General features: G+C 45.1%; 17 long non-coding RNA genes across 17 annotated transcripts; all 17 read right to left on the reverse strand.

Moving 5' to 3' along the window:
* Positions 1-3,981: 3,981 nt before the first annotated feature.
* Positions 3,982-8,936, reverse strand: LOC140693073 (uncharacterized). The gene is made up of 3 exons (XR_012068728.1): positions 8,833-8,936; positions 5,561-5,633; positions 3,982-4,187 (listed from the first exon to the last, which is right to left on the reverse strand). It is a non-coding gene; the product is annotated as an uncharacterized lncRNA (long non-coding RNA).
* Positions 8,937-9,311: 375 nt separating this feature from the next.
* LOC140693091 (uncharacterized) lies at positions 9,312-14,296 on the reverse strand. Its single transcript, XR_012068747.1, has 3 exons — positions 14,125-14,296; positions 10,852-10,924; positions 9,312-9,478 (listed from the first exon to the last, which is right to left on the reverse strand). It is a non-coding gene; the product is annotated as an uncharacterized lncRNA (long non-coding RNA).
* Positions 14,297-14,603: 307 nt separating this feature from the next.
* On the reverse strand, positions 14,604-19,588 carry LOC140693089 (uncharacterized). The gene is made up of 3 exons (XR_012068745.1): positions 19,417-19,588; positions 16,144-16,216; positions 14,604-14,770 (listed from the first exon to the last, which is right to left on the reverse strand). It is a non-coding gene; the product is annotated as an uncharacterized lncRNA (long non-coding RNA).
* Positions 19,589-19,858: 270 nt separating this feature from the next.
* Positions 19,859-24,880, reverse strand: LOC140693077 (uncharacterized). The gene is made up of 3 exons (XR_012068732.1): positions 24,709-24,880; positions 21,436-21,508; positions 19,859-20,062 (listed from the first exon to the last, which is right to left on the reverse strand). It is a non-coding gene; the product is annotated as an uncharacterized lncRNA (long non-coding RNA).
* A 219-nt stretch (positions 24,881-25,099) lies between these two features.
* On the reverse strand, positions 25,100-30,101 carry LOC140693101 (uncharacterized). The gene is made up of 3 exons (XR_012068757.1): positions 30,001-30,101; positions 26,728-26,800; positions 25,100-25,354 (listed from the first exon to the last, which is right to left on the reverse strand). It is a non-coding gene; the product is annotated as an uncharacterized lncRNA (long non-coding RNA).
* A 344-nt stretch (positions 30,102-30,445) lies between these two features.
* Positions 30,446-45,976, reverse strand: LOC140693095 (uncharacterized). The gene is made up of 3 exons (XR_012068751.1): positions 45,873-45,976; positions 42,600-42,672; positions 30,446-30,646 (listed from the first exon to the last, which is right to left on the reverse strand). It is a non-coding gene; the product is annotated as an uncharacterized lncRNA (long non-coding RNA).
* Positions 45,977-46,312: 336 nt separating this feature from the next.
* On the reverse strand, positions 46,313-51,265 carry LOC140693070 (uncharacterized). The gene is made up of 3 exons (XR_012068725.1): positions 51,164-51,265; positions 47,892-47,964; positions 46,313-46,518 (listed from the first exon to the last, which is right to left on the reverse strand). It is a non-coding gene; the product is annotated as an uncharacterized lncRNA (long non-coding RNA).
* A 5,632-nt stretch (positions 51,266-56,897) lies between these two features.
* Positions 56,898-61,856, reverse strand: LOC140693071 (uncharacterized). Its single transcript, XR_012068726.1, has 3 exons — positions 61,751-61,856; positions 58,477-58,549; positions 56,898-57,103 (listed from the first exon to the last, which is right to left on the reverse strand). It is a non-coding gene; the product is annotated as an uncharacterized lncRNA (long non-coding RNA).
* Positions 61,857-62,190: 334 nt separating this feature from the next.
* Positions 62,191-67,159, reverse strand: LOC140693074 (uncharacterized). The gene is made up of 3 exons (XR_012068729.1): positions 67,044-67,159; positions 63,770-63,842; positions 62,191-62,396 (listed from the first exon to the last, which is right to left on the reverse strand). It is a non-coding gene; the product is annotated as an uncharacterized lncRNA (long non-coding RNA).
* A 328-nt stretch (positions 67,160-67,487) lies between these two features.
* On the reverse strand, positions 67,488-72,477 carry LOC140693078 (uncharacterized). The gene is made up of 3 exons (XR_012068733.1): positions 72,336-72,477; positions 69,063-69,135; positions 67,488-67,689 (listed from the first exon to the last, which is right to left on the reverse strand). It is a non-coding gene; the product is annotated as an uncharacterized lncRNA (long non-coding RNA).
* A 302-nt stretch (positions 72,478-72,779) lies between these two features.
* LOC140693081 (uncharacterized) lies at positions 72,780-77,765 on the reverse strand. Its single transcript, XR_012068736.1, has 3 exons — positions 77,628-77,765; positions 74,355-74,427; positions 72,780-72,981 (listed from the first exon to the last, which is right to left on the reverse strand). It is a non-coding gene; the product is annotated as an uncharacterized lncRNA (long non-coding RNA).
* A 306-nt stretch (positions 77,766-78,071) lies between these two features.
* LOC140693082 (uncharacterized) lies at positions 78,072-83,058 on the reverse strand. Its single transcript, XR_012068737.1, has 3 exons — positions 82,921-83,058; positions 79,647-79,719; positions 78,072-78,273 (listed from the first exon to the last, which is right to left on the reverse strand). It is a non-coding gene; the product is annotated as an uncharacterized lncRNA (long non-coding RNA).
* A 369-nt stretch (positions 83,059-83,427) lies between these two features.
* On the reverse strand, positions 83,428-88,352 carry LOC140693100 (uncharacterized). Its single transcript, XR_012068756.1, has 3 exons — positions 88,215-88,352; positions 84,940-85,012; positions 83,428-83,566 (listed from the first exon to the last, which is right to left on the reverse strand). It is a non-coding gene; the product is annotated as an uncharacterized lncRNA (long non-coding RNA).
* A 314-nt stretch (positions 88,353-88,666) lies between these two features.
* On the reverse strand, positions 88,667-93,592 carry LOC140693086 (uncharacterized). The gene is made up of 3 exons (XR_012068742.1): positions 93,508-93,592; positions 90,234-90,306; positions 88,667-88,860 (listed from the first exon to the last, which is right to left on the reverse strand). It is a non-coding gene; the product is annotated as an uncharacterized lncRNA (long non-coding RNA).
* A 355-nt stretch (positions 93,593-93,947) lies between these two features.
* On the reverse strand, positions 93,948-98,905 carry LOC140693068 (uncharacterized). Its single transcript, XR_012068723.1, has 3 exons — positions 98,800-98,905; positions 95,527-95,599; positions 93,948-94,153 (listed from the first exon to the last, which is right to left on the reverse strand). It is a non-coding gene; the product is annotated as an uncharacterized lncRNA (long non-coding RNA).
* Positions 98,906-99,243: 338 nt separating this feature from the next.
* Positions 99,244-104,230, reverse strand: LOC140693080 (uncharacterized). Its single transcript, XR_012068735.1, has 3 exons — positions 104,093-104,230; positions 100,819-100,891; positions 99,244-99,445 (listed from the first exon to the last, which is right to left on the reverse strand). It is a non-coding gene; the product is annotated as an uncharacterized lncRNA (long non-coding RNA).
* Positions 104,231-110,161: 5,931 nt separating this feature from the next.
* On the reverse strand, positions 110,162-113,183 carry LOC140693099 (uncharacterized). The gene is made up of 3 exons (XR_012068755.1): positions 113,057-113,183; positions 111,405-111,477; positions 110,162-110,351 (listed from the first exon to the last, which is right to left on the reverse strand). It is a non-coding gene; the product is annotated as an uncharacterized lncRNA (long non-coding RNA).
* Between the last annotated feature and the right edge of the window lie 15,674 nt (positions 113,184-128,857).

Raw genomic sequence — 128,857 nt, forward strand, 5'->3', positions numbered from 1 at the left:
TTCATTTTCGTATAACTCCCAAAACATGTAAATGAATTCTTTTAAACTTCTTAAAGACTGCAAATGAGATATCAACACAATGTCAAAACAGGTGTATTCGGACCATCCCTCCCACCACGGCTGTATAGAAACAAAGAGCTAAGCAAATATCACATTTCTGTGAAATGTATCTGGATAGTGTTGATTCATCGATGCCCAGTTGGCAGAGAAGAAGTGCAACCTGCACTCACTCGCTCCCATGAACAGAGCAATGGAAACATCCACTCACCCAGCCCTTGGCACAGGACACTTGCCGAAGAGAGGTCTGTTACTTCCAAAGACAGGATGAGGCCTCAGGACACCTGGAAGCAGGAGAAGGCAAAGCAGGAAATGGAATCCAGTGAGGGTCTGACCCCTAGTGATGGAGCAACAAGGGTGAACCTCTGTTTAACTTGGACGCACACTCTCAAGCGGACAGGAGACATGGGATAGAAGGTGATGTGCTGAGATTTACAAGAGTGCACAGCAGATGCTTGGCTGACAGAACTCAAAGAAACCAGCGCAAAATATCCCCACAGTTGATTCGGAGTCCAAGATCCCAGCTGCCACATTTGAGGTAGCAGAGGCAACGTTCTGTGAGGGATAGGGCTACGAATGATGGCACACGCTGAGTCTCAGGGATCTGGAGTGCATTGTGGGATGTGGTGGGTCGAATCAAGAGAGCAAACCAAAATGTGTACCAATGATAAAGCATCAAAACTGGTCACGTGGTTGAGATTACCAATATGTCCCATGGCCACACCCAGTGCATCTGCAGGACCAGGGACCAATTGGGCATTTTGCCAATAGAGCACGTGTGGGGCTGAATCAGAGATATCGTTCATCTGGTCTGAGGGATCCAGGGGGCCTTGGTTTTGAAATCAGAATGAAAAGCCTTAGGATCTGCTACATTCATAACCTGGGCTGGGATTATGGTTTGGTTTGAGGCACAGGATGCGCAACAGCTGTGTGGTTGCCTTCGTGCACCCGTGCCACAAGGATGAGAGGACAAGGAAGAGTGGTCCAAGTCCACAGCGTTAGAAGAGGAAGCATTACCTACAGCATTATCTCCCTAAAGCGGATGCTACATTTTGGATGGCACCAGCACGGTACGGCACCGAGGACACCAAGGTAGGTCTGCGGGATCATTCCAGCAGGCCCTGATATGTGACATCCATTGATATGCTTCCACTGGTGTTTCTGTAGACAGAGAAGCTCTGAGAAGAACTGCTTTCATTGGCACATTCCCGTGGAACTACAAAGCACAAGCGCACTCTCAGTTTGCTGTTTTGGAAACACTCCAAAATGACATAGAGCAGAATGCAGAGCTGAGAACCTTTAAAAGCTTCATTTCCACAAGAGGAAGTGTCCTGCGCACTTTCAGAATTGTGAGATAAGCATTATCAAAATGAAGTTATGCAAATCGAAATAGTATTGGTTTTTCATCAAAACTAATGCAACAACAGCAATTGGAGATATACCAGACAACACACACAGGAACACGATATGGCATCAATGTCTAGGAGAAATTGTCCGCACAGAAATCCCATGGAATTGCGTAGAGCCAAAAGTCTAAAATTTTCACTTAACAAAGCCCTAGAAGTCCACATTACATACCTGATATTACCTGAGCAGTAGAGGTGAAGAAGTACAGTAAAAGAAACAGGAAGTACCATTTTCAGTTCCAAAGATATTGAAGGCCCAAAAGATAAGCTTTCAAACAACTAGACTGCAAAACGCTATCCAGACCATGTGTTGAAAATGGAGGTCAGGAAATCACTGAAAAACAACAGTGTCTCAGAATCACATAAGGCAGAATACCGGAAAAGGGGAAGAGAAAGTCTAAAGACGAGCCAAAAAATATCAGGAAACTCAATGGATGTGATAATATCAGGGCTAAAATTTAGTCGTAAGCAGACTAGATAATGCAGAGGGACGCGTGAATGACTGTGAAGACATGGGATCAGAAAAACCTCGGTCAGAAGCAGACATAGGAAAGCAAGTGCAAAGCAATGTAAACATTGCTGTTGAACCCTGGGTTAAGACAGGGCATGAAAGACTAGAATTCATAAGGGTCCCAGATGGAAAAGCAAGAGATAAGGAAACAAAAAATGTCTGAAAATTTATCTGTAGAAAAATCAGACTGAAACTTCCTGAAAGCCAAGAAAGAATCATGTATGCGAATTCAGGAATTACACAGCATCCAAAGGAGGTGGAATCCCAATAGACCTACCAGCAGCTGTATGATTCAAATCAACAAAGCTCACGAATATCACAGTGATTTAAAATGCACCTGGAGGAAACAACATAGTCACAAGGGAACCTCAAGAGGGGATTCAGCTGATATCTCGGCAGCAATATTGCAGGAGAGGGAGGAGTGCCAGGACACAGACCATATCCTGAATGGCCAAATGCTGCCACCTAGGGGAGCCTATGCCACATGACCGCCAGTCCTAATAACGGCAGAGCTAGAAAATTCCACAAACCGGCAAATCTTAAAAGAATTCAGCAGTTCAAAACTTATCCTACAAGAATGGTTGAGAAATCTACCCTGAATAGAAAAGCAGCAAGATGAAATGGAAAGAAGAAACCATTATTGGAAATGCAAGAAGAGCATGAGTGGCAAAGAAGAAACAAGAAGAAGGCAAGGAGGACATCAAAACCCTAAAGATGGGAGAGGGAAGCAGGAAATCATAGGTGATTGGAAGCACTCTCTTAAGTGAATCAGCTTATTTGACTCTCTGTTTCAAGCTTAAGGAGAGATGCATGGCCTGTCGTGTTTGCAATACAAGCGAGAAGCAGACCAACAAAGAATCAAACCAACAAGCAAACACCAAAATGGTACGGTTGGCTGATATTTACCAAGGGAACCATGATTATTCAAAAGAAAATACTTAAGGTGATGTCAAGGATCATTCAGCATGCATCGACCCATTATCGCGGCTTGCATGTACTCAGCACACTTGTATTCGGAGGCGTGCATTCATATTCGTAAATTTTGATTCATAAGAACATATCGTGACCTAACCCTAATGCCGATTTGGAATCAAATGGATTCCTAGTCCGTGATGTAGACTTGTATGTCTTCCAACAGGATGAAGGAATGCCATATTCTAGGCTACGTAGAGAAGAATTGTAAGAAGCCTATAACAAAGGCAAGTAGCTCTGCCAAAGTGTACTAAGAGCAAAAGAGACTGACAGCAAAGTGCACATTGGGGTTGGTTTCATTTCTTGGAATTTCAGCCCCCATGAAACCAATGGATCCATGTCCTGAGAGTGCGGGTGTTTCAGCAGAAATCAGGCGACGCATATGTATTCCGGGTGTACGGATATTATAGGAACATAAGTCTCCTTTAGTGGGTCTCTGTGTACTGTGAACTGTTAGAAAGTTTAAAGACGTGTGAAACCATCAACTGAAAAGGGACACACTTCCCTCCATTGGTACTGTGCATAGAGATCTGAACAAAAGGAAAGAGGGAAGAAGAAAGGCCCATGGGACGCTAGTGGGTAGAATCACATTTACCTTAGGAACCTCTCGTCGGATGCAGCCCCTCCCCCAACACTGACAAGATGCAGCAGCCATTGGGGATGGCAGTTAGTGGTTGGATTCCAGGTGGAATGTTGGTGTGTACCGCGAGGCTTGTTGTGGCTGTTGGATCCTAGGTAACCGGGCAGAGTTCTGTGGGTGGATCAGTGTGATGGAGGGGCTGCCGCCCTCTGTGAAGCTTGGCTTAGGTGTTTGGTCCGGGAAGCTGTGTAAGTTCGAGATACTGCTGCTGCCCAAAGACCTGAGGTCACAGGTCAGTTTCCAGAACCTGAAAGGGCAGACAGTGGAAGATCTGCCTGTCATCAGCTTACTGGTGAGGCTCCGAGGTACTTTCAGACTTGCCCAGTCCTGGTGAAGTCAACTTTAGGGGAGACACGAAGAGAAGCTGGCCGAAAAGCTGGCTGAACGGATTGAGGAGAGATGCGAACACATGGATGAGAGATGTTCTGCTACAATGGAGAATACTGGCGTGGAGACAGCTGTAGAGGATACCAGGCTCCAAAGACATTCATGAGACATATGGAACCTCGCTGATACTGGCAGAAACATACGGAGTGCCAACGTGGACTTGAGGAAGTTCCTCAATTCTCTTCTCCAAGAACGGGTCCAAGGTCCCTGACGTCTGCAAGAGAAGAGATGGCAGAGATGATCAAAACGCTCCTGTTCTTGGAAGAGGTCATGGGAATCCACACTTCCCAAGGGGCCTTCCCAAGCCATTCAGACCAGAATTCACCAAGCCCAGGTAAGCCTTTTCCCAGGTTTGGGCCTAGCTAGCAAGCACTTGCCTTCCCTCCCCTCCACACAGGCATCCATTTTGAAGGATCAGTAGCTGAGCTGCAATGAAGCCATTACGAGTAAAACAAGCCCCTCCTAGAATCAGAGTTCCTCCAGCTTCACACTCTGTGAACAACAGTGAACTCCTTAAAGGTCCAATAAACTTGGCTGAAATAGATAGGAATTGAATACTTAGCTCACACCTAGAAACGATGGCCTTCCGCTAGATTCAGCAAATGTTGTGCTTATGTCTTCCCTGGGGTGAAGGGAGTGTGGTAAGAGAGGGGAATCTGACTGAACTTGAATCTGTATTAGGCCTCAATTTTTCAAGACAGTATAGGTAAATAGTACAAGTCAGAAAGAGAACTGTACTGTAAAAGTCGCCAATGATATAAAAGACACAGCTTATGTGGATCGTCTTTCACTTGAGTCAAGCCCCCGTGGGCACTATATCATGCGGGTGCAGACTTGGTTGCGTTAAATGGCTTTACCCAACATGATCGGATGATTAAGCGTTCTCATCACTGATAGAAGAACACCTGGTTCTCCATAGACTAGCATAACTGCAGCAGGTTTCTCCTAGCTAGAATGCCTCTAGGTGCTTTTGGATTCAAACCTAAATGTATATATTTGGTTTCTTTCCTCTTGTATTTTCCTAGAGAGGGATGTTACCCCTTGAAATGCCAATATTGGCCAGTAGGTGTCATTGGGAGTAAAGGGCACCAATGCACAAGTGTATCCAAGTTTGGGGGTTATTTCAAGTTTCCAATAGTTATTTCATGGTTCCTGTTGGTTTCGGAGGCTTCAACCGTAAAGAGCCGACATGAACCCTTTAACAGTTTGGACTGCCAATTTGCATTCTATCTGTCTAGGTTTTCCGTCGAGCTGACAAAATGTTACCAAAATTGACAAGTCTGGCTTCTAGGTCGATTGAGTGTGTTTCAAAAAATAACTTCATTTTCGTATAACTCCCAAAACATGTAAATGAATTCTTTTAAACTTCTTAAAGACTGCAAATGAGATATCAACACAATGTCAAAACAGGTGTATTCGGACCATCCCTCCCACCACGGCTGTATAGAAACAAAGAGCTAAGCAAATATCACATTTCTGTGAAATGTATCTGGATAGTGTTGATTCATCGATGCCCAGTTGGCAGAGAAGAAGTGCAACCTGCACTCACTCGCTCCCATGAACAGAGCAATGGAAACATCCACTCACCCAGCCCTTGGCACAGGACACTTGCCGAAGAGAGGTCTGTTACTTCCAAAGACAGGATGAGGCCTCAGGACACCTGGAAGCAGGAGAAGGCAAAGCAGGAAATGGAATCCAGTGAGGGTCTGACCCCTGGTGATGGAGCAACAAGGGTGAACCTCTGTTTAACTTGGACGCACACTCTCAAGCGGACAGGAGACATGGGATAGAAGGTGATGTGCTGAGATTTACAAGAGTGCACAGCAGATGCTTGGCTGACAGAACTCAAAGAAACCAGTGCAAAATATCCCCACAGTTGATTCGGAGTCCAAGATCCCAGCTGCCACATTTGAGGTAGCAGAGGCAACGTTCTGTGAGGGATAGGGCTACGAATGATGGCACACGCTGAGTCTCAGGGATCTGGAGTGCATTGTGGGATGTGGTGGGTCGAATCAAGAGAGCAAACCAAAATGTGTACCAATGATAAAGCATCAAAACTGGTCACGTGGTTGAGATTACCAATATGTCCCATGGCCACAGCCAGTGCATCTGCAGGACCAGGGACCAATTGGGCATTTTGCCAATAGAGCACGTGTGGGGCTGACTCAGAGATATCGTTCATCTGGTCTGAGGGATCCAGGGGGCCTTGGTTTTGAAATCAGAATGAAAAGACTTAGGATCTGCTACATTCATAACCTGGGCTGGGATTATGGTTTGGTTTGAGGCACAGGATGCGCAACACTGTGTGGTTGCCTTCGTGCACCCGTGCCACAAGGATGAGAGGACAAGGAAGAGTGGTCCAAGTCCACAGCGTTAGAAGAGGAAGCATTACCTACAGCATTATCTCCCTAAAGCGGATGCTACATTTTGGATGGCACCAGCACGGTACGGCACCGAGGACACCAAGGTAGGTCTGCGGGATCATTCCAGCAGGCCCTGATATGTGACATCCATTGATATGCTTCCACTGGTGTTTCTGTAGACAGAGAAGCTCTGAGAAGAACTGCTTTCATTGGCACATTCCCGTGGAACTACAAAGCACAAGCGCACTCTCAGTTTGCTGTTTTGGAAACACTCCAAAATGACATAGAGCAGAATGCAGAGCTGAGAACCTTTAAAAGCTTCATTTCCACAAGAGGAAGTGTCCTGCGCACTTTCAGAATTGTGAGATAAGCATTATCAAAATGAAGTTATGCAAATCGAAATAGTATTGGTTTTTCATCAAAACTAATGCAACAACAGCAATTGGAGATATACCAGACAACACACACAGGAACACGATATGGCATCAATGTCTAGGAGAAATTGTCTGCACAGAAATCCCATGGAATTGCGTAGAGCCAAAAGTCTAAAATTTTCACTTAACAAAGCCCTAGAAGTCCACATTACATACCTGATATTACCTGAGCAGTAGAGGTGAAGAAGTACAGTAAAAGAAACAGGAAGTACCATTTTCAGTTCCAAAGATATTGAAGGCCCAAAAGATATGCTTTCAAACAACTAGACTGCAAAACGCTATCCAGACCATGTGTTGAAAATGGAGGTCAGGAAATCACTGAAAAACAACAGTGTCTCAGAATCACATAAGGCAGAATACCGGAAAAGGGGAAGAGAAAGTCTAAAGACGAGCCAAAAAATATCAGGAAACTCAATGGATGTGATAATATCAGGGCTAAAATTTAGTCGTAAGCAGACTAGATAATGCAGAGGGACGCGTGAATGACTGTGAAGACATGGGATCAGAAAAACCTCGGTCAGAAGCAGACATAGGAAAGCAAGTGCAAAGCAATGTAAACATTGCTGTTGAACCCTGGGTTAAGACAGGGCATGAAAGACTAGAATTCATAAGGGTCCCAGATGGAAAAGCAAGAGATAAGGAAACAAAAAATGTCTGAAAATTTATCTGTAGAAAAATCAGACTGAAACTTCCTGAAAGCCAAGAAAGAATCATGTATGCGAATTCAGGAATTACACAGCATCCAAAGGAGGTGGAATCCCAATAGACCTACCAGCAGCTGTATGATTCAAATCAACAAAGCTCACGAATATCACAGTGATTTAAAATGCACCTGGAGGAAACAACATAGTCACAAGGGAACCTCAAGAGGGGATTCAGCTGATATCTCGGCAGCAATATTGCAGGAGAGGGAGGAGTGCCAGGACACAGACCATATCCTGAATGGCCAAATGCTGCCACCTAGGGGAGCCTATGCCACATGACCGCCAGTCCTAATAACGGCAGAGCTAGAAAATTCCACAAACCGGCAAATCTTAAAAGAATTCAGCAGTTCAAAACTTATCCTACAAGAATGGTTGAGAAATCTACCCTGAATAGAAAAGCAGCAAGATGAAATGGAAAGAAGAAACCATTATTGGAAATGCAAGAAGAGCATGAGTGGCAAAGAAGAAACAAGAAGAAGGCAAGGAGGACATCAAAACCCTAAAGATGGGAGAGGGAAGCAGGAAATCATAGGTGATTGGAAGCACTCTCTTAAGTGAATCAGCTTATTTGACTCTCTGTTTCAAGCTTAAGGAGAGATGCATGGCCTGTCGTGTTTGCAATACAAGCGAGAAGCAGACCAACAAAGAATCAAACCAACAAACAAACACCAAAATGGTACGGTTGGCTGATATTTACCAAGGGAACCATGATTATTCAAAAGAAAATACTTAAGGTGATGTCAAGGATCATTCAGCATGCATCGACCCATTATCGCGGCTTGCATGTACTCAGCACACTTGTATTCGGAGGCGTGCATTCATATTCGTAAATTTTGATTCATAAGAACATATCGTGACCTAACCCTAATGCCGATTTGGAATCAAATGGATTCCTAGTCCGTGATGTAGACTTGTATGTCTTCCAACAGGATGAAGGAATGCCATATTCTAGGCTACGTAGAGAAGAATTGTAAGAAGCCTATAACAAAGGCAAGTAGCTCTGCCAAAGTGTACTAAGAGCAAAAGAGACTGACAGCAAAGTGCACATTGGGGTTGGTTTCATTTCTTGGAATTTCAGCCCCCATGAAACCAATGGATCCATGTCCTGAGAGTGCGGGTGTTTCAGCAGAAATCAGGCGACGCATATGTATTCCGGGTGTACGGATATTATAGGAACATAAGTCTCCTTTAGTGGGTCTCTGTGTACTGTGAACTGTTAGAAAGTTTAAAGACGTGTGAAACCATCAACTGAAAAGGGACACACTTCCCTCCATTGGTACTGTGCATAGAGATCTGAACAAAAGGAAAGAGGGAAGAAGAAAGGCCCATGGGACGCTAGTGGGTAGAATCACATTTACCTTAGGAACTTCTCGTCGGATGCAGCCCCTCCCCCAACACTGACAAGATGCAGCAGCCATTGGGGATGGCAGTTAGCGGTTGGATTCCAGGTGGAATGTTGGTGTGTACCGCGAGGCTTGTTGTGGCTGTTGGATCCTAGGTAACCGGGCAGAGTTCTGTGGGTGGATCAGTGTGATGGAGGGGCTGCCGCCCTCTGTGGAGCTTGGCTTAGGTGTTTGGTCCGGGAAGCTGTGTAAGTTCGAGATACTGCTGCTGCCCAAAGACCTGAGGTCACAGGTCAGTTTCCAGAACCTGAAAGGGCAGACAGTGGAAGATCTGCCTGTCATCAGCTTACTGGTGAGGCTCCGAGGTACTTTCAGACTTGCCCAGTCCTGGTGAAGTCAACTTTAGGGGAGACACGAAGAGAAGCTGGCCGAAAAGCTGGCTGAACGGATTGAGGAGAGATGCGAACACATGGATGAGAGATGTTCTGCTACAATGGAGAATACTGGCGTGGAGACAGCTGTAGAGGATACCAGGCTCCAAAGACATTCATGAGACATATGGAACCTCGCTGATACTGGCAGAAACATACGGAGTGCCAACGTGGACTTGAGGAAGTTCCTCAATTCTCTTCTCCAAGAATGGGTCCAAGGTCCCTGACGTCTGCAAGAGAAGAGATGGCAGAGATGATCAAAACGCTCCTGTTCTTGGAAGAGGTCATGGGAATCCACACTTCCCAAGGGGCCTTCCCAAGCCATTCAGACCAGAATTCACCAAGCCCAGGTAAGCCTTTTCCCAGGTTTGGGCCTAGCTAGCAAGCACTTGCCTTCCCTCCCCTCCACACAGGCATCCATTTTGAAGGATCAGTAGCTGAGCTGCAATGAAGCCATTACGAGTAAAACAAGCCCCTCCTAGAATCAGCGTTCCTCCAGCTTCACACTCTGTGAACAACAGTGAACTCCTTAAAGGTCCAATAAACTTGGCTGAAATAGATAGGAATTGAATACTTAGCTCACACCTAGAAACGATGGCCTTCCGCTAGATTCAGCAAATGTTGTGTTTATGTCTTCCCTGGGGTGAAGGGAGTGTGGTAAGAGAGGGGAATCTGACTGAACTTGAATCTGTATTAGGCCTCAATTTTTCAAGACAGTATAGGTAAATAGTACAAGTCAGAAAGAGAACTGTACTGTAAAAGTCGCCAATGATATAAAAGACACAGCTTATGTGGATCGTCTTTCACTTGAGTCAAGCCCCCGTGGGCACTATATCATGCGGGTGCAGACTTGGTTGCGTTAAATGGCTTTACCCAACATGATCGGATGATTAAGCGTTCTCATCACTGATAGAAGAACACCTGGTTCTCCATAGACTAGCATAACTGCAGCAGGGTTCTCCTAGCTAGAATGCCTCTAGGTGCTTTTGGATTCAAACCTAAATGTATATATTTGGTTTCTTTCCTCTTGTATTTTCCTAGAGAGGGATGTTACCCCTTGAAATGCCAATATTGGCCAGTAGGTGTCATTGGGAGTAAAGGGCACCAATGCACAAGTGTATTCAAGTTTGGGGGTTATTTCAAGTTTCCAATAGTTATTTCATGGTTCCTGTTGGTTTCGGAGGCTTCAACCGTAAAGAGCCGACATGAACCCTTTAACAGTTTGGACTGCCAGTTTGCATTCTATCTGTCTAGGTTTTCCGTCGAGCTGACAAAATGTTACCAAAATTGACAAGTCTGGCTTCTAGGTCGATTGAGTGTGTTTCAAAAAATAACTTCATTTCCGTATAATTCCCAAAACATGTAAATGAATTCTTTTAAACTTCTTAAAGACTGCAAATGAGATATCAACACAATGTCAAAACAGGTGTATTCGGACCATCCCTCCCACCACGGCTGTATAGAAACAAAGAGCTAAGCAAATATCACATTTCTGTGAAATGTATCTGGATAGTGTTGATTCATCGATGCCCAGTTGGCAGAGAAGAAGTGCAACCTGCACTCACTCGCTCCCATGAACAGAGCAATGGAAACATCCACTCACCCAGCCCTTGGCACAGGACACTTGCCGAAGAGAGGTCTGTTACTTCCAAAGACAGGATGAGGCCTCAGGACACCTGGAAGCAGGAGAAGGCAAAGCAGGAAATGGAATCCAGTGAGGGTCTGACCCCTGGTGATGGAGCAACAAGGGTGAACCTCTGTTTAACTTGGACGCACACTCTCAAGCGGACAGGAGACATGGGATAGAAGGTGATGTGCTGAGATTTACAAGAGTGCACAGCAGATGCTTGGCTGACAGAACTCAAAGAAACCAGCGCAAAATATCCCCACAGTTGATTCGGAGTCCAAGATCCCAGCTGCCACATTTGAGGTAGCAGAGGCAACGTTCTGTGAGGGATAGGGCTACGAATGATGGCACACGCTGAGTCTCAGGGATCTGGAGTGCATTGTGGGATGTGGTGGGTCGAATCAAGAGAGCAAACCAAAATGTGTACCAATGATAAAGCATCAAAACTGGTCACGTGGTTGAGATTACCAATATGTCCCATGGCCACACCCAGTGCATCTGCAGGACCAGGGACCAATTGGGCATTTTGCCAATAGAGCACGTGTGGGGCTGAATCAGAGATATCGTTCATCTGGTCTGAGGGATCCAGGGGGCCTTGGTTTTGAAATCAGAATGAAAAGCCTTAGGATCTGCTACATTCATAACCTGGGCTGGGATTATGGTTTGGTTTGAGGCACAGGATGCGCAACAGCTGTGTGGTTGCCTTCGTGCACCCGTGCCACAAGGATGAGAGGACAAGGAAGAGTGGTCCAAGTCCACAGCGTTAGAAGAGGAAGCATTACCTACAGCATTATCTCCCTAAAGCGGATGCTACATTTTGGATGGCACCAGCACGGTACGGCACCGAGGACACCAAGGTAGGTCTGCGGGATCATTCCAGCAGGCCCTGATATGTGACATCCATTGATATGCTTCCACTGGTGTTTCTGTAGACAGAGAAGCTCTGAGAAGAACTGCTTTCATTGGCACATTCCCGTGGAACTACAAAGCACAAGCGCACTCTCAGTTTGCTGTTTTGGAAACACTCCAAAATGACATAGAGCAGAATGCAGAGCTGAGAACCTTTAAAAGCTTCATTTCCACAAGAGGAAGTGTCCTGCGCACTTTCAGAATTGTGAGATAAGCATTATCAAAATGAAGTTATGCAAATCGAAATAGTATTGGTTTTTCATCAAAACTAATGCAACAACAGCAATTGGAGATATACCAGACAACACACACAGGAACACGATATGGCATCAATGTCTAGGAGAAATTGTCCGCACAGAAATCCCATGGAATTGCGTAGAGCCAAAAGTCTAAAATTTTCACTTAACAAAGCCCTAGAAGTCCACATTACATACCTGATATTACCTGAGCAGTAGAGGTGAAGAAGTACAGTAAAAGAAACAGGAAGTACCATTTTCAGTTCCAAAGATATTGAAGGCCCAAAAGATAAGCTTTCAAACAACTAGACTGCAAAACGCTATCCAGACCATGTGTTGAAAATGGAGGTCAGGAAATCACTGAAAAACAACAGTGTCTCAGAATCACATAAGGCAGAATACCGGAAAAGGGGAAGAGAAAGTCTAAAGACGAGCCAAAAAATATCAGGAAACTCAATGGATGTGATAATATCAGGGCTAAAATTTAGTCGTAAGCAGACTAGATAATGCAGAGGGACGCATGAATGACTGTGAAGACATGGGATCAGAAAAACCTCGGTCAGAAGCAGACATAGGAAAGCAAGTGCAAAGCAATGTAAACATTGCTGTTGAACCCTGGGTTAAGACAGGGCATGAAAGACTAGAATTCATAAGGGTCCCAGATGGAAAAGCAAGAGATAAGGAAACAAAAAATGTCTGAAAATTTATCTGTAGAAAAATCAGACTGAAACTTGCTGAAAGCCAAGAAAGAATCATGTATGCGAATTCAGGAATTACACAGCATCCAAAGGAGGTGGAATCCCAATAGACCTACCAGCAGCTGTATGATTCAAATCAACAAAGCTCACGAATATCACAGTGATTTAAAATGCACCTGGAGGAAACAACATAGTCACAAGGGAACCTCAAGAGGGGATTCAGCTGATATCTCGGCAGCAATATTGCAGGAGAGGGAGGAGTGCCAGGACACAGACCATATCCTGAATGGCCAAATGCTGCCACCTAGGGGAGCCTATGCCACATGACCGCCAGTCCTAATAACGGCAGAGCTAGAAAATTCCACAAACCGGCAAATCTTAAAAGAATTCAGCAGTTCAAAACTTATCCTACAAGAATGGTTGAGAAATCTACCCTGAATAGAAAAGCAGCAAGATGAAATGGAAAGAAGAAACCATTATTGGAAATGCAAGAAGAGCATGAGTGGCAAAGAAGAAACAAGAAGAAGGCAAGGAGGACATCAAAACCCTAAAGATGGGAGAGGGAAGCAGGAAATCATAGGTGATTGGAAGCACTCTCTTAAGTGAATCAGCTTATTTGACTCTCTGTTTCAAGCTTAAGGAGAGATGCATGGCCTGTCGTGTTTGCAATACAAGCGAGAAGCAGACCAACAAAGAATCAAACCAACAAGCAAACACCAAAATGGTACGGTTGGCTGATATTTACCAAGGGAACCATGATTATTCAAAAGAAAATACTTAAGGTGATGTCAAGGATCATTCAGCATGCATCGACCCATTATCGCGGCTTGCATGTACTCAGCACACTTGTATTCGGAGGCGTGCATTCATATTCGTAAATTTTGATTCATAAGAACATATCGTGACCTAACCCTAATGCCGATTTGGAATCAAATGGATTCCTAGTCCGTGATGTAGACTTGTATGTCTTCCAACAGGATGAAGGAATGCCATATTCTAGGCTACGTAGAGAAGAATTGTAAGAAGCCTATAACAAAGGCAAGTAGCTCTGCCAAAGTGTACTAAGAGCAAAAGAGACTGACAGCAAAGTGCACATTGGGGTTGGTTTCATTTCTTGGAATTTCAGCCCCCATGAAACCAATGGATCCATGTCCTGAGAGTGCGGGTGTTTCAGCAGAAATCAGGCGACGCATATGTATTCCGGGTGTACGGATATTATAGGAACATAAGTCTCCTTTAGTGGGTCTCTGTGTACTGTGAACTGTTAGAAAGTTTAAAGACGTGTGAAACCATCAACTGAAAAGGGACACACTTCCCTCCATTGGTACTGTGCATAGAGATCTGAACAAAAGGAAAGAGGGAAGAAGAAAGGCCCATGGGACGCTAGTGGGTAGAATCACATTTACCTTAGGAACTTCTCGTCGGATGCAGCCCCTCCCCCAACACTGACAAGATGCAGCAGCCATTGGGGATGGCAGTTAGCGGTTGGATTCCAGGTGGAATGTTGGTGTGTACCGCGAGGCTTGTTGTGGCTGTTGGATCCTAGGTAACCGGGCAGAGTTCTGTGGGTGGATCAGTGTGATGGAGGGGCTGCCGCCCTCTGTGGAGCTTGGCTTAGGTGTTTGGTCCGGGAAGCTGTGTAAGTTCGAGATACTGCTGCTGCCCAAAGACCTGAGGTCACAGGTCAGTTTCCAGAACCTGAAAGGGCAGACAGTGGAAGATCTGCCTGTCATCAGCTTACTGGTGAGGCTCCGAGGTACTTTCAGACTTGCCCAGTCCTGGTGAAGTCAACTTTAGGGGAGACACGAAGAGAAGCTGGCCGAAAAGCTGGCTGAACGGATTGAGGAGAGATGCGAACACATGGATGAGAGATGTTCTGCTACAATGGAGAATACTGGCGTGGAGACAGCTGTAGAGGATACCAGGCTCCAAAGACATTCATGAGACATATGGAACCTCGCTGATACTGGCAGAAACATACGGAGTGCCAACGTGGACTTGAGGAAGTTCCTCAATTCTCTTCTCCAAGAATGGGTCCAAGGTCCCTGACGTCTGCAAGAGAAGAGATGGCAGAGATGATCAAAACGCTCCTGTTCTTGGAAGAGGTCATGGGAATCCACACTTCCCAAGGGGCCTTCCCAAGCCATTCAGACCAGAATTCACCAAGCCCAGGTAAGCCTTTTCCCAGGTTTGGGCCTAGCTAGCAAGCACTTGCCTTCCCTCCCCTCCACACAGGCATCCATTTTGAAGGATCAGTAGCTGAGCTGCAATGAAGCCATTACGAGTAAAACAAGCCCCTCCTAGAATCAGAGTTCCTCCAGCTTCACACTCTGTGAACAACAGTGAACTCCTTAAAGGTCCAATAAACTTGGCTGAAATAGATAGGAATTGAATACTTAGCTCACACCTAGAAACGATGGCCTTCCGCTAGATTCAGCAAATGTTGTGTTTATGTCTTCCCTGGGGTGAAGGGAGTGTGGTAAGAGAGGGGAATCTGACTGAACTTGAATCTGTATTAGGCCTCAATTTTTCAAGACAGTATAGGTAAATAGTACAAGTCAGAAAGAGAACTGTACTGTAAAAGTCGCCAATGATATAAAAGACACAGCTTATGTGGATCGTCTTTCACTTGAGTCAAGCCCCCGTGGGCACTATATCATGCGGGTGCAGACTTGGTTGCGTTAAATGGCTTTACCCAACATGATCGGATGATTAAGCGTTCTCATCACTGATAGAAGAACACCTGGTTCTCCATAGACTAGCATAACTGCAGCAGGGTTCTCCTAGCTAGAATGCCTCTAGGTGCTTTTGGATTCAAACCTAAATGTATATATTTGGTTTCTTTCCTCTTGTATTTTCCTAGAGAGGGATGTTACCCCTTGAAATGCCAATATTGGCCAGTAGGTGTCATTGGGAGTAAAGGGCACCAATGCACAAGTGTATTCAAGTTTGGGGGTTATTTCAAGTTTCCAATAGTTATTTCATGGTTCCTGTTGGTTTCGGAGGCTTCAACCGTAAAGAGCCGACATGAACCCTTTAACAGTTTGGACTGCCAGTTTGCATTCTATCTGTCTAGGTTTTCCGTCGAGCTGACAAAATGTTACCAAAATTGACAAGTCTGGCTTCTAGGTCGATTGAGTGTGTTTCAAAAAATAACTTCATTTCCGTATAATTCCCAAAACATGTAAATGAATTCTTTTAAACTTCTTAAAGACTGCAAATGAGATATCAACACAATGTCAAAACAGGTGTATTCGGACCATCCCTCCCACCACGGCTGTATAGAAACAAAGAGCTAAGCAAATATCACATTTCTGTGAAATGTATCTGGATAGTGTTGATTCATCGATGCCCAGTTGGCAGAGAAGAAGTGCAACCTGCACTCACTCGCTCCCATGAACAGAGCAATGGAAACATCCACTCACCCAGCCCTTGGCACAGGACACTTGCCGAAGAGAGGTCTGTTACTTCCAAAGACAGGATGAGGCCTCAGGACACCTGGAAGCAGGAGAAGGCAAAGCAGGAAATGGAATCCAGTGAGGGTCTGACCCCTGGTGATGGAGCAACAATTGTGAACCTCTGTTTAACTTGGACGCACACTCTCAAGCGGACAGGAGACATGGGATAGAAGGTGATGTGCTGAGATTTACAAGAGTGCACAGCAGATGCTTGGCTGACAGAACTCAAAGAAACCAGCGCAAAATATCCCCACAGTTGATTCGGAGTCCAAGATCCCAGCTGCCACATTTGAGGTAGCAGAGGCAACGTTCTGTGAGGGATAGGGCTACGAATGATGGCACACGCTGAGTCTCAGGGATCTGGAGTGCATTGTGGGATGTGGTGGGTCGAATCAAGAGAGCAAACCAAAATGTGTACCAATGATAAAGCATCAAAACTGGTCACGTGGTTGAGATTACCAATATGTCCCATGGCCACACCCAGTGCATCTGCAGGACCAGGGACCAATTGGGCATTTTGCCAATAGAGCACGTGTGGGGCTGAATCAGAGATATCGTTCATCTGGTCTGAGGGATCCAGGGGGCCTTGGTTTTGAAATCAGAATGAAAAGCCTTAGGATCTGCTACATTCATAACCTGGGCTGGGATTATGGTTTGGTTTGAGGCACAGGATGCGCAACAGCTGTGTGGTTGCCTTCGTGCACCCGTGCCACAAGGATGAGAGGACAAGGAAGAGTGGTCCAAGTCCACAGCGTTAGAAGAGGAAGCATTACCTACAGCATTATCTCCCTAAAGTGGATGCTACATTTTGGATGGCACCAGCACGGTACGGCACCGAGGACACCAAGGTAGGTCTGCGGGATCATTCCAGCAGGCCCTGATATGTGACATCCATTGATATGCTTCCACTGGTGTTTCTGTAGACAGAGAAGCTCTGAGAAGAACTGCTTTCATTGGCACATTCCCGTGGAACTACAAAGCACAAGCGCACTCTCAGTTTGCTGTTTTGGAAACACTCCAAAATGACATAGAGCAGAATGCAGAGCTGAGAACCTTTAAAAGCTTCATTTCCACAAGAGGAAGTGTCCTGCGCACTTTCAGAATTGTGAGATAAGCATTATCAAAATGAAGTTATGCAAATCGAAATAGTATTGGTTTTTCATCAAAACTAATGCAACAACAGCAATTGGAGATATACCAGACAACACACACAGGAACACGATATGGCATCAATGTCTAGGAGAAATTGTCCGCACAGAAATCCCATGGAATTGCGTAGAGCCAAAAGTCTAAAATTTTCACTTAACAAAGCCCTAGAAGTCCACATTACATACCTGATATTACCTGAGCAGTAGAGGTGAAGAAGTACAGTAAAAGAAACAGGAAGTACCATTTTCAGTTCCAAAGATATTGAAGGCCCAAAAGATAAGCTTTCAAACAACTAGACTGCAAAACGCTATCCAGACCATGTGTTGAAAATGGAGGTCAGGAAATCACTGAAAAACAACAGTGTCTCAGAATCACATAAGGCAGAATACCGGAAAAGGGGAAGAGAAAGTCTAAAGACGAGCCAAAAAATATCAGGAAACTCAATGGATGTGATAATATCAGGGCTAAAATTTAGTCGTAAGCAGACTAGATAATGCAGAGGGACGCGTGAATGACTGTGAAGACATGGGATCAGAAAAACCTCGGTCAGAAGCAGACATAGGAAAGCAAGTGCAAAGCAATGTAAACATTGCTGTTGAACCCTGGGTTAAGACAGGGCATGAAAGACTAGAATTCATAAGGGTCCCAGATGGAAAAGCAAGAGATAAGGAAACAAAAAATGTCTGAAAATTTATCTGTAGAAAAATCAGACTGAAACTTGCTGAAAGCCAAGAAAGAATCATGTATGCGAATTCAGGAATTACACAGCATCCAAAGGAGGTGGAATCCCAATAGACCTACCAGCAGCTGTATGATTCAAATCAACAAAGCTCACGAATATCACAGTGATTTAAAATGCACCTGGAGGAAACAACATAGTCACAAGGGAACCTCAAGAGGGGATTCAGCTGATATCTCGGCAGCAATATTGCAGGAGAGGGAGGAGTGCCAGGACACAGACCATATCCTGAATGGCCAAATGCTGCCACCTAGGGGAGCCTATGCCACATGACCGCCAGTCCTAATAACGGCAGAGCTAGAAAATTCCACAAACCGGCAAATCTTAAAAGAATTCAGCAGTTCAAAACTTATCCTACAAGAATGGTTGAGAAATCTACCCTGAATAGAAAAGCAGCAAGATGAAATGGAAAGAAGAAACCATTATTGGAAATGCAAGAAGAGCATGAGTGGCAAAGAAGAAACAAGAAGAAGGCAAGGAGGACATCAAAACCCTAAAGATGGGAGAGGGAAGCAGGAAATCATAGGTGATTGGAAGCACTCTCTTAAGTGAATCAGCTTATTTGACTCTCTGTTTCAAGCTTAAGGAGAGATGCATGGCCTGTCGTGTTTGCAATACAAGCGAGAAGCAGACCAACAAAGAATCAAACCAACAAACAAACACCAAAATGGTACGGTTGGCTGATATTTACCAAGGGAACCATGATTATTCAAAAGAAAATACTTAAGGTGATGTCAAGGATCATTCAGCATGCATCGACCCATTATCGCGGCTTGCATGTACTCAGCACACTTGTATTCGGAGGCGTGCATTCATATTCGTAAATTTTGATTCATAAGAACATATCGTGACCTAACCCTAATGCCGATTTGGAATCAAATGGATTCCTAGTCCGTGATGTAGACTTGTATGTCTTCCAACAGGATGAAGGAATGCCATATTCTAGGCTACGTAGAGAAGAATTGTAAGAAGCCTATAACAAAGGCAAGTAGCTCTGCCAAAGTGTACTAAGAGCAAAAGAGACTGACAGCAAAGTGCACATTGGGGTTGGTTTCATTTCTTGGAATTTCAGCCCCCATGAAACCAATGGATCCATGTCCTGAGAGTGCGGGTGTTTCAGCAGAAATCAGGCGACGCATATGTATTCCGGGTGTACGGATATTATAGGAACATAAGTCTCCTTTAGTGGGTCTCTGTGTACTGTGAACTGTTAGAAAGTTTAAAGACGTGTGAAACCATCAACTGAAAAGGGACACACTTCCCTCCATTGGTACTGTGCATAGAGATCTGAACAAAAGGAAAGAGGGAAGAAGAAAGGCCCATGGGACGCTAGTGGGTAGAATCACATTTACCTTAGGAACTTCTCGTCGGATGCAGCCCCTCCCCCAACACTGACAAGATGCAGCAGCCATTGGGGATGGCAGTTAGCGGTTGGATTCCAGGTGGAATGTTGGTGTGTACCGCGAGGCTTGTTGTGGCTGTTGGATCCTAGGTAACCGGGCAGAGTTCTGTGGGTGGATCAGTGTGATGGAGGGGCTGCCGCCCTCTGTGGAGCTTGGCTTAGGTGTTTGGTCCGGGAAGCTGTGTAAGTTCGAGATACTGCTGCTGCCCAAAGACCTGAGGTCACAGGTCAGTTTCCAGAACCTGAAAGGGCAGACAGTGGAAGATCTGCCTGTCATCAGCTTACTGGTGAGGCTCCGAGGTACTTTCAGACTTGCCCAGTCCTGGTGAAGTCAACTTTAGGGGAGACACGAAGAGAAGCTGGCCGAAAAGCTGGCTGAACGGATTGAGGAGAGATGCGAACACATGGATGAGAGATGTTCTGCTACAATGGAGAATACTGGCGTGGAGACAGCTGTAGAGGATACCAGGCTCAAAAGACATTCATGAGACATATGGAACCTCGCTGATACTGGCAGAAACATACGGAGTGCCAACGTGGACTTGAGGAAGTTCCTCAATTCTCTTCTCCAAGAATGGGTCCAAGGTCCCTGACGTCTGCAAGAGAAGAGATGGCAGAGATGATCAAAACGCTCCTGTTCTTGGAAGAGGTCATGGGAATCCACACTTCCCAAGGGGCCTTCCCAAGCCATTCAGACCAGAATTCACCAAGCCCAGGTAAGCCTTTTCCCAGGTTTGGGCCTAGCTAGCAAGCATTTGCCTTCCCTCCCCTCCACACAGGCATCCATTTTGAAGGATCAGTAGCTGAGCTGCAATGAAGCCATTACGAGTAAAACAAGCCCCTCCTAGAATCAGAGTTCCTCCAGCTTCACACTCTGTGAACAACAGTGAACTCCTTAAAGGTCCAATAAACTTGGCTGAAATAGATAGGAATTGAATACTTAGCTCACACCTAGAAACGATGGCCTTCCGCTAGATTCAGCAAATGTTGTGCTTATGTCTTCCCTGGGGTGAAGGGAGTGTGGTAAGAGAGGGGAATCTGACTGAACTTGAATCTGTATTAGGCCTCAATTTTTCAAGACAGTATAGGTAAATAGTACAAGTCAGAAAGAGAACTGTACTGTAAAAGTCGCCAATGATATAAAAGACACAGCTTATGTGGATCGTCTTTCACTTGAGTCAAGCCCCCGTGGGCACTATATCATGCGGGTGCAGACTTGGTTGCGTTAAATGGCTTTACCCAACATGATCGGATGATTAAGCGTTCTCATCACTGATAGAAGAACACCTGGTTCTCCATAGACTAGCATAACTGCAGCAGGGTTCTCCTAGCTAGAATGCCTCTAGGTGCTTTTGGATTCAAACCTAAATGTATATATTTGGTTTCTTTCCTCTTGTATTTTCCTAGAGAGGGATGTTACCCCTTGAAATGCCAATATTGGCCAGTAGGTGTCATTGGGAGTAAAGGGCACCAATGCACAAGTGTATCCAAGTTTGGGGGTTATTTCAAGTTTCCAATAGTTATTTCATGGTTCCTGTTGGTTTCGGAGGCTTCAACCGTAAAGAGCCGACATGAACCCTTTAACAGTTTGGACTGCCAGTTTGCATTCTATCTGTCTAGGTTTTCCGTCGAGCTGACAAAATGTTACCAAAATTGACAAGTCTGGCTTCTAGGTCGATTGAGTGTGTTTCAAAAAATAACTTCATTTTCGTATAACTCCCAAAACATGTAAATGAATTCTTTTAAACTTCTTAAAGACTGCAAATGAGATATCAACACAATGTCAAAACAGGTGTATTCGGACCATCCCTCCCACCACGGCTGTATAGAAACAAAGAGCTAAGCAAATATCACATTTCTGTGAAATGTATCTGGATAGTGTTGATTCATCGATGCCCAGTTGGCAGAGAAGAAGTGCAACCTGCACTCACTCGCTCCCATGAACAGAGCAATGGAAACATCCACTCACCCAGCCCTTGGCACAGGACACTTGCCGAAGAGAGGTCTGTTACTTCCAAAGACAGGATGAGGCCTCAGGACACCTGGAAGCAGGAGAAGGCAAAGCAGGAAATGGAATCCAGTGAGGGTCTGACCCCTGGTGATGGAGCAACAAGGGTGAACCTCTGTTTAACTTGGACGCACACTCTCAAGCGGACAGGAGACATGGGATAGAAGGTGATGTGCTGAGATTTACAAGAGTGCACAGCAGATGCTTGGCTGACAGAACTCAAAGAAACCAGCGCAAAATATCCCCACAGTTGATTCGGAGTCCAAGATCCCAGCTGCCACATTTGAGGTAGCAGAGGCAACGTTCTGTGAGGGATAGGGCTACGAATGATGGCACACGCTGAGTCTCAGGGATCTGGAGTGCATTGTGGGATGTGGTGGGTCGAATCAAGAGAGCAAACCAAAATGTGTACCAATGATAAAGCATCAAAACTGGTCACGTGGTTGAGATTACCAATATGTCCCATGGCCACACCCAGTGCATCTGCAGGACCAGGGACCAATTGGGCATTTTGCCAATAGAGCACGTGTGGGGCTGAATCAGAGATATCGTTCATCTGGTCTGAGGGATCCAGGGGGCCTTGGTTTTGAAATCAGAATGAAAAGCCTTAGGATCTGCTACATTCATAACCTGGGCTGGGATTATGGTTTGGTTTGAGGCACAGGATGCGCAACAGCTGTGTGGTTGCCTTCGTGCACCCGTGCCACAAGGATGAGAGGACAAGGAAGAGTGGTCCAAGTCCACAGCGTTAGAAGAGGAAGCATTACCTACAGCATTATCTCCCTAAAGTGGATGCTACATTTTGGATGGCACCAGCACGGTACGGCACCGAGGACACCAAGGTAGGTCTGCGGGATCATTCCAGCAGGCCCTGATATGTGACATCCATTGATATGCTTCCACTGGTGTTTCTGTAGACAGAGAAGCTCTGAGAAGAACTGCTTTCATTGGCACATTCCCGTGGAACTACAAAGCACAAGCGCACTCTCAGTTTGCTGTTTTGGAAACACTCCAAAATGACATAGAGCAGAATGCAGAGCTGAGAACCTTTAAAAGCTTCATTTCCACAAGAGGAAGTGTCCTGCGCACTTTCAGAATTGTGAGATAAGCATTATCAAAATGAAGTTATGCAAATCGAAATAGTATTGGTTTTTCATCAAAACTAATGCAACAACAGCAATTGGAGATATACCAGACAACACACACAGGAACACGATATGGCATCAATGTCTAGGAGAAATTGTCCGCACAGAAATCCCATGGAATTGCGTAGAGCCAAAAGTCTAAAATTTTCACTTAACAAAGCCCTAGAAGTCCACATTACATACCTGATATTACCTGAGCAGTAGAGGTGAAGAAGTACAGTAAAAGAAACAGGAAGTACCATTTTCAGTTCCAAAGATATTGAAGGCCCAAAAGATAAGCTTTCAAACAACTAGACTGCAAAACGCTATCCAGACCATGTGTTGAAAATGGAGGTCAGGAAATCACTGAAAAACAACAGTGTCTCAGAATCACATAAGGCAGAATACCGGAAAAGGGGAAGAGAAAGTCTAAAGACGAGCCAAAAAATATCAGGAAACTCAATGGATGTGATAATATCAGGGCTAAAATTTAGTCATAAGCAGACTAGATAATGCAGAGGGACGCGTGAATGACTGTGAAGACATGGGATCAGAAAAACCTCGGTCAGAAGCAGACATAGGAAAGCAAGTGCAAAGCAATGTAAACATTGCTGTTGAACCCTGGGTTAAGACAGGGCATGAAAGACTAGAATTCATAAGGGTCCCAGATGGAAAAGCAAGAGATAAGGAAACAAAAAATGTCTGAAAATTTATCTGTAGAAAAATCAGACTGAAACTTGCTGAAAGCCAAGAAAGAATCATGTATGCGAATTCAGGAATTACACAGCATCCAAAGGAGGTGGAATCCCAATAGACCTACCAGCAGCTGTATGATTCAAATCAACAAAGCTCACGAATATCACAGTGATTTAAAATGCACCTGGAGGAAACAACATAGTCACAAGGGAACCTCAAGAGGGGATTCAGCTGATATCTCGGCAGCAATATTGCAGGAGAGGGAGGAGTGCCAGGACACAGACCATATCCTGAATGGCCAAATGCTGCCACCTAGGGGAGCCTATGCCACATGACCGCCAGTCCTAATAACGGCAGAGCTAGAAAATTCCACAAACCGGCAAATCTTAAAAGAATTCAGCAGTTCAAAACTTATCCTACAAGAATGGTTGAGAAATCTACCCTGAATAGAAAAGCAGCAAGATGAAATGGAAAGAAGAAACCATTATTGGAAATGCAAGAAGAGCATGAGTGGCAAAGAAGAAACAAGAAGAAGGCAAGGAGGACATCAAAACCCTAAAGATGGGAGAGGGAAGCAGGAAATCATAGGTGATTGGAAGCACTCTCTTAAGTGAATCAGCTTATTTGACTCTCTGTTTCAAGCTTAAGGAGAGATGCATGGCCTGTCGTGTTTGCAATACAAGCGAGAAGCAGACCAACAAAGAATCAAACCAACAAGCAAACACCAAAATGGTACGGTTGGCTGATATTTACCAAGGGAACCATGATTATTCAAAAGAAAATACTTAAGGTGATGTCAAGGATCATTCAGCATGCATCGACCCATTATCGCGGCTTGCATGTACTCAGCACACTTGTATTCGGAGGCGTGCATTCATATTCGTAAATTTTGATTCATAAGAACATATCGTGACCTAACCCTAATGCCGATTTGGAATCAAATGGATTCCTAGTCCGTGATGTAGACTTGTATGTCTTCCAACAGGATGAAGGAATGCCATATTCTAGGCTACGTAGAGAAGAATTGTAAGAAGCCTATAACAAAGGCAAGTAGCTCTGCCAAAGTGTACTAAGAGCAAAAGAGACTGACAGCAAAGTGCACATTGGGGTTGGTTTCATTTCTTGGAATTTCAGCCCCCATGAAACCAATGGATCCATGTCCTGAGAGTGCGGGTGTTTCAGCAGAAATCAGGCGACGCATATGTATTCCGGGTGTACGGATATTATAGGAACATAAGTCTCCTTTAGTGGGTCTCTGTGTACTGTGAACTGTTAGAAAGTTTAAAGACGTGTGAAACCATCAACTGAAAAGGGACACACTTCCCTCCATTGGTACTGTGCATAGAGATCTGAACAAAAGGAAAGAGGGAAGAAGAAAGGCCCATGGGACGCTAGTGGGTAGAATCACATTTACCTTAGGAACTTCTCGTCGGATGCAGCCCCTCCCCCAACACTGACAAGATGCAGCAGCCATTGGGGATGGCAGTTAGCGGTTGGATTCCAGGTGGAATGTTGGTGTGTACCGCGAGGCTTGTTGTGGCTGTTGGATCCTAGGTAACCGGGCAGAGTTCTGTGGGTGGATCAGTGTGATGGAGGGGCTGCCGCCCTCTGTGGAGCTTGGCTTAGGTGTTTGGTCCGGGAAGCTGTGTAAGTTCGAGATACTGCTGCTGCCCAAAGACCTGAGGTCACAGGTCAGTTTCCAGAACCTGAAAGGGCAGACAGTGGAAGATCTGCCTGTCATCAGCTTACTGGTGAGGCTCCGAGGTACTTTCAGACTTGCCCAGTCCTGGTGAAGTCAACTTTAGGGGAGACACGAAGAGAAGCTGGCCGAAAAGCTGGCTGAACGGATTGAGGAGAGATGCGAACACATGGATGAGAGATGTTCTGCTACAATGGAGAATACTGGCGTGGAGACAGCTGTAGAGGATACCAGGCTCCAAAGACATTCATGAGACATATGGAACCTCGCTGATACTGGCAGAAACATACGGAGTGCCAACGTGGACTTGAGGAAGTTCCTCAATTCTCTTCTCCAAGAACGGGTCCAAGGTCCCTGACGTCTGCAAGAGAAGAGATGGCAGAGATGATCAAAACGCTCCTGTTCTTGGAAGAGGTCATGGGAATCCACACTTCCCAAGGGGCCTTCCCAAGCCATTCAGACCAGAATTCACCAAGCCCAGGTAAGCCTTTTCCCAGGTTTGGGCCTAGCTAGCAAGCACTTGCCTTCCCTCCCCTCCACACAGGCATCCATTTTGAAGGATCAGTAGCTGAGCTGCAATGAAGCCATTACGAGTAAAACAAGCCCCTCCTAGAATCAGAGTTCCTCCAGCTTCACACTCTGTGAACAACAGTGAACTCCTTAAAGGTCCAATAAACTTGGCTGAAATAGATAGGAATTGAATACTTAGCTCACACCTAGAAACGATGGCCTTCCGCTAGATTCAGCAAATGTTGTGCTTATGTCTTCCCTGGGGTGAAGGGAGTGTGGTAAGAGAGGGGAATCTGACTGAACTTGAATCTGTATTAGGCCTCAATTTTTCAAGACAGTATAGGTAAATAGTACAAGTCAGAAAGAGAACTGTACTGTAAAAGTCGCCAATGATATAAAAGACACAGCTTATGTGGATCGTCTTTCACTTGAGTCAAGCCCCCGTGGGCACTATATCATGCGGGTGCAGACTTGGTTGCGTTAAATGGCTTTACCCAACATGATCGGATGATTAAGCGTTCTCATCACTGATAGAAGAACACCTGGTTCTCCATAGACTAGCATAATTGCAGCAGGGTTCTCCTAGCTAGAATGCCTCTAGGTGCTTTTGGATTCAAACCTAAATGTATATATTTGGTTTCTTTCCTCTTGTATTTTCCTAGAGAGGGATGTTACCCCTTGAAATGCCAATATTGGCCAGTAGGTGTCATTGGGAGTAAAGGGCACCAATGCACAAGTGTATCCAAGTTTGGGGGTTATTTCAAGTTTCCAATAGTTATTTCATGGTTCCTGTTGGTTTCGGAGGCTTCAACCGTAAAGAGCCGACATGAACCCTTTAACAGTTTGGACTGCCAATTTGCATTCTATCTGTCTAGGTTTTCCGTCGAGCTGACAAAATGTTACCAAAATTGACAAGTCTGGCTTCTAGGTCGATTGAGTGTGTTTCAAAAAATAACTTCATTTCCGTATAACTCCCAAAACATGTAAATGAATTCTTTTAAACTTCTTAAAGACTGCAAATGAGATATCAACACAATGTCAAAACAGGTGTATTCGGACCATCCCTCCCACCACGGCTGTATAGAAACAAAGAGCTAAGCAAATATCACATTTCTGTGAAATGTATCTGGATAGTGTTGATTCATCGATGCCCAGTTGGCAGAGAAGAAGTGCAACCTGCACTCACTCGCTCCCATGAACAGAGCAATGGAAACATCCACTCACCCAGCCCTTGGCACAGGACACTTGCCAAAGAGAGGTCTGTTACTTCCAAAGACAGGATGAGGCCTCAGGACACCTGGAAGCAGGAGAAGGCAAAGCAGGAAATGGAATCCAGTGAGGGTCTGACCCCTGGTGATGGAGCAACAAGGGTGAAACTCTGTTTAACTTGGACGCACACTCTCAAGCGGACAGGAGACATGGGATAGAAGGTGATGTGCTGAGATTTACAAGAGTGCACAGCAGATGCTTGGCTGACAGAACTCAAAGAAACCAGCGCAAAATATCCCCACAGTTGATTCGGAGTCCAAGATCCCAGCTGCCACATTTGAGGTAGCAGAGGCAACGTTCTGTGAGGGATAGGGCTACGAATGATGGCACACGCTGAGTCTCAGGGATCTGGAGTGCATTGTGGGATGTGGTGGGTCGAATCAAGAGAGCAAACCAAAATGTGTACCAATGATAAAGCATCAAAACTGGTCACGTGGTTGAGATTACCAATATGTCCCATGGCCACACCCAGTGCATCTGCAGGACCAGGGACCAATTGGGCATTTTGCCAATAGAGCACGTGTGGGGCTGAATCAGAGATATCGTTCATCTGGTCTGAGGGATCCAGGGGGCCTTGGTTTTGAAATCAGAATGAAAAGCCTTAGGATCTGCTACATTCATAACCTGGGCTGGGATTATGGTTTGGTTTGAGGCACAGGATGCGCAACAGCTGTGTGGTTGCCTTCGTGCACCCGTGCCACAAGGATGAGAGGACAAGGAAGAGTGGTCCAAGTCCACAGCGTTAGAAGAGGAAGCATTACCTACAGCATTATCTCCCTAAAGCGGATGCTACATTTTGGATGGCACCAGCACGGTACGGCACCGAGGACACCAAGGTAGGTCTGCGGGATCATTCCAGCAGGCCCTGATATGTGACATCCATAGATATGCTTCCACTGGTGTTTCTGTAGACAGAGAAGCTCTGAGAAGAACTGCTTTCATTGGGACATTCCCGTGGAACTACAAAGCACAAGCGCACTCTCAGTTTGCTGTTTTGGAAACACTCCAAAATGACATAGAGCAGAATGCAGAGCTGAGAACCTTTAGAAGCTTCATTTCCACAAGAGGAAGTGTCCTGCGCACTTTCAGAATTGTGAGATAAGCATTATCAAAATGAAGTTATGCAAATCGAAATAGTATTGGTTTTTCATCAAAACTAATGCAACAACAGCAATTGGAGATATACCAGACAACACACACAGGAACACGATATGGCATCAATGTCTAGGAGAAATTGTCCGCACAGAAATCCCATGGAATTGCGTAGAGCCAAAAGTCTAAAATTTTCACTTAACAAAGCCCTAGAAGTCCACATTACATACCTGATATTACCTGAGCAGTAGAGGTGAAGAAGTACAGTAAAAGAAACAGGAAGTACCATTTTCAGTTCCAAAGATATTGAAGGCCCAAAAGATAAGCTTTCAAACAACTAGACTGCAAAACGCTATCCAGACCATGTGTTGAAAATGGAGGTCAGGAAATCACTGAAAAACAACAGTGTCTCAGAATCACATAAGGCAGAATACCGGAAAAGGGGAAGAGAAAGTCTAAAGACGAGCCAAAAAATATCAGGAAACTCAATGGATGTGATAATATCAGGGCTAAAATTTAGTCGTAAGCAGACTAGATAATGCAGAGGGACGCGTGAATGACTGTGAAGACATGGGATCAGAAAAACCTCGGTCAGAAGCAGACATAGGAAAGCAAGTGCAAAGCAATGTAAACATTGCTGTTGAACCCTGGGTTAAGACAGGGCATGAAAGACTAGAATTCATAAGGGTCCCAGATGGAAAAGCAAGAGATAAGGAAACAAAAAATGTCTGAAAATTTATCTGTAGAAAAATCAGACTGAAACTTCCTGAAAGCCAAGAAAGAATCATGTATGCGAATTCAGGAATTACACAGCATCCAAAGGAGGTGGAATCCCAATAGACCTACCAGCAGCTGTATGATTCAAATCAACAAAGCTCACGAATATCACAGTGATTTAAAATGCACCTGGAGGAAACAACATAGTCACAAGGGAACCTCAAGAGGGGATTCAGCTGATATCTCGGCAGCAATATTGCAGGAGAGGGAGGAGTGCCAGGACACAGACCATATCCTGAATGGCCAAATGCTGCCACCTAGGGGAGCCTATGCCACATGACCGCCAGTCCTAATAACGGCAGAGCTAGAAAATTCCACAAACCGGCCAATCTTAAAAGAATTCAGCAGTTCAAAACTTATCCTACAAGAATGGTTGAGAAATCTACCCTGAATAGAAAAGCAGCAAGATGAAATGGAAAGAAGAAACCATTATTGGAAATGCAAGAAGAGCATGAGTGGCAAAGAAGAAACAAGAAGAAGGCAAGGAGGACATCAAAACCCTAAAGATGGGAGAGGGAAGCAGGAAATCATAGGTGATTGGAAGCACTCTCTTAAGTGAATCAGCTTATTTGACTCTCTGTTTCAAGCTTAAGGAGAGATGCATGGCCTGTCGTGTTTGCAATACAAGCGAGAAGCAGACCAACAAAGAATCAAACCAACAAGCAAACACCAAAATGGTACGGTTGGCTGATATTTACCAAGGGAACCATGATTATTCAAAAGAAAATACTTAAGGTGATGTCAAGGATCATTCAGCATGCATCGACCCATTATCGCGGCTTGCATGTACTCAGCACACTTGTATTCGGAGGCGTGCATTCATATTCGTAAATTTTGATTCATAAGAACATATCGTGACCTAACCCTAATGCCGATTTGGAATCAAATGGATTCCTAGTCCGTGATGTAGACTTGTATGTCTTCCAACAGGATGAAGGAATGCCATATTCTAGGCTACGTAGAGAAGAATTGTAAGAAGCCTATAACAAAGGCAAGTAGCTCTGCCAAAGTGTACTAAGAGCAAAAGAGACTGACAGCAAAGTGCACATTGGGGTTGGTTTCATTTCTTGGAATTTCAGCCCCCATGAAACCAATGGATCCATGTCCTGAGAGTGCGGGTGTTTCAGCAGAAATCAGGCGACGCATATGTATTCCGGGTGTACGGATATTATAGGAACATAAGTCTCCTTTAGTGGGTCTCTGTGTACTGTGAACTGTTAGAAAGTTTAAAGACGTGTGAAACCATCAACTGAAAAGGGACACACTTCCCTCCATTGGTACTGTGCATAGAGATCTGAACAAAAGGAAAGAGGGAAGAAGAAAGGCCCATGGGACGCTAGTGGGTAGAATCACATTTACCTTAGGAACTTCTCGTCGGATGCAGCCCCTCCCCCAACACTGACAAGATGCAGCAGCCATTGGGGATGGCAGTTAGCGGTTGGATTCCAGGTGGAATGTTGGTGTGTACCGCGAGGCTTGTTGTGGCTGTTGGATCCTAGGTAACCGGGCAGAGTTCTGTGGGTGGATCAGTGTGATGGAGGGGCTGCCGCCCTCTGTGGAGCTTGGCTTAGGTGTTTGGTCCGGGAAGCTGTGTAAGTTCGAGATACTGCTGCTGCCCAAAGACCTGAGGTCACAGGTCAGTTTCCAGAACCTGAAAGGGCAGACAGTGGAAGATCTGCCTGTCATCAGCTTACTGGTGAGGCTCCGAGGTACTTTCAGACTTGCCCAGTCCTGGCGAAGTCAACTTTAGGGGAGACACGAAGAGAAGCTGGCCGAAAAGCTGGCTGAACGGATTGAGGAGAGATGCGAACACATGGATGAGAGATGTTCTGCTACAATGGAGAATACTGGCGTGGAGACAGCTGTAGAGGATACCAGGCTCAAAAGACATTCATGAGACATATGGAACCTCGCTGATACTGGCAGAAACATACGGAGTGCCAACGTGGACTTGAGGAAGTTCCTCAATTCTCTTCTCCAAGAATGGGTCCAAGGTCCCTGACGTCTGCAAGAGAAGAGATGTCAGAGATGATCAAAACGCTCCTGTTCTTGGAAGAGGTCATGGGAATCCACACTTCCCAAGGGGCCTTCCCAAGCCATTCAGACCAGAATTCACCAAGCCCAGGTAAGCCTTTTCCCAGGTTTGGGCCTAGCTAGCAAGCACTTGCCTTCCCTCCCCTCCACACAGGCATCCATTTTGAAGGATCAGTAGCTGAGCTGCAATGAAGCCATTACGAGTAAAACAAGCCCCTCCTAGAATCAGAGTTCCTCCAGCTTCACACTCTGTGAACAACAGTGAACTCCTTAAAGGTCCAATAAACTTGGCTGAAATAGATAGGAATTGAATACTTAGCTCACACCTAGAAACGATGGCCTTCCGCTAGATTCAGCAAATGTTGTGCTTATGTCTTCCCTGGGGTGAAGGGAGTGTGGTAAGAGAGGGGAATCTGACTGAACTTGAATCTGTATTAGGCCTCAATTTTTCAAGACAGTACAGGTAAATAGTACAAGTCAGAAAGAGAACTGTACTGTAAAAGTCGCCAATGATATAAAAGACACAGCTTATGTGGATCGTCTTTCACTTGAGTCAAGCCCCCGTGGGCACTATATCATGCGGGTGCAGACTTGGTTGCGTTAAATGGCTTTACCCAACATGATCGGATGATTAAGCGTTCTCATCACTGATAGAAGAACACCTGGTTCTCCATAGACTAGCATAATTGCAGCAGGGTTCTCCTAGCTAGAATGCCTCTAGGTGCTTTTGGATTCAAACCTAAATGTATATATTTGGTTTCTTTCCTCTTGTATTTTCCTAGAGAGGGATGTTACCCCTTGAAATGCCAATATTGGCCAGTAGGTGTCATTGGGAGTAAAGGGCACCAATGCACAAGTGTATCCAAGTTTGGGGGTTATTTCAAGTTTCCAATAGTTATTTCATGGTTCCTGTTGGTTCCGGAGGCTTCAACCGTAAAGAGCCGACATGAACCCTTTAACAGTTTGGACTGCCAATTTGCATTCTATCTGTCTAGGTTTTCCGTCGAGCTGACAAAATGTTACCAAAATTGACAAGTCTGGCTTCTAGGTCGATTGAGTGTGTTTTAAAAAATAACTTCATTTTCGTATAACTCCCAAAACATGTAAATGAATTCTTTAAACTTCTTAAAGACTGCAAATGAGATATCAACACAATGTCAAAACAGGTGTATTCGGACCATCCCTCCCACCACGGCTGTATAGAAACAAAGAGCTAAGCAAATATCACATTTCTGTGAAATGTATCTGGATAGTGTTGATTCATCGATGCCCAGTTGGCAGAGAAAAGTGCAACCTGCACTCACTCGCTCCCATGTACAGAGCAATGGAAACATCCACTCACCCAGCCCTTGGCACAGGACACTTGCCAAAGAGAGGTCTGTTACTTCCAAAGACAGGATGAGGCCTCAGGACACCTGGAAGCAGGAGAAGGCAAAGCAGGAAATGGAATCCAGTGAGGGTCTGACCCCTGGTGATGGAGCAACAAGGGTGAAACTCTGTTTAACTTGGACGCACACTCTCAAGCGGACAGGAGACATGGGATAGAAGGTGATGTGCTGAGATTTACAAGAGTGCACAGCAGATGCTTGGCTGACAGAACTCAAAAAACCAGCGCAAAATATCCCCACAGTTGATTCGGAGTCCAAGATCCCAGCTGCCACATTTGAGGTAGCAGAGGCAACGTTCTGTGAGGGATAGGGCTACGAATGATGGCACACGCTGAGTCTCAGGGATCTGGAGTGCATTGTGGGATGTGGTGGGTCGAATCAAGAGAGCAAACCAAAATGTGTACCAATGATAAAGCATCAAAACTGGTCACGTGGTTGAGATTACCAATATGTCCCATGGCCACACCCAGTGCATCTGCAGGACCAGGGACCAATTGGGCATTTTGCCAATAGAGCACGTGTGGGGCTGAATCAGAGATATCGTTCATCTGGTCTGAGGGATCCAGGGGGCCTTGGTTTTGAAATCAGAATGAAAGACTTAGGATCTGCTACATTCATAACCTGGGCTGGGATTATGGTTTGGTTTGAGGCACAGGATGCACAACAGCTGTGTGGTTGCCTTCGTGCACCCGTGCCACAAGGATGAGAGGACAAGGAAGAGTGGTCCAAGTCCACAGCGTTAGAAGAGGAAGCATTACCTACAGCATTATCTCCCTAAAGCGGATGCTACATTTTGGATGGCACCAGCACGGTACGGCACCGAGGACACCAAGGTAGGTCTGCGGGATCATTCCAGCAGGCCCTGATATGTGACATCCATAGATATGCTTCCACTGGTGTTTCTGTAGACAGAGAAGCTCTGAGAAGAACTGCTTTCATTGGGACATTCCCGTGGAACTACAAAGCACAAGCGCACTCTCAGTTTGCTGTTTTGGAAACACTCCAAAATGACATAGAGCAGAATGCAGAGCTGAGAACCTTTAGAAGCTTCATTTCCACAAGAGGAAGTGTCCTGCGCACTTTCAGAATTGTGAGATAAGCATTATCAAAATGAAGTTATGCAAATCGAAATAGTATTGGTTTTTCATCAAAACTAATGCAACAACAGCAATTGGAGATATACCAGACAACACACACAGGAACACGATATGGCATCAATGTCTAGGAGAAATTGTCCGCACAGAAATCCCATGGAATTGCGTAGAGCCAAAAGTCTAAAATTTTCACTTAACAAAGCCCTAGAAGTCCACATTACATACCTGATATTACCTGAGCAGTAGAGGTGAAGAAGTACAGTAAAAGAAACAGGAAGTACCATTTTCAGTTCCAAAGATATTGAAGGCCCAAAAGATATGCTTTCAAACAACTAGACTGCAAAACGCTATCCAGACCATGTGTTGAAAATGGAGGTCAGGAAATCACTGAAAAACAACAGTGTCTCAGAATCACATAAGGCAGAATACCGGAAAAGGGGAAGAGAAAGTCTAAAGACGAGCCAAAAAATATCAGGAAACTCAATGGATGTGATAATATCAGGGCTAAAATTTAGTCGTAAGCAGACTAGATAATGCAGAGGGACGCGTGAATGACTGTGAAGACATGGGATCAGAAAAACCTCGGTCAGAAGCAGACATAGGAAAGCAAGTGCAAAGCAATGTAAACATTGCTGTTGAACCCTGGGTTAAGACAGGGCATGAAAGACTAGAATTCATAAGGGTCCCAGATGGAAAAGCAAGAGATAAGGAAACAAAAAATGTCTGAAAATTTATCTGTAGAAAAATCAGACTGAAACTTCCTGAAAGCCAAGAAAGAATCATGTATGCGAATTCAGGAATTACACAGCATCCAAAGGAGGTGGAATCCCAATAGACCTACCAGCAGCTGTATGATTCAAATCAACAAAGCTCACGAATATCACAGTGATTTAAAATGCACCTGGAGGAAACAACATAGTCACAAGGGAACCTCAAGAGGGGATTCAGCTGATATCTCGGCAGCAATATTGCAGGAGAGGGAGGAGTGCCAGGACACAGACCATATCCTGAATGGCCAAATGCTGCCACCTAGGGGAGCCTATGCCACATGACCGCCAGTCCTAATAACGGCAGAGCTAGAAAATTCCACAAACCGGCAAATCTTAAAAGATTTCAGCAGTTCAAAACTTATCCTACAAGAATGGTTGAGAAATCTACCCTGAATAGAAAAGCAGCAAGATGAAATGGAAAGAAGAAACCATTATTGGAAATGCAAGAAGAGCATGAGTGGCAAAGAAGAAACAAGAAGAAGGCAAGGAGGACATCAAAACCCTAAAGATGGGAGAGGGAAGCAGGAAATCATAGGTGATTGGAAGCACTCTCTTAAGTGAATCAGCTTATTTGACTCTCTGTTTCAAGCTTAAGGAGAGATGCATGGCCTGTCGTGTTTGCAATACAAGCGAGAAGCAGACCAACAAAGAATCAAACCAACAAGCAAACACCAAAATGGTACGGTTGGCTGATATTTACCAAGGGAACCATGATTATTCAAAAGAAAATACTTAAGGTGATGTCAAGGATCATTCAGCATGCATCGACCCATTATCGCGGCTTGCATGTACTCAGCACACTTGTATTCGGAGGCGTGCATTCATATTCGTAAATTTTGATTCATAAGAACATATCGTGACCTAACCCTAATGCCGATTTGGAATCAAATGGATTCCTAGTCCGTGATGTAGACTTGTATGTCTTCCAACAGGATGAAGGAATGCCATATTCTAGGCTACGTAGAGAAGAATTGTAAGAAGCCTATAACAAAGGCAAGTAGCTCTGCCAAAGTGTACTAAGAGCAAAAGAGACTGACAGCAAAGTGCACATTGGGGTTGGTTTCATTTCTTGGAATTTCAGCCCCCATGAAACCAATGGATCCATGTCCTGAGAGTGCGGGTGTTTCAGCAGAAATCAGGCGACGCATATGTATTCCGGGTGTACGGATATTATAGGAACATAAGTCTCCTTTAGTGGGTCTCTGTGTACTGTGAACTGTTAGAAAGTTTAAAGACGTGTGAAACCATCAACTGAAAAGGGACACACTTCCCTCCATTGGTACTGTGCATAGAGATCTGAACAAAAGGAAAGAGGGAAGAAGAAAGGCCCATGGGACGCTAGTGGGTAGAATCACATTTACCTTAGGAACTTCTCGTCGGATGCAGCCCCTCCCCCAACACTGACAAGATGCAGCAGCCATTGGGGATGGCAGTTAGCGGTTGGATTCCAGGTGGAATGTTGGTGTGTACCGCGAGGCTTGTTGTGGCTGTTGGATCCTAGGTAACCGGGCAGAGTTCTGTGGGTGGATCAGTGTGATGGAGGGGCTGCCGCCCTCTGTGGAGCTTGGCTTAGGTGTTTGGTCCGGGAAGCTGTGTAAGTTCGAGATACTGCTGCTGCCCAAAGACCTGAGGTCACAGGTCAGTTTCCAGAACCTGAAAGGGCAGACAGTGGAAGATCTGCCTGTCATCAGCTTACTGGTGAGGCTCCGAGGTACTTTCAGACTTGCCCAGTCCTGGTGAAGTCAACTTTAGGGGAGACACGAAGAGAAGCTGGCCGAAAAGCTGGCTGAACGGATTGAGGAGAGATGCGAACACATGGATGAGAGATGTTCTGCTACAATGGAGAATACTGGCGTGGAGACAGCTGTAGAGGATACCAGGCTCAAAAGACATTCATGAGACATATTGAACCTCGCTGATACTGGCAGAAACATACGGAGTGCCAACGTGGACTTGAGGAAGTTCCTCAATTCTCTTCTCCAAGAACGGGTCCAAGGTCCCTGACGTCTGCAAGAGAAGAGATGGCAGAGATGATCAAAACGCTCCTGTTCTTGGAAGAGGTCATGGGAATCCACACTTCCCAAGGGGCCTTCCCAAGCCATTCAGACCAGAATTCACCAAGCCCAGGTAAGCCTTTTCCCAGGTTTGGGCCTAGCTAGCAAGCACTTGCCTTCCCTCCCCTCCACACAGGCATCCATTTTGAAGGATCAGTAGCTGAGCTGCAATGAAGCCATTACGAGTAAAACAAGCCCCTCCTAGAATCAGAGTTCCTCCAGCTTCACACTCTGTGAACAACAGTGAACTCCTTAAAGGTCCAATAAACTTGGCTGAAATAGATAGGAATTGAATACTTAGCTCACACCTAGAAACGATGGCCTTCCGCTAGATTCAGCAAATGTTGTGCTTATGTCTTCCCTGGGGTGAAGGGAGTGTGGTAAGAGAGGGGAATCTGACTGAACTTGAATCTGTATTAGGCCTCAATTTTTCAAGACAGTATAGGTAAATAGTACAAGTCAGAAAGAGAACTGTACTGTAAAAGTCGCCAATGATATAAAAGACACAGCTTATGTGGATCGTCTTTCACTTGAGTCAAGCCCCCGTGGGCACTATATCATGCGGGTGCAGACTTGGTTGCGTTAAATGGCTTTACCCAACATGATCGGATGATTAAGCGTTCTCATCACTGATAGAAGAACACCTGGTTCTCCATAGACTAGCATAATTGCAGCAGGGTTCTCCTAGCTAGAATGCCTCTAGGTGCTTTTGGATTCAAACCTAAATGTATATATTTGGTTTCTTTCCTCTTGTATTTTCCTAGAGAGGGATGTTACCCCTTGAAATGCCAATATTGGCCAGTAGGTGTCATTGGGAGTAAAGGGCACCAATGCACAAGTGTATCCAAGTTTGGGGGTTATTTCAAGTTTCCAATAGTTATTTCATGGTTCCTGTTGGTTTCGGAGGCTTCAACCGTAAAGAGCCGACATGAACCCTTTAACAGTTTGGACTGCCAATTTGCATTCTATCTGTCTAGGTTTTCCGTCGAGCTGACAAAATGTTACCAAAATTGACAAGTCTGGCTTCTAGGTCGATTGAGTGTGTTTCAAAAAATAACTTCATTTCCGTATAACTCCCAAAACATGTAAATGAATTCTTTTAAACTTCTTAAAGACTGCAAATGAGATATCAACACAATGTCAAAACAGGTGTATTCGGACCATCCCTCCCACCACGGCTGTATAGAAACAAAGAGCTAAGCAAATATCACATTTCTGTGAAATGTATCTGGATAGTGTTGATTCATCGATGCCCAGTTGGCAGAGAAGAAGTGCAACCTGCACTCACTCGCTCCCATGAACAGAGCAATGGAAACATCCACTCACCCAGCCCTTGGCACAGGACACTTGCCGAAGAGAGGTCTGTTACTTCCAAAGACAGGATGAGGCCTCAGGACACCTGGAAGCAGGAGAAGGCAAAGCAGGAAATGGAATCCAGTGAGGGTCTGACCCCTGGTGATGGAGCAACAAGGGTGAACCTCTGTTTAACTTGGACGCACACTCTCAAGCGGACAGGAGACATGGGATAGAAGGTGATGTGCTGAGATTTACAAGAGTGCACAGCAGATGCTTGGCTGACAGAACTCAAAGAAACCAGCGCAAAATATCCCCACAGTTGATTCGGAGTCCAAGATCCCAGCTGCCACATTTGAGGTAGCAGAGGCAACGTTCTGTGAGGGATAGGGCTACGAATGATGGCACACGCTGAGTCTCAGGGATCTGGAGTGCATTGTGGGATGTGGTGGGTCGAATCAAGAGAGCAAACCAAAATGTGTACCAATGATAAAGCATCAAAACTGGTCACGTGGTTGAGATTACCAATATGTCCCATGGCCACACCCAGTGCATCTGCAGGACCAGGGACCAATTGGGCATTTTGCCAATAGAGCACGTGTGGGGCTGAATCAGAGATATCGTTCATCTGGTCTGAGGGATCCAGGGGGCCTTGGTTTTGAAATCAGAATGAAAAGCCTTAGGATCTGCTACATTCATAACCTGGGCTGGGATTATGGTTTGGTTTGAGGCACAGGATGCGCAACAGCTGTGTGGTTGCCTTCGTGCACCCGTGCCACAAGGATGAGAGGACAAGGAAGAGTGGTCCAAGTCCACAGCGTTAGAAGAGGAAGCATTACCTACAGCATTATCTCCCTAAAGCGGATGCTACATTTTGGATGGCACCAGCACGGTACGGCACCGAGGACACCAAGGTAGGTGTGCGGGATCATTCCAGCAGGCCCTGATATGTGACATCCATAGATATGCTTCCACTGTTGTTTCTGTAGACAGAGAAGCTCTGAGAAGAACTGCTTTCATTGGCACATTCCCGTGGAACTACAAAGCACAAGCGCACTCTCAGTTTGCTATTTTGGAAACACTCCAAAATGACATAGAGCAGAATGCAGAGCTGAGAACCTTTAAAAGCTTCATTTCCACAAGAGGAAGTGTCCTGCGCACTTTCAGAATTGTGAGATAAGCATTATCAAAATGAAGTTATGCAAATCGAAATAGTATTGGTTTTTCATCAAAACTAATGCAACAACAGCAATTGGAGATATACCAGACAACACACACAGGAACACGATATGGCATCAATGTCTAGGAGAAATTGTCCGCACAGAAATCCCATGGAATTGCGTAGAGCCAAAAGTCTAAAATTTTCACTTAACAAAGCCCTAGAAGTCCACATTACATACCTGATATTACCTGAGCAGTAGAGGTGAAGAAGTACAGTAAAAGAAACAGGAAGTACCATTTTCAGTTCCAAAGATATTGAAGGCCCAAAAGATATGCTTTCAAACAACTAGACTGCAAAACGCTATCCAGACCATGTGTTGAAAATGGAGGTCAGGAAATCACTGAAAAACAACAGTGTCTCAGAATCACATAAGGCAGAATACCGGAAAAGGGGAAGAGAAAGTCTAAAGACGAGCCAAAAAATATCAGGAAACTCAATGGATGTGATAATATCAGGGCTAAAATTTAGTCGTAAGCAGACTAGATAATGCAGAGGGACGCGTGAATGACTGTGAAGACATGGGATCAGAAAAACCTCGGTCAGAAGCAGACATAGGAAAGCAAGTGCAAAGCAATGTAAACATTGCTGTTGAACCCTGGGTTAAGACAGGGCATGAAAGACTAGAATTCATAAGGGTCCCAGATGGAAAAGCAAGAGATAAGGAAACAAAAAATGTCTGAAAATTTATCTGTAGAAAAATCAGACTGAAACTTCCTGAAAGCCAAGAAAGAATCATGTATGCGAATTCAGGAATTACACAGCATCCAAAGGAGGTGGAATCCCAATAGACCTACCAGCAGCTGTATGATTCAAATCAACAAAGCTCACGAATATCACAGTGATTTAAAATGCACCTGGAGGAAACAACATAGTCACAAGGGAACCTCAAGAGGGGATTCAGCTGATATCTCGGCAGCAATATTGCAGGAGAGGGAGGAGTGCCAGGACACAGACCATATCCTGAATGGCCAAATGCTGCCACCTAGGGGAGCCTATGCCACATGACCGCCAGTCCTAATAACGGCAGAGCTAGAAAATTCCACAAACCGGCAAATCTTAAAAGATTTCAGCAGTTCAAAACTTATCCTACAAGAATGGTTGAGAAATCTACCCTGAATAGAAAAGCAGCAAGATGAAATGGAAAGAAGAAACCATTATTGGAAATGCAAGAAGAGCATGAGTGGCAAAGAAGAAACAAGAAGAAGGCAAGGAGGACATCAAAACCCTAAAGATGGGAGAGGGAAGCAGGAAATCATAGGTGATTGGAAGCACTCTCTTAAGTGAATCAGCTTATTTGACTCTCTGTTTCAAGCTTAAGGAGAGATGCATGGCCTGTCGTGTTTGCAATACAAGCGAGAAGCAGACCAACAAAGAATCAAACCAACAAGCAAACACCAAAATGGTACGGTTGGCTGATATTTACCAAGGGAACCATGATTATTCAAAAGAAAATACTTAAGGTGATGTCAAGGATCATTCAGCATGCATCGACCCATTATCGCGGCTTGCATGTACTCAGCACACTTGTATTCGGAGGCGTGCATTCATATTCGTAAATTTTGATTCATAAGAACATATCGTGACCTAACCCTAATGCCGATTTGGAATCAAATGGATTCCTAGTCCGTGATGTAGACTTGTATGTCTTCCAACAGGATGAAGGAATGCCATATTCTAGGCTACGTAGAGAAGAATTGTAAGAAGCCTATAACAAAGGCAAGTAGCTCTGCCAAAGTGTACTAAGAGCAAAAGAGACTGACAGCAAAGTGCACATTGGGGTTGGTTTCATTTCTTGGAATTTCAGCCCCCATGAAACCAATGGATCCATGTCCTGAGAGTGCGGGTGTTTCAGCAGAAATCAGGCGACGCATATGTATTCCGGGTGTACGGATATTATAGGAACATAAGTCTCCTTTAGTGGGTCTCTGTGTACTGTGAACTGTTAGAAAGTTTAAAGACGTGTGAAACCATCAACTGAAAAGGGACACACTTCCCTCCATTGGTACTGTGCATAGAGATCTGAACAAAAGGAAAGAGGGAAGAAGAAAGGCCCATGGGACGCTAGTGGGTAGAATCACATTTACCTTAGGAACTTCTCGTCGGATGCAGCCCCTCCCCCAACACTGACAAGATGCAGCAGCCATTGGGGATGGCAGTTAGCGGTTGGATTCCAGGTGGAATGTTGGTGTGTACCGCGAGGCTTGTTGTGGCTGTTGGATCCTAGGTAACCGGGCAGAGTTCTGTGGGTGGATCAGTGTGATGGAGGGGCTGCCGCCCTCTGTGGAGCTTGGCTTAGGTGTTTGGTCCGGGAAGCTGTGTAAGTTCGAGATACTGCTGCTGCCCAAAGACCTGAGGTCACAGGTCAGTTTCCAGAACCTGAAAGGGCAGACAGTGGAAGATCTGCCTGTCATCAGCTTACTGGTGAGGCTCCGAGGTACTTTCAGACTTGCCCAGTCCTGGTGAAGTCAACTTTAGGGGAGACACGAAGAGAAGCTGGCCGAAAAGCTGGCTGAACGGATTGAGGAGAGATGCGAACACATGGATGAGAGATGTTCTGCTACAATGGAGAATACTGGCGTGGAGACAGCTGTAGAGGATACCAGGCTCCAAAGACATTCATGAGACATATGGAACCTCGCTGATACTGGCAGAAACATACGGAGTGCCAACGTGGACTTGAGGAAGTTCCTCAATTCTCTTCTCCAAGAACGGGTCCAAGGTCCCTGACGTCTGCAAGAGAAGAGATGGCAGAGATGATCAAAACGCTCCTGTTCTTGGAAGAGGTCATGGGAATCCACACTTCCCAAGGGGCCTTCCCAAGCCATTCAGACCAGAATTCACCAAGCCCAGGTAAGCCTTTTCCCAGGTTTGGGCCTAGCTAGCAAGCACTTGCCTTCCCTCCCCTCCACACAGGCATCCATTTTGAAGGATCAGTAGCTGAGCTGCAATGAAGCCATTACGAGTAAAACAAGCCCCTCCTAGAATCAGAGTTCCTCCAGCTTCACACTCTGTGAACAACAGTGAACTCCTTAAAGGTCCAATAAACTTGGCTGAAATAGATAGGAATTGAATACTTAGCTCACACCTAGAAACGATGGCCTTCCGCTAGATTCAGCAAATGTTGTGCTTATGTCTTCCCTGGGGTGAAGGGAGTGTGGTAAGAGAGGGGAATCTGACTGAACTTGAATCTGTATTAGGCCTCAATTTTTCAAGACAGTATAGGTAAATAGTACAAGTCAGAAAGAGAACTGTACTGTAAAAGTCGCCAATGATATAAAAGACACAGCTTATGTGGATCGTCTTTCACTTGAGTCAAGCCCCCGTGGGCACTATATCATGCGGGTGCAGACTTGGTTGCGTTAAATGGCTTTACCCAACATGATCGGATGATTAAGCGTTCTCATCACTGATAGAAGAACACCTGGTTCTCCATAGACTAGCATAATTGCAGCAGGGTTCTCCTAGCTAGAATGCCTCTAGGTGCTTTTGGATTCAAACCTAAATGTATATATTTGGTTTCTTTCCTCTTGTATTTTCCTAGAGAGGGATGTTACCCCTTGAAATGCCAATATTGGCCAGTAGGTGTCATTGGGAGTAAAGGGCACCAATGCACAAGTGTATCCAAGTTTGGGGGTTATTTCAAGTTTCCAATAGTTATTTCATGGTTCCTGTTGGTTTCGGAGGCTTCAACCGTAAAGAGCCGACATGAACCCTTTAACAGTTTGGACTGCCAATTTGCATTCTATCTGTCTAGGTTTTCCGTCGAGCTGACAAAATGTTACCAAAATTGACAAGTCTGGCTTCTAGGTCGATTGAGTGTGTTTCAAAAAATAACTTCATTTCCGTATAACTCCCAAAACATGTAAATGAATTCTTTTAAACTTCTTAAAGACTGCAAATGAGATATCAACACAATGTCAAAACAGGTGTATTCGGACCATCCCTCCCACCACGGCTGTATAGAAACAAAGAGCTAAGCAAATATCACATTTCTGTGAAATGTATCTGGATAGTGTTGATTCATCGATGCCCAGTTGGCAGAGAAGAAGTGCAACCTGCACTCACTCGCTCCCATGAACAGAGCAATGGAAACATCCACTCACCCAGCCCTTGGCACAGGACACTTGCCGAAGAGAGGTCTGTTACTTCCAAAGACAGGATGAGGCCTCAGGACACCTGGAAGCAGGAGAAGGCAAAGCAGGAAATGGAATCCAGTGAGGGTCTGACCCCTGGTGATGGAGCAACAAGGGTGAACCTCTGTTTAACTTGGACGCACACTCTCAAGCGGACAGGAGACATGGGATAGAAGGTGATGTGCTGAGATTTACAAGAGTGCACAGCAGATGCTTGGCTGACAGAACTCAAAGAAACCAGCGCAAAATATCCCCACAGTTGATTCGGAGTCCAAGATCCCAGCTGCCACATTTGAGGTAGCAGAGGCAACGTTCTGTGAGGGATAGGGCTACGAATGATGGCACACGCTGAGTCTCAGGGATCTGGAGTGCATTGTGGGATGTGGTGGGTCGAATCAAGAGAGCAAACCAAAATGTGTACCAATGATAAAGCATCAAAACTGGTCACGTGGTTGAGATTACCAATATGTCCCATGGCCACACCCAGTGCATCTGCAGGACCAGGGACCAATTGGGCATTTTGCCAATAGAGCACGTGTGGGGCTGAATCAGAGATATCGTTCATCTGGTCTGAGGGATCCAGGGGGCCTTGGTTTTGAAATCAGAATGAAAAGCCTTAGGATCTGCTACATTCATAACCTGGGCTGGGATTATGGTTTGGTTTGAGGCACAGGATGCGCAACAGCTGTGTGGTTGCCTTCGTGCACCCGTGCCACAAGGATGAGAGGACAAGGAAGAGTGGTCCAAGTCCACAGCGTTAGAAGAGGAAGCATTACCTACAGCATTATCTCCCTAAAGCGGATGCTACATTTTGGATGGCACCAGCACGGTACGGCACCGAGGACACCAAGGTAGGTGTGCGGGATCATTCCAGCAGGCCCTGATATGTGACATCCATAGATATGCTTCCACTGTTGTTTCTGTAGACAGAGAAGCTCTGAGAAGAACTGCTTTCATTGGCACATTCCCGTGGAACTACAAAGCACAAGCGCACTCTCAGTTTGCTATTTTGGAAACACTCCAAAATGACATAGAGCAGAATGCAGAGCTGAGAACCTTTAAAAGCTTCATTTCCACAAGAGGAAGTGTCCTGCGCACTTTCAGAATTGTGAGATAAGCATTATCAAAATGAAGTTATGCAAATCGAAATAGTATTGGTTTTTCATCAAAACTAATGCAACAACAGCAATTGGAGATATACCAGACAACACACACAGGAACACGATATGGCATCAATGTCTAGGAGAAATTGTCCGCACAGAAATCCCATGGAATTGCGTAGAGCCAAAAGTCTAAAATTTTCACTTAACAAAGCCCTAGAAGTCCACATTACATACCTGATATTACCTGAGCAGTAGAGGTGAAGAAGTACAGTAAAAGAAACAGGAAGTACCATTTTCAGTTCCAAAGATATTGAAGGCCCAAAAGATAAGCTTTCAAACAACTAGACTGCAAAACGCTATCCAGACCATGTGTTGAAAATGGAGGTCAGGAAATCACTGAAAAACAACAGTGTCTCAGAATCACATAAGGCAGAATACCGGAAAAGGGGAAGAGAAAGTCTAAAGACGAGCCAAAAAATATCAGGAAACTCAATGGATGTGATAATATCAGGGCTAAAATTTAGTCGTAAGCAGACTAGATAATGCAGAGGGACGCGTGAATGACTGTGAAGACATGGGATCAGAAAAACCTCGGTCAGAAGCAGACATAGGAAAGCAAGTGCAAAGCAATGTAAACATTGCTGTTGAACCCTGGGTTAAGACAGGGCATGAAAGACTAGAATTCATAAGGGTCCCAGATGGAAAAGCAAGAGATAAGGAAACAAAAAATGTCTGAAAATTTATCTGTAGAAAAATCAGACTGAAACTTCCTGAAAGCCAAGAAAGAATCATGTATGCGAATTCAGGAATTACACAGCATCCAAAGGAGGTGGAATCCCAATAGACCTACCAGCAGCTGTATGATTCAAATCAACAAAGCTCACGAATATCACAGTGATTTAAAATGCACCTGGAGGAAACAACATAGTCACAAGGGAACCTCAAGAGGGGATTCAGCTGATATCTCGGCAGCAATATTGCAGGAGAGGGAGGAGTGCCAGGACACAGACCATATCCTGAATGGCCAAATGCTGCCACCTAGGGGAGCCTATGCCACATGACCGCCAGTCCTAATAACGGCAGAGCTAGAAAATTCCACAAACCGGCAAATCTTAAAAGATTTCAGCAGTTCAAAACTTATCCTACAAGAATGGTTGAGAAATCTACCCTGAATAGAAAAGCAGCAAGATGAAATGGAAAGAAGAAACCATTATTGGAAATGCAAGAAGAGCATGAGTGGCAAAGAAGAAACAAGAAGAAGGCAAGGAGGACATCAAAACCCTAAAGATGGGAGAGGGAAGCAGGAAATCATAGGTGATTGGAAGCACTCTCTTAAGTGAATCAGCTTATTTGACTCTCTGTTTCAAGCTTAAGGAGAGATGCATGGCCTGTCGTGTTTGCAATACAAGCGAGAAGCAGACCAACAAAGAATCAAACCAACAAGCAAACACCAAAATGGTACGGTTGGCTGATATTTACCAAGGGAACCATGATTATTCAAAAGAAAATACTTAAGGTGATGTCAAGGATCATTCAGCATGCATCGACCCATTATCGCGGCTTGCATGTACTCAGCACACTTGTATTCGGAGGCGTGCATTCATATTCGTAAATTTTGATTCATAAGAACATATCGTGACCTAACCCTAATGCCGATTTGGAATCAAATGGATTCCTAGTCCGTGATGTAGACTTGTATGTCTTCCAACAGGATGAAGGAATGCCATATTCTAGGCTACGTAGAGAAGAATTGTAAGAAGCCTATAACAAAGGCAAGTAGCTCTGCCAAAGTGTACTAAGAGCAAAAGAGACTGACAGCAAAGTGCACATTGGGGTTGGTTTCATTTCTTGGAATTTCAGCCCCCATGAAACCAATGGATCCATGTCCTGAGAGTGCGGGTGTTTCAGCAGAAATCAGGCGACGCATATGTATTCCGGGTGTACGGATATTATAGGAACATAAGTCTCCTTTAGTGGGTCTCTGTGTACTGTGAACTGTTAGAAAGTTTAAAGACGTGTGAAACCATCAACTGAAAAGGGACACACTTCCCTCCATTGGTACTGTGCATAGAGATCTGAACAAAAGGAAAGAGGGAAGAAGAAAGGCCCATGGGACGCTAGTGGGTAGAATCACATTTACCTTACGAACTTCTCGTCGGATGCAGCCCCTCCCCCAACACTGACAAGATGCAGCAGCCATTGGGGATGGCAGTTAGCGGTTGGATTCCAGGTGGAATGTTGGTGTGTACCGCGAGGCTTGTTGTGGCTGTTGGATCCTAGGTAACCGGGCAGAGTTCTGTGGGTGGATCAGTGTGATGGAGGGGCTGCCGCCCTCTGTGGAGCTTGGCTTAGGTGTTTGGTCCGGGAAGCTGTGTAAGTTCGAGATACTGCTGCTGCCCAAAGACCTGAGGTCACAGGTCAGTTTCCAGAACCTGAAAGGGCAGACAGTGGAAGATCTGCCTGTCATCAGCTTACTGGTGAGGCTCCGAGGTACTTTCAGACTTGCCCAGTCCTGGTGAAGTCAACTTTAGGGGAGACACGAAGAGAAGCTGGCCGAAAAGCTGGCTGAACGGATTGAGGAGAGATGCGAACACATGGATGAGAGATGTTCTGCTACAATGGAGAATACTGGCGTGGAGACAGCTGTAGAGGATACCAGGCTCCAAAGACATTCATGAGACATATGGAACCTCGCTGATACTGGCAGAAACATACGGAGTGCCAACGTGGACTTGAGGAAGTTCCTCAATTCTCTTCTCCAAGAACGGGTCCAAGGTCCCTGACGTCTGCAAGAGAAGAGATGGCAGAGATGATCAAAACGCTCCTGTTCTTGGAAGAGGTCATGGGAATCCACACTTCCCAAGGGGCCTTCCCAAGCCATTCAGACCAGAATTCACCAAGCCCAGGTAAGCCTTTTCCCAGGTTTGGGCCTAGCTAGCAAGCACTTGCCTTCCCTCCCCTCCACACAGGCATCCATTTTGAAGGATCAGTAGCTGAGCTGCAATGAAGCCATTACGAGTAAAACAAGCCCCTCCTAGAATCAGAGTTCCTCCAGCTTCACACTCTGTGAACAACAGTGAACTCCTTAAAGGTCCAATAAACTTGGCTGAAATAGATAGGAATTGAATACTTAGCTCACACCTAGAAACGATGGCCTTCCGCTAGATTCAGCAAATGTTGTGCTTATGTCTTCCCTGGGGTGAAGGGAGTGTGGTAAGAGAGGGGAATCTGACTGAACTTGAATCTGTATTAGGCCTCAATTTTTCAAGACAGTATAGGTAAATAGTACAAGTCAGAAAGAGAACTGTACTGTAAAAGTCGCCAATGATATAAAAGACACAGCTTATGTGGATCGTCTTTCACTTGAGTCAAGCCCCCGTGGGCACTATATCATGCGGGTGCAGACTTGGTTGCGTTAAATGGCTTTACCCAACATGATCGGATGATTAAGCGTTCTCATCACTGATAGAAGAACACCTGGTTCTCCATAGACTAGCATAATTGCAGCAGGGTTCTCCTAGCTAGAATGCCTCTAGGTGCTTTTGGATTCAAACCTAAATGTATATATTTGGTTTCTTTCCTCTTGTATTTTCCTAGAGAGGGATGTTACCCCTTGAAATGCCAATATTGGCCAGTAGGTGTCATTGGGAGTAAAGGGCACCAATGCACAAGTGTATCCAAGTTTGGGGGTTATTTCAAGTTTCCAATAATTATTTCATGGTTCCTGTTGGTTCCGGAGGCTTCAACCGTAAAGAGCCGACATGAACCCTTTAACAGTTTGGACTGCCAATTTGCATTCTATCTGTCTAGGTTTTCCGTCGAGCTGACAAAATGTTACCAAAATTGACAAGTCTGGCTTCTAGGTCGATTGAGTGTGTTTCAAAAAATAACTTCATTTTCGTATAACTCCCAAAACATGTAAATGAATTCTTTTAAACTTCTTAAAGACTGCAAATGAGATATCAACACAATGTCAAAACAGGTGTATTCGGACCATCCCTCCCACCACGGCTGTATAGAAACAAAGAGCTAAGCAAATATCACATTTCTGTGAAATGTATCTGGATAGTGTTGATTCATCGATGCCCAGTTGGCAGAGAAGAAGTGCAACCTGCACTCACTCGCTCCCATGAACAGAGCAATGGAAACATCCACTCACCCAGCCCTTGGCACAGGACACTTGCCGAAGAGAGGTCTGTTACTTCCAAAGACAGGATGAGGCCTCAGGACACCTGGAAGCAGGAGAAGGCAAAGCAGGAAATGGAATCCAGTGAGGGTCTGACCCCTGGTGATGGAGCAACAAGGGTGAACCTCTGTTTAACTTGGACGCACACTCTCAAGCGGACAGGAGACATGGGATAGAAGGTGATGTGCTGAGATTTACAAGAGTGCACAGCAGATGCTTGGCTGACAGAACTCAAAGAAACCAGCGCAAAATATCCCCACAGTTGATTCGGAGTCCAAGATCCCAGCTGCCACATTTGAGGTAGCAGAGGCAACGTTCTGTGAGGGATAGGGCTACGAATGATGGCACACGCTGAGTCTCAGGGATCTGGAGTGCATTGTGGGATGTGGTGGGTCGAATCAAGAGAGCAAACCAAAATGTGTACCAATGATAAAGCATCAAAACTGGTCACGTGGTTGAGATTACCAATATGTCCCATGGCCACACCCAGTGCATCTGCAGGACCAGGGACCAATTGGGCATTTTGCCAATAGAGCACGTGTGGGGCTGAATCAGAGATATCGTTCATCTGGTCTGAGGGATCCAGGGGGCCTTGGTTTTGAAATCAGAATGAAAGACTTAGGATCTGCTACATTCATAACCTGGGCTGGGATTATGGTTTGGTTTGAGGCACAGGATGCACAACAGCTGTGTGGTTGCCTGCGTGCACCCGTGCCACAAGGATGAGAGGACAAGGAAGAGTGGTCCAAGTCCACAGCGTTAGAAGAGGAAGCATTACCTACAGCATTATCTCCCTAAAGCGGATGCTACATTTTGGATGGCACCAGCACGGTACGGCACCGAGGACACCAAGGTAGGTCTGCGGGATCATTCCAGCAGGCCCTGATATGTGACATCCATAGATATGCTTCCACTGTTGTTTCTGTAGACAGAGAAGCTCTGAGAAGAACTGCTTTCATTGGCACATTCCCGTGGAACTACAAAGCACAAGCGCACTCTCAGTTTGCTGTTTTGGAAACACTCCAAAATGACATAGAGCAGAATGCAGAGCTGAGAACCTTTAAAAGCTTCATTTCCACAAGAGGAAGTGTCCTGCGCACTTTCAGAATTGTGAGATAAGCATTATCAAAATGAAGTTATGCAAATCGAAATAGTATTGGTTTTTCATCAAAACTAATGCAACAACAGCAATTGGAGATATACCAGACAACACACACAGGAACACGATATGGCATCAATGTCTAGGAGAAATTGTCCGCACAGAAATCCCATGGAATTGCGTAGAGCCAAAAGTCTAAAATTTTCACTTAACAAAGCCCTAGAAGTCCACATTACATACCTGATATTACCTGAGCAGTAGAGGTGAAGAAGTACAGTAAAAGAAACAGGAAGTACCATTTTCAGTTCCAAAGATATTGAAGGCCCAAAAGATAAGCTTTCAAACAACTAGACTGCAAAACGCTATCCAGACCATGTGTTGAAAATGGAGGTCAGGAAATCACTGAAAAACAACAGTGTCTCAGAATCACATAAGGCAGAATACCGGAAAAGGGGAAGAGAAAGTCTAAAGACGAGCCAAAAAATATCAGGAAACTCAATGGATGTGATAATATCAGGGCTAAAATTTAGTCGTAAGCAGACTAGATAATGCAGAGGGACGCGTGAATGACTGTGAAGACATGGGATCAGAAAAACCTCGGTCAGAAGCAGACATAGGAAAGCAAGTGCAAAGCAATGTAAACATTGCTGTTGAACCCTGGGTTAAGACAGGGCATGAAAGACTAGAATTCATAAGGGTCCCAGATGGAAAAGCAAGAGATAAGGAAACAAAAAATGTCTGAAAATTTATCTGTAGAAAAATCAGACTGAAACTTCCTGAAAGCCAAGAAAGAATCATGTATGCGAATTCAGGAATTACACAGCATCCAAAGGAGGTGGAATCCCAATAGACCTACCAGCAGCTGTATGATTCAAATCAACAAAGCTCACGAATATCACAGTGATTTAAAATGCACCTGGAGGAAACAACATAGTCACAAGGGAACCTCAAGAGGGGATTCAGCTGATATCTCGGCAGCAATATTGCAGGAGAGGGAGGAGTGCCAGGACACAGACCATATCCTGAATGGCCAAATGCTGCCACCTAGGGGAGCCTATGCCACATGACCGCCAGTCCTAATAACGGCAGAGCTAGAAAATTCCACAAACCGGCAAATCTTAAAAGATTTCAGCAGTTCAAAACTTATCCTACAAGAATGGTTGAGAAATCTACCCTGAATAGAAAAGCAGCAAGATGAAATGGAAAGAAGAAACCATTATTGGAAATGCAAGAAGAGCATGAGTGGCAAAGAAGAAACAAGAAGAAGGCAAGGAGGACATCAAAACCCTAAAGATGGGAGAGGGAAGCAGGAAATCATAGGTGATTGGAAGCACTCTCTTAAGTGAATCAGCTTACTTGACTCTCTGTTTCAAGCTTAAGGAGAGATGCATGGCCTGTCGTGTTTGCAATACAAGCGAGAAGCAGACCAACAAAGAATCAAACCAACAAGCAAACACCAAAATGGTACGGTTGGCTGATATTTACCAAGGGAACCATGATTATTCAAAAGAAAATACTTAAGGTGATGTCAAGGATCATTCAGCATGCATCGACCCATTATCGCGGCTTGCATGTACTCAGCACACTTGTATTCGGAGGCGTGCATTCATATTCGTAAATTTTGATTCATAAGAACATATCGTGACCTAACCCTAATGCCGATTTGGAATCAAATGGATTCCTAGTCCGTGATGTAGACTTGTATGTCTTCCAACAGGATGAAGGAATGCCATATTCTAGGCTACGTAGAGAAGAATTGTAAGAAGCCTATAACAAAGGCAAGTAGCTCTGCCAAAGTGTACTAAGAGCAAAAGAGACTGACAGCAAAGTGCACATTGGGGTTGGTTTCATTTCTTGGAATTTCAGCCCCCATGAAACCAATGGATCCATGTCCTGAGAGTGCGGGTGTTTCAGCAGAAATCAGGCGACGCATATGTATTCCGGGTGTACGGATATTATAGGAACATAAGTCTCCTTTAGTGGGTCTCTGTGTACTGTGAACTGTTAGAAAGTTTAAAGACGTGTGAAACCATCAACTGAAAAGGGACACACTTCCCTCCATTGGTACTGTGCATAGAGATCTGAACAAAAGGAAAGAGGGAAGAAGAAAGGCCCATGGGACGCTAGTGGGTAGAATCACATTTACCTTAGGAACTTCTCGTCGGATGCAGCCCCTCCCCCAACACTGACAAGATGCAGCAGCCATTGGGGATGGCAGTTAGCGGTTGGATTCCAGGTGGAATGTTGGTGTGTACCGCGAGGCTTGTTGTGGCTGTTGGATCCTAGGTAACCGGGCAGAGTTCTGTGGGTGGATCAGTGTGATGGAGGGGCTGCCGCCCTCTGTGGAGCTTGGCTTAGGTGTTTGGTCCGGGAAGCTGTGTAAGTTCGAGATACTGCTGCTGCCCAAAGACCTGAGGTCACAGGTCAGTTTCCAGAACCTGAAAGGGCAGACAGTGGAAGATCTGCCTGTCATCAGCTTACTGGTGAGGCTCCGAGGTACTTTCAGACTTGCCCAGTCCTGGTGAAGTCAACTTTAGGGGAGACACGAAGAGAAGCTGGCCGAAAAGCTGGCTGAACGGATTGAGGAGAGATGCGAACACATGGATGAGAGATGTTCTGCTACAATGGAGAATACTGGCGTGGAGACAGCTGTAGAGGATACCAGGCTCCAAAGACATTCATGAGACATATTGAACCTCGCTGATACTGGCAGAAACATACGGAGCGCCAACGTGGACTTGAGGAAGTTCCTCAATTCTCTTCTCCAAGAACGGGTCCAAGGTCCCTGACGTCTGCAAGAGAAGAGATGGCAGAGATGATCAAAACGCTCCTGTTCTTGGAAGAGGTCATGGGAATCCACACTTCCCAAGGGGCCTTCCCAAGCCATTCAGACCAGAATTCACCAAGCCCAGGTAAGCCTTTTCCCAGGTTTGGGCCTAGCTAGCAAGCAATTGCCTTCCCTCCCCTCCACACAGGCATCCATTTTGAAGGATCAGTAGCTGAGCTGCAATGAAGCCATTACGAGTAAAACAAGCCCCTCCTAGAATCAGAGTTCCTCCAGCTTCACACTCTGTGAACAACAGTGAACTCCTTAAAGGTCCAATAAACTTGGCTGAAATAGATAGGAATTGAATACTTAGCTCACACCTAGAAACGATGGCCTTCCGCTAGATTCAGCAAATGTTGTGCTTATGTCTTCCCTGGGGTGAAGGGAGTGTGGTAAGAGAGGGGAATCTGACTGAACTTGAATCTGTATTAGGCCTCAATTTTTCAAGACAGTATAGGTAAATAGTACAAGTCAGAAAGAGAACTGTACTGTAAAAGTCGCCAATGATATAAAAGACACAGCTTATGTGGATCGTCTTTCACTTGAGTCAAGCCCCCGTGGGCACTATATCATGCGGGTGCAGACTTGGTTGCGTTAAATGGCTTTACCCAACATGATCGGATGATTAAGCGTTCTCATCACTGATAGAAGAACACCTGGTTCTCCATAGACTAACATAATTGCAGCAGGGTTCTCCTAGCTAGAATGCCTCTAGGTGCTTTTGGATTCAAACCTAAATGTATATATTTGGTTTCTTTCCTCTTGTATTTTCCTAGAGAGGGATGTTACCCCTTGAAATGCCAATATTGGCCAGTAGGTGTCATTGGGAGTAAAGGGCACCAATGCACAAGTGTATCCAAGTTTGGGGGTTATTTCAAGTTTCCAATAGTTATTTCATGGTTCCTGTTGGTTTCGGAGGCTTCAACCGTAAAGAGCCGACATGAACCCTTTAACAGTTTGGACTGCCAATTTGCATTCTATCTGTCTAGGTTTTCCGTCGAGCTGACAAAATGTTACCAAAATTGACAAGTCTGGCTTCTAGGTCGATTGAGTGTGTTTCAAAAAATAACTTCATTTCCGTATAACTCCCAAAACATGTAAATGAATTCTTTTAAACTTCTTAAAGACTGCAAATGAGATATCAACACAATGTCAAAACAGGTGTATTCGGACCATCCCTCCCACCACGGCTGTATAGAAACAAAGAGCTAAGCAAATATCACATTTCTGTGAAATGTATCTGGATAGTGTTGATTCATCGATGCCCAGTTGGCAGAGAAGAAGTGCAACCTGCACTCACTCGCTCCCATGAACAGAGCAATGGAAACATCCACTCACCCAGCCCTTGGCACAGGACACTTGCCGAAGAGAGGTCTGTTACTTCCAAAGACAGGATGAGGCCTCAGGACACCTGGAAGCAGGAGAAGGCAAAGCAGGAAATGGAATCCAGTGAGGGTCTGACCCCTGGTGATGGAGCAACAAGGGTGAAACTCTGTTTAACATGGACGCACACTCTCAAGCGGACAGGAGACATGGGATAGAAGGTGATGTGCTGAGATTTACAAGAGTGCACAGCAGATGCTTGGCTGACAGAACTCAAAGAAACCAGCGCAAAATATCCCCACAGTTGATTCGGAGTCCAAGATCCCAGCTGCCACATTTGAGGTAGCAGAGGCAACGTTCTGTGAGGGATAGGGCTACGAATGATGGCACACGCTGAGTCTCAGGGATCTGGAGTGCATTGTGGGATGTGGTGGGTCGAATCAAGAGAGCAAACCAAAATGTGTACCAATGATAAAGCATCAAAACTGGTCACGTGGTTGAGATTACCAATATGTCCCATTGCCACAGCCAGTGCATCTGCAGGACCAGGGACCAATTGGGCATTTTGCCAATAGAGCACGTGTGGGGCTGAATCAGAGATATCGTTCATCTGGTCTGAGGGATCCAGGGGGCCTTGGTTTTGAAATCAGAATGAAAAGACTTAGGATCTGCTACATTCATAACCTGGGCTGGGATTATGGTTTGGTTTGAGGCACAGGATGCGCAACAGCTGTGTGGTTGCCTTCGTGCACCCGTGCCACAAGGATGAGAGGACAAGGAAGAGTGGTCCAAGTCCACAGCGTTAGAAGAGGAAGCATTACCTACAGCATTATCTCCCTAAAGCGGATGCTACATTTTGGATGGCACCAGCACGGTACGGCACCGAGGACACCAAGGTAGGTCTGCGGGATCATTCCAGCAGGCCCTGATATGTGACATTCATAGATATGCATTCCACTGGTGTTTCTGTAGACAGAGAAGCTCTGAGAAGAACTGCTTTCATTGGGACATTCCCGTGGAACTACAAAGCACAAGCGCACTCTCAGTTTGCTGTTTTGGAAACACTCCAAAATGACATAGAGCAGAATGCAGAGCTGAGAACCTTTAAAAGCTTCATTTCCACAAGAGGAAGTGTCCTGCGCACTTTCAGAATTGTGAGATAAGCATTATCAAAATGAAGTTATGCAAATCGAAATAGTATTGGTTTTTCATCAAAACTAATGCAACAACAGCAATTGGAGATATACCAGACAACACACACAGGAACACGATATGGCATCAATGTCTAGGAGAAATTGTCCGCACAGAAATCCCATGGAATTGCGTAGAGCCAAAAGTCTAAAATTTTCACTTAACAAAGCCCTAGAAGTCCACATTACATACCTGATATTACCTGAGCAGTAGAGGTGAAGAAGTACAGTAAAAGAAACAGGAAGTACCATTTTCAGTTCCAAAGATATTGAAGGCCCAAAAGATAAGCTTTCAAACAACTAGACTGCAAAACGCTATCCAGACCATGTGTTGAAAATGGAGGTCAGGAAATCACTGAAAAACAACAGTGTCTCAGAATCACATAAGGCAGAATACCGGAAAAGGGGAAGAGAAAGTCTAAAGACGAGCCAAAAAATATCAGGAAACTCAATGGATGTGATAATATCAGGGCTAAAATTTAGTCGTAAGCAGACTAGATAATGCAGAGGGACGCGTGAATGACTGTGAAGACATGGGATCAGAAAAACCTCGGTCAGAAGCAGACATAGGAAAGCAAGTGCAAAGCAATGTAAACATTGCTGTTGAACCCTGGGTTAAGACAGGGCATGAAAGACTAGAATTCATAAGGGTCCCAGATGGAAAAGCAAGAGATAAGGAAACAAAAAATGTCTGAAAATTTATCTGTAGAAAAATCAGACTGAAACTTCCTGAAAGCCAAGAAAGAATCATGTATGCGAATTCAGGAATTACACAGCATCCAAAGGAGGTGGAATCCCAATAGACCTACCAGCAGCTGTATGATTCAAATCAAACAAAGCTCACGAATATCACAGTGATTTAAAATGCACCTGGAGGAAACAACATAGTCACAAGGGAACCTCAAGAGGGGATTCAGCTGATATCTCGGCAGCAATATTGCAGGAGAGGGAGGAGTGCCAGGACAAAGACCATATCCTGAATGGCCAAATGCTGCCACCTAGGGGAGCCTATGCCACATGACCGCCAGTCCTAATAACGGCAGAGCTAGAAAATTCCACAAACCGGCAAATCTTAAAAGATTTCAGCAGTTCAAAACTTATCCTACAAGAATGGTTGAGAAATCTACCCTGAATAGAAAAGCAGCAAGATGAAATGGAAAGAAGAAACCATTATTGGAAATGCAAGAAGAGCATGAGTGGCAAAGAAGAAACAAGAAGAAGGCAAGGAGGACATCAAAACCCTAAAGATGGGAGAGGGAAGCAGGAAATCATAGGTGATTGGAAGCACTCTCTTAAGTGAATCAGCTTATTTGACTCTCTGTTTCAAGCTTAAGGAGAGATGCATGGCCTGTCGTGTTTGCAATACAAGCGAGAAGCAGACCAACAAAGAATCAAACCAACAAGCAAACACCAAAATGGTACGGTTGGCTGATATTTACCAAGGGAACCATGATTATTCAAAAGAAAATACTTAAGGTGATGTCAAGGATCATTCAGCATGCATCGACCCATTATCGCGGCTTGCATGTACTCAGCACACTTGTATTCGGAGGCGTGCATTCATATTCGTAAATTTTGATTCATAAGAACATATCGTGACCTAACCCTAATGCCGATTTGGAATCAAATGGATTCCTAGTCCGTGATGTAGACTTGTATGTCTTCCAACAGGATGAAGGAATGCCATATTCTAGGCTACGTAGAGAAGAATTGTAAGAAGCCTATAACAAAGGCAAGTAGCTCTGCCAAAGTGTACTAAGAGCAAAAGAGACTGACAGCAAAGTGCACATTGGGGTTGGTTTCATTTCTTGGAATTTCAGCCCCCATGAAACCAATGGATCCATGTCCTGAGAGTGCGGGTGTTTCAGCAGAAATCAGGCGACGCATATGTATTCCGGGTGTACGGATATTATAGGAACATAAGTCTCCTTTAGTGGGTCTCTGTGTACTGTGAACTGTTAGAAAGTTTAAAGACGTGTGAAACCATCAACTGAAAAGGGACACACTTCCCTCCATTGGTACTGTGCATAGAGATCTGAACAAAAGGAAAGAGGGAAGAAGAAAGGCCCATGGGACGCTAGTGGGTAGAATCACATTTACCTTACGAACTTCTCGTCGGATGCAGCCCCTCCCCCAACACTGACAAGATGCAGCAGCCATTGGGGATGGCAGTTAGCGGTTGGATTCCAGGTGGAATGTTGGTGTGTACCGCGAGGCTTGTTGTGGCTGTTGGATCCTAGGTAACCGGGCAGAGTTCTGTGGGTGGATCAGTGTGATGGAGGGGCTGCCGCCCTCTGTGGAGCTTGGCTTAGGTGTTTGGTCCGGGAAGCTGTGTAAGTTCGAGATACTGCTGCTGCCCAAAGACCTGAGGTCACAGGTCAGTTTCCAGAACCTGAAAGGGCAGACAGTGGAAGATCTGCCTGTCATCAGCTTACTGGTGAGGCTCCGAGGTACTTTCAGACTTGCCCAGTCCTGGTGAAGTCAACTTTAGGGGAGACACGAAGAGAAGCTGGCCGAAAAGCTGGCTGAACGGATTGAGGAGAGATGCGAACACATGGATGAGAGATGTTCTGCTACAATGGAGAATACTGGCGTGGAGACAGCTGTAGAGGATACCAGGCTCCAAAGACATTCATGAGACATATGGAACCTCGCTGATACTGGCAGAAACATACGGAGTGCCAACGTGGACTTGAGGAAGTTCCTCAATTCTCTTCTCCAAGAACGGGTCCAAGGTCCCTGACGTCTGCAAGAGAAGAGATGGCAGAGATGATCAAAACGCTCCTGTTCTTGGAAGAGGTCATGGGAATCCACACTTCCCAAGGGGCCTTCCCAAGCCATTCAGACCAGAATTCACCAAGCCCAGGTAAGCCTTTTCCCAGGTTTGGGCCTAGCTAGCAAGCACTTGCCTTCCCTCCCCTCCACACAGGCATCCATTTTGAAGGATCAGTAGCTGAGCTGCAATGAAGCCATTACGAGTAAAACAAGCCCCTCCTAGAATCAGAGTTCCTCCAGCTTCACACTCTGTGAACAACAGTGAACTCCTTAAAGGTCCAATAAACTTGGCTGAAATAGATAGGAATTGAATACTTAGCTCACACCTAGAAACGATGGCCTTCCGCTAGATTCAGCAAATGTTGTGCTTATGTCTTCCCTGGGGTGAAGGGAGTGTGGTAAGAGAGGGGAATCTGACTGAACTTGAATCTGTATTAGGCCTCAATTTTTCAAGACAGTATAGGTAAATAGTACAAGTCAGAAAGAGAACTGTACTGTAAAAGTCGCCAATGATATAAAAGACACAGCTTATGTGGATCGTCTTTCACTTGAGTCAAGCCCCCGTGGGCACTATATCATGCGGGTGCAGACTTGGTTGCGTTAAATGGCTTTACCCAACATGATCGGATGATTAAGCGTTCTCATCACTGATAGAAGAACACCTGGTTCTCCATAGACTAGCATAATTGCAGCAGGGTTCTCCTAGCTAGAATGCCTCTAGGTGCTTTTGGATTCAAACCTAAATGTATATATTTGGTTTCTTTCCTCTTGTATTTTCCTAGAGAGGGATGTTACCCCTTGAAATGCCAATATTGGCCAGTAGGTGTCATTGGGAATAAAGGGCACCAATGCACAAGTGTATCCAAGTTTGGGGGTTATTTCAAGTTTCCAATAGTTATTTCATGGTTCCTGTTGGTTTCGGAGGCTTCAACCGTAAAGAGCCGACATGAACCCTTTAACAGTTTGGACTGCCAATTTGCATTCTATCTGTCTAGGTTTTCCGTCGAGCTGACAAAATGTTACCAAAATTGACAAGTCTGGCTTCTAGGTCGATTGAGTGTGTTTCAAAAAATAACTTCATTTCCGTATAACTCCCAAAACATGTAAATGAATTCTTTTAAACTTCTTAAAGACTGCAAATGAGATATCAACACAATGTCAAAACAGGTGTATTCGGACCATCCCTCCCACCACGGCTGTATAGAAACAAAGAGCTAAGCAAATATCACATTTCTGTGAAATGTATCTGGATAGTGTTGATTCATCGATGCCCAGTTGGCAGAGAAGAAGTGCAACCTGCACTCACTCGCTCCCATGAACAGAGCAATGGAAACATCCACTCACCCAGCCCTTGGCACAGGACACTTGCCGAAGAGAGGTCTGTTACTTCCAAAGACAGGATGAGGCCTCAGGACACCTGGAAGCAGGAGAAGGCAAAGCAGGAAATGGAATCCAGTGAGGGTCTGACCCCTGGTGATGGAGCAACAAGGGTGAACCTCTGTTTAACTTGGACGCACACTCTCAAGCGGACAGGAGACATGGGATAGAAGGTGATGTGCTGAGATTTACAAGAGTGCACAGCAGATGCTTGGCTGACAGAACTCAAAGAAACCAGCACAAAATATCCCCACAGTTGATTCGGAGTCCAAGATCCCAGCTGCCACATTTGAGGTAGCAGAGGCAACGTTCTGTGAGGGATAGGGCTACGAATGATGGCACACGCTGAGTCTCAGGGATCTGGAGTGCATTGTGGGATGTGGTGGGTCGAATCAAGAGAGCAAACCAAAATGTGTACCAATGATAAAGCATCAAAACTGGTCACGTGGTTGAGATTACCAATATGTCCCATGGCCACAGCCAGTGCATCTGCAGGACCAGGGACCAATTGGGCATTTTGCCAATAGAGCACGTGTGGGGCTGACTCAGAGATATCGTTCATCTGGTCTGAGGGATCCAGGGGGCCTTGGTTTTGAAATCAGAATGAAAAGACTTAGGATCTGCTACATTCATAACCTGGGCTGGGATTATGGTTTGGTTTGAGGCACAGGATGCGCAACAGCTGTGTGGTTGCCTTCGTGCACCCGTGCCACAAGGATGAGAGGACAAGGAAGAGTGGTCCAAGTCCACAGCGTTAGAAGAGGAAGCATTACCTACAGCATTATCTCCCTAAAGCGGATGCTACATTTTGGATGGCACCAGCACGGTACGGCACCGAGGACACCAAGGTAGGTCTGCGGGATCATTCCAGCAGGCCCTGATATGTGACATCCATAGATATGCATTCCACTGGTGTTTCTGTAGACAGAGAAGCTCTGAGAAGAACTGCTTTCATTGGGACATTCCCGTGGAACTACAAAGCACAAGCGCACTCTCAGTTTGCTGTTTTGGAAACACTCCAAAATGACATAGAGCAGAATGCAGAGCTGAGAACCTTTAAAAGCTTCATTTCCACAAGAGGAAGTGTCCTGCGCACTTTCAGAATTGTGAGATAAGCATTATCAAAATGAAGTTATGCAAATCGAAATAGTATTGGTTTTTCATCAAAACTAATGCAACAACAGCAATTGGAGATATACCAGACAACACACACAGGAACACGATATGGCATCAATGTCTAGGAGAAATTGTCCGCACAGAAATCCCATGGAATTGCGTAGAGCCAAAAGTCTAAAATTTTCACTTAACAAAGCCCTAGAAGTCCACATTACATACCTGATATTACCTGAGCAGTAGAGGTGAAGAAGTACAGTAAAAGAAACAGGAAGTACCATTTTCAGTTCCAAAGATATTGAAGGCCCAAAAGATAAGCTTTCAAACAACTAGACTGCAAAACGCTATCCAGACCATGTGTTGAAAATGGAGGTCAGGAAATCACTGAAAAACAACAGTGTCTCAGAATCACATAAGGCAGAATACCGGAAAAGGGGAAGAGAAAGTCTAAAGACGAGCCAAAAAATATCAGGAAACTCAATGGATGTGATAATATCAGGGCTAAAATTTAGTCGTAAGCAGACTAGATAATGCAGAGGGACGCGTGAATGACTGTGAAGACATGGGATCAGAAAAACCTCGGTCAGAAGCAGACATAGGAAAGCAAGTGCAAAGCAATGTAAACATTGCTGTTGAACCCTGGGTTAAGACAGGGCATGAAAGACTAGAATTCATAAGGGTCCCAGATGGAAAAGCAAGAGATAAGGAAACAAAAAATGTCTGAAAATTTATCTGTAGAAAAATCAGACTGAAACTTCCTGAAAGCCAAGAAAGAATCATGTATGCGAATTCAGGAATTACACAGCATCCAAAGGAGGTGGAATCCCAATAGACCTACCAGCAGCTGTATGATTCAAATCAACAAAGCTCACGAATATCACAGTGATTTACAATGCACCTGGAGGAAACAACATAGTCACAAGGGAACCTCAAGAGGGGATTCAGCTGATATCTCGGCAGCAATATTGCAGGAGAGGGAGGAGTGCCAGGACACAGACCATATCCTGAATGGCCAAATGCTGCCACCTAGGGGAGCCTATGCCACATGACCGCCAGTCCTAATAACGGCAGAGCTAGAAAATTCCACAAACCGGCAAATCTTAAAAGAATTCAGCAGTTCAAAACTTATCCTACAAGAATGGTTGAGAAATCTACCCTGAATAGAAAAGCAGCAAGATGAAATGGAAAGAAGAAACCATTATTGGAAATGCAAGAAGAGCATGAGTGGCAAAGAAGAAACAAGAAGAAGGCAAGGAGGACATCAAAACCCTAAAGATGGGAGAGGGAAGCAGGAAATCATAGGTGATTGGAAGCACTCTCTTAAGTGAATCAGCTTATTTGACTCTCTGTTTCAAGCTTAAGGAGAGATGCATGGCCTGTCGTGTTTGCAATACAAGCGAGAAGCAGACCAACAAAGAATCAAACCAACAAACAAACACCAAAATGGTACGGTTGGCTGATATTTACCAAGGGAACCATGATTATTCAAAAGAAAATACTTAAGGTGATGTCAAGGATCATTCAGCATGCATCGACCCATTATCGCGGCTTGCATGTACTCAGCACACTTGTATTCGGAGGCGTGCATTCATATTCGTAAATTTTGATTCATAAGAACATATCGTGACCTAACCCTAATGCCGATTTGGAATCAAATGGATTCCTAGTCCGTGATGTAGACTTGTATGTCTTCCAACAGGATGAAGGAATGCCATATTCTAGGCTACGTAGAGAAGAATTGTAAGAAGCCTATAACAAAGGCAAGTAGCTCTGCCAAAGTGTACTAAGAGCAAAAGAGACTGACAGCAAAGTGCACATTGGGGTTGGTTTCATTTCTTGGAATTTCAGCCCCCATGAAACCAATGGATCCATGTCCTGAGAGTGCGGGTGTTTCAGCAGAAATCAGGCGACGCATATGTATTCCGGGTGTACGGATATTATAGGAACATAAGTCTCCTTTAGTGGGTCTCTGTGTACTGTGAACTGTTAGAAAGTTTAAAGACGTGTGAAACCATCAACTGAAAAGGGACACACTTCCCTCCATTGGTACTGTGCATAGAGATCTGAACAAAAGGAAAGAGGGAAGAAGAAAGGCCCATGGGACGCTAGTGGGTAGAATCACATTTACCTTAGGAACTTCTCGTCGGATGCAGCCCCTCCCCCAACACTGACAAGATGCAGCAGCCATTGGGGATGGCAGTTAGCGGTTGGATTCCAGGTGGAATGTTGGTGTGTACCGCGAGGCTTGTTGTGGCTGTTGGATCCTAGGTAACCGGGCAGAGTTCTGTGGGTGGATCAGTGTGATGGAGGGGCTGCCGCCCTCTGTGGAGCTTGGCTTAGGTGTTTGGTCCGGGAAGCTGTGTAAGTTCGAGATACTGCTGCTGCCCAAAGACCTGAGGTCACAGGTCAGTTTCCAGAACCTGAAAGGGCAGACAGTGGAAGATCTGCCTGTCATCAGCTTACTGGTGAGGCTCCGAGGTACTTTCAGACTTGCCCAGTCCTGGTGAAGTCAACTTTAGGGGAGACACGAAGAGAAGCTGGCCGAAAAGCTGGCTGAACGGATTGAGGAGAGATGCGAACACATGGATGAGAGATGTTCTGCTACAATGGAGAATACTGGCGTGGAGACAGCTGTAGAGGATACCAGGCTCCAAAGACATTCATGAGACATATGGAACCTCGCTGATACTGGCAGAAACATACGGAGTGCCAACGTGGACTTGAGGAAGTTCCTCAATTCTCTTCTCCAAGAACGGGTCCAAGGTCCCTGACGTCTGCAAGAGAAGAGATGGCAGAGATGATCAAAACGCTCCTGTTCTTGGAAGAGGTCATGGGAATCCACACTTCCCAAGGGGCCTTCCCAAGCCATTCAGACCAGAATTCACCAAGCCCAGGTAAGCCTTTTCCCAGGTTTGGGCCTAGCTAGCAAGCAATTGCCTTCCCTCCCCTCCACACAGGCATCCATTTTGAAGGATCAGTAGCTGAGCTGCAATGAAGCCATTACGAGTAAAACAAGCCCCTCCTAGAATCAGAGTTCCTCCAGCTTCACACTCTGTGAACAACAGTGAACTCCTTAAAGGTCCAATAAACTTGGCTGAAATAGATAGGAATTGAATACTTAGCTCACACCTAGAAACGATGGCCTTCCGCTAGATTCAGCAAATGTTGTGTCTATGTCTTCCCTGGGGTGAAGGGAGTGTGGTAAGAGAGGGGAATCTGACTGAACTTGAATCTGTATTAGGCCTCAATTTTTCAAGACAGTATAGGTAAATAGTACAAGTCAGAAAGAGAACTGTACTGTAAAAGTCGCCAATGATATAAAAGACACAGCTTATGTGGATCGTCTTTCACTTGAGTCAAGCCCCCGTGGGCACTATATCATGCGGGTGCAGACTTGGTTGCGTTAAATGGCTTTACCCAACATGATCGGATGATTAAGCGTTCTCATCACTGATAGAAGAACACCTGGTTCTCCATAGACTAGCATAATTGCAGCAGGGTTCTCCTAGCTAGAATGCCTCTAGGTGCTTTTGGATTCAAACCTAAATGTATATATTTGGTTTCTTTCCTCTTGTATTTTCCTAGAGAGGGATGTTACCCCTTGAAATGCCAATATTGGCCAGTAGGTGTCATTGGGAATAAAGGGCACCAATGCACAAGTGTATCCAAGTTTGGGGGTTATTTCAAGTTTCCAATAGTTATTTCATGGTTCCTGTTGGTTTCGGAGGCTTCAACCGTAAAGAGCCGACATGAACCCTTTAACAGTTTGGACTGCCAATTTGCATTCTATCTGTCTAGGTTTTCCGTCGAGCTGACAAAATGTTACCAAAATTGACAAGTCTGGCTTCTAGGTCGATTGAGTGTGTTTTAAAAAATAACTTCATTTCCGTATAACTCCCAAAACATGTAAATGAATTCTTTTAAACTTCTTAAAGACTGCAAATGAGATATCAACACAATGTCAAAACAGGTGTATTCGGACCATCCCTCCCACCACGGCTGTATAGAAACAAAGAGCTAAGCAAATATCACATTTCTGTGAAATGTATCTGGATAGTGTTGATTCATCGATGCCCAGTTGGCAGAGAAGAAGTGCAACCTGCACTCACTCGCTCCCATGAACAGAGCAATGGAAACATCCACTCACCCAGCCCTTGGCACAGGACACTTGCCGAAGAGAGGTCTGTTACTTCCAAAGACAGGATGAGGCCTCAGGACACCTGGAAGCAGGAGAAGGCAAAGCAGGAAATGGAATCCAGTGAGGGTCTGACCCCTGGTGATGGAGCAACAAGGGTGAACCTCTGTTTAACTTGGACGCACACTCTCAAGCGGACAGGAGACATGGGATAGAAGGTGATGTGCTGAGATTTACAAGAGTGCACAGCAGATGCTTGGCTGACAGAACTCAAAGAAACCAGCGCAAAATATCCCCACAGTTGATTCGGAGTCCAAGATCCCAGCTGCCACATTTGAGGTAGCAGAGGCAACGTTCTGTGAGGGATAGGGCTACGAATGATGGCACACGCTGAGTCTCAGGGATCTGGAGTGCATTGTGGGATGTGGTGGGTCGAATCAAGAGAGCAAACCAAAATGTGTACCAATGATAAAGCATCAAAACTGGTCACGTGGTTGAGATTACCAATATGTCCCATGGCCACAGCCAGTGCATCTGCAGGACCAGGGACCAATTGGGCATTTTGCCAATAGAGCACGTGTGGGGCTGAATCAGAGATATCGTTCATCTGGTCTGAGGGATCCAGGGGGCCTTGGTTTTGAAATCAGAATGAAAAGCCTTAGGATCTGCTACATTCATAACCTGGGCTGGGATTATGGTTTGGTTTGAGGCACAGGATGCGCAACAGCTGTGTGGTTGCCTTCGTGCACCCGTGCCACAAGGATGAGAGGACAAGGAAGAGTGGTCCAAGTCCACAGCGTTAGAAGAGGAAGCATTACCTACAGCATTATCTCCCTAAAGCGGATGCTACATTTTGGATGGCACCAGCACGGTACGGCACCGAGGACACCAAGGTAGGTCTGCGGGATCATTCCAGCAGGCCCTGATATGTGACATCCATAGATATGCATTCCACTGGTGTTTCTGTAGACAGAGAAGCTCTGAGAAGAACTGCTTTCATTGGGACATTCCCGTGGAACTACAAAGCACAAGCGCACTCTCAGTTTGCTGTTTTGGAAACACTCCAAAATGACATAGAGCAGAATGCAGAGCTGAGAACCTTTAAAAGCTTCATTTCCACAAGAGGAAGTGTCCTGCGCACTTTCAGAATTGTGAGATAAGCATTATCAAAATGAAGTTATGCAAATCGAAATAGTATTGGTTTTTCATCAAAACTAATGCAACAACAGCAATTGGAGATATACCAGACAACACACACAGGAACACGATATGGCATCAATGTCTAGGAGAAATTGTCCGCACAGAAATCCCATGGAATTGCGTAGAGCCAAAAGTCTAAAATTTTCACTTAACAAAGCCCTAGAAGTCCACATTACATACCTTATATTACCTGAGCAGTAGAGGTGAAGAAGTACAGTAAAAGAAACAGGAAGTACCATTTTCAGTTCCAAAGATATTGAAGGCCCAAAAGATAAGCTTTCAAACAACTAGACTGCAAAACGCTATCCAGAAAATGTGTTGAAAATGGAGGTCAGGAAATCACTGAAAAACAACAGTGTCTCAGAATCACATAAGGCAGAATACCGGAAAAGGGGAAGAGAAAGTCTAAAGACGAGCCAAAAAATATCAGGAAACTCAATGGATGTGATAATATCAGGGCTAAAATTTAGTCGTAAGCAGACTAGATAATGCAGAGGGACGCGTGAATGACTGTGAAGACATGGGATCAGAAAAACCTCGGTCAGAAGCAGACATAGGAAAGCAAGTGCAAAGCAATGTAAACATTGCTGTTGAACCCTGGGTTAAGACAGGGCATGAAAGACTAGAATTCATAAGGGTCCCAGATGGAAAAGCAAGAGATAAGGAAACAAAAAATGTCTGAAAATTTATCTGTAGAAAAATCAGACTGAAACTTCCTGAAAGCCAAGAAAGAATCATGTATGCGAATTCAGGAATTACACAGCATCCAAAGGAGGTGGAATCCCAATAGACCTACCAGCAGCTGTATGATTCAAATCAACAAAGCTCACGAATATCACAGTGATTTAAAATGCACCTGGAGGAAACAACATAGTCACAAGGGAACCTCAAGAGGGGATTCAGCTGATATCTCGGCAGCAATATTGCAGGAGAGGGAGGAGTGCCAGGACACAGACCATATCCTGAATGGCCAAATGCTGCCACCTAGGGGAGCCTATGCCACATGACCGCCAGTCCTAATAACGGCAGAGCTAGAAAATTCCACAAACCGGCAAATCTTAAAAGAATTCAGCAGTTCAAAACTTATCCTACAAGAATGGTTGAGAAATCTACCCTGAATAGAAAAGCAGCAAGATGAAATGGAAAGAAGAAACCATTATTGGAAATGCAAGAAGAGCATGAGTGGCAAAGAAGAAACAAGAAGAAGGCAAGGAGGACATCAAAACCCTAAAGATGGGAGAGGGAAGCAGGAAATCATAGGTGATTGGAAGCACTCTCTTAAGTGAATCAGCTTATTTGACTCTCTGTTTCAAGCTTAAGGAGAGATGCATGGCCTGTCGTGTTTGCAATACAAGCGAGAAGCAGACCAACAAAGAATCAAACCAACAAACAAACACCAAAATGGTACAGTTGGCTGATATTTACCAAGGGAACCATGATTATTCAAAAGAAAATACTTAAGGTGATGTCAAGGATCATTCAGCATGCATCGACCCATTATCGCGGCTTGCATGTACTCAGCACACTTGTATTCGGAGGCGTGCATTCATATTCGTAAATTTTGATTCATAAGAACATATCGTGACCTAACCCTAATGCCGATTTGGAATCAAATGGATTCCTAGTCCGTGATGTAGACTTGTATGTCTTCCAACAGGATGAAGGAATGCCATATTCTAGGCTACGTAGAGAAGAATTGTAAGAAGCCTATAACAAAGGCAAGTAGCTCTGCCAATGTGTACTAAGAGCAAAAGAGACTGACAGCAAAGTGCACATTGGGGTTGGTTTCATTTCTTGGAATTTCAGCCCCCATGAAACCAATGGATCCATGTCCTGAGAGTGCGGGTGTTTCAGCAGAAATCAGGCGACGCATATGTATTCCGGGTGTACGGATATTATAGGAACATAAGTCTCCTTTAGTGGGTCTCTGTGTACTGTGAACTGTTAGAAAGTTTAAAGACGTGTGAAACCATCAACTGAAAAGGGACACACTTCCCTCCATTGGTACTGTGCATAGAGATCTGAACAAAAGGAAAGAGGGAAGAAGAAAGGCCCATGGGACGCTAGTGGGTAGAATCACATTTACCTTAGGAACTTCTCGTCGGATGCAGCCCCTCCCCCAACACTGACAAGATGCAGCAGCCATTGGGGATGGCAGTTAGCGATTGGATTCCAGGTGGAATGTTGGTGTGTACCGCGAGGCTTGTTGTGGCTGTTGGATCCTAGGTAACCGGGCAGAGTTCTGTGGGTGGATCAGTGTGATGGAGGGGCTGCCGCCCTCTGTGGAGCTTGGCTTAGGTGTTTGGTCCGGGAAGCTGTGTAAGTTCGAGATACTGCTGCTGCCCAAAGACCTGAGGTCACAGGTCAGTTTCCAGAACCTGAAAGGGCAGACAGTGGAAGATCTGCCTGTCATCAGCTTACTGGTGAGGCTCCGAGGTACTTTCAGACTTGCCCAGTCCTGGTGAAGTCAACTTTAGGGGAGACACGAAGAGAAGCTGGCCGAAAAGCTGGCTGAACGGATTGAGGAGAGATGCGAACACATGGATGAGAGATGTTCTGCTACAATGGAGAATACTGGCGTGGAGACAGCTGTAGAGGATACCAGGCTCCAAAGACATTCATGAGACATATTGAACCTCGCTGATACTGGCAGAAACATACGGAGCGCCAACGTGGACTTGAGGAAGTTCCTCAATTCTCTTCTCCAAGAACGGGTCCAAGGTCCCTGACGTCTGCAAGAGAAGAGATGGCAGAGATGATCAAAACGCTCCTGTTCTTGGAAGAGGTCATGGGAATCCACACTTCCCAAGGGGCCTTCCCAAGCCATTCAGACCAGAATTCACCAAGCCCAGGTAAGCCTTTTCCCAGGTTTGGGCCTAGCTAGCAAGCACTTGCCTTCCCTCCCCTCCACACAGGCATCCATTTTGAAGGATCAGTAGCTGAGCTGCAATGAAGCCATTACGAGTAAAACAAGCCCCTCCTAGAATCAGAGTTCCTCCAGCTTCACACTCTGTGAACAACAGTGAACTCCTTAAAGGTCCAATAAACTTGGCTGAAATAGATAGGAATTGAATACTTAGCTCACACCTAGAAACGATGGCCTTCCGCTAGATTCAGCAAATGTTGTGCTTATGTCTTCCCTGGGGTGAAGGGAGTGTGGTAAGAGAGGGGAATCTGACTGAACTTGAATCTGTATTAGGCCTCAATTTTTCAAGACAGTATAGGTAAATAGTACAAGTCAGAAAGAGAACTGTACTGTAAAAGTCGCCAATGATATAAAAGACACAGCTTATGTGGATCGTCTTTCACTTGAGTCAAGCCCCCGTGGGCACTATATCATGCGGGTGCAGACTTGGTTGCGTTAAATGGCTTTACCCAACATGATCGGATGATTAAGCGTTCTCATCACTGATAGAAGAACACCTGGTTCTCCATAGACTAACATAATTGCAGCAGGGTTCTCCTAGCTAGAATGCCTCTAGGTGCTTTTGGATTCAAACCTAAATGTATATATTTGGTTTCTTTCCTCTTGTATTTTCCTAGAGAGGGATGTTACCCCTTGAAATGCCAATATTGGCCAGTAGGTGTCATTGGGAGTAAAGGGCACCAATGCACAAGTGTATCCAAGTTTGGGGGTTATTTCAAGTTTCCAATAGTTATTTCATGGTTCCTGTTGGTTTCGGAGGCTTCAACCGTAAAGAGCCGACATGAACCCTTTAACAGTTTGGACTGCCAATTTGCATTCTATCTGTCTAGGTTTTCCGTCGAGCTGACAAAATGTTACCAAAATTGACAAGTCTGGCTTCTAGGTCGATTGAGTGTGTTTCAAAAAATAACTTCATTTCCGTATAACTCCCAAAACATGTAAATGAATTCTTTTAAACTTCTTAAAGACTGCAAATGAGATATCAACACAATGTCAAAACAGGTGTATTCGGACCATCCCTCCCACCACGGCTGTATAGAAACAAAGAGCTAAGCAAATATCACATTTCTGTGAAATGTATCTGGATAGTGTTGATTCATCGATGCCCAGTTGGCAGAGAAGAAGTGCAACCTGCACTCACTCGCTCCCATGAACAGAGCAATGGAAACATCCACTCACCCAGCCCTTGGCACAGGACACTTGCCGAAGAGAGGTCTGTTACTTCCAAAGACAGGATGAGGCCTCAGGACACCTGGAAGCAGGAGAAGGCAAAGCAGGAAATGGAATCCAGTGAGGGTCTGACCCCTGGTGATGGAGCAACAAGGGTGAACCTCTGTTTAACTTGGACGCACACTCTCAAGCGGACAGGAGACATGGGATAGAAGGTGATGTGCTGAGATTTACAAGAGTGCACAGCAGATGCTTGGCTGACAGAACTCAAAGAAACCAGCGCAAAATATCCCCACAGTTGATTCGGAGTCCAAGATCCCAGCTGCCACATTTGAGGTAGCAGAGGCAACGTTCTGTGAGGGATAGGGCTACGAATGATGGCACACGCTGAGTCTCAGGGATCTGGAGTGCATTGTGGGATGTGGTGGGTCGAATCAAGAGAGCAAACCAAAATGTGTACCAATGATAAAGCATCAAAACTGGTCACGTGGTTGAGATTACCAATATGTCCCATGGCCACACCCAGTGCATCTGCAGGACCAGGGACCAATTGGGCATTTTGCCAATAGAGCACGTGTGGGGCTGAATCAGAGATATCGTTCATCTGGTCTGAGGGATCCAGGGGGCCTTGGTTTTGAAATCAGAATGAAAAGCCTTAGGATCTGCTACATTCATAACCTGGGCTGGGATTATGGTTTGGTTTGAGGCACAGGATGCGCAACAGCTGTGTGGTTGCCTTCGTGCACCCGTGCCACAAGGATGAGAGGACAAGGAAGAGTGGTCCAAGTCCACAGCGTTAGAAGAGGAAGCATTACCTACAGCATTATCTCCCTAAAGCGGATGCTACATTTTGGATGGCACCAGCACGGTACGGCACCGAGGACACCAAGGTAGGTCTGCGGGATCATTCCAGCAGGCCCTGATATGTGACATCCATAGATATGCTTCCACTGTTGTTTCTGTAGACAGAGAAGCTCTGAGAAGAACTGCTTTCATTGGCACATTCCCGTGGAACTACAAAGCACAAGCGCACTCTCAGTTTGCTGTTTTGGAAACACTCCAAAATGACATAGAGCAGAATGCAGAGCTGAGAACCTTTAAAAGCTTCATTTCCACAAGAGGAAGTGTCCTGCGCACTTTCAGAATTGTGAGATAAGCATTATCAAAATGAAGTTATGCAAATCGAAATAGTATTGGTTTTTCATCAAAACTAATGCAACAACAGCAATTGGAGATATACCAGACAACACACACAGGAACACGATATGGCATCAATGTCTAGGAGAAATTGTCCGCACAGAAATCCCATGGAATTGCGTAGAGCCAAAAGTCTAAAATTTTCACTTAACAAAGCCCTAGAAGTCCACATTACATACCTGATATTACCTGAGCAGTAGAGGTGAAGAAGTACAGTAAAAGAAACAGGAAGTACCATTTTCAGTTCCAAAGATATTGAAGGTCCAAAAGATAAGCTTTCAAACAACTAGACTGCAAAACGCTATCCAGACCATGTGTTGAAAATGGAGGTCAGGAAATCACTGAAAAACAACAGTGTCTCAGAATCACATAAGGCAGAATACCGGAAAAGGGGAAGAGAAAGTCTAAAGACGAGCCAAAAAATATCAGGAAACTCAATGGATGTGATAATATCAGGGCTAAAATTTAGTCGTAAGCAGACTAGATAATGCAGAGGGACGCGTGAATGACTGTGAAGACATGGGATCAGAAAAACCTCGGTCAGAAGCAGACATAGGAAAGCAAGTGCAAAGCAATGTAAACATTGCTGTTGAACCCTGGGTTAAGACAGGGCATGAAAGACTAGAATTCATAAGGGTCCCAGATGGAAAAGCAAGAGATAAGGAAACAAAAAATGTCTGAAAATTTATCTGTAGAAAAATCAGACTGAAACTTCCTGAAAGCCAAGAAAGAATCATGTATGCGAATTCAGGAATTACACAGCATCCAAAGGAGGTGGAATCCCAATAGACCTACCAGCAGCTGTATGATTCAAATCAACAAAGCTCACGAATATCACAGTGATTTACAATGCACCTGGAGGAAACAACATAGTCACAAGGGAACCTCAAGAGGGGATTCAGCTGATATCTCGGCAGCAATATTGCAGGAGAGGGAGGAGTGCCAGGACACAGACCATATCCTGAATGGCCAAATGCTGCCACCTAGGGGAGCCTATGCCACATGACCGCCAGTCCTAATAACGGCAGAGCTAGAAAATTCCACAAACCGGCAAATCTTAAAAGAATTCAGCAGTTCAAAACTTATCCTACAAGAATGGTTGAGAAATCTACCCTGAATAGAAAAGCAGCAAGATGAAATGGAAAGAAGAAACCATTATTGGAAATGCAAGAAGAGCATGAGTGGCAAAGAAGAAACAAGAAGAAGGCAAGGAGGACATCAAAACCCTAAAGATGGGAGAGGGAAGCAGGAAATCATAGGTGATTGGAAGCACTCTCTTAAGTGAATCAGCTTATTTGACTCTCTGTTTCAAGCTTAAGGAGAGATGCATGGCCTGTCGTGTTTGCAATACAAGCGAGAAGCAGACCAACAAAGAATCAAACCAACAAACAAACACCAAAATGGTACAGTTGGCTGATATTTACCAAGGGAACCATGATTATTCAAAAGAAAATACTTAAGGTGATGTCAAGGATCATTCAGCATGCATCGACCCATTATCGCGGCTTGCATGTACTCAGCACACTTGTATTCGGAGGCGTGCATTCATATTCGTAAATTTTGATTCATAAGAACATATCGTGACCTAACCCTAATGCCGATTTGGAATCAAATGGATTCCTAGTCCGTGATGTAGACTTGTATGTCTTCCAACAGGATGAAGGAATGCCATATTCTAGGCTACGTAGAGAAGAATTGTAAGAAGCCTATAACAAAGGCAAGTAGCTCTGCCAAAGTGTACTAAGAGCAAAAGAGACTGACAGCAAAGTGCACATTGGGGTTGGTTTCATTTCTTGGAATTTCAGCCCCCATGAAACCAATGGATCCATGTCCTGAGAGTGCGGGTGTTTCAGCAGAAATCAGGCGACGCATATGTATTCCGGGTGTACGGATATTATAGGAACATAAGTCTCCTTTAGTGGGTCTCTGTGTACTGTGAACTGTTAGAAAGTTTAAAGACGTGTGAAACCATCAACTGAAAAGGGACACACTTCCCTCCATTGGTACTGTGCATAGAGATCTGAACAAAAGGAAAGAGGGAAGAAGAAAGGCCCATGGGACGCTAGTGGGTAGAATCACATTTACCTTAGGAACTTCTCGTCGGATGCAGCCCCTCCCCCAACACTGACAAGATGCAGCAGCCATTGGGGATGGCAGTTAGCGGTTGGATTCCAGGTGGAATGTTGGTGTGTACCGCGAGGCTTGTTGTGGCTGTTGGATCCTAGGTAACCGGGCAGAGTTCTGTGGGTGGATCAGTGTGATGGAGGGGCTGCCGCCCTCTGTGGAGCTTGGCTTAGGTGTTTGGTCCGGGAAGCTGTGTAAGTTCGAGATACTGCTGCTGCCCAAAGACCTGAGGTCACAGGTCAGTTTCCAGAACCTGAAAGGGCAGACAGTGGAAGATCTGCCTGTCATCAGCTTACTGGTGAGGCTCCGAGGTACTTTCAGACTTGCCCAGTCCTGGTGAAGTCAACTTTAGGGGAGACACGAAGAGAAGCTGGCCGAAAAGCTGGCTGAACGGATTGAGGAGAGATGCGAACACATGGATGAGAGATGTTCTGCTACAATGGAGAATACTGGCGTGGAGACAGCTGTAGAGGATACCAGGCTCCAAAGACATTCATGAGACATATTGAACCTCGCTGATACTGGCAGAAACATACGGAGCGCCAACGTGGACTTGAGGAAGTTCCTCAATTCTCTTCTCCAAGAACGGGTCCAAGGTCCCTGACGTCTGCAAGAGAAGAGATGGCAGAGATGATCAAAACGCTCCTGTTCTTGGAAGAGGTCATGGGAATCCACACTTCCCAAGGGGCCTTCCCAAGCCATTCAGACCAGAATTCACCAAGCCCAGGTAAGCCTTTTCCCAGGTTTGGGCCTAGCTAGCAAGCACTTGCCTTCCCTCCCCTCCACACAGGCATCCATTTTGAAGGATCAGTAGCTGAGCTGCAATGAAGCCATTACGAGTAAAACAAGCCCCTCCTAGAATCAGAGTTCCTCCAGCTTCACACTCTGTGAACAACAGTGAACTCCTTAAAGGTCCAATAAACTTGGCTGAAATAGATAGGAATTGAATACTTAGCTCACACCTAGAAACGATGGCCTTCCGCTAGATTCAGCAAATGTTGTGCTTATGTCTTCCCTGGGGTGAAGGGAGTGTGGTAAGAGAGGGGAATCTGACTGAACTTGAATCTGTATTAGGCCTCAATTTTTCAAGACAGTATAGGTAAATAGTACAAGTCAGAAAGAGAACTGTACTGTAAAAGTCGCCAATGATATAAAAGACACAGCTTATGTGGATCGTCTTTCACTTGAGTCAAGCCCCCGTGGGCACTATATCATGCGGGTGCAGACTTGGTTGCGTTAAATGGCTTTACCCAACATGATCGGATGATTAAGCGTTCTCATCACTGATAGAAGAACACCTGGTTCTCCATAGACTAACATAATTGCAGCAGGGTTCTCCTAGCTAGAATGCCTCTAGGTGCTTTTGGATTCAAACCTAAATGTATATATTTGGTTTCTTTCCTCTTGTATTTTCCTAGAGAGGGATGTTACCCCTTGAAATGCCAATATTGGCCAGTAGGTGTCATTGGGAGTAAAGGGCACCAATGCACAAGTGTATCCAAGTTTGGGGGTTATTTCAAGTTTCCAATAGTTATTTCATGGTTCCTGTTGGTTTCGGAGGCTTCAACCGTAAAGAGCCGACATGAACCCTTTAACAGTTTGGACTGCCAATTTGCATTCTATCTGTCTAGGTTTTCCGTCGAGCTGACAAAATGTTACCAAAATTGACAAGTCTGGCTTCTAGGTCGATTGAGTGTGTTTCAAAAAATAACTTCATTTCCGTATAACTCCCAAAACATGTAAATGAATTCTTTTAAACTTCTTAAAGACTGCAAATGAGATATCAACACAATGTCAAAACAGGTGTATTCGGACCATCCCTCCCACCACGGCTGTATAGAAACAAAGAGCTAAGCAAATATCACATTTCTGTGAAATGTATCTGGATAGTGTTGATTCATCGATGCCCAGTTGGCAGAGAAGAAGTGCAACCTGCACTCACTCGCTCCCATGAACAGAGCAATGGAAACATCCACTCACCCAGCCCTTGGCACAGGACACTTGCCGAAGAGAGGTCTGTTACTTCCAAAGACAGGATGAGGCCTCAGGACACCTGGAAGCAGGAGAAGGCAAAGCAGGAAATGGAATCCAGTGAGGGTCTGACCCCTGGTGATGGAGCAACAAGGGTGAACCTCTGTTTAACTTGGACGCACACTCTCAAGCGGACAGGAGACATGGGATAGAAGGTGATGTGCTGAGATTTACAAGAGTGCACAGCAGATGCTTGGCTGACAGAACTCAAAGAAACCAGCGCAAAATATCCCCACAGTTGATTCGGAGTCCAAGATCCCAGCTGCCACATTTGAGGTAGCAGAGGCAACGTTCTGTGAGGGATAGGGCTACGAATGATGGCACACGCTGAGTCTCAGGGATCTGGAGTGCATTGTGGGATGTGGTGGGTCGAATCAAGAGAGCAAACCAAAATGTGTACCAATGATAAAGCATCAAAACTGGTCACGTGGTTGAGATTACCAATATGTCCCATGGCCACACCCAGTGCATCTGCAGGACCAGGGACCAATTGGGCATTTTGCCAATAGAGCACGTGTGGGGCTGAATCAGAGATATCGTTCATCTGGTCTGAGGGATCCAGGGGGCCTTGGTTTTGAAATCAGAATGAAAAGCCTTAGGATCTGCTACATTCATAACCTGGGCTGGGATTATGGTTTGGTTTGAGGCACAGGATGCGCAACAGCTGTGTGGTTGCCTTCGTGCACCCGTGCCACAAGGATGAGAGGACAAGGAAGAGTGGTCCAAGTCCACAGCGTTAGAAGAGGAAGCATTACCTACAGCATTATCTCCCTAAAGCGGATGCTACATTTTGGATGGCACCAGCACGGTACGGCACCGAGGACACCAAGGTAGGTCTGCGGGATCATTCCAGCAGGCCCTGATATGTGACATCCATAGATATGCTTCCACTGTTGTTTCTGTAGACAGAGAAGCTCTGAGAAGAACTGCTTTCATTGGCACATTCCCGTGGAACTACAAAGCACAAGCGCACTCTCAGTTTGCTGTTTTGGAAACACTCCAAAATGACATAGAGCAGAATGCAGAGCTGAGAACCTTTAAAAGCTTCATTTCCACAAGAGGAAGTGTCCTGCGCACTTTCAGAATTGTGAGATAAGCATTATCAAAATGAAGTTATGCAAATCGAAATAGTATTGGTTTTTCATCAAAACTAATGCAACAACAGCAATTGGAGATATACCAGACAACACACACAGGAACACGATATGGCATCAATGTCTAGGAGAAATTGTCCGCACAGAAATCCCATGGAATTGCGTAGAGCCAAAAGTCTAAAATTTTCACTTAACAAAGCCCTAGAAGTCCACATTACATACCTGATATTACCTGAGCAGTAGAGGTGAAGAAGTACAGTAAAAGAAACAGGAAGTACCATTTTCAGTTCCAAAGATATTGAAGGTCCAAAAGATAAGCTTTCAAACAACTAGACTGCAAAACGCTATCCAGACCATGTGTTGAAAATGGAGGTCAGGAAATCACTGAAAAACAACAGTGTCTCAGAATCACATAAGGCAGAATACCGGAAAAGGGGAAGAGAAAGTCTAAAGACGAGCCAAAAAATATCAGGAAACTCAATGGATGTGATAATATCAGGGCTAAAATTTAGTCGTAAGCAGACTAGATAATGCAGAGGGACGCGTGAATGACTGTGAAGACATGGGATCAGAAAAACCTCGGTCAGAAGCAGACATAGGAAAGCAAGTGCAAAGCAATGTAAACATTGCTGTTGAACCCTGGGTTAAGACAGGGCATGAAAGACTAGAATTCATAAGGGTCCCAGATGGAAAAGCAAGAGATAAGGAAACAAAAAATGTCTGAAAATTTATCTGTAGAAAAATCAGACTGAAACTTCCTGAAAGCCAAGAAAGAATCATGTATGCGAATTCAGGAATTACACAGCATCCAAAGGAGGTGGAATCCCAATAGACCTACCAGCAGCTGTATGATTCAAATCAACAAAGCTCACGAATATCACAGTGATTTACAATGCACCTGGAGGAAACAACATAGTCACAAGGGAACCTCAAGAGGGGATTCAGCTGATATCTCGGCAGCAATATTGCAGGAGAGGGAGGAGTGCCAGGACACAGACCATATCCTGAATGGCCAAATGCTGCCACCTAGGGGAGCCTATGCCACATGACCGCCAGTCCTAATAACGGCAGAGCTAGAAAATTCCACAAACCGGCAAATCTTAAAAGAATTCAGCAGTTCAAAACTTATCCTACAAGAATGGTTGAGAAATCTACCCTGAATAGAAAAGCAGCAAGATGAAATGGAAAGAAGAAACCATTATTGGAAATGCAAGAAGAGCATGAGTGGCAAAGAAGAAACAAGAAGAAGGCAAGGAGGACATCAAAACCCTAAAGATGGGAGAGGGAAGCAGGAAATCATAGGTGATTGGAAGCACTCTCTTAAGTGAATCAGCTTACTTGACTCTCTGTTTCAAGCTTAAGGAGAGATGCATGGCCTGTCGTGTTTGCAATACAAGCGAGAAGCAGACCAACAAAGAATCAAACCAACAAACAAACACCAAAATGGTACGGTTGGCTGATATTTACCAAGGGAACCATGATTATTCAAAAGAAAATACTTAAGGTGATGTCAAGGATCATTCAGCATGCATCGACCCATTATCGCGGCTTGCATGTACTCAGCACACTTGTATTCGGAGGCGTGCATTCATATTCGTAAATTTTGATTCATAAGAACATATCGTGACCTAACCCTAATGCCGATTTGGAATCAAATGGATTCCTAGTCCGTGATGTAGACTTGTATGTCTTCCAACAGGATGAAGGAATGCCATATTCTAGGCTACGTAGAGAAGAATTGTAAGAAGCCTATAACAAAGGCAAGTAGCTCTGCCAAAGTGTACTAAGAGCAAAAGAGACTGACAGCAAAGTGCACATTGGGGTTGGTTTCATTTCTTGGAATTTCAGCCCCCATGAAACCAATGGATCCATGTCCTGAGAGTGCGGGTGTTTCAGCAGAAATCAGGCGACGCATATGTATTCCGGGTGTACGGATATTATAGGAACATAAGTCTCCTTTAGTGGGTCTCTGTGTACTGTGAACTGTTAGAAAGTTTAAAGACGTGTGAAACCATCAACTGAAAAGGGACACACTTCCCTCCATTGGTACTGTGCATAGAGATCTGAACAAAAGGAAAGAGGGAAGAAGAAAGGCCCATGGGACGCTAGTGGGTAGAATCACATTTACCTTAGGAACTTCTCGTCGGATGCAGCCCCTCCCCCAACACTGACAAGATGCAGCAGCCATTGGGGATGGCAGTTAGCGGTTGGATTCCAGGTGGAATGTTGGTGTGTACCGCGAGGCTTGTTGTGGCTGTTGGATCCTAGGTAACCGGGCAGAGTTCTGTGGGTGGATCAGTGTGATGGAGGGGCTGCCGCCCTCTGTGGAGCTTGGCTTAGGTGTTTGGTCCGGGAAGCTGTGTAAGTTCGAGATACTGCTGCTGCCCAAAGACCTGAGGTCACAGGTCAGTTTCCAGAACCTGAAAGGGCAGACAGTGGAAGATCTGCCTGTCATCAGCTTACTGGTGAGGCTCCGAGGTACTTTCAGACTTGCCCAGTCCTGGTGAAGTCAACTTTAGGGGAGACACGAAGAGAAGCTGGCCGAAAAGCTGGCTGAACGGATTGAGGAGAGATGCGAACACATGGATGAGAGATGTTCTGCTACAATGGAGAATACTGGCGTGGAGACAGCTGTAGAGGATACCAGGCTCCAAAGACATTCATGAGACATATTGAACCTCGCTGATACTGGCAGAAACATACGGAGCGCCAACGTGGACTTGAGGAAGTTCCTCAATTCTCTTCTCCAAGAACGGGTCCAAGGTCCCTGACGTCTGCAAGAGAAGAGATGGCAGAGATGATCAAAACGCTCCTGTTCTTGGAAGAGGTCATGGGAATCCACACTTCCCAAGGGGCCTTCCCAAGCCATTCAGACCAGAATTCACCAAGCCCAGGTAAGCCTTTTCCCAGGTTTGGGCCTAGCTAGCAAGCACTTGCCTTCCCTCCCCTCCACACAGGCATCCATTTTGAAGGATCAGTAGCTGAGCTGCAATGAAGCCATTACGAGTAAAACAAGCCCCTCCTAGAATCAGAGTTCCTCCAGCTTCACACTCTGTGAACAACAGTGAACTCCTTAAAGGTCCAATAAACTTGGCTGAAATAGATAGGAATTGAATACTTAGCTCACACCTAGAAACGATGGCCTTCCGCTAGATTCAGCAAATGTTGTGCTTATGTCTTCCCTGGGGTGAAGGGAGTGTGGTAAGAGAGGGGAATCTGACTGAACTTGAATCTGTATTAGGCCTCAATTTTTCAAGACAGTATAGGTAAATAGTACAAGTCAGAAAGAGAACTGTACTGTAAAAGTCGCCAATGATATAAAAGACACAGCTTATGTGGATCGTCTTTCACTTGAGTCAAGCCCCCGTGGGCACTATATCATGCGGGTGCAGACTTGGTTGCGTTAAATGGCTTTACCCAACATGATCGGATGATTAAGCGTTCTCATCACTGATAGAAGAACACCTGGTTCTCCATAGACTAACATAATTGCAGCAGGGTTCTCCTAGCTAGAATGCCTCTAGGTGCTTTTGGATTCAAACCTAAATGTATATATTTGGTTTCTTTCCTCTTGTATTTTCCTAGAGAGGGATGTTACCCCTTGAAATGCCAATATTGGCCAGTAGGTGTCATTGGGAGTAAAGGGCACCAATGCACAAGTGTATCCAAGTTTGGGGGTTATTTCAAGTTTCCAATAGTTATTTCATGGTTCCTGTTGGTTTCGGAGGCTTCAACCGTAAAGAGCCGACATGAACCCTTTAACAGTTTGGACTGCCAATTTGCATTCTATCTGTCTAGGTTTTCCGTCGAGCTGACAAAATGTTACCAAAATTGACAAGTCTGGCTTCTAGGTCGATTGAGTGTGTTTCAAAAAATAACTTCATTTCCGTATAACTCCCAAAACATGTAAATGAATTCTTTTAAACTTCTTAAAGACTGCAAATGAGATATCAACACAATGTCAAAACAGGTGTATTCGGACCATCCCTCCCACCACGGCTGTATAGAAACAAAGAGCTAAGCAAATATCACATTTCTGTGAAATGTATCTGGATAGTGTTGATTCATCGATGCCCAGTTGGCAGAGAAGAAGTGCAACCTGCACTCACTCGCTCCCATGAACAGAGCAATGGAAACATCCACTCACCCAGCCCTTGGCACAGGACACTTGCCGAAGAGAGGTCTGTTACTTCCAAAGACAGGATGAGGCCTCAGGACACCTGGAAGCAGGAGAAGGCAAAGCAGGAAATGGAATCCAGTGAGGGTCTGACCCCTGGTGATGGAGCAACAAGGGTGAAACTCTGTTTAACATGGACGCACACTCTCAAGCGGACAGGAGACATGGGATAGAAGGTGATGTGCTGAGATTTACAAGAGTGCACAGCAGATGCTTGGCTGACAGAACTCAAAGAAACCAGCGCAAAATATCCCCACAGTTGATTCGGAGTCCAAGATCCCAGCTGCCACATTTGAGGTAGCAGAGGCAACGTTCTGTGAGGGATAGGGCTACGAATGATGGCAAACGCTGAGTCTCAGGGATCTGGAGTGCATTGTGGGATGTGGTGGGTCGAATCAAGAGAGCAAACCAAAATGTGTACCAATGATAAAGCATCAAAACTGGTCACGTGGTTGAGATTACCAATATGTCCCATGGCCACAGCCAGTGCATCTGCAGGACCAGGGACCAATTGGGCATTTTGCCAATAGAGCACGTGTGGGGCTGAATCAGAGATATCGTTCATCTGGTCTGAGGGATCCAGGGGGCCTTGGTTTTGAAATCAGAATGAAAAGACTTAGGATCTGCTACATTCATAACCTGGGCTGGGATTATGGTTTGGTTTGAGGCACAGGATGCGCAACAGCTGTGTGGTTGCCTTCGTGCACCTGTGCCACAAGGATGAGAGGACAAGGAAGAGTGGTCCAAGTCCACAGCGTTAGAAGAGGAAGCATTACCTACAGCATTATCTCCCTAAAGCGGATGCTACATTTTGGATGGCACCAGCACGGTACGGCACCGAGGACACCAAGGTAGGTCTGCGGGATCATTCCAGCAGGCCCTGATATGTGACATCCATAGATATGCATTCCACTGGTGTTTCTGTAGACAGAGAAGCTCTGAGAAGAACTGCTTTCATTGGCACATTCCCGTGGAACTACAAAGCACAAGCGCACTCTCAGTTTGCTGTTTTGGAAACACTCCAAAATGACATAGAGCAGAATGCAGAGCTGAGAACCTTTAAAAGCTTCATTTCCACAAGAGGAAGTGTCCTGCGCACTTTCAGAATTGTGAGATAAGCATTATCAAAATGAAGTTATGCAAATCGAAATAGTATTGGTTTTTCATCAAAACTAATGCAACAACAGCAATTGGAGATATACCAGACAACACACACAGGAACACGATATGGCATCAATGTCTAGGAGAAATTGTCCGCACAGAAATCCCATGGAATTGCGTAGAGCCAAAAGTCTAAAATTTTCACTTAACAAAGCCCTAGAAGTCCACATTACATACCTGATATTACCTGAGCAGTAGAGGTGAAGAAGTACAGTAAAAGAAACAGGAAGTACCATTTTCAGTTCCAAAGATATTGAAGGCCCAAAAGATAAGCTTTCAAACAACTAGACTGCAAAACGCTATCCAGACCATGTGTTGAAAATGGAGGTCAGGAAATCACTGAAAAACAACAGTGTCTCAGAATCACATAAGGCAGAATACCGGAAAAGGGGAAGAGAAAGTCTAAAGACGAGCCAAAAAATATCAGGAAACTCAATGGATGTGATAATATCAGGGCTAAAATTTAGTCGTAAGCAGACTAGATAATGCAGAGGGACGCGTGAATGACTGTGAAGACATGGGATCAGAAAAACCTCGGTCAGAAGCAGACATAGGAAAGCAAGTGCAAAGCAATGTAAACATTGCTGTTGAACCCTGGGTTAAGACAGGGCATGAAAGACTAGAATTCATAAGGGTCCCAGATGGAAAAGCAAGAGATAAGGAAACAAAAAATGTCTGAAAATTTATCTGTAGAAAAATCAGACTGAAACTTCCTGAAAGCCAAGAAAGAATCATGTATGCGAATTCAGGAATTACACAGCATCCAAAGGAGGTGGAATCCCAATAGACCTACCAGCAGCTGTATGATTCAAATCAACAAAGCTCACGAATATCACAGTGATTTACAATGCACCTGGAGGAAACAACATAGTCACAAGGGAACCTCAAGAGGGGATTCAGCTGATATCTCGGCAGCAATATTGCAGGAGAGGGAGGAGTGCCAGGACACAGACCATATCCTGAATGGCCAAATGCTGCCACCTAGGGGAGCCTATGCCACATGACCGCCAGTCCTAATAACGGCAGAGCTAGAAAATTCCACAAACCGGCAAATCTTAAAAGAATTCAGCAGTTCAAAACTTATCCTACAAGAATGGTTGAGAAATCTACCCTGAATAGAAAAGCAGCAAGATGAAATGGAAAGAAGAAACCATTATTGGAAATGCAAGAAGAGCATGAGTGGCAAAGAAGAAACAAGAAGAAGGCAAGGAGGACATCAAAACCCTAAAGATGGGAGAGGGAAGCAGGAAATCATAGGTGATTGGAAGCACTCTCTTAAGTGAATCAGCTTATTTGACTCTCTGTTTCAAGCTTAAGGAGAGATGCATGGCCTGTCGTGTTTGCAATACAAGCGAGAAGCAGACCAACAAAGAATCAAACCAACAAACAAACACCAAAATGGTACGGTTGGCTGATATTTACCAAGGGAACCATGATTATTCAAAAGAAAATACTTAAGGTGATGTCAAGGATCATTCAGCATGCATCGACCCATTATCGCGGCTTGCATGTACTCAGCACACTTGTATTCGGAGGCGTGCATTCATATTCGTAAATTTTGATTCATAAGAACATATCGTGACCTAACCCTAATGCCGATTTGGAATCAAATGGATTCCTAGTCCGTGATGTAGACTTGTATGTCTTCCAACAGGATGAAGGAATGCCATATTCTAGGCTACGTAGAGAAGAATTGTAAGAAGCCTATAACAAAGGCAAGTAGCTCTGCCAAAGTGTACTAAGAGCAAAAGAGACTGACAGCAAAGTGCACATTGGGGTTGGTTTCATTTCTTGGAATTTCAGCCCCCATGAAACCAATGGATCCATGTCCTGAGAGTGCGGGTGTTTCAGCAGAAATCAGGCGACGCATATGTATTCCGGGTGTACGGATATTATAGGAACATAAGTCTCCTTTAGTGGGTCTCTGTGTACTGTGAACTGTTAGAAAGTTTAAAGACGTGTGAAACCATCAACTGAAAAGGGACACACTTCCCTCCATTGGTACTGTGCATAGAGATCTGAACAAAAGGAAAGAGGGAAGAAGAAAGGCCCATGGGACGCTAGTGGGTAGAATCACATTTACCTTAGGAACTTCTCGTCGGATGCAGCCCCTCCCCCAACACTGACAAGATGCAGCAGCCATTGGGGATGGCAGTTAGCGGTTGGATTCCAGGTGGAATGTTGGTGTGTACCGCGAGGCTTGTTGTGGCTGTTGGATCCTAGGTAACCGGGCAGAGTTCTGTGGGTGGATCAGTGTGATGGAGGGGCTGCCGCCCTCTGTGGAGCTTGGCTTAGGTGTTTGGTCCGGGAAGCTGTGTAAGTTCGAGATACTGCTGCTGCCCAAAGACCTGAGGTCACAGGTCAGTTTCCAGAACCTGAAAGGGCAGACAGTGGAAGATCTGCCTGTCATCAGCTTACTGGTGAGGCTCCGAGGTACTTTCAGACTTGCCCAGTCCTGGTGAAGTCAACTTTAGGGGAGACACGAAGAGAAGCTGGCCGAAAAGCTGGCTGAACGGATTGAGGAGAGATGCGAACACATGGATGAGAGATGTTCTGCTACAATGGAGAATACTGGCGTGGAGACAGCTGTAGAGGATACCAGGCTCCAAAGACATTCATGAGACATATGGAACCTCGCTGATACTGGCAGAAACATACGGAGCGCCAACGTGGACTTGAGGAAGTTCCTCAATTCTCTTCTCCAAGAACGGGTCCAAGGTCCCTGACGTCTGCAAGAGAAGAGATGGCAGAGATGATCAAAACGCTCCTGTTCTTGGAAGAGGTCATGGGAATCCACACTTCCCAAGGGGCCTTCCCAAGCCATTCAGACCAGAATTCACCAAGCCCAGGTAAGCCTTTTCCCAGGTTTGGGCCTAGCTAGCAAGCACTTGCCTTCCCTCCCCTCCACACAGGCATCCATTTTGAAGGATCAGTAGCTGAGCTGCAATGAAGCCATTACGAGTAAAACAAGCCCCTCCTAGAATCAGAGTTCCTCCAGCTTCACACTCTGTGAACAACAGTGAACTCCTTAAAGGTCCAATAAACTTGGCTGAAATAGATAGGAATTGAATACTTAGCTCACACCTAGAAACGATGGCCTTCCGCTAGATTCAGCAAATGTTGTGCTTATGTCTTCCCTGGGGTGAAGGGAGTGTGGTAAGAGAGGGGAATCTGACTGAACTTGAATCTGTATTAGGCCTCAATTTTTCAAGACAGTATAGGTAAATAGTACAAGTCAGAAAGAGAACTGTACTGTAAAAGTCGCCAATGATATAAAAGACACAGCTTATGTGGATCGTCTTTCACTTGAGTCAAGCCCCCGTGGGCACTATATCATGCGGGTGCAGACTTGGTTGCGTTAAATGGCTTTACCCAACATGATCGGATGATTAAGCGTTCTCATCACTGATAGAAGAACACCTGGTTCTCCATAGACTAACATAATTGCAGCAGGGTTCTCCTAGCTAGAATGCCTCTAGGTGCTTTTGGATTCAAACCTAAATGTATATATTTGGTTTCTTTCCTCTTGTATTTTCCTAGAGAGGGATGTTACCCCTTGAAATGCCAATATTGGCCAGTAGGTGTCATTGGGAGTAAAGGGCACCAATGCACAAGTGTATCCAAGTTTGGGGGTTATTTCAAGTTTCCAATAGTTATTTCATGGTTCCTGTTGGTTTCGGAGGCTTCAACCGTAAAGAGCCGACATGAACCCTTTAACAGTTTGGACTGCCAATTTGCATTCTATCTGTCTAGGTTTTCCGTCGAGCTGACAAAATGTTACCAAAATTGACAAGTCTGGCTTCTAGGTCGATTGAGTGTGTTTCAAAAAATAACTTCATTTCCGTATAACTCCCAAAACATGTAAATGAATTCTTTTAAACTTCTTAAAGACTGCAAATGAGATATCAACACAATGTCAAAACAGGTGTATTCGGACCATCCCTCCCACCACGGCTGTATAGAAACAAAGAGCTAAGCAAATATCACATTTCTGTGAAATGTATCTGGATAGTGTTGATTCATCGATGCCCAGTTGGCAGAGAAGAAGTGCAACCTGCACTCACTCGCTCCCATGAACAGAGCAATGGAAACATCCACTCACCCAGCCCTTGGCACAGGACACTTGCCGAAGAGAGGTCTGTTACTTCCAAAGACAGGATGAGGCCTCAGGACACCTGGAAGCAGGAGAAGGCAAAGCAGGAAATGGAATCCAGTGAGGGTCTGACCCCTGGTGATGGAGCAACAAGGGTGAAACTCTGTTTAACATGGACGCACACTCTCAAGCGGACAGGAGACATGGGATAGAAGGTGATGTGCTGAGATTTACAAGAGTGCACAGCAGATGCTTGGCTGACAGAACTCAAAGAAACCAGCGCAAAATATCCCCACAGTTGATTCGGAGTCCAAGATCCCAGCTGCCACATTTGAGGTAGCAGAGGCAACGTTCTGTGAGGGATAGGGCTACGAATGATGGCAAACGCTGAGTCTCAGGGATCTGGAGTGCATTGTGGGATGTGGTGGGTCGAATCAAGAGAGCAAACCAAAATGTGTACCAATGATAAAGCATCAAAACTGGTCACGTGGTTGAGATTACCAATATGTCCCATGGCCACAGCCAGTGCATCTGCAGGACCAGGGACCAATTGGGCATTTTGCCAATAGAGCACGTGTGGGGCTGAATCAGAGATATCGTTCATCTGGTCTGAGGGATCCAGGGGGCCTTGGTTTTGAAATCAGAATGAAAAGACTTAGGATCTGCTACATTCATAACCTGGGCTGGGATTATGGTTTGGTTTGAGGCACAGGATGCGCAACAGCTGTGTGGTTGCCTTCGTGCACCTGTGCCACAAGGATGAGAGGACAAGGAAGAGTGGTCCAAGTCCACAGCGTTAGAAGAGGAAGCATTACCTACAGCATTATCTCCCTAAAGCGGATGCTACATTTTGGATGGCACCAGCACGGTACGGCACCGAGGACACCAAGGTAGGTCTGCGGGATCATTCCAGCAGGCCCTGATATGTGACATCCATAGATATGCATTCCACTGGTGTTTCTGTAGACAGAGAAGCTCTGAGAAGAACTGCTTTCATTGGCACATTCCCGTGGAACTACAAAGCACAAGCGCACTCTCAGTTTGCTGTTTTGGAAACACTCCAAAATGACATAGAGCAGAATGCAGAGCTGAGAACCTTTAAAAGCTTCATTTCCACAAGAGGAAGTGTCCTGCGCACTTTCAGAATTGTGAGATAAGCATTATCAAAATGAAGTTATGCAAATCGAAATAGTATTGGTTTTTCATCAAAACTAATGCAACAACAGCAATTGGAGATATACCAGACAACACACACAGGAACACGATATGGCATCAATGTCTAGGAGAAATTGTCCGCACAGAAATCCCATGGAATTGCGTAGAGCCAAAAGTCTAAAATTTTCACTTAACAAAGCCCTAGAAGTCCACATTACATACCTGATATTACCTGAGCAGTAGAGGTGAAGAAGTACAGTAAAAGAAACAGGAAGTACCATTTTCAGTTCCAAAGATATTGAAGGCCCAAAAGATAAGCTTTCAAACAACTAGACTGCAAAACGCTATCCAGACCATGTGTTGAAAATGGAGGTCAGGAAATCACTGAAAAACAACAGTGTCTCAGAATCACATAAGGCAGAATACCGGAAAAGGGGAAGAGAAAGTCTAAAGACGAGCCAAAAAATATCAGGAAACTCAATGGATGTGATAATATCAGGGCTAAAATTTAGTCGTAAGCAGACTAGATAATGCAGAGGGACGCGTGAATGACTGTGAAGACATGGGATCAGAAAAACCTCGGTCAGAAGCAGACATAGGAAAGCAAGTGCAAAGCAATGTAAACATTGCTGTTGAACCCTGGGTTAAGACAGGGCATGAAAGACTAGAATTCATAAGGGTCCCAGATGGAAAAGCAAGAGATAAGGAAACAAAAAATGTCTGAAAATTTATCTGTAGAAAAATCAGACTGAAACTTCCTGAAAGCCAAGAAAGAATCATGTATGCGAATTCAGGAATTACACAGCATCCAAAGGAGGTGGAATCCCAATAGACCTACCAGCAGCTGTATGATTCAAATCAAACAAAGCTCACGAATATCACAGTGATTTAAAATGCACCTGGAGGAAACAACATAGTCACAAGGGAACCTCAAGAGGGGATTCAGCTGATATCTCGGCAGCAATATTGCAGGAGAGGGAGGAGTGCCAGGACAAAGACCATATCCTGAATGGCCAAATGCTGCCACCTAGGGGAGCCTATGCCACATGACCGCCAGTCCTAATAACGGCAGAGCTAGAAAATTCCACAAACCGGCAAATCTTAAAAGATTTCAGCAGTTCAAAACTTATCCTACAAGAATGGTTGAGAAATCTACCCTGAATAGAAAAGCAGCAAGATGAAATGGAAAGAAGAAACCATTATTGGAAATGCAAGAAGAGCATGAGTGGCAAAGAAGAAACAAGAAGAAGGCAAGGAGGACATCAAAACCCTAAAGATGGGAGAGGGAAGCAGGAAATCATAGGTGATTGGAAGCACTCTCTTAAGTGAATCAGCTTATTTGACTCTCTGTTTCAAGCTTAAGGAGAGATGCATGGCCTGTCGTGTTTGCAATACAAGCGAGAAGCAGACCAACAAAGAATCAAACCAACAAACAAACACCAAAATGGTACGGTTGGCTGATATTTACCAAGGGAACCATGATTATTCAAAAGAAAATACTTAAGGTGATGTCAAGGATCATTCAGCATGCATCGACCCATTATCGCGGCTTGCATGTACTCAGCACACTTGTATTCGGAGGCGTGCATTCATATTCGTAAATTTTGATTCATAAGAACATATCGTGACCTAACCCTAATGCCGATTTGGAATCAAATGGATTCCTAGTCCGTGATGTAGACTTGTATGTCTTCCAACAGGATGAAGGAATGCCATATTCTAGGCTACGTAGAGAAGAATTGTAAGAAGCCTATAACAAAGGCAAGTAGCTCTGCCAAAGTGTACTAAGAGCAAAAGAGACTGACAGCAAAGTGCACATTGGGGTTGGTTTCATTTCTTGGAATTTCAGCCCCCATGAAACCAATGGATCCATGTCCTGAGAGTGCGGGTGTTTCAGCAGAAATCAGGCGACGCATATGTATTCCGGGTGTACGGATATTATAGGAACATAAGTCTCCTTTAGTGGGTCTCTGTGTACTGTGAACTGTTAGAAAGTTTAAAGACGTGTGAAACCATCAACTGAAAAGGGGCACACTTCCCTCCATTGGTACTGTGCATAGAGATCTGAACAAAAGGAAAGAGGGAAGAAGAAAGGCCCATGGGACGCTAGTGGGTAGAATCACATTTACCTTAGGAACTTCTCGTCGGATGCAGCCCCTCCCCCAACACTGACAAGATGCAGCAGCCATTGGGGATGGCAGTTAGCGGTTGGATTCCAGGTGGAATGTTGGTGTGTACCGCGAGGCTTGTTGTGGCTGTTGGATCCTAGGTAACCGGGCAGAGTTCTGTGGGTGGATCAGTGTGATGGAGGGGCTGCCGCCCTCTGTGGAGCTTGGCTTAGGTGTTTGGTCCGGGAAGCTGTGTAAGTTCGAGATACTGCTGCTGCCCAAAGACCTGAGGTCACAGGTCAGTTTCCAGAACCTGAAAGGGCAGACAGTGGAAGATCTGCCTGTCATCAGCTTACTGGTGAGGCTCCGAGGTACTTTCAGACTTGCCCAGTCCTGGTGAAGTCAACTTTAGGGGAGACACGAAGAGAAGCTGGCCGAAAAGCTGGCTGAACGGATTGAGGAGAGATGCGAACACATGGATGAGAGATGTTCTGCTACAATGGAGAATACTGGCGTGGAGACAGCTGTAGAGGATACCAGGCTCCAAAGACATTCATGAGACATATTGAACCTCGCTGATACTGGCAGAAACATACGGAGTGCCAACGTGGACTTGAGGAAGTTCCTCAATTCTCTTCTCCAAGAACGGGTCCAAGGTCCCTGACGTCTGCAAGAGAAGAGATGGCAGAGATGATCAAAACGCTCCTGTTCTTGGAAGAGGTCATGGGAATCCACACTTCCCAAGGGGCCTTCCCAAGCCATTCAGACCAGAATTCACCAAGCCCAGGTAAGCCTTTTCCCAGGTTTGGGCCTAGCTAGCAAGCACTTGCCTTCCCTCCCCTCCACACAGGCATCCATTTTGAAGGATCAGTAGCTGAGCTGCAATGAAGCCATTACGAGTAAAACAAGCCCCTCCTAGAATCAGAGTTCCTCCAGCTTCACACTCTGTGAACAACAGTGAACTCCTTAAAGGTCCAATAAACTTGGCTGAAATAGATAGGAATTGAATACTTAGCTCACACCTAGAAACGATGGCCTTCCGCTAGATTCAGCAAATGTTGTGCTTATGTCTTCCCTGGGGTGAAGGGAGTGTGGTAAGAGAGGGGAATCTGACTGAACTTGAATCTGTATTAGGCCTCAATTTTTCAAGACAGTATAGGTAAATAGTACAAGTCAGAAAGAGAACTGTACTGTAAAAGTCGCCAATGATATAAAAGACACAGCTTATGTGGATCGTCTTTCACTTGAGTCAAGCCCCCTTGGGCACTATATCATGCGGGTGCAGACTTGGTTGCGTTAAATGGCTTTACCCAACATGATCGGATGATTAAGCGTTCTCATCACTGATAGAAGAACACCTGGTTCTCCATAGACTAGCATAATTGCAGCAGGGTTCTCCTAGATAGAATGCCTCTAGGTGCTTTTGGATTCAAACCTAAATGTATATATTTGGTTTCTTTCCTCTTGTATTTTCCTAGAGAGGGATGTTACCCCTTGAAATGCCAATATTGGCCAGTAGGTGTCTTTGGGAGTAAAGGGCACCAATGCACAAGTGTATCCAAGTTTGGGGGTTATTTCAAGTTTCCAATAGTTATTTCATGGTTCCTGTTGGTTTCGGAGGCTTCAACCGTAAAGAGCCGACATGAACCCTTTAACAGTTTGGACTGCCAATTTGCATTCTATCTGTCTAGGTTTTCCGTCGAGCTGACAAAATGTTACCAAAATTGACAAGTCTGGCTTCTAGGTCGATTGAGTGTGTTTCAAAAAATAACTTCATTTCCGTATAACTCCCAAAACATGTAAATGAATTCTTTTAAACTTCTTAAAGACTGCAAATGAGATATCAACACAATGTCAAAACAGGTGTATTCGGACCATCCCTCCCACCACGGCTGTATAGAAACAAAGAGCTAAGCAAATATCACATTTCTGTGAAATGTATCTGGATAGTGTTGATTCATCGATGCCCAGTTGGCAGAGAAGAAGTGCAACCTGCACTCACTCGCTCCCATGAACAGAGCAATGGAAACATCCACTCACCCAGCCCTTGGCACAGGACACTTGCCGAAGAGAGGTCTGTTACTTCCAAAGACAGGATGAGGCCTCAGGACACCTGGAAGCAGGAGAAGGCAAAGCAGGAAATGGAATCCAGTGAGGGTCTGACCCCTGGTGATGGAGCAACAAGGGTGAAACTCTGTTTAACTTGGACGCACACTCTCAAGCGGACAGGAGACATGGGATAGAAGGTGATGTGCTGAGATTTACAAGAGTGCACAGCAGATGCTTGGCTGACAGAACTCAAAGAAACCAGCACAAAATATCCCCACAGTTGATTCGGAGTCCAAGATCCCAGCTGCCACATTTGAGGTAGCAGAGGCAACGTTCTGTGAGGGATAGGGCTACGAATGATGGCACACGCTGAGTCTCAGGGATCTGGAGTGCATTGTGGGATGTGGTGGGTCGAATCAAGAGAGCAAACCAAAATGTGTACCAATGATAAAGCATCAAAACTGGTCACGTGGTTGAGATTACCAATATGTCCCATGGCCACAGCCAGTGCATCTGCAGGACCAGGGACCAATTGGGCATTTTGCCAATAGAGCACGTGTGGGGCTGACTCAGAGATATCGTTCATCTGGTCTGAGGGATCCAGGGGGCCTTGGTTTTGAAATCAGAATGAAAAGACTTAGGATCTGCTACATTCATAACCTGGGCTGGGATTATGGTTTGGTTTGAGGCACAGGATGCGCAACAGCTGTGTGGTTGCCTTCGTGCACCTGTGCCACAAGGATGAGAGGACAAGGAAGAGTGGTCCAAGTCCACAGCGTTAGAAGAGGAAGCATTACCTACAGCATTATCTCCCTAAAGCGGATGCTACATTTTGGATGGCACCAGCACGGTACGGCACCGAGGACACCAAGGTAGGTCTGCGGGATCATTCCAGCAGGCCCTGATATGTGACATCCATAGATATGCATTCCACTGGTGTTTCTGTAGACAAAGAAGCTCTGAGAAGAACTGCTTTCATTGGGACATTCCCGTGGAACTACAAAGCACAAGCGCACTCTCAGTTTGCTGTTTTGGAAACACTCCAAAATGACATAGAGCAGAATGCAGAGCTGAGAACCTTTAAAAGCTTCATTTCCACAAGAGGAAGTGTCCTGCGCACTTTCAGAATTGTGAGATAAGCATTATCAAAATGAAGTTATGCAAATCGAAATAGTATTGGTTTTTCATCAAAACTAATGCAACAACAGCAATTGGAGATATACCAGACAACACACACAGGAACACGATATGGCATCAATGTCTAGGAGAAATTGTCCGCACAGAAATCCCATGGAATTGCGTAGAGCCAAAAGTCTAAAATTTTCACTTAACAAAGCCCTAGAAGTCCATATTACATACCTGATATTACCTGAGCAGTAGAGGTGAAGAAGTACAGTAAAAGAAACAGGAAGTACCATTTTCAGTTCCAAAGATATTGAAGGCCCAAAAGATAAGCTTTCAAACAACTAGACTGCAAAACGCTATCCAGACCATGTGTTGAAAATGGAGGTCAGGAAATCACTGAAAAACAACAGTGTCTCAGAATCACATAAGGCAGAATACCGGAAAAGGGGAAGAGAAAGTCTAAAGACGAGCCAAAAAATATCAGGAAACTCAATGGATGTGATAATATCAGGGCTAAAATTTAGTCGTAAGCAGACTAGATAATGCAGAGGGACGCGTGAATGACTGTGAAGACATGGGATCAGAAAAACCTCGGTCAGAAGCAGACATAGGAAAGCAAGTGCAAAGCAATGTAAACATTGCTGTTGAACCCTGGGTTAAGACAGGGCATGAAAGACTAGAATTCATAAGGGTCCCAGATGGAAAAGCAAGAGATAAGGAAACAAAAAATGTCTGAAAATTTATCTGTAGAAAAATCAGACTGAAACTTCCTGAAAGCCAAGAAAGAATCATGTATGCGAATTCAGGAATTACACAGCATCCAAAGGAGGTGGAATCCCAATAGACCTACCAGCAGCTGTATGATTCAAATCAACAAAGCTCACGAATATCACAGTGATTTAAAATGCACCTGGAGGAAACAACATAGTCACAAGGGAACCTCAAGAGGGGATTCAGCTGATATCTCGGCAGCAATATTGCAGGAGAGGGAGGAGTGCCAGGACACAGACCATATCCTGAATGGCCAAATGCTGCCACCTAGGGGAGCCTATGCCACATGACCGCCAGTCCTAATAACGGCAGAGCTAGAAAATTCCACAAACCGGCAAATCTTAAAAGAATTCAGCAGTTCAAAACTTATCCTACAAGAATGGTTGAGAAATCTACCCTGAATAGAAAAGCAGCAAGATGAAATGGAAAGAAGAAACCATTATTGGAAATGCAAGAAGAGCATGAGTGGCAAAGAAGAAACAAGAAGAAGGCAAGGAGGACATCAAAACCCTAAAGATGGGAGAGGGAAGCAGGAAATCATAGGTGATTGGAAGCACTCTCTTAAGTGAATCAGCTTATTTGACTCTCTGTTTCAAGCTTAAGGAGAGATGCATGGCCTGTCGTGTTTGCAATACAAGCGAGAAGCAGACCAACAAAGAATCAAACCAACAAACAAACACCAAAATGGTACGGTTGGCTGATATTTACCAAGGGAACCATGATTATTCAAAAGAAAATACTTAAGGTGATGTCAAGGATCATTCAGCATGCATCGACCCATTATCGCGGCTTGCATGTACTCAGCACACTTGTATTCGGAGGCGTGCATTCATATTCGTAAATTTTGATTCATAAGAACATATCGTGACCTAACCCTAATGCCGATTTGGAATCAAATGGATTCCTAGTCCGTGATGTAGACTTGTATGTCTTCCAACAGGATGAAGGAATGCCATATTCTAGGCTACGTAGAGAAGAATTGTAAGAAGCCTATAACAAAGGCAAGTAGCTCTGCCAAAGTGTACTAAGAGCAAAAGAGACTGACAGCAAAGTGCACATTGGGGTTGGTTTCATTTCTTGGAATTTCAGCCCCCATGAAACCAATGGATCCATGTCCTGAGAGTGCGGGTGTTTCAGCAGAAATCAGGCGACGCATATGTATTCCGGGTGTACGGATATTATAGGAACATAAGTCTCCTTTAGTGGGTCTCTGTGTACTGTGAACTGTTAGAAAGTTTAAAGACGTGTGAAACCATCAACTGAAAAGGGACACACTTCCCTCCATTGGTACTGTGCATAGAGATCTGAACAAAAGGAAAGAGGGAAGAAGAAAGGCCCATGGGACGCTAGTGGGTAGAATCACATTTACCTTAGGAACTTCTCGTCGGATGCAGCCCCTCCCCCAACACTGACAAGATGCAGCAGCCATTGGGGATGGCAGTTAGCGGTTGGATTCCAGGTGGAATGTTGGTGTGTACCGCGAGGCTTGTTGTGGCTGTTGGATCCTAGGTAACCGGGCAGAGTTCTGTGGGTGGATCAGTGTGATGGAGGGGCTGCCGCCCTCTGTGGAGCTTGGCTTAGGTGTTTGGTCCGGGAAGCTGTGTAAGTTCGAGATACTGCTGCTGCCCAAAGACCTGAGGTCACAGGTCAGTTTCCAGAACCTGAAAGGGCAGACAGTGGAAGATCTGCCTGTCATCAGCTTACTGGTGAGGCTCCGAGGTACTTTCAGACTTGCCCAGTCCTGGTGAAGTCAACTTTAGGGGAGACACGAAGAGAAGCTGGCCGAAAAGCTGGCTGAACGGATTGAGGAGAGATGCGAACACATGGATGAGAGATGTTCTGCTACAATGGAGAATACTGGCGTGGAGACAGCTGTAGAGGATACCAGGCTCCAAAGACATTCATGAGACATATGGAACCTCGCTGATACTGGCAGAAACATACGGAGTGCCAACGTGGACTTGAGGAAGTTCCTCAATTCTCTTCTCCAAGAACGGGTCCAAGGTCCCTGACGTCTGCAAGAGAAGAGATGGCAGAGATGATCAAAACGCTCCTGTTCTTGGAAGAGGTCATGGGAATCCACACTTCCCAAGGGGCCTTCCCAAGCCATTCAGACCAGAATTCACCAAGCCCAGGTAAGCCTTTTCCCAGGTTTGGGCCTAGCTAGCAAGCACTTGCCTTCCCTCCCCTCCACACAGGCATCCATTTTGAAGGATCAGTAGCTGAGCTGCAATGAAGCCATTACGAGTAAAACAAGCCCCTCCTAGAATCAGAGTTCCTCCAGCTTCACACTCTGTGAACAACAGTGAACTCCTTAAAGGTCCAATAAACTTGGCTGAAATAGATAGGAATTGAATACTTAGCTCACACCTAGAAACGATGGCCTTCCGCTAGATTCAGCAAATGTTGTGTCTATGTCTTCCCTGGGGTGAAGGGAGTGTGGTAAGAGAGGGGAATCTGACTGAACTTGAATCTGTATTAGGCCTCAATTTTTCAAGACAGTATAGGTAAATAGTACAAGTCAGAAAGAGAACTGTACTGTAAAAGTCGCCAATGATATAAAAGACACAGCTTATGTGGATCGTCTTTCACTTGAGTCAAGCCCCCGTGGGCACTATATCATGCGGGTGCAGACTTGGTTGCGTTAAATGGCTTTACCCAACATGATCGGATGATTAAGCGTTCTCATCACTGATAGAAGAACACCTGGTTCTCCATAGACTAGCATAATTGCAGCAGGGTTCTCCTAGCTAGAATGCCTCTAGGTGCTTTTGGATTCAAACCTAAATGTATATATTTGGTTTCTTTCCTCTTGTATTTTCCTAGAGAGGGATGTTACCCCTTGAAATGCCAATATTGGCCAGTAGGTGTCATTGGGAATAAAGGGCACCAATGCACAAGTGTATCCAAGTTTGGGGGTTATTTCAAGTTTCCAATAGTTATTTCATGGTTCCTGTTGGTTTCGGAGGCTTCAACCGTAAAGAGCCGACATGAACCCTTTAACAGTTTGGACTGCCAATTTGCATTCTATCTGTCTAGGTTTTCCGTCGAGCTGACAAAATGTTACCAAAATTGACAAGTCTGGCTTCTAGGTCGATTGAGTGTGTTTTAAAAAATAACTTCATTTCCGTATAACTCCCAAAACATGTAAATGAATTCTTTTAAACTTCTTAAAGACTGCAAATGAGATATCAACACAATGTCAAAACAGGTGTATTCGGACCATCCCTCCCACCACGGCTGTATAGAAACAAAGAGCTAAGCAAATATCACATTTCTGTGAAATGTATCTGGATAGTGTTGATTCATCGATGCCCAGTTGGCAGAGAAGAAGTGCAACCTGCACTCACTCGCTCCCATGAACAGAGCAATGGAAACATCCACTCACCCAGCCCTTGGCACAGGACACTTGCCGAAGAGAGGTCTGTTACTTCCAAAGACAGGATGAGGCCTCAGGACACCTGGAAGCAGGAGAAGGCAAAGCAGGAAATGGAATCCAGTGAGGGTCTGACCCCTGGTGATGGAGCAACAAGGGTGAAACTCTGTTTAACTTGGACGCACACTCTCAAGCGGACAGGAGACATGGGATAGAAGGTGATGTGCTGAGATTTACAAGAGTGCACAGCAGATGCTTGGCTGACAGAACTCAAAGAAACCAGCGCAAAATATCCCCACAGTTGATTCGGAGTCCAAGATCCCAGCTGCCACATTTGAGGTAGCAGAGGCAACGTTCTGTGAGGGATAGGGCTACGAATGATGGCACACGCTGAGTCTCAGGGATCTGGAGTGCATTGTGGGATGTGGTGGGTCGAATCAAGAGAGCAAACCAAAATGTGTACCAATGATAAAGCATCAAAACTGGTCACGTGGTTGAGATTACCAATATGTCCCATGGCCACAGCCAGTGCATCTGCAGGACCAGGGACCAATTGGGCATTTTGCCAATAGAGCACGTGTGGGGCTGACTCAGAGATATCGTTCATCTGGTCTGAGGGATCCAGGGGGCCTTGGTTTTGAAATCAGAATGAAAAGACTTAGGATCTGCTACATTCATAACCTGGGCTGGGATTATGGTTTGGTTTGAGGCACAGGATGCGCAACAGCTGTGTGGTTGCCTTCGTGCACCCGTGCCACAAGGATGAGAGGACAAGGAAGAGTGGTCCAAGTCCACAGCGTTAGAAGAGGAAGCATTACCTACAGCATTATCTCCCTAAAGCGGATGCTACATTTTGGATGGCACCAGCACGGTACGGCACCGAGGACACCAAGGTAGGTCTGCGGGATCATTCCAGCAGGCCCTGATATGTGACATCCATAGATATGCATTCCACTGGTGTTTCTGTAGACAGAGAAGCTCTGAGAAGAACTGCTTTCATTGGGACATTCCCGTGGAACTACAAAGCACAAGCGCACTCTCAGTTTGCTGTTTTGGAAACACTCCAAAATGACATAGAGCAGAATGCAGAGCTGAGAACCTTTAAAAGCTTCATTTCCACAAGAGGAAGTGTCCTGCGCACTTTCAGAATTGTGAGATAAGCATTATCAAAATGAAGTTATGCAAATCGAAATAGTATTGGTTTTTCATCAAAACTAATGCAACAACAGCAATTGGAGATATACCAGACAACACACACAGGAACACGATATGGCATCAATGTCTAGGAGAAATTGTCCGCACAGAAATCCCATGGAATTGCGTAGAGCCAAAAGTCTAAATTTTCACTTAACAAAGCCCTAGAAGTCCACATTACATACCTGATATTACCTGAGCAGTAGAGGTGAAGAAGTACAGTAAAAGAAACAGGAAGTACCATTTTCAGTTCCAAAGATATTGAAGGCCCAAAAGATAAGCTTTCAAACAACTAGACTGCAAAACGCTATCCAGAAAATGTGTTGAAAATGGAGGTCAGGAAATCACTGAAAAACAACAGTGTCTCAGAATCACATAAGGCAGAATACCAGAAAAGGGGAAGAGAAAGTCTAAAGACGAGCCAAAAAATATCAGGAAACTCAATGGATGTGATAATATCAGGGCTAAAATTTAGTCGTAAGCAGACTAGATAATGCAGAGGGACGCGTGAATGACTGTGAAGACATGGGATCAGAAAAACCTCGGTCAGAAGCAGACATAGGAAAGCAAGTGCAAAGCAATGTAAACATTGCTGTTGAACCCTGGGTTAAGACAGGGCATGAAAGACTAGAATTCATAAGGGTCCCAGATGGAAAAGCAAGAGATAAGGAAACAAAAAATGTCTGAAAATTTATCTGTAGAAAAATCAGACTGAAACTTCCTGAAAGCCAAGAAAGAATCATGTATGCGAATTCAGGAATTACACAGCATCCAAAGGAGGTGGAATCCCAATAGACCTACCAGCAGCTGTATGATTCAAATCAACAAAGCTCACGAATATCACAGTGATTTACAATGCACCTGGAGGAAACAACATAGTCACAAGGGAACCTCAAGAGGGGATTCAGCTGATATCTCGGCAGCAATATTGCAGGAGAGGGAGGAGTGCCAGGACACAGACCATATCCTGAATGGCCAAATGCTGCCACCTAGGGGAGCCTATGCCACATGACCGCCAGTCCTAATAACGGCAGAGCTAGAAAATTCCACAAACCGGCAAATCTTAAAAGAATTCAGCAGTTCAAAACTTATCCTACAAGAATGGTTGAGAAATCTACCCTGAATAGAAAAGCAGCAAGATGAAATGGAAAGAAGAAACCATTATTGGAAATGCAAGAAGAGCATGAGTGGCAAAGAAGAAACAAGAAGAAGGCAAGGAGGACATCAAAACCCTAAAGATGGGAGAGGGAAGCAGGAAATCATAGGTGATTGGAAGCACTCTCTTAAGTGAATCAGCTTATTTGACTCTCTGTTTCAAGCTTAAGGAGAGATGCATGGCCTGTCGTGTTTGCAATACAAGCGAGAAGCAGACCAACAAAGAATCAAACCAACAAACAAACACCAAAATGGTACAGTTGGCTGATATTTACCAAGGGAACCATGATTATTCAAAAGAAAATACTTAAGGTGATGTCAAGGATCATTCAGCATGCATCGACCCATTATCGCGGCTTGCATGTACTCAGCACACTTGTATTCGGAGGCGTGCATTCATATTCGTAAATTTTGATTCATAAGAACATATCGTGACCTAACCCTAATGCCGATTTGGAATCAAATGGATTCCTAGTCCGTGATGTAGACTTGTATGTCTTCCAACAGGATGAAGGAATGCCATATTCTAGGCTACGTAGAGAAGAATTGTAAGAAGCCTATAACAAAGGCAAGTAGCTCTGCCAAAGTGTACTAAGAGCAAAAGAGACTGACAGCAAAGTGCACATTGGGGTTGGTTTCATTTCTTGGAATTTCAGCCCCCATGAAACCAATGGATCCATGTCCTGAGAGTGCGGGTGTTTCAGCAGAAATCAGGCGACGCATATGTATTCCGGGTGTACGGATATTATAGGAACATAAGTCTCCTTTAGTGGGTCTCTGTGTACTGTGAACTGTTAGAAAGTTTAAAGACGTGTGAAACCATCAACTGAAAAGGGACACACTTCCCTCCATTGGTACTGTGCATAGAGATCTGAACAAAAGGAAAGAGGGAAGAAGAAAGGCCCATGGGACGCTAGTGGGTAGAATCACATTTACCTTAGGAACTTCTCGTCGGATGCAGCCCCTCCCCCAACACTGACAAGATGCAGCAGCCATTGGGGATGGCAGTTAGCGGTTGGATTCCAGGTGGAATGTTGGTGTGTACCGCGAGGCTTGTTGTGGCTGTTGGATCCTAGGTAACCGGGCAGAGTTCTGTGGGTGGATCAGTGTGATGGAGGGGCTGCCGCCCTCTGTGGAGCTTGGCTTAGGTGTTTGGTCCGGGAAGCTGTGTAAGTTCGAGATACTGCTGCTGCCCAAAGACCTGAGGTCACAGGTCAGTTTCCAGAACCTGAAAGGGCAGACAGTGGAAGATCTGCCTGTCATCAGCTTACTGGTGAGGCTCCGAGGTACTTTCAGACTTGCCCAGTCCTGGTGAAGTCAACTTTAGGGGAGACACGAAGAGAAGCTGGCCGAAAAGCTGGCTGAACGGATTGAGGAGAGATGCGAACACATGGATGAGAGATGTTCTGCTACAATGGAGAATACTGGCGTGGAGACAGCTGTAGAGGATACCAGGCTCCAAAGACATTCATGAGACATATTGAACCTCGCTGATACTGGCAGAAACATACGGAGCGCCAACGTGGACTTGAGGAAGTTCCTCAATTCTCTTCTCCAAGAACGGGTCCAAGGTCCCTGACGTCTGCAAGAGAAGAGATGGCAGAGATGATCAAAACGCTCCTGTTCTTGGAAGAGGTCATGGGAATCCACACTTCCCAAGGGGCCTTCCCAAGCCATTCAGACCAGAATTCACCAAGCCCAGGTAAGCCTTTTCCCAGGTTTGGGCCTAGCTAGCAAGCACTTGCCTTCCCTCCCCTCCACACAGGCATCCATTTTGAAGGATCAGTAGCTGAGCTGCAATGAAGCCATTACGAGTAAAACAAGCCCCTCCTAGAATCAGAGTTCCTCCAGCTTCACACTCTGTGAACAACAGTGAACTCCTTAAAGGTCCAATAAACTTGGCTGAAATAGATAGGAATTGAATACTTAGCTCACACCTAGAAACGATGGCCTTCCGCTAGATTCAGCAAATGTTGTGCTTATGTCTTCCCTGGGGTGAAGGGAGTGTGGTAAGAGAGGGGAATCTGACTGAACTTGAATCTGTATTAGGCCTCAATTTTTCAAGACAGTATAGGTAAATAGTACAAGTCAGAAAGAGAACTGTACTGTAAAAGTCGCCAATGATATAAAAGACACAGCTTATGTGGATCGTCTTTCACTTGAGTCAAGCCCCCGTGGGCACTATATCATGCGGGTGCAGACTTGGTTGCGTTAAATGGCTTTACCCAACATGATCGGATGATTAAGCGTTCTCATCACTGATAGAAGAACACCTGGTTCTCCATAGACTAACATAATTGCAGCAGGGTTCTCCTAGCTAGAATGCCTCTAGGTGCTTTTGGATTCAAACCTAAATGTATATATTTGGTTTCTTTCCTCTTGTATTTTCCTAGAGAGGGATGTTACCCCTTGAAATGCCAATATTGGCCAGTAGGTGTCATTGGGAGTAAAGGGCACCAATGCACAAGTGTATCCAAGTTTGGGGGTTATTTCAAGTTTCCAATAGTTATTTCATGGTTCCTGTTGGTTTCGGAGGCTTCAACCGTAAAGAGCCGACATGAACCCTTTAACAGTTTGGACTGCCAATTTGCATTCTATCTGTCTAGGTTTTCCGTCGAGCTGACAAAATGTTACCAAAATTGACAAGTCTGGCTTCTAGGTCGATTGAGTGTGTTTCAAAAAATAACTTCATTTCCGTATAACTCCCAAAACATGTAAATGAATTCTTTTAAACTTCTTAAAGACTGCAAATGAGATATCAACACAATGTCAAAACAGGTGTATTCGGACCATCCCTCCCACCACGGCTGTATAGAAACAAAGAGCTAAGCAAATATCACATTTCTGTGAAATGTATCTGGATAGTGTTGATTCATCGATGCCCAGTTGGCAGAGAAGAAGTGCAACCTGCACTCACTCGCTCCCATGAACAGAGCAATGGAAACATCCACTCACCCAGCCCTTGGCACAGGACACTTGCCGAAGAGAGGTCTGTTACTTCCAAAGACAGGATGAGGCCTCAGGACACCTGGAAGCAGGAGAAGGCAAAGCAGGAAATGGAATCCAGTGAGGGTCTGACCCCTGGTGATGGAGCAACAAGGGTGAAACTCTGTTTAACATGGACGCACACTCTCAAGCGGACAGGAGACATGGGATAGAAGGTGATGTGCTGAGATTTACAAGAGTGCACAGCAGATGCTTGGCTGACAGAACTCAAAGAAACCAGCGCAAAATATCCCCACAGTTGATTCGGAGTCCAAGATCCCAGCTGCCACATTTGAGGTAGCAGAGGCAACGTTCTGTGAGGGATAGGGCTACGAATGATGGCACACGCTGAGTCTCAGGGATCTGGAGTGCATTGTGGGATGTGGTGGGTCGAATCAAGAGAGCAAACCAAAATGTGTACCAATGATAAAGCATCAAAACTGGTCACGTGGTTGAGATTACCAATATGTCCCATGGCCACAGCCAGTGCATCTGCAGGACCAGGGACCAATTGGGCATTTTGCCAATAGAGCACGTGTGGGGCTGAATCAGAGATATCGTTCATCTGGTCTGAGGGATCCAGGGGGCCTTGGTTTTGAAATCAGAATGAAAAGACTTAGGATCTGCTACATTCATAACCTGGGCTGGGATTATGGTTTGGTTTGAGGCACAGGATGCGCAACAGCTGTGTGGTTGCCTTCGTGCACCCGTGCCACAAGGATGAGAGGACAAGGAAGAGTGGTCCAAGTCCACAGCGTTAGAAGAGGAAGCATTACCTACAGCATTATCTCCCTAAAGCGGATGCTACATTTTGGATGGCACCAGCACGGTACGGCACCGAGGACACCAAGGTAGGTCTGCGGGATCATTCCAGCAGGCCCTGATATGTGACATCCATAGATATGCATTCCACTGGTGTTTCTGTAGACAGAGAAGCTCTGAGAAGAACTGCTTTCATTGGGACATTCCCGTGGAACTACAAAGCACAAGCGCACTCTCAGTTTGCTGTTTTGGAAACACTCCAAAATGACATAGAGCAGAATGCAGAGCTGAGAACCTTTAAAAGCTTCATTTCCACAAGAGGAAGTGTCCTGCGCACTTTCAGAATTGTGAGATAAGCATTATCAAAATGAAGTTATGCAAATCGAAATAGTATTGGTTTTTCATCAAAACTAATGCAACAACAGCAATTGGAGATATACCAGACAACACACACAGGAACACGATATGGCATCAATGTCTAGGAGAAATTGTCCGCACAGAAATCCCATGGAATTGCGTAGAGCCAAAAGTCTAAAATTTTCACTTAACAAAGCCCTAGAAGTCCACATTACATACCTGATATTACCTGAGCAGTAGAGGTGAAGAAGTACAGTAAAAGAAACAGGAAGTACCATTTTCAGTTCCAAAGATATTGAAGGCCCAAAAGATAAGCTTTCAAACAACTAGACTGCAAAACGCTATCCAGACCATGTGTTGAAAATGGAGGTCAGGAAATCACTGAAAAACAACAGTGTCTCAGAATCACATAAGGCAGAATACCGGAAAAGGGGAAGAGAAAGTCTAAAGACGAGCCAAAAAATATCAGGAAACTCAATGGATGTGATAATATCAGGGCTAAAATTTAGTCGTAAGCAGACTAGATAATGCAGAGGGACGCGTGAATGACTGTGAAGACATGGGATCAGAAAAACCTCGGTCAGAAGCAGACATAGGAAAGCAAGTGCAAAGCAATGTAAACATTGCTGTTGAACCCTGGGTTAAGACAGGGCATGAAAGACTAGAATTCATAAGGGTCCCAGATGGAAAAGCAAGAGATAAGGAAACAAAAAATGTCTGAAAATTTATCTGTAGAAAAATCAGACTGAAACTTCCTGAAAGCCAAGAAAGAATCATGTATGCGAATTCAGGAATTACACAGCATCCAAAGGAGGTGGAATCCCAATAGACCTACCAGCAGCTGTATGATTCAAATCAACAAAGCTCACGAATATCACAGTGATTTAAAATGCACCTGGAGGAAACAACATAGTCACAAGGGAACCTCAAGAGGGGATTCAGCTGATATCTCGGCAGCAATATTGCAGGAGAGGGAGGAGTGCCAGGACACAGACCATATCCTGAATGGCCAAATGCTGCCACCTAGGGGAGCCTATGCCACATGACCGCCAGTCCTAATAACGGCAGAGCTAGAAAATTCCACAAACCGGCAAATCTTAAAAGAATTCAGCAGTTCAAAACTTATCCTACAAGAATGGTTGAGAAATCTACCCTGAATAGAAAAGCAGCAAGATGAAATGGAAAGAAGAAACCATTATTGGAAATGCAAGAAGAGCATGAGTGGCAAAGAAGAAACAAGAAGAAGGCAAGGAGGACATCAAAACCCTAAAGATGGGAGAGGGAAGCAGGAAATCATAGGTGATTGGAAGCACTCTCTTAAGTGAATCAGCTTATTTGACTCTCTGTTTCAAGCTTAAGGAGAGATGCATGGCCTGTCGTGTTTGCAATACAAGCGAGAAGCAGACCAACAAAGAATCAAACCAACAAACAAACACCAAAATGGTACGGTTGGCTGATATTTACCAAGGAAACCATGATTATTCAAAAGAAAATACTTAAGGTGATGTCAAGGATCATTCAGCATGCATCGACCCATTATCGCGGCTTGCATGTACTCAGCACACTTGTATTCGGAGGCGTGCATTCATATTCGTAAATTTTGATTCATAAGAACATATCGTGACCTAACCCTAATGCCGATTTGGAATCAAATGGATTCCTAGTCCGTGATGTAGACTTGTATGTCTTCCAACAGGATGAAGGAATGCCATATTCTAGGCTACGTAGAGAAGAATTGTAAGAAGCCTATAACAAAGGCAAGTAGCTCTGCCAAAGTGTACTAAGAGCAAAAGAGACTGACAGCAAAGTGCACATTGGGGTTGGTTTCATTTCTTGGAATTTCAGCCCCCATGAAACCAATGGATCCATGTCCTGAGAGTGCGGGTGTTTCAGCAGAAATCAGGCGACGCATATGTATTCCGGGTGTACGGATATTATAGGAACATAAGTCTCCTTTAGTGGGTCTCTGTGTACTGTGAACTGTTAGAAAGTTTAAAGACGTGTGAAACCATCAACTGAAAAGGGACACACTTCCCTCCATTGGTACTGTGCATAGAGATCTGAACAAAAGGAAAGAGGGAAGAAGAAAGGCCCATGGGACGCTAGTGGGTAGAATCACATTTACCTTAGGAACTTCTCGTCGGATGCAGCCCCTCCCCCAACACTGACAAGATGCAGCAGCCATTGGGGATGGCAGTTAGCGGTTGGATTCCAGGTGGAATGTTGGTGTGTACCGCGAGGCTTGTTGTGGCTGTTGGATCCTAGGTAACCGGGCAGAGTTCTGTGGGTGGATCAGTGTGATGGAGGGGCTGCCGCCCTCTGTGGAGCTTGGCTTAGGTGTTTGGTCCGGGAAGCTGTGTAAGTTCGAGATACTGCTGCTGCCCAAAGACCTGAGGTCACAGGTCAGTTTCCAGAACCTGAAAGGGCAGACAGTGGAAGATCTGCCTGTCATCAGCTTACTGGTGAGGCTCCGAGGTACTTTCAGACTTGCCCAGTCCTGGTGAAGTCAACTTTAGGGGAGACACGAAGAGAAGCTGGCCGAAAAGCTGGCTGAACGGATTGAGGAGAGATGCGAACACATGGATGAGAGATGTTCTGCTACAATGGAGAATACTGGCGTGGAGACAGCTGTAGAGGATACCAGGCTCAAAAGACATTCATGAGACATATTGAACCTCGCTGATACTGGCAGAAACATACGGAGTGCCAACGTGGACTTGAGGAAGTTCCTCAATTCTCTTCTCCAAGAACGGGTCCAAGGTCCCTGACGTCTGCAAGAGAAGAGATGGCAGAGATGATCAAAACGCTCCTGTTCTTGGAAGAGGTCATGGGAATCCACACTTCCCAAGGGGCCTTCCCAAGCCATTCAGACCAGAATTCACCAAGCCCAGGTAAGCCTTTTCCCAGGTTTGGGCCTAGCTAGCAAGCACTTGCCTTCCCTCCCCTCCACACAGGCATCCATTTTGAAGGATCAGTAGCTGAGCTGCAATGAAGCCATTACGAGTAAAACAAGCCCCTCCTAGAATCAGAGTTCCTCCAGCTTCACACTCTGTGAACAACAGTGAACTCCTTAAAGGTCCAATAAACTTGGCTGAAATAGATAGGAATTGAATACTTAGCTCACACCTAGAAACGATGGCCTTCCGCTAGATTCAGCAAATGTTGTGCTTATGTCTTCCCTGGGGTGAAGGGAGTGTGGTAAGAGAGGGGAATCTGACTGAACTTGAATCTGTATTAGGCCTCAATTTTTCAAGACAGTATAGGTAAATAGTACAAGTCAGAAAGAGAACTGTACTGTAAAAGTCGCCAATGATATAAAAGACACAGCTTATGTGGATCGTCTTTCACTTGAGTCAAGCCCCCGTGGGCACTATATCATGCGGGTGCAGACTTGGTTGCGTTAAATGGCTTTACCCAACATGATCGGATGATTAAGCGTTCTCATCACTGATAGAAGAACACCTGGTTCTCCATAGACTAACATAATTGCAGCAGGGTTCTCCTAGCTAGAATGCCTCTAGGTGCTTTTGGATTCAAACCTAAATGTATATATTTGGTTTCTTTCCTCTTGTATTTTCCTAGAGAGGGATGTTACCCCTTGAAATGCCAATATTGGCCAGTAGGTGTCATTGGGAGTAAAGGGCACCAATGCACAAGTGTATCCAAGTTTGGGGGTTATTTCAAGTTTCCAATAGTTATTTCATGGTTCCTGTTGGTTTCGGAGGCTTCAACCGTAAAGAGCCGACATGAACCCTTTAACAGTTTGGACTGCCAATTTGCATTCTATCTGTCTAGGTTTTCCGTCGAGCTGACAAAATGTTACCAAAATTGACAAGTCTGGCTTCTAGGTCGATTGAGTGTGTTTCAAAAAATAACTTCATTTCCGTATAACTCCCAAAACATGTAAATGAATTCTTTTAAACTTCTTAAAGACTGCAAATGAGATATCAACACAATGTCAAAACAGGTGTATTCGGACCATCCCTCCCACCACGGCTGTATAGAAACAAAGAGCTAAGCAAATATCACATTTCTGTGAAATGTATCTGGATAGTGTTGATTCATCGATGCCCAGTTGGCAGAGAAGAAGTGCAACCTGCACTCACTCGCTCCCATGAACAGAGCAATGGAAACATCCACTCACCCAGCCCTTGGCACAGGACACTTGCCGAAGAGAGGTCTGTTACTTCCAAAGACAGGATGAGGCCTCAGGACACCTGGAAGCAGGAGAAGGCAAAGCAGGAAATGGAATCCAGTGAGGGTCTGACCCCTGGTGATGGAGCAACAAGGGTGAAACTCTGTTTAACATGGACGCACACTCTCAAGCGGACAGGAGACATGGGATAGAAGGTGATGTGCTGAGATTTACAAGAGTGCACAGCAGATGCTTGGCTGACAGAACTCAAAGAAACCAGCGCAAAATATCCCCACAGTTGATTCGGAGTCCAAGATCCCAGCTGCCACATTTGAGGTAGCAGAGGCAACGTTCTGTGAGGGATAGGGCTACGAATGATGGCACACGCTGAGTCTCAGGGATCTGGAGTGCATTGTGGGATGTGGTGGGTCGAATCAAGAGAGCAAACCAAAATGTGTACCAATGATAAAGCATCAAAACTGGTCACGTGGTTGAGATTACCAATATGTCCCATGGCCACAGCCAGTGCATCTGCAGGACCAGGGACCAATTGGGCATTTTGCCAATAGAGCACGTGTGGGGCTGAATCAGAGATATCGTTCATCTGGTCTGAGGGATCCAGGGGGCCTTGGTTTTGAAATCAGAATGAAAAGACTTAGGATCTGCTACATTCATAACCTGGGCTGGGATTATGGTTTGGTTTGAGGCACAGGATGCGCAACAGCTGTGTGGTTGCCTTCGTGCACCCGTGCCACAAGGATGAGAGGACAAGGAAGAGTGGTCCAAGTCCACAGCGTTAGAAGAGGAAGCATTACCTACAGCATTATCTCCCTAAAGCGGATGCTACATTTTGGATGGCACCAGCACGGTACGGCACCGAGGACACCAAGGTAGGTCTGCGGGATCATTCCAGCAGGCCCTGATATGTGACATCCATAGATATGCATTCCACTGGTGTTTCTGTAGACAGAGAAGCTCTGAGAAGAACTGCTTTCATTGGCACATTCCCGTGGAACTACAAAGCACAAGCGCACTCTCAGTTTGCTGTTTTGGAAACACTCCAAAATGACATAGAGCAGAATGCAGAGCTGAGAACCTTTAAAAGCTTCATTTCCACAAGAGGAAGTGTCCTGCGCACTTTCAGAATTGTGAGATAAGCATTATCAAAATGAAGTTATGCAAATCGAAATAGTATTGGTTTTTCATCAAAACTAATGCAACAACAGCAATTGGAGATATACCAGACAACACACACAGGAACACGATATGGCATCAATGTCTAGGAGAAATTGTCCGCACAGAAATCCCATGGAATTGCGTAGAGCCAAAAGTCTAAAATTTTCACTTAACAAAGCCCTAGAAGTCCACATTACATACCTGATATTACCTGAGCAGTAGAGGTGAAGAAGTACAGTAAAAGAAACAGGAAGTACCATTTTCAGTTCCAAAGATATTGAAGGCCCAAAAGATAAGCTTTCAAACAACTAGACTGCAAAACGCTATCCAGACCATGTGTTGAAAATGGAGGTCAGGAAATCACTGAAAAACAACAGTGTCTCAGAATCACATAAGGCAGAATACCGGAAAAGGGGAAGAGAAAGTCTAAAGACGAGCCAAAAAATATCAGGAAACTCAATGGATGTGATAATATCAGGGCTAAAATTTAGTCGTAAGCAGACTAGATAATGCAGAGGGACGCGTGAATGACTGTGAAGACATGGGATCAGAAAAACCTCGGTCAGAAGCAGACATAGGAAAGCAAGTGCAAAGCAATGTAAACATTGCTGTTGAACCCTGGGTTAAGACAGGGCATGAAAGACTAGAATTCATAAGGGTCCCAGATGGAAAAGCAAGAGATAAGGAAACAAAAAATGTCTGAAAATTTATCTGTAGAAAAATCAGACTGAAACTTCCTGAAAGCCAAGAAAGAATCATGTATGCGAATTCAGGAATTACACAGCATCCAAAGGAGGTGGAATCCCAATAGACCTACCAGCAGCTGTATGATTCAAATCAACAAAGCTCACGAATATCACAGTGATTTACAATGCACCTGGAGGAAACAACATAGTCACAAGGGAACCTCAAGAGGGGATTCAGCTGATATCTCGGCAGCAATATTGCAGGAGAGGGAGGAGTGCCAGGACACAGACCATATCCTGAATGGCCAAATGCTGCCACCTAGGGGAGCCTATGCCACATGACCGCCAGTCCTAATAACGGCAGAGCTAGAAAATTCCACAAACCGGCAAATCTTAAAAGAATTCAGCAGTTCAAAACTTATCCTACAAGAATGGTTGAGAAATCTACCCTGAATAGAAAAGCAGCAAGATGAAATGGAAAGAAGAAACCATTATTGGAAATGCAAGAAGAGCATGAGTGGCAAAGAAGAAACAAGAAGAAGGCAAGGAGGACATCAAAACCCTAAAGATGGGAGAGGGAAGCAGGAAATCATAGGTGATTGGAAGCACTCTCTTAAGTGAATCAGCTTATTTGACTCTCTGTTTCAAGCTTAAGGAGAGATGCATGGCCTGTCGTGTTTGCAATACAAGCGAGAAGCAGACCAACAAAGAATCAAACCAACAAACAAACACCAAAATGGTACGGTTGGCTGATATTTACCAAGGGAACCATGATTATTCAAAAGAAAATACTTAAGGTGATGTCAAGGATCATTCAGCATGCATCGACCCATTATCGCGGCTTGCATGTACTCAGCACACTTGTATTCGGAGGCGTGCATTCATATTCGTAAATTTTGATTCATAAGAACATATCGTGACCTAACCCTAATGCCGATTTGGAATCAAATGGATTCCTAGTCCGTGATGTAGACTTGTATGTCTTCCAACAGGATGAAGGAATGCCATATTCTAGGCTACGTAGAGAAGAATTGTAAGAAGCCTATAACAAAGGCAAGTAGCTCTGCCAAAGTGTACTAAGAGCAAAAGAGACTGACAGCAAAGTGCACATTGGGGTTGGTTTCATTTCTTGGAATTTCAGCCCCCATGAAACCAATGGATCCATGTCCTGAGAGTGCGGGTGTTTCAGCAGAAATCAGGCGACGCATATGTATTCCGGGTGTACGGATATTATAGGAACATAAGTCTCCTTTAGTGGGTCTCTGTGTACTGTGAACTGTTAGAAAGTTTAAAGACGTGTGAAACCATCAACTGAAAAGGGACACACTTCCCTCCATTGGTACTGTGCATAGAGATCTGAACAAAAGGAAAGAGGGAAGAAGAAAGGCCCATGGGATGCTAGTGGGTAGAATCACATTTACCTTAGGAACTTCTCGTCGGATGCAGCCCCTCCCCCAACACTGACAAGATGCAGCAGCCATTGGGGATGGCAGTTAGCGGTTGGATTCCAGGTGGAATGTTGGTGTGTACCGCGAGGCTTGTTGTGGCTGTTGGATCCTAGGTAACCGGGCAGAGTTCTGTGGGTGGATCAGTGTGATGGAGGGGCTGCCGCCCTCTGTGGAGCTTGGCTTAGGTGTTTGGTCCGGGAAGCTGTGTAAGTTCGAGATACTGCTGCTGCCCAAAGACCTGAGGTCACAGGTCAGTTTCCAGAACCTGAAAGGGCAGACAGTGGAAGATCTGCCTGTCATCAGCTTACTGGTGAGGCTCCGAGGTACTTTCAGACTTGCCCAGTCCTGGTGAAGTCAACTTTAGGGGAGACACGAAGAGAAGCTGGCCGAAAAGCTGGCTGAACGGATTGAGGAGAGATGCGAACACATGGATGAGAGATGTTCTGCTACAATGGAGAATACTGGCGTGGAGACAGCTGTAGAGGATACCAGGCTCAAAAGACATTCATGAGACATATTGAACCTCGCTGATACTGGCAGAAACATACGGAGTGCCAACGTGGACTTGAGGAAGTTCCTCAATTCTCTTCTCCAAGAACGGGTCCAAGGTCCCTGACGTCTGCAAGAGAAGAGATGGCAGAGATGATCAAAACGCTCCTGTTCTTGGAAGAGGTCATGGGAATCCACACTTCCCAAGGGGCCTTCCCAAGCCATTCAGACCAGAATTCACCAAGCCCAGGTAAGCCTTTTCCCAGGTTTGGGCCTAGCTAGCAAGCACTTGCCTTCCCTCCCCTCCACACAGGCATCCATTTTGAAGGATCAGTAGCTGAGCTGCAATGAAGCCATTACGAGTAAAACAAGCCCCTCCTAGAATCAGAGTTCCTCCAGCTTCACACTCTGTGAACAACAGTGAACTCCTTAAAGGTCCAATAAACTTGGCTGAAATAGATAGGAATTGAATACTTAGCTCACACCTAGAAACGATGGCCTTCCGCTAGATTCAGCAAATGTTGTGCTTATGTCTTCCCTGGGGTGAAGGGAGTGTGGTAAGAGAGGGGAATCTGACTGAACTTGAATCTGTATTAGGCCTCAATTTTTCAAGACAGTATAGGTAAATAGTACAAGTCAGAAACAGAACAGTACAGTAAAAGTCGCCAATGATATAAAAGACACAGCTTATGTGGATCGTCTTTCACTTGAGTCAAGCCCCCGTGGGCACTATATCATGCGGGTGCAGACTTGGTTGCGTTAAATGGCTTTACCCAACATGATCGGATGATTAAGCGTTCTCATCACTGATAGAAGAACACCTGGTTCTCCATAGACTAGCATAACTGCAGCAGGGTTCTCCTAGCTAGAATGCCTCTAGGTGCTTTTGGATTCAAACCTAAATGTATATATTTGGTTTCTTTCCTCTTGTATTTTCCTAGAGAGGGATGTTACCCCTTGAAATGCCAATATTGGCCAGTAGGTGTCTTTGGGAGTAAAGGGCACCAATGCACAAGTGTATCCAAGTTTGGGGGTTATTTCAAGTTTCCAATAGTTATTTCATGGTTCCTGTTGGTTTCGGAGGCTTCAACCGTAAAGAGCCGACATGAACCCTTTAACAGTTTGGACTGCCAATTTGCATTCTATCTGTCTAGGTTTTCCGTCGAGCTGACAAAATGTTACCAAAATTGACAAGTCTGGCTTCTAGGTCGATTGAGTGTGTTTCAAAAAGCAACTTCATTTCCGTATAACTCCCAAAACATGTAAATGAATTCTTTTAAACTTCTTAAAGACTGCAAATGAGATATCAACACAATGTCAAAACAGGTGTATTCGGACCATCCCTCCCACCACGGCTGTATAGAAACAAAGAGCTAAGCAAATATCACATTTCTGTGAAATGTATCTGGATAGTGTTGATTCATCGATTCCCAGTTGGCAGAGAAGAAGTGCAACATGCACTCACTCGCTCCCATGAACAGAGCAATGGAAACATCCACTCACCCAGCCCTTGGCACAGGACACTTGCCGAAGAGAGGTCTGTTACTTCCAAAGACAGGATGAGGCCTCAGGACACCTGGAAGCAGGAGAAGGCAAAGCAGGAAATGGAATCCAGTGAAGGTTTGACCCCTGGTGATGGAGCAACAAGGGTGAAACTCTGTTTAACTTGGACGCACACTCTCAAGCGGACAGGAGACATGGGATAGAAGGTGATGTGCTGAGATTTACAAGAGTGCACAGCAGATGCTTGGCTGACAGAACTCAAAGAAACCAGCGCAAAATATCCTGAAAGCCAAGAAAGAATCATGTATGCGAATTCAGGAATTACACAGCATCCAAAGGAGGTGGAATCCCAATAGACCTACCAGCAGCTGTATGATTCAAATCAACAAAGCTCACGAATATCACAGTGATTTACAATGCACCTGGAGGAAACAACATAGTCACAAGGGAACCTCAAGAGGGGATTCAGCTGATATCTCGGCAGCAATATTGCAGGAGAGGGAGGAGTGCCAGGACACAGACCATATCCTGAATGGCCAAATGCTGCCACCTAGGGGAGCCTATGCCACATGACCGCCAGTCCTAATAACGGCAGAGCTAGAAAATTCCACAAACCGGCAAATCTTAAAAGAATTCAGCAGTTCAAAACTTATCCTACAAGAATGGTTGAGAAATCTACCCTGAATAGAAAAGCAGCAAGATGAAATGGAAAGAAGAAACCATTATTGGAAATGCAAGAAGAGCATGAGTGGCAAAGAAGAAACAAGAAGAAGGCAAGGAGGACATCAAAACCCTAAAGATGGGAGAGGGAAGCAGGAAATCATAGGTGATTGGAAGCACTCTCTTAAGTGAATCAGCTTATTTGACTCTCTGTTTCAAGCTTAAGGAGAGATGCATGGCCTGTCGTGTTTGCAATACAAGCGAGAAGCAGACCAACAAAGAATCAAACCAACAAACAAACACCAAAATGGTACGGTTGGCTGATATTTACCAAGGGAACCATGATTATTCAAAAGAAAATACTTAAGGTGATGTCAAGGATCATTCAGCATGCATCGACCCATTATCGCGGCTTGCATGTACTCAGCACACTTGTATTCGGAGGCGTGCATTCATATTCGTAAATTTTGATTCATAAGAACATATCGTGACCTAACCCTAATGCCGATTTGGAATCAAATGGATTCCTAGTCCGTGATGTAGACTTGTATGTCTTCCAACAGGATGAAGGAATGCCATATTCTAGGCTACGTAGAGAAGAATTGTAAGAAGCCTATAACAAAGGCAAGTAGCTCTGCCAAAGTGTACTAAGAGCAAAAGAGACTGACAGCAAAGTGCACATTGGGGTTGGTTTCATTTCTTGGAATTTCAGCCCCCATGAAACCAATGGATCCATGTCCTGAGAGTGCGGGTGTTTCAGCAGAAATCAGGCGACGCATATGTATTCCGGGTGTACGGATATTATAGGAACATAAGTCTCCTTTAGTGGGTCTCTGTGTACTGTGAACTGTTAGAAAGTTTAAAGACGTGTGAAACCATCAACTGAAAAGGGACACACTTCCCTCCATTGGTACTGTGCATAGAGATCTGAACAAAAGGAAAGAGGGAAGAAGAAAGGCCCATGGGACGCTAGTGGGTAGAATCACATTTACCTTAGGAACTTCTCGTCGGATGCAGCCCCTCCCCCAACACTGACAAGATGCAGCAGCCATTGGGGATGGCAGTTAGCGGTTGGATTCCAGGTGGAATGTTGGTGTGTACCGCGAGGCTTGTTGTGGCTGTTGGATCCTAGGTAACCGGGCAGAGTTCTGTGGGTGGATCAGTGTGATGGAGGGGCTGCCGCCCTCTGTGGAGCTTGGCTTAGGTGTTTGGTCCGGGAAGCTGTGTAAGTTCGAGATACTGCTGCTGCCCAAAGACCTGAGGTCACAGGTCAGTTTCCAGAACCTGAAAGGGCAGACAGTGGAAGATCTGCCTGTCATCAGCTTACTGGTGAGGCTCCGAGGTACTTTCAGACTTGCCCAGTCCTGGTGAAGTCAACTTTAGGGGAGACACGAAGAGAAGCTGGCCGAAAAGCTGGCTGAACGGATTGAGGAGAGATGCGAACACATGGATGAGAGATGTTCTGCTACAATGGAGAATACTGGCGTGGAGACAGCTGTAGAGGATACCAGGCTCAAAAGACATTCATGAGACATATTGAACCTCGCTGATACTGGCAGAAACATACGGAGTGCCAACGTGGACTTGAGGAAGTTCCTCAATTCTCTTCTCCAAGAACGGGTCCAAGGTCCCTGACGTCTGCAAGAGAAGAGATGGCAGAGATGATCAAAACGCTCCTGTTCTTGGAAGAGGTCATGGGAATCCACACTTCCCAAGGGGCCTTCCCAAGCCATTCAGACCAGAATTCACCAAGCCCAGGTAAGCCTTTTCCCAGGTTTGGGCCTAGCTAGCAAGCACTTGCCTTCCCTCCCCTCCACACAGGCATCCATTTTGAAGGATCAGTAGCTGAGCTGCAATGAAGCCATTACGAGTAAAACAAGCCCCTCCTAGAATCAGAGTTCCTCCAGCTTCACACTCTGTGAACAACAGTGAACTCCTTAAAGGTCCAATAAACTTGGCTGAAATAGATAGGAATTGAATACTTAGCTCACACCTAGAAACGATGGCCTTCCGCTAGATTCAGCAAATGTTGTGCTTATGTCTTCCCTGGGGTGAAGGGAGTGTGGTAAGAGAGGGGAATCTGACTGAACTTGAATCTGTATTAGGCCTCAATTTTTCAAGACAGTATAGGTAAATAGTACAAGTCAGAAACAGAACAGTACAGTAAAAGTCGCCAATGATATAAAAGACACAGCTTATGTGGATCGTCTTTCACTTGAGTCAAGCCCCCGTGGGCACTATATCATGCGGGTGCAGACTTGGTTGCGTTAAATGGCTTTACCCAACATGATCGGATGATTAAGCGTTCTCATCACTGATAGAAGAACACCTGGTTCTCCATAGACTAGCATAACTGCAGCAGGGTTCTCCTAGCTAGAATGCCTCTAGGTGCTTTTGGATTCAAACCTAAATGTATATATTTGGTTTCTTTCCTCTTGTATTTTCCTAGAGAGGGATGTTACCCCTTGAAATGCCAATATTGGCCAGTAGGTGTCTTTGGGAGTAAAGGGCACCAATGCACAAGTGTATCCAAGTTTGGGGGTTATTTCAAGTTTCCAATAGTTATTTCATGGTTCCTGTTGGTTTCGGAGGCTTCAACCGTAAAGAGCCGACATGAACCCTTTAACAGTTTGGACTGCCAATTTGCATTCTATCTGTCTAGGTTTTCCGTCGAGCTGACAAAATGTTACCAAAATTGACAAGTCTGGCTTCTAGGTCGATTGAGTGTGTTTCAAAAAGCAACTTCATTTCCGTATAACTCCCAAAACATGTAAATGAATTCTTTTAAACTTCTTAAAGACTGCAAATGAGATATCAACACAATGTCAAAACAGGTGTATTCGGACCATCCCTCCCACCACGGCTGTATAGAAACAAAGAGCTAAGCAAATATCACATTTCTGTGAAATGTATCTGGATAGTGTTGATTCATCGATTCCCAGTTGGCAGAGAAGAAGTGCAACATGCACTCACTCGCTCCCATGAACAGAGCAATGGAAACATCCACTCACCCAGCCCTTGGCACAGGACACTTGCCGAAGAGAGGTCTGTTACTTCCAAAGACAGGATGAGGCCTCAGGACACCTGGAAGCAGGAGAAGGCAAAGCAGGAAATGGAATCCAGTGAAGGTTTGACCCCTGGTGATGGAGCAACAAGGGTGAAACTCTGTTTAACTTGGACGCACACTCTCAAGCGGACAGGAGACATGGGATAGAAGGTGATGTGCTGAGATTTACAAGAGTGCACAGCAGATGCTTGGCTGACAGAACTCAAAGAAACCAGCGCAAAATATCCCCACAGTTGATTCGGAGTCCAAGATCCCAGCTGCCACATTTGAGGTAGCAGAGGCAACGTTCTGTGAGGGATAGGGCTACGAATGATGGCACACGCTGAGTCTCAGGGATCTGGAGTGCATTGTGGGATGTGGTGGGTCGAATCAAGAGAGCAGACCAAAATGTGTACCAATGATAAAGCATCAAAACTGGTCACGTGGTTGAGATTACCAATATGTCCCATGGCCACAGCCAGTGCATCTGCAGGACCAGGGACCAATTGGGCATTTTGCCAATAGAGCACGTGTGGGGCTGAATCAGAGATATCGTTCATCTGGTCTGAGGGATCCAGGGGGCCTTGGTTTTGAAATCAGAATGAAAAGCCTTAGGATCTGCTACATTCATAACCTGGGCTGGGATTATGGTTTGGTTTGAGGCACAGGATGCGCAACAGCTGTGTGGTTGCCTTCGTGCACCCGTGCCACAAGGATGAGAGGACAAGGAAGAGTGGTCCAAGTCCACAGCGTTAGAAGAGGAAGCATTACCTACAGCATTATCTCCCTAAAGCGGATGCTACATTTTGGATGGCACCAGCACGGTACGGCACCGAGGACACCAAGGTAGGTCTGCGGGATCATTCCAGCAGGCCCTGATATGTGACATCCATAGATATGCTTCCACTGGTGTTTCTGTAGACAGAGAAGCTCTGAGAAGAACTGCTTTCATTGGCACATTCCCGTGGAACTACAAAGCACAAGCGCACTCTCAGTTTGCTGTTTTGGAAACACTCCAAAATGACATAGAGCAGAATGCAGAGCTGAGAACCTTTAAAAGCTTCATTTCCACAAGAGGAAGTGTCCTGCGCACTTTCAGAATTGTGAGATAAGCATTATCAAAATGAAGTTATGCAAATCGAAATAGTATTGGTTTTTCATCAAAACTAATGCAACAACAGCAATTGGAGATATACCAGACAACACACACAGGAACACGATATGGCATCAATGTCTAGGAGAAATTGTCCGCACAGAAATCCCATGGAATTGCGTAGAGCCAAAAGTCTAAAATTTTCACTTAACAAAGCCCTAGAAGTCCACATTACATACCTGATATTACCTGAGCAGTAGAGGTGAAGAAGTACAGTAAAAGAAACAGGAAGTACCATTTTCAGTTCCAAAGATATTGAAGGCCCAAAAGATAAGCTTTCAAACAACTAGACTGCAAAACGCTATCCAGACCATGTGTTGAAAATGGAGGTCAGGAAATCACTGAAAAACAACAGTGTCTCAGAATCACATAAGGCAGAATACCGGAAAAGGGGAAGAGAAAGTCTAAAGACGAGCCAAAAAATATCAGGAAACTCAATGGATGTGATAATATCAGGGCTAAAATTTAGTCGTAAGCAGACTAGATAATGCAGAGGGACGCGTGAATGACTGTGAAGACATGGGATCAGAAAAACCTCGGTCAGAAGCAGACATAGGAAAGCAAGTGCAAAGCAATGTAAACATTGCTGTTGAACCCTGGGTTAAGACAGGGCATGAAAGACTAGAATTCATAAGGGTCCCAGATGGAAAAGCAAGAGATAAGGAAACAAAAAATGTCTGAAAATTTATCTGTAGAAAAATCAGACTGAAACTTCCTGAAAGCCAAGAAAGAATCATGTATGCGAATTCAGGAATTACACAGCATCCAAGGAGGTGGAATCCCAATAGACCTACCAGCAGCTGTATGATTCAAATCAACAAAGCTCACGAATATCACAGTGATTTACAATGCACCTGGAGGAAACAACATAGTCACAAGGGAACCTCAAGAGGGGATTCAGCTGATATCTCGGCAGCAATATTGCAGGAGAGGGAGGAGTGCCAGGACACAGACCATATCCTGAATGGCCAAATGCTGCCACCTAGGGGAGCCTATGCCACATGACCGCCAGTCCTAATAACGGCAGAGCTAGAAAATTCCACAAACCGGCAAATCTTAAAAGAATTCAGCAGTTCAAAACTTATCCTACAAGAATGGTTGAGAAATCTACCCTGAATAGAAAAGCAGCAAGATGAAATGGAAAGAAGAAACCATTATTGGAAATGCAAGAAGAGCATGAGTGGCAAAGAAGAAACAAGAAGAAGGCAAGGAGGACATCAAAACCCTAAAGATGGGAGAGGGAAGCAGGAAATCATAGGTGATTGGAAGCACTCTCTTAAGTGAATCAGCTTATTTGACTCTCTGTTTCAAGCTTAAGGAGAGATGCATGGCCTGTCGTGTTTGCAATACAAGCGAGAAGCAGACCAACAAAGAATCAAACCAACAAACAAACACCAAAATGGTACGGTTGGCTGATATTTACCAAGGGAACCATGATTATTCAAAAGAAAATACTTAAGGTGATGTCAAGGATCATTCAGCATGCATCGACCCATTATCGCGGCTTGCATGTACTCAGCACACTTGTATTCGGAGGCGTGCATTCATATTCGTAAATTTTGATTCATAAGAACATATCGTGACCTAACCCTAATGCCGATTTGGAATCAAATGGATTCCTAGTCCGTGATGTAGACTTGTATGTCTTCCAACAGGATGAAGGAATGCCATATTCTAGGCTACGTAGAGAAGAATTGTAAGAAGCCTATAACAAAGGCAAGTAGCTCTGCCAAAGTGTACTAAGAGCAAAAGAGACTGACAGCAAAGTGCACATTGGGGTTGGTTTCATTTCTTGGAATTTCAGCCCCCATGAAACCAATGGATCCATGTCCTGAGAGTGCGGGTGTTTCAGCAGAAATCAGGCGACGCATATGTATTCCGGGTGTACGGATATTATAGGAACATAAGTCTCCTTTAGTGGGTCTCTGTGTACTGTGAACTGTTAGAAAGTTTAAAGACGTGTGAAACCATCAACTGAAAAGGGACACACTTCCCTCCATTGGTACTGTGCATAGAGATCTGAACAAAAGGAAAGAGGGAAGAAGAAAGGCCCATGGGACGCTAGTGGGTAGAATCACATTTACCTTAGGAACTTCTCGTCGGATGCAGCCCCTCCCCCAACACTGACAAGATGCAGCAGCCATTGGGGATGGCAGTTAGCGGTTGGATTCCAGGTGGAATGTTGGTGTGTACCGCGAGGCTTGTTGTGGCTGTTGGATCCTAGGTAACCGGGCAGAGTTCTGTGGGTGGATCAGTGTGATGGAGGGGCTGCCGCCCTCTGTGGAGCTTGGCTTAGGTGTTTGGTCCGGGAAGCTGTGTAAGTTCGAGATACTGCTGCTGCCCAAAGACCTGAGGTCACAGGTCAGTTTCCAGAACCTGAAAGGGCAGACAGTGGAAGATCTGCCTGTCATCAGCTTACTGGTGAGGCTCTGAGGTACTTTCAGACTTGCCCAGTCCTGGTGAAGTCAACTTTAGGGGAGACACGAAGAGAAGCTGGCCGAAAAGCTGGCTGAACGGATTGAGGAGAGATGCGAACACATGGATGAGAGATGTTCTGCTACAATGGAGAATACTGGCGTGGAGACAGCTGTAGAGGATACCAGGCTCCAAAGACATTCATGAGACATATTGAACCTCGCTGATAGTGGCAGAAACATACGGAGTGCCAACGTGGACTTGAGGAAGTTCCTCAATTCTCTTCTCCAAGAACGGGTCCAAGGTCCCTGACGTCTGCAAGAGAAGAGATGGCAGAGATGATCAAAACGCTCCTGTTCTTGGAAGAGGTCATGGGAATCCACACTTCACAAGGGGCCTTCCCTAGCCATTCAGACCAGAATTCACCAAGCCCAGGTAAGCCTTTTCCCAGGTTTGGGCCTAGCTAGCAAGCACTTGCCTTCCCTCCCCTCCACACAGGCATCCATTTTGAAGGATCAGTAGCTGAGCTGCAATGAAGCCATTACGAGTAAAACAAGCCCCTCCTAGAATCAGAGTTCCTCCAGCTTCACACTCTGTGAACAACAGTGAACTCCTTAAAGGTCCAATAAACTTGGCTGAAATAGATAGGAATTGAATACTTAGCTCACACCTAGAAACGATGGCCTTCCGCTAGATTCAGCAAATGTTGTGTTTATGTCTTCCCTGGGGTGAAGGGAGTGTGGTAAGAGAGGGGAATCTGACTGAACTTGAATCTGTATTAGGCCTCAATTTTTCAAGACAGTATAGGTAAATAGTACAAGTCAGAAAGAGAACTGTACTGTAAAAGTCGCCAATGATATAAAAGACACAGCTTATGTGGATCGTCTTTCATTTGAGTCAAGCCCCCGTGGGCACTATATCATGCGGGTGCAGACTTGGTTGCGTTAAATGGCTTTACCCAACATGATCGGATGATTAAGCGTTCTCATCACTGATAGAAGAACACCTGGTTCTCCATAGACTAACATAATAGCAGCAGGGTTCTCCTAGCTAGAATGCCTCTAGGTGCTTTTGGATTCAAACCTAAATGTATATATTTGGTTTCTTTCCTCTTGTATTTTCCTAGAGAGGGATGTTACCCCTTGAAATGCCAATATTGGCCAGTAGGTGTCATTGGGAGTAAAGGGCACCAATGCACAAGTGTATCCAAGTTTGGGGGTTATTTCAAGTTTCCAATAGTTATTTCATGGTTCCTGTTGGTTTCGGAGGCTTCAACCGTAAAGAGCCGACATGAACCCTTTAACAGTTTGGACTGCCAATTTGCATTCTATCTGTCTAGGTTTTCCGTCGAGCTGACAAAATGTTACCAAAATTGACAAGTCTGGCTTCTAGGTCGATTGAGTGTGTTTCAAAAAATAACTTCATTTCCGTATAACTCCCAAAACATGTAAATGAATTCTTTTAAACTTCTTAAAGACTGCAAATGAGATATCAACACAATGTCAAAACAGGTGTATTCGGACCATCCCTCCCACCACGGCTGTATAGAAACAAAGAGCTAAGCAAATATCACATTTCTGTGAAATGTATCTGGATAGTGTTGATTCATCGATGCCCAGTTGGCAGAGAAGAAGTGCAACCTGCACTCACTCGCTCCCATGAACAGAGCAATGGAAACATCCACTCACCCAGCCCTTGGCACAGGACACTTGCCGAAGAGAGGTCTGTTACTTCCAAAGACAGGATGAGGCCTCAGGACACCTGGAAGCAGGAGAAGGCAAAGCAGGAAATGGAATCCAGTGAGGGTCTGACCCCTGGTGATGGAGCAACAAGGGTGAACCTCTGTTTAACTTGGACGCACACTCTCAAGCGGACAGGAGACATGGGATAGAAGGTGATGTGCTGAGATTTACAAGAGTGCACAGCAGATGCTTGGCTGACAGAACTCAAAGAAACCAGCGCAAAATATCCCCACAGTTGATTCGGAGTCCAAGATCCCAGCTGCCACATTTGAGGTAGCAGAGGCAACGTTCTGTGAGGGATAGGGCTACGAATGATGGCACACGCTGAGTCTCAGGGATCTGGAGTGCATTGTGGGATGTGGTGGGTCGAATCAAGAGAGCAAACCAAAATGTGTACCAATGATAAAGCATCAAAACTGGTCACGTGGTTGAGATTACCAATATGTCCCATGGCCACACCCAGTGCATCTGCAGGACCAGGGACCAATTGGGCATTTTGCCAATAGAGCACGTGTGGGGCTGAATCAGAGATATCGTTCATCTGGTCTGAGGGATCCAGGGGGCCTTGGTTTTGAAATCAGAATGAAAAGCCTTAGGATCTGCTACATTCATAACCTGGGCTGGGATTATGGTTTGGTTTGAGGCACAGGATGCGCAACAGCTGTGTGGTTGCCTTCGTGCACCCGTGCCACAAGGATGAGAGGACAAGGAAGAGTGGTCCAAGTCCACAGCGTTAGAAGAGGAAGCATTACCTACAGCATTATCTCCCTAAAGCGGATGCTACATTTTGGATGGCACCAGCACGGTACGGCACCGAGGACACCAAGGTAGGTGTGCGGGATCATTCCAGCAGGCCCTGATATGTGACATCCATAGATATGCTTCCACTGTTGTTTCTGTAGACAGAGAAGCTCTGAGAAGAACTGCTTTCATTGGCACATTCCCGTGGAACTACAAAGCACAAGCGCACTCTCAGTTTGCTATTTTGGAAACACTCCAAAATGACATAGAGCAGAATGCAGAGCTGAGAACCTTTAAAAGCTTCATTTCCACAAGAGGAAGTGTCCTGCGCACTTTCAGAATTGTGAGATAAGCATTATCAAAATGAAGTTATGCAAATCGAAATAGTATTGGTTTTTCATCAAAACTAATGCAACAACAGCAATTGGAGATATACCAGACAACACACACAGGAACACGATATGGCATCAATGTCTAGGAGAAATTGTCCGCACAGAAATCCCATGGAATTGCGTAGAGCCAAAAGTCTAAAATTTTCACTTAACAAAGCCCTAGAAGTCCACATTACATACCTGATATTACCTGAGCAGTAGAGGTGAAGAAGTACAGTAAAAGAAACAGGAAGTACCATTTTCAGTTCCAAAGATATTGAAGGCCCAAAAGATAAGCTTTCAAACAACTAGACTGCAAAACGCTATCCAGACCATGTGTTGAAAATGGAGGTCAGGAAATCACTGAAAAACAACAGTGTCTCAGAATCACATAAGGCAGAATACCGGAAAAGGGGAAGAGAAAGTCTAAAGACGAGCCAAAAAATATCAGGAAACTCAATGGATGTGATAATATCAGGGCTAAAATTTAGTCGTAAGCAGACTAGATAATGCAGAGGGACGCGTGAATGACTGTGAAGACATGGGATCAGAAAAACCTCGGTCAGAAGCAGACATAGGAAAGCAAGTGCAAAGCAATGTAAACATTGCTGTTGAACCCTGGGTTAAGACAGGGCATGAAAGACTAGAATTCATAAGGGTCCCAGATGGAAAAGCAAGAGATAAGGAAACAAAAAATGTCTGAAAATTTATCTGTAGAAAAATCAGACTGAAACTTCCTGAAAGCCAAGAAAGAATCATGTATGCGAATTCAGGAATTACACAGCATCCAAAGGAGGTGGAATCCCAATAGACCTACCAGCAGCTGTATGATTCAAATCAACAAAGCTCACGAATATCACAGTGATTTAAAATGCACCTGGAGGAAACAACATAGTCACAAGGGAACCTCAAGAGGGGATTCAGCTGATATCTCGGCAGCAATATTGCAGGAGAGGGAGGAGTGCCAGGACACAGACCATATCCTGAATGGCCAAATGCTGCCACCTAGGGGAGCCTATGCCACATGACCGCCAGTCCTAATAACGGCAGAGCTAGAAAATTCCACAAACCGGCAAATCTTAAAAGATTTCAGCAGTTCAAAACTTATCCTACAAGAATGGTTGAGAAATCTACCCTGAATAGAAAAGCAGCAAGATGAAATGGAAAGAAGAAACCATTATTGGAAATGCAAGAAGAGCATGAGTGGCAAAGAAGAAACAAGAAGAAGGCAAGGAGGACATCAAAACCCTAAAGATGGGAGAGGGAAGCAGGAAATCATAGGTGATTGGAAGCACTCTCTTAAGTGAATCAGCTTATTTGACTCTCTGTTTCAAGCTTAAGGAGAGATGCATGGCCTCTCGTGTTTGCAATACAAGCGAGAAGCAGACCAACAAAGAATCAAACCAACAAGCAAACACCAAAATGGTACGGTTGGCTGATATTTACCAAGGGAACCATGATTATTCAAAAGAAAATACTTAAGGTGATGTCAAGGATCATTCAGCATGCATCGACCCATTATCGCGGCTTGCATGTACTCAGCACACTTGTATTCGGAGGCGTGCATTCATATTCGTAAATTTTGATTCATAAGAACATATCGTGACCTAACCCTAATGCCGATTTGGAATCAAATGGATTCCTAGTCCGTGATGTAGACTTGTATGTCTTCCAACAGGATGAAGGAATGCCATATTCTAGGCTACGTAGAGAAGAATTGTAAGAAGCCTATAACAAAGGCAAGTAGCTCTGCCAAAGTGTACTAAGAGCAAAAGAGACTGACAGCAAAGTGCACATTGGGGTTGGTTTCATTTCTTGGAATTTCAGCCCCCATGAAACCAATGGATCCATGTCCTGAGAGTGCGGGTGTTTCAGCAGAAATCAGGCGACGCATATGTATTCCGGGTGTACGGATATTATAGGAACATAAGTCTCCTTTAGTGGGTCTCTGTGTACTGTGAACTGTTAGAAAGTTTAAAGACGTGTGAAACCATCAACTGAAAAGGGACACACTTCCCTCCATTGGTACTGTGCATAGAGATCTGAACAAAAGGAAAGAGGGAAGAAGAAAGGCCCATGGGACGCTAGTGGGTAGAATCACATTTACCTTAGGAACTTCTCGTCGGATGCAGCCCCTCCCCCAACACTGACAAGATGCAGCAGCCATTGGGGATGGCAGTTAGCGGTTGGATTCCAGGTGGAATGTTGGTGTGTACCGCGAGGCTTGTTGTGGCTGTTGGATCCTAGGTAACCGGGCAGAGTTCTGTGGGTGGATCAGTGTGATGGAGGGGCTGCCGCCCTCTGTGGAGCTTGGCTTAGGTGTTTGGTCCGGGAAGCTGTGTAAGTTCGAGATACTGCTGCTGCCCAAAGACCTGAGGTCACAGGTCAGTTTCCAGAACCTGAAAGGGCAGACAGTGGAAGATCTGCCTGTCATCAGCTTACTGGTGAGGCTCCGAGGTACTTTCAGACTTGCCCAGTCCTGGTGAAGTCAACTTTAGGGGAGACACGAAGAGAAGCTGGCCGAAAAGCTGGCTGAACGGATTGAGGAGAGATGCGAACACATGGATGAGAGATGTTCTGCTACAATGGAGAATACTGGCGTGGAGACAGCTGTAGAGGATACCAGGCTCAAAAGACATTCATGAGACATATTGAACCTCGCTGATACTGGCAGAAACATACGGAGTGCCAACGTGGACTTGAGGAAGTTCCTCAATTCTCTTCTCCAAGAACGGGTCCAAGGTCCCTGACGTCTGCAAGAGAAGAGATGGCAGAGATGATCAAAACGCTCCTGTTCTTGGAAGAGGTCATGGGAATCCACACTTCCCAAGGGGCCTTCCCAAGCCATTCAGACCAGAATTCACCAAGCCCAGGTAAGCCTTTTCCCAGGTTTGGGCCTAGCTAGCAAGCACTTGCCTTCCCTCCCCTCCACACAGGCATCCATTTTGAAGGATCAGTAGCTGAGCTGCAATGAAGCCATTACGAGTAAAACAAGCCCCTCCTAGAATCAGAGTTCCTCCAGCTTCACACTCTGTGAACAACAGTGAACTCCTTAAAGGTCCAATAAACTTGGCTGAAATAGATAGGAATTGAATACTTAGCTCACACCTAGAAACGATGGCCTTCCGCTAGATTCAGCAAATGTTGTGCTTATGTCTTCCCTGGGGTGAAGGGAGTGTGGTAAGAGAGGGGAATCTGACTGAACTTGAATCTGTATTAGGCCTCAATTTTTCAAGACAGTATAGGTAAATAGTACAAGTCAGAAAGAGAACTGTACTGTAAAAGTCGCCAATGATATAAAAGACACAGCTTATGTGGATCGTCTTTCACTTGAGTCAAGCCCCCGTGGGCACTATATCATGCGGGTGCAGACTTGGTTGCGTTAAATGGCTTTACCCAACATGATCGGATGATTAAGCGTTCTCATCACTGATAGAAGAACACCTGGTTCTCCATAGACTAGCATAATTGCAGCAGGGTTCTCCTAGCTAGAATGCCTCTAGGTGCTTTTGGATTCAAACCTAAATGTATATATTTGGTTTCTTTCCTCTTGTATTTTCCTAGAGAGGGATGTTACCCCTTGAAATGCCAATATTGGCCAGTAGGTGTCATTGGGAGTAAAGGGCACCAATGCACAAGTGTATCCAAGTTTGGGGGTTATTTCAAGTTTCCAATAATTATTTCATGGTTCCTGTTGGTTCCGGAGGCTTCAACCGTAAAGAGCCGACATGAACCCTTTAACAGTTTGGACTGCCAATTTGCATTCTATCTGTCTAGGTTTTCCGTCGAGCTGACAAAATGTTACCAAAATTGACAAGTCTGGCTTCTAGGTCGATTGAGTGTGTTTCAAAAAATAACTTCATTTTCGTATAACTCCCAAAACATGTAAATGAATTCTTTTAAACTTCTTAAAGACTGCAAATGAGATATCAACACAATGTCAAAACAGGTGTATTCGGACCATCCCTCCCACCACGGCTGTATAGAAACAAAGAGCTAAGCAAATATCACATTTCTGTGAAATGTATCTGGATAGTGTTGATTCATCGATGCCCAGTTGGCAGAGAAGAAGTGCAACCTGCACTCACTCGCTCCCATGAACAGAGCAATGGAAACATCCACTCACCCAGCCCTTGGCACAGGACACTTGCCGAAGAGAGGTCTGTTACTTCCAAAGACAGGATGAGGCCTCAGGACACCTGGAAGCAGGAGAAGGCAAAGCAGGAAATGGAATCCAGTGAGGGTCTGACCCCTGGTGATGGAGCAACAAGGGTGAAACTCTGTTTAACTTGGACGCACACTCTCAAGCGGACAGGAGACATGGGATAGAAGGTGATGTGCTGAGATTTACAAGAGTGCACAGCAGATGCTTGGCTGACAGAACTCAAAGAAACCAGCGCAAAATATCCCCACAGTTGATTCGGAGTCCAAGATCCCAGCTGCCACATTTGAGGTAGCAGAGGCAACGTTCTGTGAGGGATAGGGCTACGAATGATGGCACACGCTGAGTCTCAGGGATCTGGAGTGCATTGTGGGATGTGGTGGGTCGAATCAAGAGAGCAAACCAAAATGTGTACCAATGATAAAGCATCAAAACTGGTCACGTGGTTGAGATTACCAATATGTCCCATGGCCACAGCCAGTGCATCTGCAGGACCAGGGACCAATTGGGCATTTTGCCAATAGAGCACGTGTGGGGCTGAATCAGAGATATCGTTCATCTGGTCTGAGGGATCCAGGGGGCCTTGGTTTTGAAATCAGAATGAAAGACTTAGGATCTGCTACATTCATAACCTGGGCTGGGATTATGGTTTGGTTTGAGGCACAGGATGCACAACAGCTGTGTGGTTGCCTGCGTGCACCCGTGCCACAAGGATGAGAGGACAAGGAAGAGTGGTCCAAGTCCACAGCGTTAGAAGAGGAAGCATTACCTACAGCATTATCTCCCTAAAGCGGATGCTACATTTTGGATGGCACCAGCACGGTACGGCACCGAGGACACCAAGGTAGGTCTGCGGGATCATTCCAGCAGGCCCTGATATGTGACATCCATAGATATGCTTCCACTGGTGTTTCTGTAGACAGAGAAGCTCTGAGAAGAACTGCTTTCATTGGGACATTCCCATGGAACTACAAAGCACAAGCGCACTCTCAGTTTGCTGTTTTGGAAACACTCCAAAATGACATAGAGCAGAATGCAGAGCTGAGAACCTTTAGAAGCTTCATTTCCACAAGAGGAAGTGTCCTGCGCACTTTCAGAATTGTGAGATAAGCATTATCAAAATGAAGTTATGCAAATCAAAATAGTATTGGTTTATCATCAAAACTAATGCAACAACAGCAATTGGAGATATACCAGACAACACACACAGGAACACGATATGGCATCAATGTCTAGGAGAAATTGTCCGCACAGAAATCCCATGGAATTGCGTAGAGCCAAAAGTCTAAAATTTTCACTTAACAAAGCCCTAGAAGTCCACATTACATACCTGATATTACCTGAGCAGTAGAGGTGAAGAAGTACAGTAAAAGAAACAGGAAGTACCATTTTCAGTTCCAAAGATATTGAAGGCCCAAAAGATATGCTTTCAAACAACTAGACTGCAAAACGCTATCCAGACCATGTGTTGAAAATGGAGGTCAGGAAATCACTGAAAAACAACAGTGTCTCAGAATCACATAAGGCAGAATACCGGAAAAGGGGAAGAGAAAGTCTAAAGACGAGCCAAAAAATATCAGGAAACTCAATGGATGTGATAATATCAGGGCTAAAATTTAGTCGTAAGCAGACTAGATAATGCAGAGGGACGCGTGAATGACTGTGAAGACATGGGATCAGAAAAACCTCGGTCAGAAGCAGACATAGGAAAGCAAGTGCAAAGCAATGTAAACATTGCTGTTGAACCCTGGGTTAAGACAGGGCATGAAAGACTAGAATTCATAAGGGTCCCAGATGGAAAAGCAAGAGATAAGGAAACAAAAAATGTCTGAAAATTTATCTGTAGAAAAATCAGACTGAAACTTCCTGAAAGCCAAGAAAGAATCATGTATGCGAATTCAGGAATTACACAGCATCCAAAGGAGGTGGAATCCCAATAGACCTACCAGCAGCAGTATGATTCAAATCAACAAAGCTCACGAATATCACAGTGATTTAAAATGCACCTGGAGGAAACAACATAGTCACAAGGGAACCTCAAGAGGGGATTCAGCTGATATCTCGGCAGCAATATTGCAGGAGAGGGAGGAGTGCCAGGACACAGACCATATCCTGAATGGCCAAATGCTGCCACCTAGGGGAGCCTATGCCACATGACCGCCAGTCCTAATAACGGCAGAGCTAGAAAATTCCACAAACCGGCAAATCTTAAAAGAATTCAGCAGTTCAAAACTTATCCTACAAGAATGGTTGAGAAATCTACCCTGAATAGAAAAGCAGCAAGATGAAATGGAAAGAAGAAACCATTATTGGAAATGCAAGAAGAGCATGAGTGGCAAAGAAGAAACAAGAAGAAGGCAAGGAGGACATCAAAACCCTAAAGATGGGAGAGGGAAGCAGGAAATCATAGGTGATTGGAAGCACTCTCTTAAGTGAATCAGCTTATTTGACTCTCTGTTTCAAGCTTAAGGAGAGATGCATGGCCTGTCGTGTTTGCAATACAAGCGAGAAGCAGACCAACAAAGAATCAAACCAACAAGCAAACACCAAAATGGTACGGTTGGCTGATATTTACCAAGGGAACCATGATTATTCAAAAGAAAATACTTAAGGTGATGTCAAGGATCATTCAGCATGCATCGACCCATTATCGCGGCTTGCATGTACTCAGCACACTTGTATTCGGAGGCGTGCATTCATATTCGTAAATTTTGATTCATAAGAACATATCGTGACCTAACCCTAATGCCGATTTGGAATCAAATGGATTCCTAGTCCGTGATGTAGACTTGTATGTCTTCCAACAGGATGAAGGAATGCCATATTCTAGGCTACGTAGAGAAGAATTGTAAGAAGCCTATAACAAAGGCAAGTAGCTCTGCCAAAGTGTACTAAGAGCAAAAGAGACTGACAGCAAAGTGCACATTGGGGTTGGTTTCATTTCTTGGAATTTCAGCCCCCATGAAACCAATGGATCCATGTCCTGAGAGTGCGGGTGTTTCAGCAGAAATCAGGCGACGCATATGTATTCCGGGTGTACGGATATTATAGGAACATAAGTCTCCTTTAGTGGGTCTCTGTGTACTGTGAACTGTTAGAAAGTTTAAAGACGTGTGAAACCATCAACTGAAAAGGGACACACTTCCCTCCATTGGTACTGTGC

This window comes from Vicugna pacos, unplaced genomic scaffold (genome assembly GCF_048564905.1).
Source record: "Vicugna pacos unplaced genomic scaffold, VicPac4 scaffold_19, whole genome shotgun sequence".
In the NCBI taxonomy this organism is placed as follows: Eukaryota; Metazoa; Chordata; class Mammalia; order Artiodactyla; family Camelidae; genus Vicugna; species Vicugna pacos.